The 142,380-nt window shown below is 39.5% G+C and overlaps 1 protein-coding gene across 1 annotated transcript; it reads left to right on the plus strand.

Annotated features, from left to right (window-relative positions):
• Window positions 1-55,378: 55,378 nt before the first annotated feature.
• Window positions 55,379-109,489, plus strand: NWD2 (NACHT and WD repeat domain containing 2). Its single transcript, XM_068404104.1, has 7 exons — window positions 55,379-55,529; window positions 77,010-77,098; window positions 81,963-82,079; window positions 100,829-101,032; window positions 102,905-103,049; window positions 103,353-103,942; window positions 105,554-109,489. The coding sequence occupies exons 1-7, from the start codon at window positions 55,379-55,381 to the stop codon at window positions 109,487-109,489; spliced, it is 5,232 nt and encodes a 1,743-aa protein (XP_068260205.1).
• Window positions 109,490-142,380: the final 32,891 nt, after the last annotated feature.

Genomic DNA, 142,380 nt, shown 5'->3' on the forward strand with positions numbered 1-142,380 from the left:
CTACAGCTCCTCAGGTACTTTGACTTCAGTGCTGTTGGGGAATAGAGCAAGAAAGGTAGAGCTGCAGCCACTTTTCCACCGTTATTCCTTGAAGCTTATGGTTATATGCAGGGAGGCAGGTTTGGACAGAGAAAGCAGCATTAACTAGGTAAAACACTGATTATCAGTGTCTTTTGGTGGGGGCTAGGAAATTAGCGTATGCTGCCTAAACCACATGAGATGATTTGATTGCCCTTGGCCATGGTGTGGGGAGCTAAGAGCATACCCATGAGCTGTTACTAGACACCTCTCTAGCTAAGGTAATTTGATCTTGAGGTGAGTTCATTGACAAAGATAAACCAAGATGCCACAGGAGCCGACACTCAAAATATTCAGATTTATTAACCAAATTAATCTTATTTTGTTTATTCTTCTCTACAATGCTTTAGGCCATTGGCTATGCTCACACTGGAGGACAGTACTCAGCAGTGGCATGCCACGGCAACATTACCGATGTTACAGATTGCATGTTTATGCAAAGGCATTGTGTAACATTGCTCTTGGCAACAGAGACAGCAAGATCTGTATCACATGCCTACTGTCACATCCTGTAACCATTGGAATACGAGAAAAAGCAAAAACCAAGAAGCTGTCAGACAACTACTGCCACAGTTCACATCACACAAACAAATGCTGCCTGATGTCACAGTGGGTCTCTTGTATTAGAATTATCCCTACAATGTAAACTCAAATGGCTTTGATCTGTTAGAGCAATGCATTGGGCTCAAATCCAAAAGGATGAAGCGTCTTCCCTTCAGCTTCATTATGTGTAAGTGAGCTAGAACCAGGACTTCATAAACCTTGTTATTGGCCTTTTAGCCATTGCAGCAAGAGCACCTGGCATCAACGTTATGAATACAGCTTCTCTATTACCTTGTGCATCACTTTGGAAAGGTTTGCAGAGCACTATCTCTACAGTTCTTCCTACCAGGGAACTTCGGTTAGCTCCAATTTCACAGCTATCCCCATGCTAGCAATTCACTTCTGTTGTATGAGTTTGGTAAAGAGTGTATGCAAGACTTGCTCCCCGGCTGATGCAAACCCCCAACAGGTTCACATCCTATTCAGGAGAGAAACTATGAGCTGCAGAAGTGTAAACATGGCAGAATGTGCAGTGACTTCACGGGGAACAGTCTCTAGCCTGCTCATATATTTTGGTACCTAGATTGCACTGATCTCCTGAACTAACCTATTTCTATACATGTCTATGAAGTTTGCAACCTCAAGGAATGCATCTATGTCTTTCTTCCTGTGTTCCCCCATATTCTGTACTCAGTACTAGGTCTCTTACTCTTTTCCATAGCATTTTTCACTTTCAACAATATTAGCATAATCCAACCATTAGCCATTAAAAATGCCCTTACTTTCACAATCGAGTCATCTCACTACAGAAATTGGAAAAAGCGATACAATTACTGATATACTTATTATAGCATATGTCAGCCTGACCTTTATTGTCAGATGCTTCACATTATTAATTGCCATTTATTCATGGTCATAGCTGTGAAAGTTCCAAGAATTAATTTTTGTATTTTACTGTTCCACTCCTGCAAGATACTCTTCCTTTTTCCTTTTCAACCTGTGGTAGCTCAGTGGGAAAATTTTAGGTTCAGAAGAAACTATTTTTCTTTCTTTCACTTGCAGTACTTCCCCTCCCATTCCTCAACTTATTTTTACAATCTATAAGGTGTATAGTTTGTGGTTTTTCAGACACAAAAGGCCTTTGGTTTCAGAATGCAAAACAGCCTTTGTAGAATCCTTATATTTTGTCTCAGCTCATGTCTCATACCAATGTCAGCATGTAGTCTCAAGCACATGAGGACAAGGGTCGGAAGAACCCAGTCATGTACTAATGCACAGTAAGGTCCAAGCGCTACTGGTTTAGAGGTTCACAGTTTAGCGTTGCAAGTTCCAGCGCTGATGTTAACAGAAGACTTATTCAAAAAGTTTTACATAAATAGGTTCATGTATTTTGGATGCTTATTTCCTCATATTTAAAATATGATATTGTTTAGAGGCAGACTATTATAGCAAAAACTGTTAATGTCACTGTCCAAAATCAAAGAGAAAAGCACGCAAGGCAAAACTGGTGATCCAGATAACTCCCAAGGATATCTGGGCTCTCAGCAACATTTTTGTTTGCAGTTTACAGAGCAATTGTGAAAAAAAGTCTCAATTCAGAGAGCAGCCAGATGATCTGTCAGAAAAGTCAAGGTAAAAGGTTTTAAACAACAGAACAAGCCATCGTGTTCTTATATTTGTTATAAAACAATGAACACATTTTAATAAATGAGACTAAAACTCAAGAAATGAGAGAAAAAGCATGTACTTGTAAACACAATAAATCTCAAAGTGAGTTTGGCTTAAGAGAATTGTGTAAGAGGAATACTGTATATTACTGAACATAGTCCCATCAAACCATTCACCCTATAATAAATATAGGAGTGATCATAACATGAATCAAAAATTCAACTAAAGAAAAAAGAACAGAAATTACAGGAGCCGAAGTCACAGAATTCCCGAGGGCTCTAAGTTATGATAAAATTCATCTTGACATACAGTATCTGTTCTGTGAGATGAGGTTATTCAAAGTGCAAACTGGAAGAGTAGAATAGAGTTTACAGTATTGAAATACAGTACACATTCATTATACTTATGGCTTCATAATAGTTCAAACATTCTATACTTTCTTTATATCTCTTACAGAGTCTGAGAAGCAACAGAACCTTGTATTTTCAAAGAAAGCTACAAGTCTATATTTCCCTGTTTTGAAAATTATAGTCAATTTTCCAAGTGTTTAGAGCTGATAATAGGCAAAATCCCTACTTTGAGCTCCACTTCCAACGCAACACCACAGTACTACAGCATATAGCAGATGAACCTCACTGCTGGTGAAAAATGGTTAAGCACATTCTAAAACGAAGTCTGCTGGGGCTCTTACCAAACTAAGAAATACTTGTACATTCTTCCAAACATAAAACATTTTTTAGACTGTTCTATCTTCTGTAAACATGTTTATTTAGTTGTGTTCAGGTTAAGTTAGTGGATACAAGACATTTTAATTTTCCCCCCCCTTGTCCCACAGAAACATAGCGGTAGACTCAACACATACCTGTAGCTGCACAATCAGTTTGGTCATGCTCAGGTATGGCTCTTCCAAAACCTAAGATGCTGTTTGCCTTAGCTCTATCTTGTGTTAAGTGTGCATGTTCTGCTTTGTACATTTTTTTTTTCCTGTTATGCTGCTTTATAGAAGTCGATTTATTTATTTTTAAGATACAATTAGATGACAATTACCTAATGGGAAGGTACAGGGAAGATGGATCCAGACTCCTGTGCAAAGCGCACAGGAACAGGCAAGATAAGTGAAATTCTGTTTAGGTATAGAACCTTCACTATGGCAGTGGTCAAGTATTGGGACAGGTTGCCCATAGAGGCTGTGGAAACTCTATTCCTGGTAATATTCAGAATTCATCTGGCCAAACCCCAGATTGTCCAGGTGAGTTTTGAGTATCTCCAGCCTCCTGTTTGAATGAGGTTCAAAGCAACCTCCACAGCTTCTTTCCAAACTAAATTATTCTATGATTCTGTAACTGACAGGTAAGTCAAAGGACCATTTTGGCCCATAAAGAAATCAAATGGCTGCAATTTAAGTAAAGAACAGGCTAAGCTTGTCAAATTCTTCTAAGCTGGACACTCCTGAAAATGTACAGCACCTTTTCCATAATCCTTCAAAGAGCAGCACATGTGAGACATTATCACACTCTGAAATTAGACCATAGGGCTTGATTTCTTTACAAGTTCGCTTTCATTTAATCTTTCATTACATTCTTATTGATGTCAATATGTTTAAATACTCTACAGCTTTCAGATAACGGAAGTTAAAAGTGCCTTGCAGATGGTGTTGGTTATTTTAACTCATGTTTGCTCTCCACTAGATAGATGCTGGTAATTCCTCAGCAGTTTGCAATGATGATACCCTTTAAAGATATAAGATCCTAAGTACATAACACCTACATATTCATTTCCTGATACCAAATAGTGAGGTTATTAAGCAAATGAAGAGGTTGTTTATACAACAAAGCATTTTGGCAGCCAGGAAAAAAAAAAAAAAAAAATCAGTTATACTATATTTTCTCCGTACATAAGTATGATCTCCAGAAGAGGTGGGATTGGAAACAGGTCCTCGAGAAAGCAGCTGGGAGCAGTGGGTAAGCACGTGAACTCCAGAAATGTAAAGGCTGGTACTCCATGAGCCCCAACCTGCAGCTGTACATCGGACAACAGTTGAGGGAAATGCAGATGCTGAAAATATCATCTCATTGGCTCCATCTCAGACTTCTTATGGCGCTTTTCCTGCAATCTTACAATAATTCAGTTCACTTGAGTTGAACAAAAAAAACTGCCCAGCCCAAAACTTCCTGTAGTATAACAAAGATTCAGTCACAATTGGCAAGACGGAACTTAAGGCATTGCCAGTAAATTCAAAGATATCTAATGACTTTAATGAGATGTTTCTGTTGTAGTTTAAAATACTAATCACTTCTCACACTGAAGAGAATAGCCCATGTATGCCCAGAAAAGCAGCATGAGCCAATCATAACAAAAAGAAATAGCAAATTTAAATTTAGAATTTCAATGTGATTCACTGACCTGCCTTTTTCAAAGGAGCCTTTGAGCAGCTGTCAAATAAATTGTGTTAAAAGAAGAAAATATTTTAAGAATGCTCACTTATATAATGAATCAAGCCATCTGTGCTACACCAGTCCTTAACTGATATTCCATCCACATAGAAGGTACTAAAACTCTCACCAGTTTGGTCCTCTGAGCAGATGCCTCCTAAGGTACACCTCTAAGGTGTTCTCCAGAGAGAGACAGTGAAAAACAAACAGCCATGCTTTGGATACCTAGGATTTCTGCTTCTGGTTTTGTTTTTCTTTTCCTCTATTAGAATAATACAAAAGTTAAAGGAGAAGAATTATGTGGATGTTTGGAATCACAACATTCTCTAAAGCCTGGAAAGATCCTCCTGACAGGAATTAGAGAACTGCATCTTCAAAGAACCTCAATTCTTAAGAATTTATTCTCTTAGAGCACAAATTTCAGTCCTTTTCTACATACATAGATTTTATAACTTGATTACAATGCACAAACATTGCCTCTATTTAGCGGCAGTGATAGAAAGGCACAATCTTTAGCTGTTTCCAGATCTGCATGAATGTCTTAATTATCACTGGAGCATTCAAACTCAGCACCCTGTGGCTTTTCTGTGCTTTCACAGCAACATATTTATTGCATTTTCCTCAAGGCTGTGATTGTATATTTTACTAGAACAGGGACACAATTATAAGGCCACGAGGAGTTCCAAAGCATGAAGAGATTTAATCTGCATTTTCTAATCTCTAAAAAAAAAAAAAAAAAGATGAACATTTTATCATTACCTTCTGCTCATGCTGAGAATGAAAATTCAATTGGCAGAGCACAACACAAAAGTATGATTGCTGTTAGCAACAGGTAACTCCATGAAGTTCCCCGAGTTTGTTTCAGTTAATCTAAAACTCAGAAATATTTATCAGGTTTTTCTGTTAAACAAAAGGTTTCACCACTTTCCAATACTGAAAGGTAAATCCCTTAAAAATTAACACATTAAAAAAAAGGTTACAGAAACATTTTCTCAAAGGTCTGTGAGGAATTGTTTTGGACTTTTAATGAATTTAAGAGACTAGGAGAAACAAAACACTGTTACTGAATTACTCCACACATACTTTTACTTCCAAGTAACTTCTAACCTTTGTCTGAACTGCAACAATACCTGTGCATAGCCAACATTTTGAGCCAGTTTCTTTTATATTGCCATTAAGAATGGAGCTTGAGAGCATGCCAGTCCCCACCACTTGCTTTTGCTGCGCAATATTGCTAAGGCAGTCAGTTGGCTTTAAGTTAAAGCCAGATCAAAGGTCAATGTGCAGACAATACAAGCTTGATGTAACAGGTTAACAGTGAACTCAAGCTAAGAGAACAAGATAAGTGCAGCATTTGAATCTCTTCACCCCACATCTCAGTCTTCAGCTTCTTTTTCTGAGCATGATGGTCCTGCTCTCCTGCAGAGCTGCCTCAGCAGAGCCACAGCCTGGAAGACTGACTTCTCTTCCAGATCTGCATCTCATCTCTTTCCTCTGGGATGGCTGACAACTGCATCCAGTCACTAAAACTTCCTAAAGCAAAGTAACACCCAGTATCTAAACAAACTTCCTAAAGCAGTGTTTCTTACAACAAAAAAATTGCATTACAGAGATGATGGATTAAAATTTTTTGAGGCAATAAACAGTTACATACATAGCTACTTCTCCTCAGTTTGATGTTCAAAGAGCAACTTCTTTAGACTCACTTCAGATCCTCTTTTTAGTCTTTTCTCCTAGACCACTACAGGTTCCTTTTTCTTCTAAGGAGTACTTTGGTTGTTCTGAGGTTATTTTGCTGTTGGTTTGTTTTTTTTTTTTCTTCCCTTTTTCTTGCAGGGGGCGGGGCGGGGGGACAATTTCAGTCTGTCAGAAAGACAGTGTCACTTTGGGCCAGAACACACACAAGCTGAATATGTGCCAAAATTCTGCTCCCCACTATGTAGTTGGTAGATTTACACACACTCCATGCCCCATGGACAATGAGGTGAATTATGAATTGTCCTTTTTGTCACTTCTGAGAAAAATCTAAGATAAGCTAACTGCTCATCCTCTGACTTCAGAGATGGTGGCCTACCTCTCTGTTCTCCAAAATCTGACCTTGGATGAGCTAGATCCCATGCTACAGAGTTACTATAACTCAGTAAACTTGAATGATGCTAGTAAATCCACATCATTAGGATAGAAACAACAAGTTGGAACCTGTCCTTCCTATAGTCTCCCTGAAGCAACTGAAAAAGGAAAGAGCATACCACTTGAAGAGTAAGTAGGATAAGGGAAGTGTGACAGCCATCCCCTCCTGTCAGCCCCAGTAAGCTTCAGAAAGTAGCATAAGGCAGAAGACCTTCCTGTCTTCTTGTTGCCTCCTGGTTGCCATTTGCTTGTAGCCCTTCCACAGAGCTACCTGTACTCTGGGTTTTGGCATTTATACTTTGAAGCTCCAAGCACACAATATTTTGATACTACACAGTCACTGTTAAGGCCACCAGAAGGCAAAAGGTCCTTTGGGAAATGCACTTTACTCCACACAACTGAAGTCTTGCAATGTGTATTTGGTTCCAATACACAGAAGCAGATAACTTTCATAGGTGATCAAAATCATTACAGTAATGGTGGTAATCAGCAAAAATTACACAAACATACATTCCTTCCCTTTCTTTTTAATGTCACTAATTGCAAATCAGCAGAAAGCCAAAAAACTATTTTGTGTTACTTACTAACTTCTGGAATGTTAACAGAAAACATTTAGATGGATTAAATGTTCAAACATAAAAAGAATTTACTGTGACTGACTCAGGCATGCACTTCAGGAAGCTTCAGCAATACATTAACTCATTTCTCATTTTGAAGTGAATATTTTTTGCTTATGAAATAATAATTATGCAAGGATAATCTTGACTATACAGAACCTAATATTAGGGCGGTTATTCTGAGCATCTCCAAATTTGAGTACATTCGAATCTTTAGACCATAAAAAGGAACCACTAATTTCAGTCTATATTCAGGTTCAGATTTTGAAACTGTTCCATCATTTCCTACTACTTCCACAGGATAAAATTCTAAAGCAACCTGCATCTAATGACAGCCTTTGTCTGGTTTCAGCAATTAATTTTTTTAAAATCAATCATCAAATCATCTAAGCAAGCAAGCCTAAAAACATATCCTAAGGGGAAAAAAGTATGCCTTTTTCAAGAGGAAAGTGTTACAAACAAACATGGATCTGTTTTTTACAGGTATTAAAGACTTGGGCCAGAATCAGGTGCTCTAAATCAATGTAGCAACTTCATTAGGTCTTATTTTCTATAAAGTGAGCACATGAAGCAATGAATTCATTCTACCCAGTGCTACTTCCATTGCCATTATGCTAAAGACTGCACTTCAATAGATACCTAACAAATAAAACAGACTTAAGTCTTTGACTTCAAACCCATACAAAACTATTTGGATGCAGCTGTCTTTGTAGAGCTCTACAGTGAAGTTTTCAGGGTACAGTGGTCTTACACTAAACACATTGTTGTTTACCCACCTAAAATATTTGCTTGCATTTTGAGAAGCAGTAGTCTGCTGGCTAATATTAAGCTGTCTAGAGAAGACATGTAGATTTGGATTGTAAAGGCAAAAGAAATCTGTACAGCCACCCCCAGTATATTACACTCCTCCAGCTTTGTGTTGGACACAGCCTGTCCTAGTAGTCTTAGACTCACATGGGTTCAACCACAACTACCAGACTCCAGACAGGAACATTCAGGATGTAAAAGTATGTCAAAGTATCGAAGTCCAAAACTCAGAATAAAGGCAAGCCTTGAATGAACACACCCAAAAGTTTTTGCAAATAAAACAAAGCTTAACTAACTTTGCTCTTCAGTTACCAATAAAACCAAATAAATCAAAATATCCATGCTCACGTGACACATGAAAGACTTTACAGTCTACTTCATTACTAAGAAAAACAAAAATTGTTTTTAGAGATGACATTTTCCTACACAAGACTCAAGTTGAAGGCTCTTTTCCTTGAAAGAGATAAATATTCATTTTGTGATTTCTATTAAACCTGAAATCATGGCAAGTTTGAAAAATACTGAATTGTTTATAATTGTAAGAGCATGTTACTGTTTGTGACTTTCTAAAGCAATGAAGACAAATACTGTGAGGAGCAGATGTTTATTTCATCTTAACACTAGATTATCCAAAGATCATTTTCAGTCTTAACACTGCATTAAGAAGGAGTTTTGCATGATTACAGAACACGTTAATGTAATCTAGCTCAAGTAAAGCCAGCAGAGCTTTAGTTATAGGAATCCATTTACATGTTAAAAATTAACTCTTATTACAAGAATTTATTTGCAGCCATCAGAAATGTCTATTTTCTTCTCATATTGCTACCAACATCATTTCCAGAACACTACTAACAATAACAATTATCTTGAAGGTAAACAAACTTATGTAATCAAACAATCCTAGTGAAATTCTAAAAAAGTATTTTAAATGCATATATATACGGGGGTGGCAGACAGAAGTGACCTTCATAAGCCCCATTTGCACATAAAACTGACCCATTTACTGTACTTAGTGCAAGTACAAGCAAAGAGTTACTAATTTACTACTGCATCTCGTAATATCAAATAATTTATCACTTGTGCAAAATAAAGCCAAGTGAGGATTTGCACATCAATAGAAAGAACCTCCCTGGCCCGTATGCTCACATCACCTTTCTCAAAAAGGACAGAACAGCACTCTGGTGTGAAAAAGCACAAGGCAGCCTTTATTCACAACAGAAAAAAAAAAATATACACATTTGCCACATTTTCTCGTATTTAAAAAAGTGACACCAAAGCAGCTCTTAAAGTTGGTGATCTGCTGGGCTAAGCTGGACTCATACTTAGGCATTCTTTTGTTGGATCAGACTTGCATTGAAAGATCCAGGGAAATTGCTAGAGAAAACTGTAGCTTCATGGTTGATAAGGAAAAGAAATATATTTTAAATATTATTCAGAAGAAAGAAGTGTTTAGGGCATATCTGCAGAACAAGAAACGAAAATTTGCATAGCACTCCTCTGAATAATACCTTCTGCATCTCAACAGGGTTATTTATCCCAAATGTTATGCTGCCATGATGCATCTGTAACTGATAATCAAAGCACCCTCCTTCAAAGCTCTACACAGGGGCAGTGCATCATGTTATGTAGATATAGCCTGAATTTTAGCATCTGGAAAAAATATAACACATTACAGGTATTTGTAACAAGACAGAACAGCAGCTTTATCTACTGCATTTCTTCTGTTAAACCAACACAAGTGTCTTACACTGAGCTTAGGCTGGAACCCGCTTCTTTTTAGGAAAGTTGCAAGGACTAAGCATGGCTGTAGTCTCTGTTCTTAGCAATAGCCACAGCAATTAGCAGGTTTTATTATTACGCATGATATAGCAAATATGAAGTTGTAGGATAACAACTAATTTTTCTTAGCCATAAAATAGTAGAAATACTGTAAGGTCCTCAGAGATAAAACATTCAGAAGTAGAACAGTGGCCAAACTCCAGGAGCTTTAAGATACCATATATAGCATTCCATAAGTGGCAAGAGAACAAGTATTATACTAAAATATAATATTTGGTATTCTAAAAGTAGAATCAAATCTACAATGATTATGATACTGTCAAACAGTGATTTTAAGATGTCATTGTGACCAACAGTCATGCTAAATTACATTACCTTATAGGCTCCTTTGGTCAAGCTTGCATGACAACTTACCTAACATCACTGTCACCTTCTGTAAACTAGCTCAAAGCCATTAAACTGAGATTGATAATACAGGATCCAAAAATTAAGAAATTTAGCAATGATTACATGGTGTGAGGCTCCTGTGACAGGGAAAAGCTCACTTTATTAAATTTGCTATTATTTGAAGTAATAAAAGACATACCTACCTGTGATTCAAACCATAATATTTGCTAAATAGAAAATAAATTTTCTATCTGAGCAAGAGGCTGTTCCATAACTGTAGATTCACACTTGGTACAAGCATCTGGAACAAGAATCTTTCAGTACTAGTGTACATCTTTACAAGCCTGGCTAAGAAAACTATACCAAACAACATATTTTGTGAGCAGTTTACTGGATGCAACTCCCATAAATCACTTGGATCAGTTGACAACTTCTGAAGGTTCAGTGTGGACATTAGACGCAGCTTCTTGATTAACATTACTGCAGCACTGGAACTGGTTACCCAGTAGTGTCACGGAATATCCATTCCTGAAGGTTCTCAAGATTTGACTAGATAAAACCACAACTGAGCTGACCCAACATGGACAACAGTCCTGCACTGAGCACGAGCTTGGACTAGACAGCCTACCTGTGTCAATTCTAACAAATCTTCCATGATTCCACAAATTCACAAGAAACAAGAATTTGATACAGAAACCTTACGATTAATATTTGTGAAACATTTCAACAAGATATACTCTAGCTTTCAGTTTCTGTCTTGGTAAAAATCACAAGTACAAGATTCCCCTCTGCCCACCCCCATTAGTTTCTAAGCTTCCTGACAGCACACAAACCATTAAGATTATCTTTGACTATTGCAACCATTTTCTCTTAGCAGTATCGAGCCCCAAGACATTGTTCTACTTATTTGTGGTGCGAGTCTTAGTAGTTTCAAGTACACTGGGCATAATGTACATCTCTTAGGAGAAGATTAGCCAAGTGCGTGCTATTTTGACTGGAAGAAGCATGTCTAGCACTTTTGTATGGGCAGCTAACTTTCAAATGTCACTTTGAGTGGCAAAGAGCTTGAAAGTAGCTTTCCAACAAACAGTCTTCAAAAACTCGTTAGCCTCTTTGAAACAGAAGTCATCAATTCCTTTCAAACCCTCAGCTTTGATCACTCTAAGCTCCACAATTAGTGCAGCATGCTGTAGAAAACACTTTAAACCCAGAAACAGATTCTGAAATCATACACTCAGTTCTTGAATGTGAAGAAATCCTGAATCTCATTGATTGCAGTGAAGTACCAGCACATCTCAAATCATTTAATATTTTTGAATCTCTAAATTAAGCTTTACTTGGCCTACATTTAAGACTTGATTCTACTGAAAATAGGATTCATTCAATCCAGAAATCTTTGGATCAATACATCATTCATGAAGGGAGTCTTAAATGCAACAGAAGTCAACAATTCTGGGTTAATTACATCGAAGAAATCCACTTCCCCCTTTCTTTGTCAAGTCAGCTTCTACTGCTACAGAGTAGCTCCAACGTGGGGAGTACCTTACATGCCAGTGTGCACATCCAGAATGTCAGAGTTCTAGAAGGAATAAATGAGGAAATGATGTAATTGTAACTGCCAGAAATTTAAAAGCCTCTCTCCACAAGCATTCCGAAGGCTAGATTACCCCTGCTGCTAGTGGCAAAGTTGAAATTTTCAGGAATTCAAACCTTATTAATAGTATGAAGAAGGTGACATGAAGGTAAAAGACTTGGGGAATGAGAACGATACTGCAGTACCCCTTGTGTACCTGTCTCCTCTTATAAGAAAGCCTGCTGATGCGAAGTCAAAAGTATACAAGTCTGCAACATGCTCAGAGAGGCCAGAATAACATTTTTAGTTTAACTTTTCCCTTTACGTCTTCTAGTTTCCATCAGTTTAGATATCTTAGGTGACATGAAGAATACTAAAAAAGCCTTCCAGTCCCAGCTTGTAGTCCTGGAAAGATGAATTAGCATGTCAGCATTCAAAGAATGTAAATACACACCAGACTGGAATGAATTCCAACATTCAAGTTTAGTTATACAAATACCTCAACTGCTGCCCTGTCTCCATTGTTTAAGGGTCTCTTTCTTTGATAAGAATTGCAAGACTATCAGAGAAAGAAGTCCTGGAGCATTTAGAAATTTATAGATTCAATACAAACAACTCCACACCAAAAGAATCAGTTAACATAGTGAAAGGCAAATAACTACAGACTAGGTCTCAAGGAAATAACAGCTACTTACTCAGAAAGTATAGATAAGTTCTTGCCATCACTGCAAATTGAAAGGAATTTAAAGCTGAGCCTATCAGCCCAGATACCCTCACAGTTAAGACCTATATACGCTTACATTTGAACTGGACTTGCATTGCTTTTGATCAACTTACTAGAAGGTAAGGGGGCTCAATATAGTTGGTTAGCATTCAAGGACTGCTTCTTCCGAGCTCAAGATCAGAGCATCCCAGCAGGTAGGAAGTCAAGGAAGGGTACCAGGAGACCTGCATGGTTAAACAGGGAACTGCTGGGCAAACTCAAGTGGAAGAAAAGGGTGTACAGATCATGGAAGGAGGGGCTGGCCACTTGGGAGGAATATAAGTCTGTTGTCAGAGGATGTAGGGAGGCAACTAGGAAAGCTAAGGCCTCCTTGGAATTAAACCTTGCAAGAGAGGTCAAGGACAACAGAAAGGGCTTCTTCAAATACATTGCAGGTAAAACCAACACTAGAGGCAAAGTAGGCCCACTGATGAATGAGGTGGGGGCCCTGGAGACAGAGGATAAAAAGAAGGCAGAGTTACTGAATGCCTTCTTTGCCTCTGTCTATACTGCTGGAGGCTGTCCTGAGGAGCCCCGGACCCCTGAGGCCCCAGAAGAAGTCAGGATAGAGGAGGAATCTGTCTTGGTAGATGAGGGCTGGGTCAGGGACCAATTAAGCAATCTGGACATCCATAAGTCCATGGGCCCTGATGGGATGCACCCGCAGGTGCTGAGGGAGCTGGCAGAAGTCATTGCTAGGCCACTCTCCATCATCTTTGCTAAGTCGTGGGCAACGGGAGAGGTGCCCGAGGACTGGAGGAAAGCAAATGTCACTCCAGTCTTCAAAAAGGGCAAGAAGGAGGACCCGGGTAACTATAGACTGATGAGCCTCACCTCTATCCCCAGAAAGGTGATGGAACAACTTGTCCTTGGTGCTGTCTCTAGGCACATCAAGGATAGGGGGATCATTAGGAGCACTCAGCATGGCTTCACCAACGGGAAGTCTTGCTCAACCAACTTGATAGCCTTTTATGAGGACATAACCCGGTGGATAGATGATGGTAAAGCAGTGGATGTGGTCTATCTCGATTTCAGTAAAGCATTTGACACAGTCTCCTACAGCATCCTCACAGCTAAACTGAAGAAGTGTGGTCTGGATGATAGGGTAGTGAGGTGGATTGTGAACTGGCTGAAGGAAAGAAGCCAGAGAGTGGTGGTCAATGGGTCAGAGTCCAGTTGGAGCCCTGTGTCTAGCGGAGTCCCTCAAGGGTCAGTACTGGGACCAGTTCTATTCAATATATTCATTAATGACTTGGATGAGGGAATAGAGTGCACTGTCAGCAAGTTCGTTGATGACACAAAACTGGGAGGAGTGGCTGACACACCGGAAGGCTGCGCAGCCATTCAGAGGGACCTAGACAGGCTGGAGAGTTGGGCGGGGAGAAATTTAATGAAATATAACAAGGGCAAGTGTAGAGTCCTGCATCTGGGCAAGAACAACCCCATGTACCAGTACAAGTTGGGGACAGACCTGTTGGAGAGCAGCGTAGGGGAAAGGGACCTGGGGGTCCTAGTGGACAGCAGGATGACCATGAGCCAGCAGTGTGCCCTTGTGTCCAAGAAGGCCAATGGCATCCTGGGCTGTATTAGAAGGGGTGTGGTTAGCAGGTCAAGAGAGGTTCTCCTCCCCCTCTACTCTGCCCTGGTGAGGCCGCATCTGGAATATTGTGTCCAGTTCTGGGCCCTTCAGTTCAAGAAGGACAGGGAACTGCTAGAGAGAGTCCAGCGCAGAGCCACAAAGATGATTAAGGGAGTGGTGTGGAGGCCTGGCTGCAGAGGCAAGGCCACGTAGAGCTCAGAGAATTGTCAAGTCACTGTGACTAGCAAACAACAGCTCTTGACCAATCCAGGACAAGGACAGAATGTCCTTGGAAGAAAAGAAGAAGAAAAGAAGAGGAACCTGTGGTCAGCAAGGCCTGAGAAATGCGGAACTAAAAACCACAAGTCCGGACACTTGGGGAGGGATTGACATTTACTTGCTAAACCTATCAGAACCTTATGTTACAGAATATGCATGAGTGTATTAGCAATGATATATAAGTGCTTGGCAGCTCTGGAATAAACGAAGATTGTTGCATCTCACATTGAGTGTGTGCATTCCTTCCCTCGCTCCTGACAGAGTGGAACATCTCCCTTATGAGGAGAGGCTGAGGGAGCTGGGTCTCTTTAGCTTAGAGAAGAGGAGACTGAGGGGTGACCTCATTAATGTTTATAAATATGTAAAGGGCAAGTGTCATGAGGATGGAGCCAGGCTCTTCTCAGTGACATCCCTTGACAGGACAAGGGGCAATGGGTGCAAGCTGGAACACAGGAGGTTCCACTTAAATATGAGGAAAAACTTCTTTAGGGTGAGGGTAACTGAACACTGGAACAGGCTGCCCAGAGAGGTTGTGGAGTCTCCTTCTCTGGAGACATTCAAAACCCGCCTGGACGCGTTCCTGTGTGATATGGTCTAGGTAATCCTACTCCGGCAGGGGGATTGGACTAGATGATTTTTCGAGGCCCCTTCCATTCCCTAACCTTCTGTGATTCTGTGAACTTGAAGGATTTCCCTCAACTTCAGGTGTTTTTTTGTTAAGCAATCTAAATAGGGTTGATAAATACAGCACCACTACTCACTGCTTGATTTTAAATTATTGAGACAGGCAGGAAAGTAGCAAATGTCATCAGGAACCCCAGAGTGCATTCATGCGACAAAATGTCACCTTTTCCCTTGCAGTAAACACTGCCTCTTCCCCTCATTAATAGAGCATTTGCTTTGCTGAGATGTCTCCTTGCTTTTCAATGCAGCCACTACTAGCATCTTGTTCTGTATTTGCTTTCAAAAAAATTACTTTGAGTAAACCTGCTCTTTGAGGGCAGTTGCAAATTAAGAAAGGTAATTAACAAAAAGGTTACTCATCCAACCTATACATGTTGTGGTTTTTGTGGGTTTTTGAGGTGTTTCTTCCCCAACTGACTGCAAGGATAAAATTCTGCAGAGAGCAGGAACTATCAAACAGGCTGTTAATTTAAGTGAACTTGAAATTGTGGATTAAGTTATTTCTCAGTTAGATCTCAGTTCTTTAATACAAATTGCTCACCATATTTCTTCTGAGACAATTTTCTAATTCAATATTAATAAGAATCTGAGCACCCATAAAAGGTCTTTCAGGACTACATACTATCTCAAGGTGAAAACACTAAAACTTCATCCCACCACCATAATGTAGCTTCTGCGACAAAACTGTGACCTATTTTACAGTTCCTTTTCTGTCTGGAAAATAATTTGCAAAAGGACACGCATGTCACTTTCTCAGTATCAAGACAGTAATAAACTGTCAGTTAAATTTCTAAATTGACAGATTTTGTTAAGTTTGCCTAGTTGCATTAACTCCTTTGAAAAAATTACCAGTGCAGAAAAACGTAGCCCTCTGAGCCTGATTCTGACTTCCTTGATAAACAGTATTAAGAATGAAAACTATCTTTAAAGGCAATAATTGCACTATTAGAAAAAGGCCCAAGGAGAATTCAGAACTAAGCACAAAATAAAGAGAATTCAAGTTGTAAACATTCTATTAGATATACAAATATATATACACCTGCATATACATGAAATTGAACAGCTAGAAAATGTGTGATAATAAAATGCCAGATGTATCAATAAGTAGTATGTTACAGTTACAATATACAATGAAATTGTGTAAAAATGCAACCTTGTGTGATACACAGACAAAAACAACTGAAAGATCAACCAGATTTTTTTTTTTTATAATCTAAGGTTATCAGCTTTTGAGATTCAGCATGCAGTCCAGAGTTGCAATCCAGTCACATTTTAAAGGCTCAGATACCAATTAGATTCTCAGATACAGGTGCCTCCCATTAGTCAAAACTGGTCTTCCATCTGTGCCTCATGATAAATCTGCAATATTTGTTTTGCTATCAACTTCACTCTAATTTTCTGTGCCTTTGTCACCTCACAGCAATTTTTCTATTGCAATGCAGTCAATGGCAGATTATAATTCAAATATTTTAAAATTCTTCATTGATGCCTTCTTTGATATTTCAGAGAAGTGACATCAGCTTAACTAACATTTCAAAATAATGTCTTTTTACCTTCAGGATAGAACAGTTGTTAAGGGCTTTAAGAGGACCCACAGCCTGCATGGCACCTAACAGTCTATCAAAGAGGTTTTATTCCTAAACACTTGGATCTTCTTCCAATTTTTTTTCAATATTTTTATCCTCTTTAAGCATAGTAAATCAAGAAAAAACACTATCAAAGCATAAAGTTCCCTGCAAAATTCATTCAATACAGATGAGAAAAGCTTACGAACATACGTACCAAGAAAGAAATTCAGAAGCGACAGAAGATAGCTACGAGTCCAAAGAGTGAACCTTAGGCCTCCCCTCCCCCAGTTCAGCATGAGCAAATGGATTTTCTTTCTTTGCTCCCAATCTTATAGCAATAATCCCAACCCTTTTTCAGATCCCATAATTTTACTGACCCTACAGAAAGGGAGGCAGGTAGAAGGAAGAGACAGCAGGGACTACAGTTACCACATCCTACACACACACCACCTGAGTACTTGCACACTGACCAGTAGATACAGCTGGCCAGTAGCTGCTACCTCACATGTGGCCTCTCACATCTATCTTGCTTTTTCACTAGAATGCAGCACAAAATAATGTCCAGGGATTTTTACACTTTTAAAAAAGGGCAACTCCAAAGATCAAAAAAAAATTTATGGGACATAAACTTTAAGATTTCTTTGCCATGGCACACTCCTTCCACCTCTGTTCCCAGCTCCAGCCATTCCAGGGAGGGAACTACTCACAAAAGGTGAAAACACTTCAGGTACAAAAGCTTTTGTGGAATTCTGTTTTGTTGGGGTGGTTTTTTGGTTGTTTGTTTTTTGTTTTGTGGGGTTTTTTTTAAGAAAAAAAAAATAGAAAAGTGAGAAGCCCAAAATTTCTACAGATACAGGACACAGCAAGTCAGGAGAAAGGGCAGATTGAATCACGCACACACCCACCCTCTTTTTACTCATGCATTTATGAAGACTTAAAGCAGTAAATCTGAAAGACAACTGAAAACAGGCAAGTTCCCTCCTGCTTCAACTGTCTCTTACAGTAATACCCCTTCACTACACTAAAAGTTGAACCTATAAGGCAATTCACACTCCTGACTCAAGCAGAGCAGCATTGCATTTTCTACAGTAAAAAAAAAACTAATATGAAGAGGCAAGCCTACTGCTTTTGGGTAATTCAGATTTTATTGCTTCCAAAAATCTGTTCATCCATTTGCCTCTTACTTGACTTCCACACAGCTAAGGTTTGTACCTTCATCCACCTCCATGTCAAGCCACAAGTGTTGTTCTCCTTGCCTGATACTAATGGGGAGTTTCCATCACATCACCACTTGTCATTAATCACAGGTGCATGAAAACATGCATTCAAATGGGAACTTTGCTATTTACATTTTCTGCAAACTCAGCTTGCTTGTAGGCACCAATTACACTACATAGAAAAACACTCCCATTTTGAGATTTCGGGAATACCACAAATAGGACAGACAATGACCAATATTTGATCATTTCCCTGACTATACTTTTTTCATACTATTGAACCTTCTTCTGCTGTCATTTGCTCCAGGGCTTATTCAGTAGGTCAACAGGAGTGTGCTGTAAATTTCAGCCATTTTAAAAAATGCCTCCAAATCTGCTGTCATTGAATTAACTGGAATTTTTACTACTTAATTTACTCAAAGCAAATGCAATTAGGCCATCTGGAAGCACCTTTGAGAACACTATTATTTTTCCATACAGACACACACTTATATGGCCTTTTAGCTCTTGTGAAGTCCACAACTTCCCAAGAATGTATCCAGTAGCAAGGAAGCTTCTTCAAAAACTGCCATTTATGCAAATAGCAATATCAGCTGCAGTTACACTAATGAAGCAAAGTTACAAGACCTAACCATATCTAAAATTAGGTCATGAGCTCATCACAGCCAAGTCAGAAATAAGTTCTTGGAAAAACATTGCACAATGTCATGGGTACGGTACAGGCAAAGAGAACTAATGTCTCATTCTAAAGCAGCTACTCATTGCTACTTAATTTTATTAGTCGTCACCATGATTCATAACATGGCCATCTTAGGTACTGTACAGACAGAATTAAATAAATTCACCACAGCAGAAAACTTACCACAAAGGGATATTCTAGCTATCAAGAGGAAGTTGGCAGTAGTTGTGGGGGCACTATGTCATTCAGTTTTGACTACAGAAACTCCAGAATTGCATGCGAGTAAATCTAAACCAAGTTTTATCATGACAATCTAAAACACTTTACATGAACCCATGTATCACTACCGCCTGTGCAGACAGACTGCAAACTTACCAAATCAAGGCAACAGTGGCAAATAACCACTTTTAGTTCTAACGAAATGACTACTAGGTGCAAACAAATGAAGGACCAGGCTCATGATCTCTAGTCACGCATTCCTTATTCAGTAGTACTACAGAATTATAGTTCTTCCTTTCTTTTGTAGGTAAAAATCTTCAGCCAGCTCTCCTCACAATTCAGTTTTGAAGATGTTCACATCAGCAGATAACATGATCTGTGAAAAATAGCTTCTTAGGTTGAAGTTGTCAACAAATCCTGTAAGAAAATAATTCCTTGATCCAGTTTAAGAGATAAAATGAGCATAAATATGCATAGTGTGAATATAGTTCTTCACAGGTCTGTGAGAAGGAGGATTCATTTTACAGAAAACCAGGGAAAACAATCCCAACACTCTTTGCCTACTGATTCAGTAGCCACTGATGTTAGTCCAGAAATGGCTTCATTCCCTAGAATAAGAGCATCACTGTTTTAAATTGTTAATCCCTATATCCTTTCAACAACCACAGAAAATAACAGGAAGAGATTAAGTCACTTAGAAGCCATTTTAAATACACAATTCAAGTGCTGCCTCATACAACCTAGAGATTAAACTTGCATGTTATTCAAATGCTACTATAATTTTTAAAAAAGTACCAGTAGAAGAAATACTGCATTTTTCCACATCTCTTGTTTAATGTCTACAAGGTTATTTTTTATTGCAAGATGAAAGACTAAAATGGAAGTTTTACTGTAACTTCAATTGTACATTGGCAGGGACAAGAGACCAGCCTGCCAAGTGATTCTTCATCTGCTTATAAGCATATTGCAAATTTAGTTGTGATATTTATTAGTGCTCAGATGATTTTTTAATTATCATTTGCTCTTAAGCTACATCTCTTTTCACCCAATCTATTGGGTTTTACTGTTATTTTTAAAAAAATAACTTTCTGACTATGCTGGACTATTGTGATACAGGAACTGCCAGCTGGACAAATAGAAGTCAAAAATATGCATTTCACTGTAAATAAGACCATAAATACTTCTCACCAGTTTAATTATAATAAACTGGAAGCAATAAGTGATTGCTTTTCATGAAGAGGAACTGAAATGCTAATTAGCACTTTTTTAACAAGTGTTTCAGTTTATATAAGTGTTTACTGCCAACAAAAAAGGATTAATATAGCTCTCCTTTTGTGCAGTTGCATTTAAATTTGCCACTATATTGTCTTTGCACAGAGCTTGTTTCTTCTTGGAAAGCCAGCGTGGTGGCGCATCAATAATTCTTCTAGCTTCTTAAATCTTGAACAAAAATAAGTCAGTGAAGTGATGACTCATGCCACGGAGCTTAAATACTTTTATTGCTACCAGTCTCCAGAGTTATGATATCCAGTTTGATATGCTTTTGTCTGATTTATTGATTTTTCATATCATCAGTTAAATAAGCACATGACCTTTTTGGTATCAAGCACATTCATTTTCACAGAATCTGCATTTATTTCCACACCTATGAAGTCCTTTGTATGACTGCGCCTTGTTCATGGACAGACTTACCCACAAACAATTCCACATGAATGACCTCAATTGATATCCTGTTCAAAATAGGATATCCCTGTCCAAATGTGCTCCTTCCCAAAATATGTAAAGCACCAGTTTCTCATTTCTGTTTATTTCCTTCTTCCTCAGTTCTGTAGGTCACAATATATTAACCTCACATTTGATAGGCACATAAGCCACGTGCAAGATACACATCACTTTTCAGACAGAAGCAGACAAAACAATACAGGTATACTCTGAATTAATAATCTGCAATCAGTGCGGTAGACAGCTTTGAACCAGCTATTAGCAAAGCAGAGCTCAGCATGGCTTCCAAAGCCTGCTCAGGGAGTACAAGTTAGCTTGCCAAAGCTGTGTTGAGACAGAACTGGGCTGTTATCAGTCTCCCACCTCCGGTGTTCTGAACAATGCATCGCCGTTGCAGTTCCAGCCAGCCAGGACTGAGAGTCCATGTACTTACAAAGTAATCCATGCAAGGTCAGAGAGGACTACTACTTCAGCTCCAGTTTATAAGGCCCTAAGACCTCTCAAATCCTACCTACAGAGATCTCCCTTGATTTATTTGGAGACCCTGGTAGGACTGTGCATACAAGACCCGTTCTGTCAAGTCTGCTCTTGTTTCCAATTCATTTCTCACATAGAGGTATCAGTTCACAACTGACAAACCATACATGCTTTGGTACTCACCTGTCTTCAGTCTTAATCCTAAAAGGAAATCAAATACAGTAACCCTTCAGCTCAAAAGCTGTCTCATTTAAGCTCATAGATTTCCCACACAGACAGGAGTATCCTCTACTAATCTTCTATTGGCTTTAGGACATTAAAGAAAATAACCTGCCTGCACATCTGTCAGATAGCAGCATCAGCTGCTGAGATTGTGACTCCCTGCCACAGTCACAAAGAGCTTTAGGTGTGTGGCTTTAAGACTCAGGATCCGCTCCCCCTATAGTTAGTGGACTATCACATATAGCACAAATCTGGTTATTTAATTCATAATACATTCTTGGCTAAAACCAGCATATCTCCCAGGAGGAAGAAAAACCTAAACCAGCATGCGTAAAATTTTACTCTCAACATCTGTTGCAACTGCTTAGAAGATAGAAAAGGCGAGCTTTAGAGCCCCGACCAACTTCAATTTGACAAAGGAGAGCCATCGCAGAAAACTTAAGTCTCTTCAGGTTTCAGGAAAGTCAGCAGAAAGGTAAAAATCTAATTCTATGCTCACCCTTCTCCCCCAGATACCAGGCTGGCGAACAGCTTAAGGCTTAGGCTTTGGTAGTTCCACTTCTCAGAGGACTTCCATGGACTACCTCTTTACAAGAACATAGAAAGAATGTTTAATTATGTTGGAAGGCAATTCAGCTAGGACCATCAGGAAAGAGCACACCCCAATAAACCTGTATAAATAATTCACAATTCCATTTTCCCTTAACAATGACAGAAAACACATCTCCTGTAATACAAACTCTGGGTTTGCAGCACAGGACATGTCACACTAAGTCACAGCAAGGGCAGAAGTGTTTATGTTTGAATGCATCAGCAAAATCTCAAGAAATAGAGCACAGAGTTTGCATGGAAGCACAAAAGAACACACAAGGGAAGGACCACCTGAAATGTACGTTACTTTCTTGTAAACTTCTTTCAACAGTTTACCATAAAAATCTAAGTAGAAATTGAATATAAACTACAGATTATTGCTGTTTGAGTCCACTGCAACATGTTAATTTCACTCAATTTAAAAATATCACAGTGCTCACATTTACAATAAATGTCCATTTATCACCTCAGAAGTGCTGTCTTACCAGCTAAAATTCTAAGAACACATGCAAAACTATTCAAAAATCAGTAAATTTCCACCACTGAACTTGGCACAACACCAGGTGCACAAAGTCAAGATTTTAATTGCTAAAAGTGTAAGCTCACCTGCCTTACTCCAGCTAGCACAAAATCATCTTTTTAAAGACAAGGAGTAGCTTTACCCTTAGCTAATTCACTGTTCATCAAGCAAGGTGGTATATTGGAGACAGCACAATTATACCCATCAGCACTATGGTTACTCCAGATTTATTTGCACATTTATATCAAGACTAATACAGCCCTTCAATTTTCATGGCTAGCTGCTTGTGATGAGGGCCTATTTTCTCCCCAGCTACACCACATTTCATAGGCTACCATCTGGCCCTGTAAAATCAGCCTTACAGAGACAGAAATAAAACAAACTTTCATAGGTTAGGCCCATAGCAAGAATAAACATTAAAACTGCTTATTCTACTCCTTAAGCTATTTTTAAAACTACTTATCCCAACATGCACATTACTTATCATTTATATGATACCCAACAGGCATTATGCTAAAATGAGGTTTTACTCTGTATTAGGTGATTGCATCTTGTGCAAAATGCTTGCTAGCTACCAAAAAGTGCCATTCTGTTCCAAATACCTGACTCAGTAACTGACATCAGGAGCATGTTTGATATGAATATGTAGATACGCAAAAATCTGTGTTCAAAACAAGACAGACTATGATGAAAGGTCAAGTTTGACAGGCTGGAAAAAAGCCTTAAGGCTCCTCTTCAAATAAAGTTTGAGTTTTCTTCAAAGGTCAATGTCACTGTGAACTATTTCAATTCTCTTCATTAGTAGGCCTCAGGAATGCTTTGAAATATTATTGTTCTAAGCATTTGAGAAAAACCTTAAAATTGACAATAATTTATCACTGCACAACCAGCACAATACAGCCTCCATAGCATGCCCATTCTTGTGATTAAAGAGGCTTCTCTATAACATACACCTTTGCATCAAAGTTTAGAAACAGTTTCAGTCTTTCCAAGTGTTCCAAAAAACACTATCAATATCCTCACAGTCTAACAAATATTCCCCCAAATACAACATAAATCTTTTTCACATAGAATTCCAAGTAACCTGACTTTTTTTTTTCAGATAAGCCAATGAATTTTGTACTCCTAGCACATACCAGTCAACGGTCATTAGAGCACTCACATGAGTGAAATCAAGATGATACTTATTTGTGACTTTTTTCCCAGGAGGCTTCCTCAAGCATCCTGCAAATATGACACATCCTGTCTGTTCAAGTCTAATATGACTACTGCATCAACTGGCATCACAGATAACATTCATAATTATCAACTAAAGGTACTAAATAAGGCATTTCCTGAGAATAATTAGATACATAGGTATGGAAGACTTTTTTTTACTTTCACTCAGATTTGCATTGATTTAGGAAGAACTACACAAACTGACTGTATGAAGCTCATTTCTCTTTCATGTTGTAGGTAACTGCAGGGTTCAATTTAAATCTTGGGATCCTGCCTGATTCAAGTTGAGTCTTCAAACTCTTTTTTTATTTCAGTTAATCCACACTGCACTAAAAGCACTCCAAACTCATTGATTCCCTTGAAATGCTTTGCAGTAAAAGGTGAAAAGATATAGCAGGCATGCATGAAGTGACTAAATCCTTCCCCAGAAACATATTAAACAAAAGTTGGGTCTAACATTTTCCCCTTGCACAAATTCTGTTTAGGAAGAGATCTAGACCAGGCAGTGTTCCTATCCAGCTACATATCTTGGAAGTGCAGTAAGTCACAGGAGTAGCTACAGCAAGATAAAAGTTAGAGAGCTTTCATTTCACCTACCTTAATAAATAAATCTAAATAAGATGTTACATACATTTGTCTACCCCAACCAAAAAAAAATCCCAACAAAAATACTTTTATGGCAGGTGTCTCCAGACAGGCCTAATATTTTCTACTTTGTTCTGAAGTTTAAAAATCATACAAGTAAGAACTTATTGAAAAAAATCTTGGGGAGGCGGGGGGACATCATGATGTACTACTATCTTTTTGTATTAATTACCTTCCAAAACTGTACAGTTCCCCTGAACATTCACAGGTAAAGTTCTTTACCTTTAATATCAATACACATCACAATTAGACACCTTAACATAAGAAACTAAAGGTCATGATCACCATATTCCCTGATGTACTGAGTATGGTTCACCCCTTATTTTAAAAAAGAAAATTCATACTATTTATCCCATAAGAAGCTTTCATAAGTGGCTTTTGAGTGCTTTGCAGCTTCACGGAAAGAGATGCACAAAGTCTGAGGTATTTGTTTTATTAGTAATTTAGCAAAATGAAATTTAATGCAAGGCAGCTCTAGCATAATCTGACACTTATAGACATGGTGACACTTAAACAATGACATCTCTACCCCTCTCACTGGAAAATTAATTGTTCCATCTTCTACTTAAATACATCCAGAGCATTTGGGAACAGCATCTCTTTGCATCAGCACCTAGCTAATTTCAATGCACTTCATAACATTAAACACCCTGTTAACAGCAAGAGTATATGTCAGGCACCTGAAAGCCATTACAGCACCAAAGCAAAGTGCTCCTCAACTCCAACACCTGTAGGCCACATAAAGCTATTTTGCAGATACAGAAGAGGCATAGGAAAGAGATAAGCATTTAGAGACTACATAAGCAACTAAGGGTTGGTTTGCTGAAACTGGAAGTTTTGCTTGCAACTCCTGAAATTCATCATTGCTACCATACATGCTGGTGTTTCCGTTATACTTGCACAGACAACTTTCAGGCTTTGCTAAGCCCCCAATTCTCCTTCCATCAAGGAGCCGTTTAAAACAATTTCTCTGCACAGATTTTTGAGCAACTGCTTCATCCAAGCCCACATTTACCTCACAGAGAAGTATCTTCTACAGTCAGGTGGGGATAATTAGCTAGTCAGCACAACTCAGTGGTCATTGACTGGCTTAAAAACCAAGCAAGTCTTCCTCTCCCCCACCTTCTCCTCCTGCCCAAGGATCTGTTTTCTCTCCTGACACATGCAGAGAGGCTGTGAGCATACTGCAAAGCCAAATTCACTTACACACAAACCCTTCTTGGAGGAAGGAGTAGTGACATCCAAGGTCATCTCACCGTGCTAGCAGCAAGCCAATGTGCCCAGCATGTGCATATAGAGGAGTAGGAGATTGTTCAGTGCCCCACAATTTACAGATATTCCCAATCATTAAAGGAGAGCATTATGCACATTAGCAAAGAGCAACTCCACAGGAGAGCCTGTTCAAATACGACTACAGTATTAGGGCTCCAGTTGTAAGGGGAAAAAAACATTCCAAAACATAGGTATTTCTCAGACTGAATTACATGCTTTTGCAGACAACTCTTTCTGAATTAGGTCAATACCTCAAGCACTGCCACTTGACAAAGGTATCAAATATGTAGTTGTGTGACCCTTTTTTACTAACAATGACTGCTTTACAAAACCTACAACACAGAAAAGTACTTCCTCAGCCTTTGCATACTCCCTTTTTAGGGCAGCCTTGTAGTTTTCCTGTAGCAGACAAGCACTATGAAGTAAGCTCATCTCAAGCGGGAAATCATGAAATCTTTACCCAGAAACCCCTTTATAAGCCTCCACTCTAGTCTCCTTCTGCTTTTATTTCCGTAGAAGATGCCTCATCACAAGCCAGTAAGTCATACCTACTTTATCACAGATAAACTAGAGCTTCTTTTCTTAATTACATTTCTCCCCAACTTGTCTTAATGGAGTCATGTGTTATATAAAGGGTCAGGAACACACATGGGGTACCTCTCCTATGTCCAAGACTAAAAATCAGAATATGCTGAAGTATACTGCAACAACACAAATATGCCCACACCTTCATAATTCTCTTAAATTTTTAATTACATTTTCTAACCCTTCCTCCTAGAGCTTTTCTCAACAAGAAACCCACAGCCCCTTCTTAAGAACTTTTGTCTGCCTCTTTTTCTTCCCCAGCTTCTGGAAAAGTGAGCTCCTACTTACCTTTTTCTCCTTCAATGTCCAGGTAACAAATAGACAGAAACATATGTCCCACTGAATTTCCCTTCACAAACAAAAATGGAGCCAAGAAACCAACCCTCTAGTTACCTTTGTTACTGCAAGAGACTCAAAGAGCCCAAGGCAAGTCCGAGGATGCTTTCTTCTCCTTATTTCTAGGTGCAGGTGCCACCTGGCCTGCCCACCTTGTCAGGGCCGGATGGGGAACACCTGCTCCATCGGGCAGGGGCTGACTCTATTTTTCTTTATATGCAATGAGGCCATAGCAGCTTCAGTTGGTTTTCATAGCTTCAAAAGAGCTAGAATGTCAGTAACTTTACTAATTCTAATGAAACCCTGCCAGATTTCCACAGATATTTCACTTAGAGAAAGCTAATGGCATTGCTTTTTAAAAAAATGCTTGTATAGAGTAACTATCTGTTACGAAGTAGCAGCTTGGGGGTATTTTAGCTGTTCTTAAATGATCTATGAAAACTGTAGTTATGTGCAATCTGGAACACATTTTCTTTATATCTCACATTCTTTTTTCAGAAAAAAAAATGTCCTTATTATCTCTTCTGGACCTAATAAAAGCAGGACAGTTATTCTCTGACATTTCCATGTGCCAGGAATTGCTGAATAGTCGTCTTTTATTGATTTAGACCTTTCGCAGATCCTGAAAAGTCAAAGATTGGCTTATAGTTTATGAATCTTGAGATACCAGAAAGGAATTGACTGAGTAAGTCTTAACTACCAAAGCACAATGTGTTAGCACCAGGGCAAGTTAATCCCAGCAAGACTAATCTTCTAAAACAGATGACCTGAGCCAGATGTAACTCCAGTTGGACCTGTACATTATAGTTTCAGCTGAATTATTACTTTGTAGTCTCTCTCTTGACCCAAAGCAAAGCACTTAAAGGGTCACTTTTCATTTTGTGCCCCTCTCAAAAAAAAAAAAAAGCTGAAACAGCAAGAGAATAACAGGCTTACATCTAAAAAAAAAAGGCATAATACTGTTGTGTATGTTTTTTTAGTTCTCCTTGATTTACAAATATACAATCCTTATGCAGCCTGGTCTAACTGGCAGCCCTGGCTTGCTTCCTCTTACCCAAAGGAAGGGAAGCAGCTTGTTCAGTGAACTCAGCCCAAACAGTGCCTCCTCCTGTTTTTGTACCAGCCATGGTTTGCCACAGGGACCGGTGCAGCTGCTGCTGCGGGTGGGAAGCCTTCGCCTCTTGCCACTAGTCGCAAGATTTGCCCCATCCACAACCCAGCAGTGCAAACCAGGTCTTTGTGTCAGGCGACAGCCATTCCCTCACTCCCAGCAGTGAGAACAAAACACAGCCCATGAGAGATCCTAAAACTCCGATCTGTCCCATGACAAAATTGGACCGCACTACAGATAGGAAACGAACACATGCCTTATCTAAGTGCTGGATCTCTTTTCATTAGATAACATGCATTGGGGATTGTTGGGAAATGTTGCTGCTTCACTTTCTTGCGAGAAGCCTAGTTACCATATGTGCATGGAAGTTATCTTATTGCCAGCAGCTGAGAAAGTGTGGGTGCCAGTGTGTGAATACCAAATAATAAAGGAATCCTCAGGAGACGTCTGATTCAATTTCCTCTGTAGTACAAGACAAACATGAAAATTCATTGTCTTGATTAGCTTTAGTGCAGGGAAACATCTTTCACAGCTGATTGTAAATCTTCTGAATGATCTCATTTAGCATTTAACCTTCCTCTCTTTTTCATCCCTGCACAGATTATTCCAGACCAGACATTCATTTATTTAAATAGCCTAAGACATGCATATGTTGTCTCCAGTCAGAACAAGAAGCCTCTGAAGTGCACAAATAAGACTAAGAAGATTATAAACATCCTTCAGAGTTTCTTAGTACAAACATATACTGCAGATCTTATTCCTAGAAATAAGAAAACTACAAGGAGCATCCCCATTACAGATAAAATACATCTACTTTCCTCAAAACTGCTAGTGTTAAAACCAGGGAATGGGGGAATAGTTTAAAAAGTAGATACTGCACCCTGTGTTTTAAAACACCTTTCTAAGGACCTCCACAATGACATGGAAGCTAGTAATGTGCGAAAGCATGGTGCCAGTGTAGGTCACAGGAACAGGGGATGAGTGTTGTGATCTAATGAGACACTGGAAGCACGCTCACACAGCTGCATGATTCTTACAGACACTGCAGCTGGTGTATCTGTGCCAACTCCTCTGCCCTTCCATTGTTTCATCTGTGATGTTTCTGTTACAGTTACCAAAGGAATTCTTCAAATGTCAAGAACTGTTATGACCAAGAGAGAAATCACTCTCTAACATGTTTTTCCAGAATCTTACTAATGCAAATGATGATGGAAATTACTGATCTGCCTTCAAAAGGCATATGGGAGATTAAATCACAAACAGAGCATCATATCTCAGTCTGGTTCCCATCAGTATCCTTCCTCATAGGTCAGAAAATCCAAAATCAAAGCTGTCACATGCTTCACTAGGCAAAATATAAGGAATCAAAATCTCACAAGATATAGTCCTACCTCAGATACTCTTTGGCCTTAATCATGTTTTAGCAACTTCACTTAGCTATAAATTTTACAGAATCTTCATAAAATAACTAAACATTGTCTTCTCAAAGGTGCAAAATGTAAAAAATTTGGGATGTGCTTTTTCCCACCATCTCTTCCTAATATAAATAGGAGGCAACAAAGATCAGCGGGAATATTTTGTTTGTGTGTTTTTCATTCACACACCTGTCCACAAGATCTTAGAATAATTATGAAAATTAATGCCTGCCTTCAAATAGAATTTAAAGATACAAAGATCCAGGACATCTCACTTTTAATTCTTCAAATTCAGATCTGATCTAAACTAGCAACCTAGGTTTTCTCCACAGTCTGCAGGGAGATACGGGCATGTTTAACCAGCTATTCAACTCATATATCCTAAAGCCTCTCAGGATGCAATGCAGAGCCCATGGAGATATTTTCTCTTGTCGTGAATGATGACAGCCCAAATGATTTGTTTTAGTTAGATGTTTGACTCTTAGAAAACTAACCTACAAAAATCCTACCTAGGCTCTCTATGTTAGATTTTCCATACTACCTACACAGAAAGAAGAAATCATTAACAAACAAACAATTGTTATCACCAATATATTGTCAGTGTGTCACCAAAGAAGGGCATATTTGGACAGTTTTGATAGCTCTCTGGCATGCAAACACCATCCTGACACATCCATCACAACCGCACAGAGTGGCCGTTGCACTTCCTCCTCCAGAGAGGAGGAGATCATTATATGATGTGTTTTCTGATAACTTTAATTGCATTAAAAATAATGACTATGTAACAACACAAAGGCACATAAATCAGTTTAATAGTGTTTTGTATGCGTCTTCTTACAAATGCATCGAGTACTTATCACTGTCCAGCACTTCCAATGAGAAGCAGAGAAACATTTCTTCCCAAAACCAAGGGAGAATAGAACAAACCTTCCAATCCTGTTTTCAGCAGGGACTAGGAATGGCAGCAAAGGTGAAGTAGTGCTCAGTCTTCTTCAAAACTAACTTAATTTTGTATGCATTTTGTCTTTTTCCAGTTATTTTATTATCAAATCAATAATCCAGAATACCTACAGTGTTGAAACAGGATACTTCTCTAGACAGCCACCATTGTACGTGCTTGTCAAAGCCAGATACACATCTGGTCAACCTACATCAGAGGACAAGTCTGGAGGGACTTGAGTGAAGGCTGCCACCTCTTGGCGAATTAAATAGCACAAAAATTGGCTTATCTGCTGGAAAATGACATGCCATATGTATTGAGTTCACATTCATTCATTTGAAAGTATGCAGTTATTAATAGATCCTTTATGTCATAACAGTGTATGCTTCAATGTATGTCGGAGTCATAAAAAAATACCTAAAATTATATAGACTCTTCCACAAAGGCAAAGATTACAGAATTTCCAAAAGAAATGAGCTTCATGAGTTTCCATTCAGAAATATACCTAGACTGTCACAGTAACACCAGTTGAGGTGATGTCTTATATTCTAAAAATACGATACACAGTGAATAACATTAAAACATCCCCCATACATTTTCATACAGTGTGTCAAATAGATCAGATAGGAGTATTTCAGACTTCACCAATATCTAATGTGAAGTCATTGGTAAATTCCCCTTCATTTTGCTCTACTACTAAGCTTTAATAGATGAAAAGTTAAAATTACTTTTACATAGATGCTTAGCACACACTGATACATGTTAACACTTTTTTCCCCCCAACTGACATGTAAGATTGCTTTGTAAAAAGTTGCCAATTTGTATTTTTTTTCTTCTGGTTCAATGCCACAATTTGAGTGCTCCAGCTTTTTCTCTTCCTTGGCAATAGTTCTGGAGCTTTCATAAAAGTTTTGTAATATTGATAAAATCCCCAAAGCAGCAAAGAGTTGCTTCTGTTGCTGTTTCTATCAAAGACCTTTATATTGAATTAAATCTAGTGATGACTTTGCAAGGTCTCAATAAATATCAGCATGCATTTGAAATAACATTTGTCTTCTGTTTTACATATATTACCTTGATCCAGTTTGTCCTCATGTCTTACATAGGACAGCAACCTTACTGTGATGTAATCCAAGTATTTTTTCTTCAGGTAAAATCCTATGAGATAAATACAAAGTCAGTGCATTCAAATGCCATTTAACTTCATTTCTGTTGCATTTCTGCTTGATCAAGAACAGACACATTTATTACTCTGACCAATATTAAGAAGATCAAATGAAAATGAGAAGACCAAATTAAAATGAAACTTCTCTTTTGGTGTGAAGCAAGTGCACAATGCATTTATTAGCATGTAAACACAATTACCACAATGATGCTACTTTTACTGACACTCCGTATTTTATCTTAAGAAGCCTGAGACATAAGTATCTTCTCCTGACTGGACAAAGCCCATCCCAAGAAACATGGAAGAGGTCAGTTTGCCCATCTGCACTACTTCCCCTGGTTTTGGGATACTGGGGCAGAGGGGAGGAACAAGGCCTGGTCCAGTTTTGGGAGGAGAAAGAGATGAGGTACTTTAAGACTATGAAGCAGCATCCATTGAAATTAAGGAGAGCCTCTCAAAAGGAGGTCAGCTGAGTCCCATGGGTTCTCTTCAAAAGAGCCATGGCTAAGCGGACACTCAGTTCCTGGTTTGTCTTTAATTCCCTTTCAGGTAATCCTAAAGGCCCCATTACCGCAGAGGTAAGCACAGCTGGGCATTTGAGTCAAGACAGAGATGGTGGGTGGATAAATGCTCAGAGAAGTGCTTGTACTACACAGCACTGTATTCATTGTTCTGCTGGGATCGGCACTGCTGAAAGTTTCTGAAACAAAATTTTAAAAATTACCCATTGTATCTGTTAAAGCTAGCTGTAGTAACGAAAAACTTATGCCAGGCATCTGCAGTGTTGACAGGTCTGTTTATAGGCCTACAGAATGTGTTAAAGAAAGTTTTATCAAAATAATTGCTTTGAAAAAGGCACACTTCGACATTGCTCTTTGGGTCTGAGTTTGTAGCTCACTATGTCACATTAGGAAGTATATCCCACTTCTCTTCAGTTTAGAATAAACGCCACCAGATATTTATGGAATAAAGAAAAATGTTTTTGTATATCAAAGAAGTATTTAAGCCTTTAATGGCATGGATTACCAGCTCTATCTCAGAAGAGGTGTACAGATAGATACAAATATTGTTGCTAAACTGACATTGAAGAATTACTCCCACTATAGGCTTGTCCTGCAGAATAGGAAATGAATTAATCTGCTCATAGTGCAAATAATTTTGCTTTCTACTACAGGCCTCATTTAAGCAGCACAGTAAGTTCTGGAGTTAATTTTTCACAGAAGGTCTGCACAGTTGATTTAGCTTAACAATATCTAACTTGCCAATGATTTTTTTCCTATCATCTTCTTCAGAGCTTTCTGACTTCTAAATAAAATCCATTCAAAATTGTGTTTAGAGTACAGAATCACAAAAGAAACTTGAGTGTCAACATGAAGAGTTTTGTTTTATAACAGCAAAGACATTCCTAGGAGAATGGAACATTCTTGTAGCCTCTTAAATTCTGCTTTCTGGACTTTTGAGTATGAATTACTTCTACAGACTGAATATCTCCCTAGCAGGCATTTTCATATTATTTATAGATGACTTGTTCTGGCCTACTGCGTGCAGAGTTTACTCCAGTGTAAGTTCAAGAAACACACTCTCATTAGTCTAGGCATTATATGATCTTCCCCATAACTGGCCTCTGAGCATTATCTATAACACAACTTCATATTCATATGCACCTACCAGAACACAGAGTGTTACCACGTACTAGACTTGGAGTGATGAAAAATTAAATACGAAAAATATGATGCATAGTATAAAAACTACATTGAGATCACAGAATCACAGAATCAATCAGGTTGGAAGAGACCTCAGGGATCATCGAGTCCAACCATTGCCCTGACACCACCATGTCAACTAGACCATGGCACTAAGTGCCATGTCCAGTCTTTTCTTAAACACAGCCAGAGATGGTGACTCCACCACCTCCCTGGGCAGCCCGTTCCAATGTCTAATGACCCTTTCTGAGAGGAAATGCTTCCTAATGTCCAACCTGAACCTCCCCTGGCGAAGCTTGAGGCTGTGTCCTCTTGTCCTATCGCTAGTTCCCTGGGAGAAGAGGCCAACTCCCACTCCACTAAAACCTCCCTTCAGGTAGTTGTAGACTGCAATAAGGTCACCTCTGAGCCTCCTCTTCTCCAGGCTAAACAACCCCATCTCCCTCAGCCGTTCCTTGTAGGTCATACCCTCCAGACCCTTCACCAGCTTGGTCGCCCTCCTCTGGACTCGCTCCAACACCTCAACATCTTTCTTGAAGTGCGGGGCCCAGAACTGGACACAGTATTCAAGGTGTGGCCTCACCAGTGCCAAGTACAGAGGGACGATCACTTCCCTAGACCGGCTGGCTACACTATTCCTAATAGAGGCCAGAATGCCATTGGCCTTCTTGGCCACCTGGGCACGCTGCTGGCTCATGTTTAGCCGGCTGTCGATCAGCACCCCCAGGTCTCTTTCCGCCGGGCCACTTTCTAACCACTCTTCCCCCAGCCTGTAGCGCTGCATGGGGTTGTTGTGGCCGAAGTATTAGACCCGGCACTTGTTCTTGTTGAACCTCATGCCGTTGGTCTCGGCCCATCTATCTAACCTGTCCACATCCCTCTGTAGGGCCTTCCTACCCTCCAGCAGATCAACACTCCCACCCAGCTTGGTGTCATCTGCAAATTTGCTGAGGGTGCACTCAATCCCTACGTTTAGATTATCTATAAAGATATTGAACAGCACCGGCCCCAGAACTGAGTCCTGGGGAACACCGTTAGTGACAGGCCGCCAGTTGGACTTTGCCCCATTCACCACCACTCTGGGCTCAGCCATCCAGCCAGTTTTTAACCCATTGAAGAGTCCACCCATCCAAGCCCCGGGCAGCCACTTTGTCTAGGAGGATGCTGTGGGAGACAGTGTCAAATGCCTTACTGAAGTCTAGATAGACTACATCCACAGCCCAGCCCTCATCTACTAAGCAGGTCACTTTGTCATAGAAGGAGATCAGGTTGGTCAAGCAGGACCTGCCTTTCATGAATCCATGTTGGCTGGCCCAGATGCCCCAATTGTCCTGCATGTGCCATGTAATGGCACTCAGGATGATCTGTTCCATCACCTTGCCTGGCACCGAGGTCAGGCTGACAGGCCTATAGTTCCCTGGATCATCCTTCCGACCCTTCTTGTAGATGGACGTTACATTTGATCAAGCGAGATATTGTTTTTCACCTAGCAGCTGGCCTCCATCATATTTGTGACTTGCTCTCTGGGTACTGAATAAACCTTTTCCATCCTGTTCTACAACCTCTTAACAGGGCTGACATACTTCTCCTAAAAAACTTGAATATTTTTTTCCCACACAGGATACAACTACTCTGTAAGTATCTTTTCTAAACAGATTGATATATTAGGGACAATTTTAAAGAGTGGCAATCAGAGCATGTATGGGGTTTTAGTCAAATCACCTTCTTCAAAAACTTGCTCCGATGCACGGACCTGTTCCATCTGGAACCAGCCGATTTGAGTATGGGAGGAACGGATTGCTTCTGAGGGGTCAGCACCTTCCTGGGTGGAAATGAGGGTGTTTGGGGATTTGGCAGGAGGAACTACTTTTATCTTTGGAGAAAATGAGTTTTCAGTGTAGAGATATGAGAAGTAAATGTATCACTCATATCTGTTCAGGTGTTTAAAATCTTATCCTTCTAGCAATGTCGTAAAGTAGCTATGCTATTATGTCAGGCTATGCTCCCACAGCAGAGTCACATCTACAGACAGTAATTCTGAAACATCGCTATCTCTATTTTAAAATAATCTAGCACAGAATCAGAGCAGGAGCTATGGATGTTGTTACCAACAATTTGTGGTGTCTAGGTGGGTGAGGCAAAGATAATCCATATGGCAGTGATAACACAATATGGAACTTAAGCTTAATTCCTTAGAAAACCTACAGCAATCTACTATAAAAGTATTTTTAAAAATCTGATTTTAGGTTCCTCAAGGAAACATGTTTGAGTTATTGCCCACATCATTTATAATTAATTCAATAATCATCCTTGTTCATAAGCTGTATTCTGAATACTTGAACATTCTCAATATTTTTTGTTGGACATTTCAAGGTTATTTTTCTCATAAAATTTGCATTTAATTCTGACTAGACAAATGCATCTAAATCAGTCCAAAGTTATAGTACAGTGGCTTTCTATATATATGTAATATATATAACTTGAATAGGTAGTAATAGTGCCTCCTCAAGTATCAAGATAATTACATGACATACTACCACTTCTCTGGCCATTTTAGTCACTGCTTAGTAATTTTTAATATCAGCTTTTCTTGTGCTTTGACTAGCTATGAGCTGCCTCAACTAACAATAGCAGAGAGAATAGTAATTTAGCACTGAAGATTCATGCAGTAGTTTGACCCAAATATATCCAATTGTTGTAGGATTGCTTGGTGAAATCTTATGGCTCCCATTACTCAGGAATTAAACGCACTGGAAATGTTCTGATGAATGCTTATCAGAAAATGTCAATGTGTGGAACACAAACTGTTTTATTAAAAATATCTCAGGCTTGACAAGCTTTTGCCGAATGCTGACTGAGTGCTCTAGGACATAGAACCTAGTGGAATCAAGAGCCCTCAACGGTCCAGGTGTGCCTGTCCCAGGACCTTCCCAAAGTCAGGAGCACAGCTCTTTCAAGGTCCACACTTTCAGGGTGGATCTTTTGATGAATAACCCAGGACTCTAGCTCTGCAGTGGAGCTGGGAATCTAAAATCCCTACCTCTAGCCAAAAACACAAACCCTGGCATTTTAGATGGCAGCTCAGTGAATTCGGCATTTTTTTATTGGGCCACATGAATTAGACAAGGGTTTCAGGTTCACAGAATAGCTCCAAGGTATAGCAAGTATATTTAACTTTGAAAATATATGAATGCTTAAAAAAAATTATTTGGAAGATTTCAAAACCGAAATGGTTCCAGTCCAGTTCTTAACTGCAAAAAATTCCCATCATCATATACTTACAGAGGGTAAGGACCCAGCCTTCACCAGTGACTTTGCTTATTAACAACTAATCCACACCTGCATACCTGTTTATGAGCACCTGATCTTCAGAAAAGCCTACGGTTATGCCTACTTTTCTGAATCTACAGAGGAAAGCTTGAAAGATACATGCTTCCATTGAACAGAGAAAAACACTGGCCTTTTCTTCTGAGATATCTTGCGGATATTCTTGCTAGCAGATAGATTAAGAGTACCTTTACACTTTACAGCATGGATGTGGAATGGAAACATTGATGGTTCCCTTATGATTTCATTGACCTTTCTGTCAGTAAGTGAACTCTTTAGATAGAGATACTCTTCAGTGAATAAAAGCTGATTAAACTCCTTTGCAAGCCAACTGAAAAAAAGAAAGTAGAAGGCACCTGCAGCAGCTTTCCTACCTCAGAAAAGCACAAGAGAATAGAATCAGTTAAGGATATTAATGCACTGAAAATATTACTTTAGTCATCTTCATGTGTGGAAGTCAAACTGAAATTACTATCACGATCCAGCCAAACACTGACCTGTTTAAAATGAGGGTTTAAAATATTAGTCTGAGATTTGAAATCTGGCAGTACCTACCTCTAACACAGACTTTCTCATCAGCTTAAGCAACCTGGTTGGTACCTCATTTTCTCATGTGGCAAAATGAGAGCAGACTTCCAGAAGTCACAGGAGCTCAGTAAAATACCCATTAAGAAGTGCAGAGTGCCCAGGACACATAATAAATCCACTTCTGAGTATTTTGTAAATATGGGGGGGGTTTAATGAAAACTATCCTCACAAAGTGCAATAGCTAAGCAGTCTTACAGCCAGTTCTTGTAGTTTTCATCATTGCTGTTTAGAAATCATTTATCAAACTCAAAGATATTAACATAGTGGAAAGAAAAATCAGGATTAGAGGAGAAACATGACAGATGTAGCAATCAAAACAGGTCACACACATAAAACATTGATTTTTTCCCCAGTCTCACTCAGAATCACTGCAGACTTACAATATGTTATTATTTGATGAATAAAAATGAAGCCTCTATTCTGTAATTTAGCTCTATTAGGAATAGCACTAGAACTGCTGTCAACAGCTTAAATATACAAACTGTCCACATAAAAATTGTTGCTCAAAAGAAATAATTATATCCCACTTCCTCTAAAAGATCACAGTAAACATAGGAGTTTTGCTTCAGAAACCCCAATGCAACAGAAGTCTCCAGCTCACCCTCCATCAGGACTAGATGTGCCCTCTCTTTAGTACCTGGATGGTCTCAGATTAAGCCCTTACCCTCCAGTCTCTCCATCCTCCAGGCTGTTTTTTTGGCAGGAGCCCTCCTGTAACGCCCTTTCCCTAAGACACCTCTCTGGTACCTGACTGCAGACGCCTTTTGCTGCAAGGTTGTTAAACAGGGAAGGGAAAATCATCTCAGCATTACCAGATGGGAAATAGCAGTGGGATCAGGACACGGCCTCTGCAGTTTTCTACACTGACTGTCACTGTGGGAAGGTAGCTGCTACATCCTGAGTCTCTGCAAGCCAAATGCCTCCAGGAAATACTCTTATAGATGTTTCACATTTAAATAAGCAACAGAATATATCACTGACTTTCATTCATACATAAGAGTTGTCTGTAACTTAGCTAAATGCTTCTGAGTCTGGATCACGGAGCTCTTCCTGTTCCTGTGCATCCAACCGTCTTCCTCCTGCCACAGCCACAGCCTCTTTCCTCCTCCATAACCTTCTCTTGCTTGACTTTGCTTGTTACCTTACTTCTACTTTTTCTCTCTTTTGGCAACTTTCCTTCTCACTGACATCCAAGGAATCATTAGTAGTTTCTGCTCTCAAATAAAGTCCCTTAACTCCAGTTTCTCTCTTCTGTGTTTGTTCCTAGTATTACTACCATTTGGACTCTGTGTGATTCCTCCAAGAAACAAATCGAAAACACATTTGTGGTTCCCCTTCATTTAAAAACTCCTTGAAAAGGGCATTAACCTCTACTATCCTCCTTTATGTTGTTTCAGTACCTTTCTGGAATACTTCAAGCAGGTACACAACCTTAGTTGTGGAGAGCCACTTAACGTTACACAAAGTCATAAACTTTACATTTGATGAAAGCGTAGTGAGTGTGTGTTAAAAGTTGAATGCCAGTGTAGAAATAAGTTGTGCAACAACAATATCCTCTTCACCAGGCTATTAAGTACAAGTTTATGTTTGGCAGATCTCCTTTCCTTTTATAGACTTTTTTAAAAAAAACTTTCAGGAGTTACTGTATGAAAAAGTGTTAAAAATTAATTCCAGTTCTTATTCTCATCAGGATCCTAATTAAATGGTTCAAGAGTGAGAATCTCAACATGAAAAGGTGTTACTTCATTGCCACCTGCAAGTGACAGACACAAGGAAAAATGTTAGAGGAAAAAGATTTTTTTAGGGGGCTCCCTTGAATTACAGTAAGGTACAAGTGTGCAACAAACTTCTGAAATCTTTGCAGTGTTTAACAGAGCCCTCCCCATGACCAAGGTGTTATGCAGTCACCTATCTGGCTAGCATAACTGCACTGAGTCTATATCTAATTGAGATACATTCTACATATACCTTCAAAGGCAGTAAGGCAAAAGAAGGCTGTAAGCAATACCATCCTCTTCTTAGAAAAGTTATACAGAAGTGAGACAATTTGTTAACGCAAGCAGCACCCTAGAACTAACACCAAGACCTTATCAAGAGCGCAGGATAATAGCAGACACAAATTCTTTAAGAAATCGTGCTACAGTCAAGGATCTCAAATTTACTTTGCTGAATGATTCTCCTTATACATAATACCACGGCTTTTTCCCAGAGTGCCACAGCTGACAAAAAGCTCAGCTGTCACACTGTGGTGAAAGGCATCAACACACCTCTCTTTCATTGCACAAGGTATGGCTACTACTGTAATCACCTCACAGGTCTGGATAGCTTTGTCCAGGATGCAATGCTGTCAAGGGTTGGATGTAGCTACTGATTCCACCCTCTCATTTTACATCACCAGTTAAATGAATGCATTTAACAATTGCCTTATTGTTACTGCTTGTGCAAAAAGAACTAATTAGGCTCTAGAAAACTTTTCCTGTAGAAGACAGGACAGCCTGTGATATTGCACTTGTTAAATTATGCCTAGAAATTAAAGGAAACTACATTATGCAAAGTGTCAGATGAGACAGTAGTCCACAGTTTGTTCAAAAAATGCTGGAAATTATTCTCTTATTCTCCTGATAAGAATCAGAAATAAAATTCTCCACTTATCTCCATGACACAGAGCTACAGAACGGACAGTTCAGCAAGCAAACTAAAGCTTGCTCTTTGAAAAATATTTGTTTATTTTGGATACTTATGGGTTTTAATCACACAGTTTGGGAAGACTGGAGCTAGTTTTCTCCTCTACATTTGCCACTCTGATTTGCTCAGCCCTAAAAATTACTGACCTTCATTGCAAGTATACAGGGTCTCCTGTGACCATCAAGATATCCATGAAGAAGAGTCACTCTGTGAAGACAACTGCCCAGTGTGACATCATTCATGGTGCTATAGGGTGTTCAGGTTTTTTTTCTGGAATGTTGTTCAGTTATTTCTGACAAGCTGGTTATGTTGCAAGCCTGCTAATGTGTTGTAACGCAATCAAAAAATAGGGGGTTTTGCATCAATTTCTACCAATTTAGAAACACTGAGCCTTGTCGTTTCTTTTGCCCCCAAAGGAAGTGCACCATGAAGTCTACAGATTGCACTACTCAAATGGTAAATTTTCCCTTTTATTCGGGCACATAGTCAGGCAATGAAGACTTTCTTATCCACAAGAACTAATGGCTGCCTCTGTCACCTTTTCCCTTCAATTATCAGACTTCCCCCACACTTAGGCTGGCTTCCTGCTGGCAGCACTGCGGACGGTGTCTATTAATCATTATCTGTCATTGTGCTTTAAAAGAACGAAAGTGAAAAGATTGCTCAAGAACAAAAATAGACCTTTCTTTTTTTTTCCTGACAAATAAATGATAGCTATGTGCTACCTGGATTTTCAGTGTCTTCAAATATGCTTTCCCTTTTTTCCAAGGAATAATTAATATTCTAGACAAGAAGAACAAATTGGCTGTTCCCATTAAGTCCATATTCCAGGGCTCCCTCTTTCCTGTCATATCAAGGTTTGGTACCTCTGTTAAAGCTTAGCAGTCCTTCTCTGCCATCACCTCCAGATGAGTATCAGGAGAATAGTCTTACATTATGCATGTAGTACTGGAGACTTAGCCTATTAAATCAATGACAAGCCATCTCTTCCAGTAATAAACCTGACCTGCTTCACTATTTCCCAGGAATCTTCCCAGCAGTACACACTCTTAGGCCTCCTCTGTTGTCCTTGTCCAGACAGACCTCTTGTAGACCACAGCCAGGATCCTCCTCTGCAAGTCCTCCCACACGGCCTTCTCTCGGAGGAGTTCACAAGGAGGTTCCAGGTTCCAGGTCCAGAGCCTCTTCCCCTGAATGCTTGGACTTCCCACAACTTCTTTTCCTAGCAGGTCCTCCTCTTCCTCAGTCGTGTGCTCCTCTGGAAACCGCAGGCACAGCTGAATGCTTGGCTGTACTGAGACAGGCACCGCAAAACAAGAGCGTTTCCCAAGCCTTGTCCTTTAAAGACACATAAAGCTCATATCAACTCAGAAAATAGGAAAATATTCCAGCTTCCACTTCAGTATATACTTTCAATTTTAGTTCTTAGAGACTGAAAAGCCACTATAAGCAGAAAATCACATAAAACTGCTTCTATTCACTGCACACTGTTTTGCACTTTATAATAAACTATTGCCACATGCCCGACTCAGCCACTCCAATAAATAATTCATGGTACGTCTCACTCTGATGCTTTCCTGCAGGGTCCAAGAAAAGAGGATTTCAGAGACAAGAACATGTCCTCTGAAGAACTGGCCATTTGAGTAAGCATAACAAAAATCCTCCTCGAGTTGCAGTACATCCTGCCAGAGACAGAAGCCAGCCTCAGCTGATGCAAGTGAGGCAGATGCAAGGACTCAAAACAGCTGAATCTATATGGCTGAAACACTTTGAAGCCAATGAAAAGTTGGTTGGTTTGGAACTAAGGAACTTGCTCTCCCTTGTCTCATTAGGAATTAAATATACAGACTATGCTGTATATTTATATGCTTTCTCTTCATTTTACTCTATTATGGACACCCTGTTACAGAATGTAAGAACTTAAAGTTTTGTGAAAATCTTTCCAGGGAAAAACACTTGTCATTTATAAGGCTAAACATTTACGTTACTCACTCCAATATATTCATATACTTATAATATTATATTATTATTATTATCATCACATAGTATTATAATATGTTATTACATGTTATGAAATGTTATTAAATATTTGCCATAATATTTATATTATTATCTTAAAAGAAATGACCTGAGAAATGTCTGGCACTCATGGCTTTAAACATATCAGCAACACTGGAACGGATGTCGCTAATCAGTTTGGATCAGCCCTGTACTGGCTGGTGTATCACAAATGTGTTTATGTGCTGATGTATCACATAGTCCTCCTCACATAGTATGTTTATTACAGCTGTAAGCAGCCAATGCACATGGCTGGGCTGATTCAAAGCATCTTTACCTAAGTTTCTTGACAAGTGATTTCATTTTTTCAGAACAGTGAAACAAGGACAACTAAAATTAATGAAGTCAACGGTGCTGACTATAAAGGAGACAATACCTTGGCCACATTTTTCATCAAAAACTGATTATCTAGCAGTAGAGAGAAACCAGAGCAGCAGATTAAACTCTTTCCTGGCTTCCTTATTTCTGATCTTTCAATTGCACAGGAACCCAAATGGTGCAATTTAATCAATCAGTAATAATGCACAAGAATGCTGTTTCTTTTCTGACTACTGAAAAAATACAAATCCTGAGGTCTATCTTTCTATAGATGAGGGATATTTTCTGTTCCCTGTTTTCTGGAGATTATCAACAGAAAAAGACTCTAGTTTGTGCTACCTTTTAGCTAGGTCTACATTAGCAAGTAGTGTGGACCACTCTGTAGAGCAAAACTGTTGATGCAGAGGTTTTGACACCAATAGCACACACATATTTGGTTTTGATATTTTACTTCAAATTATCTCCATTCTGGCCCCATGGTCTGAATGTCACTGCTTGTCTTTTAGTTTAGTATCATCTGAAAAGAATCCAGTTCATGCACTCCAAGACTACTGTATGATGCCAGCCAAAATGCAGTAAGTGGGGACACCTGGGAGAGACATCTCAAAAGCGCACTTCAATCCAAACTAAACATGGATGCACTTCCCTGTAACTTAGTGGGACCTGCCCTTCCACTGCTGTCGCTTCTGGGTTTCGAAATCAATCTATCTGCACCACAGAAGAAAAGGCAATTCTGTTCTTCAGCATCCACTAATTTGTTAACTATAACATGGGTGTTTATTTGCAAGGGAAAGCAGGGCAGATCGGACAAAAAATATTAACATAAGTACCCATTAAGACATTAATTATATTATAGCATAGGTATGATAGCAAATTAATTCATACTTAAGAAAACTACAGTTAATTAAACCTAATCCTGTTTACCTGGAATACACATAAAATTGAATTTTTACAACTAAGACAAAAAATATCTCCATTGACCATCTTAGTGCCTCCTGAAAACACAGCAAGACTATGAAATGTAATAGCTGTAAGTGGCCACCTATTTCTATATTGTCGCAAAATTTTACAAAAGCCCTTAAGAGTACAGAAGTAAACAGCTTTATGCATTTCACTGTGATACCTACTTAAGTTTTATGAGTAATAAGCTTTTGAGATTAAAGTTTGTTAGACTTCATCATTGTCAGACATTTGCAGTGCTGTTTTTTCTGAACAGTCATGGTATCGTTGCACTCCAAAGGCACAGCCTGTTATTTGCTCAACAGATTATTTGGCAGCGAGCTTTTATCTTCTGAACAGCTCAGCTGCCCATCTCCTCTGGAGAGAAGCAAGCAACCTCTGTGACACCCTTAATATGAAAAATGAAACTTGAATTTATTCCTAAATACAGGCCACCACTATGTCAAGAAGCCTTTGTGGTGCTGGCTTCCTGAAACACCACCAAACTGTGACCACATTACTTGCCAAGCATCTTGCTCTGCAGAGGTGGACAGACACATCAATGCAAATAGCCTCAGCACCTGGTTTGAGCTCGTAATGTTTCACATATGAAGTTTGTGTCTTCAAAGAAAAATGTTCCACCAGAAAAGCTCGGTTTCAGTGTTATACCTGAAAACAAAAATAGAAAAAGGAACACTATTCATACAAACACACTGTCCCAGGAAGCAGTGTCGTGAAAAATTCAGTACTCACATAAAAGACACTGCTCCTCAAGGGAACTATGAAGTGGAAATTGCCAAGAAGGTGCCATGGTAACTTGTAACACCTATCTGCTCCCACTGATCCAATACCACAGGATGAATTTAGCACAGGATGTGGATAGAAATGCTATTTTCCAGGTGAAAAGCTAAATGACTTCTTATACACTTGCATTACGAGAGTACCAAAAACAATCCTCTCAACAGTAGTAGATTTAAGTCCACTGTCCTGGGCAAAAGTCAGTTTATTTGACTTGGTAAACTAGATTATTTCAATTTTTTAAATTAAATTCTTCCTTTTTGAGGATCACAACGACTGAAATCTGTAAGGACATCCAGTATTACCTGGAGGGTCTCACGCTTATGTTTTCCTCATGATCTCTAGCGCTTCCAGCGTCTCTGTGAGGTGAGGAGATACTACAGCTTGTATCTTAGCACCCTCACAGCTTACAAATCAGGAAATGATATATATAATCTTATTGCTAAAGCTATTCATTCCTCAGCCCCAGTTTTGACTCCCTGGCTCCTGAACATCCATGGGAAGAATTATTTTCTGAGGAAAGAGGCTCTCAGAAGCCGTAAGGCTGAGTGACCTAAATTAGCAATTACGGTACTAAGGATTCAGGAGCAGCCAAAGAACGATCGTGATCACCTGGAGTTATATCCTTAAATTTCTCGGTAGATCTAGTTCTAATTGACTTGCTTAGCCATTGCACAGGAAACTTTGGCAGGCCTGGGAGTTAAATTCAAGTCTCCTGACACCCTGATCACACCTCATTCAGCAGGCAATTCTCTCAGTGAGTTCAAAGAATACAGAACATATATTTGGGCCAAAGAAAACCTGAAAGGAAATCCATTTTACTTAGTTACATATTATTACACACCATAACACATTTTTCAACACCAAGTAACAAACTGAAGCCTGCATACTTCGTGCAACACTACAAAGCCACAAAATTACTGTAGGCATGAGAATTTGTGGGGTGAATATGCTCAATGGCTGCTTGAAGCAGATCAGACCACCCACAGCAATGGGTAGCAAAAATAGCCAACAGTCCTAGCCCACCTGGCCTGAAGGAAATCATCTTCCTGACTCAGATTTAGCAATTTGTTTAACTGTGTATGCACAAGCCAGACACAACCTAGGGGGAAGCAGAGGGCTTTATCCCAGCTCGAGCTGTGCTCTGTCTCCTACTGAAACCAACAGTACTCACGGCCTCGGAGGAAGGCACTTCTCCTCAGCTTGCATGCTTATTATGTGCTTTCCTGAACAAATTAATTTTGAGGGGACTGATAAAGTGCTCTCAGTTGCTTTCATTCTTTTATAACAGAAAAAAAGTAAGAACTGAACTTGAGTTTCAGTCACTTCAATTGAGACCCAAGAATTTGGAGTTCAATTCCCCAAACACGCCTGAACTGTCACAGCATCGCCAGGCCTCACTTCTGCCAATAGAAGAGGGCCACAAAAAAGCCAACAGAGCAAGTTCATGGACTTCTAGTGGGAGAACAGCTTTCTGAACAAGAAGAAATTTATTATTTTTAGGGTTTTTGTGGGTAGTTGGACACCTTAAAGCAAAGCTTTTACTTAGAGAGTCATTTTTATAAAAGATTTAAAGCCATCCAACTGGTTTCAGTTGGCACCCAGAAAAACAAGAGAAAACCATGTCTCTTGCAAAACCAGCTGCCAACTGTCTTACGCAGGAAGACTAAAAAACAAGTGACTGGACCCATCAGGCAGCTCAGCATATAGGAAATATTAAATCACACGTTCAGCACCCTTATCTGCTTGCAGCATACTCAGCAGAGGGAGTCAGGCTGGTGCCTGCAGTAAGCAGCCGGTGAGTGTCGGGGCACTTGTCTCTCTGTATGGTGCCTGCTGCTGCTCCCATCTAGCCCAAAGATGCAGATTTTCTTCAGGAGAAAAACAATGCACAAGAGGTGCTGGGACGTGATCTCACCCTGACAGAGACCTTCACTACGACTGTATAGCTGGGAGCTCTGAAACATTTTTGGATCTGCTGGTTTATACACATGTACATTGATGAAAGGGCAGACTCTGATGCCATTCTTTACAATAAGCTATGCATAACTCATAAAAGAGACTTACTGAATTATTTAAATGGCTTACCTATGATTAACTGCCAAGAATAGATCTAACTATTCTTGCTTCTGTTAAAAAAAAAAAAAAAAAGAAAAAAAAAATTTTACAGAAGCAATGACCCAAATGACAGATTTTATTTGGGGATAAAGATTATTTCAAATTAAAACTCACCCTTGGATGATGATAGTTGTCTTCATGATTCTTCAGCGAATGTTTTTACATTCAGGCTGCCTAAGGGCCTTCATAACACTTTAGAGCACAGCACTGTACAACTGTGGCACAGCAATGGTTGCAAAACACATCTATGATGGCATCTGGTACTAAGGTACTCCATGCTCCATCACCTTACAGAAATCAGTATCAGCAACAGTAGACCAGAGACGGAAATCCACTGCCATCATTTCTGTGGGAGAACAACCAGACTCATGCAGAGAAACTCCCTTTTTTCTCTCAGTGTTTGTCTCCAAGATTAAGTACTTTGTTTTGGACTTGGAGCAGGTGGTGAACTTCCTTCTCCCTCAGCATAGCTGCAGTATCAATTCAAGAGCCATATGAAAAATGATGGCATGTAACAAGACTATAATTGCATATAATAAGACTAAAAAAAGTGACAGCAGCTTTTTCAGAACCCCTGCAGGTAAAACAAAGCTTAGCAAGTTTGGGTTTTTTTCTTTCTTAGCACTAAGACAACAAATTAGTGTTGCTATTATAATCCCACTCCCCTGGGCCTTCATATGTCTAAACTAAACTGCCATGTCAATAAATCCCATTAAATCACGTTAACGATGGAGCGTAAATGGTTCATTTTCTATTAGCACAAACACATCAGAGTAGCGATTTTATTTTCCATGTAATGTGAACAAATACATAAGAACACACATGTATAACCCAATTGTTAAACTTTATTCATCAGCAGCCTTGCAGCATGAATATTTTGACTGATGTATTTAAAATTTATTCGCCACGTGCAGCAAGTGTAGTTCACTTAGAAGAAGAAAACACTCATAAAATCCTGCACAGCAGATGGCCCTCTCTTAACTCTGCTGCAGACATGTACATACTCACCAGGCTCAGCCTCTCCCTAATTGCTGTTTCAGTTACGATTCCAAGATTACTTGCCATAACAATCTATGCAAAAGCAGCAGCACAGAAACTTGGACAGACTTGCAGAGAAACATCTCAGCCTTCTGGCCCTCCTCCTCCTTTACTTTCTGGTTTGCATATGGATTGCCTTTCCTCAGAGGGAGTGAAATGTCTATCTATCTTCTTTGCTGCCATAAGCAACTTCTAGACCCAGAAGTCTTTAGGTCCATCTCAAACGTTCTCACCATATGGAACTTTACCATGTTTGTCACCACTACCACTATATATTTTTAAAGACTAAAGCTCCTTTTTAAACGTGTCTGTCAGGGAGCAGCATGGGCAGAGACCATCGCACCACTCCTGGGATGGGAGGGAACAGAGCACATGGAGGGGAAAGGGAGGACTGAAGTCAGATGGGGAACTGGGAAGAACAGGAGCTCAAAACAGCTGTGCAAAGTCATGATCCCTAGAAAGCACAGGGACAGAAGAGCTAAGAGTGAGTGGTTGGCCAAACAGATTAGGACAAGGTGGAAAAAAAATGAGAGACGCTGAGACTGCACAGAAAGAGTGTAATGAGAGACTGGGACCAGTAGCTAAAAGAGGGAAAAAACAGGCGGTGGGCAATGGAAAGAGACAGACACATCGGATAAGAATTTGGGAAAAAAGGACTGGGTAAGACAAGCTGAAGGGGATAAAGAAGTGGAGAGAGAAGTAGGATAAAGTCCCTAGGGAAGCAGACCAAGCATGTGGGAAGACTGTGATGGTGGGCTGAGGAGGGAAATTACAGCTTACTGAATAAGTTAAAAATACATGGAAGCCTGTGTTTTGTCTGTTTTGTTGTAACTATGGATAACCTGTAAGGATGATGCAGGACCATAAAACAAAGCAGATGATTGCTGATTTATTTTTAGCTGAGGTTAGGAGGTGCAGGAATGAGGCAAGGAATTACAGGAAAAGAAAAGATCTTTTCATGGCTGAGAAAGTGAATGTTGCTCCAGAGGGGGAGGGAATTACATTCTACCCTAGCTTCCACCACAGATTCCCTAGGATGCTAATTTAGTAATTTAAATTTTTCAGGGGTGGTGATTAATTCTAAGTTCTTAATTTTCTGGGCATCTGACTTGGAAGTCTGAAGGTTAAAACACAAAAATGCTGAACGCTCTCAGCTACAACTGAGGCTCATAAAAATTGTGTCTTGCACTTAGTATCTAATACCAGTTACTTTGAAAAAAACGTAGTCCTTGGTATCTCAGAGAGGGCATCTAAAATCAACAGATACTCTAGGTGTTAATTTTCCTGTGCTTCAGGGGAACAAGTATGCTTCAATAATGAAACTTTATCTGGCTTTGGAGTTATTCAGGTTTTGAAAGTGCATATATACTTACAGGCTTGGGAAATTATGTGGAAGAGCTCAGGAGAAAAAGAGTGCTCCTGCCTTCTAACAGGGTCTGAACGGTGAGCCACAAGTATGCCACCAAATGCACACTGACCAACAGCTGAATACTGTCCTTTAAGTGAACATCCCTCTTTTCTGCACTGAGTTATGTCAAGGGATGGTAAAATAGAGTACCAGGTCAGTTAATTAAAGGTTGCTATAATGTACATGTGCAACAGGGTAAAATTTAAAGCTATATGGGTAAATTTGAATGACTAACTTTGAAATCTTACTATTGTATACACCCTGTGTGAATTCAGCAATCCATACATCCTTGTGTGTCTTTTGAGTGTGTACCTGTGTGTATGCACCTATCCTCGAGGAGTGTACACCTATATATGTGTGCAAGAGAACACAAATTCTGTATGAAGAAACAGGTTTCTTTTAAGCTTCCAGTTGAAACTAAGACAAAAATAATTTCCATGCCTTCATCATGTTATTTTAGCTGCAAAGAACCTTTCAATCAAGTGTGACATGAGATAAAAATAAAGATGTGGTATGGCCACTTACAACGTCTTAAGAGAAAAGGCTATGTTTGTCTTGCTAGGTTTCAAAGAAAACAGAAAATTTCTAACTCTCAAAAAGAAGAAAAAAAATAAAAAGGAAAACATGCAGATCTCTTACATTTCCAGACCATTGTCATTCCAGGTGTTAAGGCAGATTCCTGGTAGTGCACCATTTTTAGGATAAAGTAGAATTCCTTGTGCCAACATCAGCTGCCAAATAAGACTGGGACTTGGAGGTGAGAATGAAGAACCGCGGTGCTTAGAGAAGTACAAACCTAATCAGCTTGGAGGTATTATCTTCCCTGTTTTCCTTGAAATATAAATTAATCTGTGTATTGTACAGGTGCATAATTACTTGGCAGCTCCTGAAAACTAGGATTGTTCTTATGCCTCTATATTTGGAAATCCTATTCCAGGTTGGAGTCCCCTCTTCGGCACTTGTGAAAGTGATGTGGTTTGAAGACTTAATGCATATTCCATTACTGTATGTTCAAAAGCAAAATAGCAAAATGGGAACAGAAAAATTTTTCATTATTAAATTGCGCGGAGAACATGGAGAAGTTACTAGAATTTCATTACAGGCTCACCTACAGGAAAAATGTATTCTTGGCCTAAAAAACACAGAAACTTGAACTTGTCCTTGTTTTATGAGACCAAAGTTTAGCATCCTGTTTTGCATGAAGTAATGTAGGAGTTTCAGAGAAAGTGTAAGAACATTCCGGTGGGCCAATGTGGGATAATCTGCCTCTCATAAATCTCCTTGATGTGACTCTGTGATTGACTAATGAAATGTAATATGCTTTCCAAATTCTTATTATTTAGTATGAGACTGGATTGTCTTTTTTCATAATCCATATACATTTCCCACCTTGCTATTAAAGGATCTTGATGTGGTGAAGGCTGACCTACTAATGCTTCCAGTGTATGCCTTTGGATGACACGATAAACCTGTGAACCTAATGAGAACCAATACAGCGTCATCCCTCAGACCTTGCAGTCAGCTCACAAAACTCTGCTGCTCCAGGGAGCTCCCCTGAAGAGCAGCAGAGCAAAATGACCATCACTCCGGACAGGTTCTCTGTTACAGCTTGTAACCATGTTGTCAGTGAGACTGAAGGCTACCGTCAAGTCTATCTATTGGCAAAGCCTGATACAGCAACGTATTCACAGCATGGAAGAGATTCATTCCAAAAGCCTAGAGATGTCACAGCACAAGGCAGGGAGGTGGCGGCGAGAGGAAGCAAACAAACATTTTTAGCACTCAAAACTGGGTGGAAAATGGAAGTGTGCATCAAGTAGAGTTAACTGAGCCCTGAAATGGCTGTAAAGGGTCCTTACAGGAACCCAGTACCTGAGTAAGGTTTGCTAAGACACCTCTTATTTCTTGCAATCAGTTTCTTGACATAAACTCAGTAAGTCTAGGCAGCCTGTCATTCCTAATTTGCAAGGATAATAATAACAGGGTGTTTATTTTAGTGAAGCATGAATTCTGTGAGCTCTCTAGTCTCAGCACATCTGCCCCTGCTCTCCAGCCAATCCAACCACCCCAGCAAAAGTAACACAGCACTGTCAAGAAAAAGGAGCAGAGAAGGAGCACAGAAAGATTCTCCGCTCAGTTTCGGCAGCAGCAAGCTGAAGCAGAGACAAGAACAAATAGATGGGATGTTCAAACAGCAGGACCGTGGCCCCAGATCCTGTGGTAAGGTTCTTGCTCAGTCTCAGCATCTCAGCAGCCTGGGGAGAATGACACCTGAGGGACACACCGAGACCTCGTTAAACGGGCAGAAACAGGCACAGAGTCACAGGGTCTCTTTCTTGCTTAAAACGTGATTTTATTGCCTCCTTTCGTCTGCCACTCTAGGCAACTGCCTGCTTCACCTGTTCCTAAAACTGGGCCAGCTTGCTAGGGAGCTACGGAAAACCACTCAGCTTTAAGTTAGTATTCAATCAGAAGATGTAACTCCACACAGGAGTCTTTTAGCTTCTACATGAAAGGGGTGATGCTGGTAAATTTGCTGATCCTTAAACTTTGATTTTTGACCTGATCTTAAAACTTTGCCTTCCCAACTCCTGCAAATAGCTACTGTTTTGGAAAGAAGACAATAGGAAGGCTGAACGTGAAGCCCCTGGCAGAACCAGGCTCTAAACATCTGAGGAGAACTGATGGGTATTTTAAGTACCTAGGTCATACCTCAGTGGCTGTATTTTAGTGCAGGGCAAAACACTTGAAAGAGATAAAAAAAAAACCCTCAGATTGGCATCACACACTTGGTATAAGATTTCCAAAAGTGCTAACTACAAGTATGCCTTCACTTCAACAAAATTACGGAGGATGTTTCCACTGACTGCAGTGAGACTGAAACTGGACCACTACCGAGCACTTTTGCACACTGCACAATAAGTATTAAAGTATTAAAGCACATATGAACAAGAATATAAGTTTAGCTTGCAGACAGAATAAATTTGTTTCTCATAGTTAAGTTTGTAGCACAACACTGCCTATAATGTATCACTCAGGTTACTTCCCAAGCTCTTCAGACTGTTAAGAGCTGATCTATAATGCTTATTTTTATACAAAACTGAAGTCTCAGAAAGCTATGTGTAAACTGCAAGGCCTTATTCATTCTGGGTTTAAGCCAAACAACTTGGTGCATTTTTTATTGATCTCCATGGATTTGGATCAGGACTACTGAGCTGTAGTTCATACCTCCAGTGTCTTACCATTTACTGGGGACTGCTCAAGAAGTAAAGCACTACTCTGTCTGAGTTACAGCAGGAGCAGGCCACCAGGAATAACTTGGGTTTACTGAGGTGTTTTACCAAGGGCTGTATTCTGTAGCTTCATTTAAGTATATCTGAACTTGGAGCAAATGAGGCCAGAATGATAACCAAGAACATTCAGATAAAAGGGAAAAATGTATACTGAATGCATATGAGTTAAGATTCCCTTCTACTTTAATGATTTGTGGTTTTTCAGGATCAAGCTACTAGCCATGTTTATATGAAGTCACATGCAGAATTACAGATCTGTTTTTATTCCTGTTCAGCACAAGGATACTTCTTGCATTAACTTTAATGACAGACACCAAAGATCTGCTCCAAGTACAGTAAAGTCAATGTGAAAGTTTGGGGATCATGCCTTCAGGCAATGCTCTGCAATCCTTTCCAAAGGATGAGAATCTCTGCTCAGGCGGCTTCACGTAACTAGTCTGGGACTCAAATACAGACACTGATTCTAAAATATCACTTCTAAAGTAGTACATTTTGCTAAATGAAAAATTTACAAAATCTGTTATGCAATATGAAACAGGATAATTTTGATGTATGTTTGATAATGAACACAGCAGCACCCTCTTTATGATTTGTATTTGGGTTTACTTAACATTCTTTTATATTCTTTTTCTTTTTGTTGAATTAACAAAATATTTTTTTAATTCAAGAAAAGCTACCAACTAATCTCCAAACTGAGTTGACCCAGAGTGCTTTCATACTGATAAAAGTCTCAGGTAAAGCAATAAATTAGTTTATCTGTAATCATTTCTTTATCCTCTCCATTTCTGCCTCATTGTATTTCATTCCCAGCATTATATATTCACAGGCGCTGAATCTGAGGATGTTGAGCCCCAAATACAGACAGATTGAAGCTGGACAGCTGAAGAGATTACCACTCTGAGGCATCTGTCCGCTTCAGCTTTCGCAGAGGTGGCAGCTACTGTGAGAGGAAGCTGAGTCATGCATGAAGGCAATCCAGTTTACAGATCAAAATAGTAATAGTGGGAGGCTGCAAGGACTACCTGCTTCATACGCAATGCAACTATCCCTGCTGAAAGAGCGGTAACACCCAGACAACAAACAGACAGGGTGAACAGTTGGAAATTATAAGCCTGGTGCCATTTCATTCAGCCTGGGTTCATGAGACAATATATTCAGTTAAAAGCTGATGCTGTTGTCAGCGCCGTCAAAGACAAAATTCCAAAAGAATTCAAATGATGCAAACTCAAGTCTTCAACTTAGTAAAGATGACTGTCAAAAAGAGTCTAAAAAAACCGGTGCATTATGGCTGGCATGGTAAAGGGGTAGATCAATGAGCCTCATCTTCCAAAGAAGCTATCTGAGAAATTTGTTGATGACAATACTAAGGCAGCAGAAATATGAAGAAAGAGTCTCTGCATCCTTACCAGGAGCTGCTTCCACAAGCAAACTCATATTTAAGAACTGTCTAGTACTTTATGCCAGCGAAGCAAAGGAGATAGCCCAGCTGAGAGTTAGTCCCAGCAAAGTACGTAAGACGTAATTCAGCCTACACTATAAATCATTTCCTTCATGCATTCATTAACTGTCTGCAGCCTCAAGGAGCTGCTTTTCCGCTCTGTATTAGAGAAATTAGCTGATCGTGACACAAGCCAGAAAAAGGTGCATCTAAACACATTGGCTATACAAAGGGTAAGTGAAGTGCAGACAAGACCAATAGTTTTGTAAGCAGTGACACATATGAAGCCTCATTTCCTAGGGAATTTCATCTCATGACTGTCACATTTTTTAACCAAATGATACCAAAGCTTCAGGCTTGTTTTAAATGGAGCACCAGAGAATCCACAGAGAAGAGAAATATGCATGTTTACCATGAAAGGCTTCAAGTGAGATTTGCTCTTTATTGGACACTACAGAATCCTAAAGGAAAACACATTTCGATTGAAAGGGGGATTTTACAATTTCTAGGCATTCAGTTCCCAACACAGTGGCACAACCTCTTTGTCCAGTGTTGACATTTCAATATTAATGGCTGAAATGTATGCTGCATATTTTTCCTCTTTGCAGATAAGCCCACTCTCCCCTGCCCAGCTATGCTCACAGAATTTACAGGAATGTTCTCTCTTTGAGAATTAATACATTAAAATTTGCCCCTCTGTTTCATTCAGTTGAAATTGGCCCAAAATTTATGGGGTGTGGAACTAATAAAGCAAAAGCAAGCAAACAGCAGCAAAATTACTCCCTTATACTCACATGGGGTGCAATTTTGCATATGCCTTATTTCTTTAAGAAATCAGGATTAAAAAAAAAATCTGCTCAGCAACACTTAAGGAACCCATCTGGCTGTCACCTTCGTTTCCGAAAGAGAGCTGAGCAGTTTGCTTTTGCCTACTTCAGTAGCGTTACCTCCCTGAACGCCAGCTCAGCCTCCCCTGTTGCTGACCCTGCCTGCTACAGCGGGCAGCTCGTCCGGCGGGGACCGCAGCGGGGCAGGGGCGAAAGCGTGCGAGTACCGAAAGGACGGGGGGAGGAAGACCTCAGCTCTTAAATACTGTGTATAAATACACTGTAAGGTTGTTTCATATACATTATATATAGTGTATTATATATACACAAACCAGCTTTGTATCAGATACAGTACACGAAACAGCCTACGTAGATAATATCCGCATTGAAGACTTTTCTCTCCAGCCTTTTAAGCATGCAGAAACACCTGCAAAACCCTCTGTCGAAGTCTGCAGTCTCCTCCCAAGGCAGCATCCCCACGGCCAACAGCCCCATCAGGCTAATTGAGGCCCCGTGCCCACCCCGCCCCTGCCCCCCCCTCCCCCTCAGCCCCTCCCCTCCGCTTTGCTGCCAGGTCCCTGCCCGCCCGCCCGCCCCTCCCTGGGAGCTTTCTGAACTCTGCGGCTCGCCGAAGGCCCGCCGCCCGCAGGAGCTGGGGCCGCCGCGCCGCACCGCGCTGTCACCTTCCAGCCGGCACCGGCCCGCGCCCCCCCGCCCTGCTCCGGCGTACGGCGGAGCCGCGGCCCGACCCCGCCGCCCTCCTGAATATTTCATCGGCGCAGCCCACGGGATGCCCCGCCACCGACTGCTGCAAAGGGACCGCATCCCGCCGGCTGCTGGTCTCGCTGCTTCCTTCCTCTTTCATTCTTCAAACCGGGGCTTTGCATTTATTCCGATAAATAAATAACTGATTAAAAAAAAGAAAGAAAAAAGCAGCAAGAGCATCTCTCTTTTGCATCTGAGCAGGTGGGACTCCTGTGCAGGCGATTACAGAACAAAACACAAGAAGGGCTCTGAACTCTTCAGAGCCCAAAGGATGAGCCGGCAGCAGTCTTCCTATAAAAATCCGATCCCGGGGCTGTGACACACTCGGAGGACGGAAGGCGTCGTCAGCCTTTGCCGGAGACGTCCCTGCTTTGGACACCGCAAGCCCTCGCGGGCGGAGGGGGAACCCGAGAGACTCGCCGGACGCACCGCGCAGCGGCTCTCCCGGCGCCCGGCCTCCCGCTGCTCTCCGCGGCGGCCGGGCAGCGCTGGGGGTCCAGGCTGCCGCCGTGGGGCCGCGGTCCCGCCGCCACCGCGCCCGGCACCGCTCCGCCGCAAACTTTCTTCCTGCGCCCTCCCTGCCGCTGGCCGCCGCTGGGGAGCGGCGCGGGGGGCGGCCAACGCCTTGCCTCCTCCTCGCTGCCCCTGCGCTCCGGCGCCGGGCGGCGGCCCCGGCCCCAGCTGCGCCGCCGCCGAGGAGGCAGGCGGCGGCCCCGGGCAGCCGGAGGGTCCGCATGGCCGCTGCCGGCGAGCCGGTGGCGAGCGCCGCTGCCGCCACCGCCGCGGCGGTCCAGGGGCTGCCCTGAACCGGGGCCCGGCGGCCGCCTGCGAGGATCGCCCTGCGGCGCGGCGGGATGTGGCCGGCCGGGGCGGGCGGCAGGCTGCCCTGCCCGCGGGACGCGGCGCTGCGGCGGGCCGCTTTCTCCGGCAACCTCTCGGCGCTGCCGTCCCACCTGGTGCCGAGCGGCAGGAGCGTCCGCGTCTTCATCAGCGCCAACCCCGAAGGTAACCCGCGCCCCGCCGCTCCCCGCAGCTCCCCCTGCCGCCCGCAGCGCCCGCGCCAATCCCCGGCCCCGGCCGCCGCCGTGGCGCTTCCCGCAGCTCCCGGGCAGCGCCGGGCGCCCTCGCTCAGGGGGTCCGCGGCGTGGCCGAGACCGGCTCCCGGTCCTTCCCCCGCAGCCGGCCCCGAGGGCCGCCAGGGCGGCGCGCTGCGGGGAGCGGGGCCGCTCCGTCCCGCCGGGCGGCGGGGCGGGGCGGGCGGACGCGGCGGTGAGTGGTGTGGGCTGGCGATGCGAGGCGTGGGGCAGCGCTTGGGGCGGCTCGCTGTGCCGGGTGTCGGTGAGCAAGCTCGGAGGGGGGTTTGGAGGCGCCGGTATACTGCGCTCCTGAAGTTTTATGCCTATAAATGACGTGTCTGAAGGGCACCGGGGGGGGGGTCTGTCTTTTTGGCGGTGTCGGAGCAGCGGGGCACAGGGTACGCGGGGGTCTCGGACATGGTAGCGGGTTTGCCTTCTAGCGAAGGGGAAGCTTTTCCGGGGGGATGTTTTGTGGAGCTCTCCTGGGGAGGCTGGTTAATGGAGTTTCCAATTGATTTCATAGCACACTGAAAGCGGGTCTCCGCCGGCAGATGCTACAGCAAATGTGATCCTTCGGTCCCGGTCGTACTCTGCTTCCGAGGAAGCACGCACTGAAACCTGCAATTTTAGCTTAATAATGTCGGGATTGCATAGTCGGTATCTGAACTAATTAGGCATCCTGCTACTTAAAGCCTATTTTTAAAATTACCCTTTGATACGAGGAATTTGCATACATTCAGAACGTGTCATTCCCACTCGTACGATTTAAGTTGCTGAAGCATATTCCCACTCGAAGCACGGAAGTAATAAATTAAGCGTTCTCACCTATGACATTGCTTTTCTGTAAAAATGAGCCCAATTCTTTTTCACTCCACCACCCACCACCTTCCTCCCCCAACACTTCTAATTCAACAATACTGTCACCTTTTATGCAAACATCAGAGATCTGAAAATCATGTCTGAAATGACAAAATAGTTTGAATTTTGAAGCGAAAATTGTCTTGGCGCCAATACTTACATGAGTATGAGAAGTAGCGCTCACAAGCACAAAAGTGGGCATAGCACTGCCTTGAAGAATTCCCACACCTCCAGGTCTTAGGAATTGTTCTCGACGCAAGGAAACTCTCAGCTCTCGCATCCAACATCCCTGTTGATTTGAAAAGATGCCATTCTTTAAGGAGGGCATGAAAATGCTTGAAGTTTACTGTTGCAGTCTAAGCAAAGACATGTAAATAGCCATAATCAAAAAAATGTTTATTTGGCTCTGAAAGAAAATGGGTGTGGATTTTTAGAAGAGACGTTATTCATTAGGAATGGATTTCTGCCAGCATCGCCTTAACCGTGGAGCTACTGATGCCTCTGTATTTGATGGAAACGGCATTTATCATCAGGATAGCTTGGTATGTTAGCTAGATATTTACTAAAATAAAAAACAAACAAAAAAACCCCACTAAACTAATTCTAAAACTTAGGGTTTGAAGCCATATATATCCATTTGCAGGATTTTCCCATTGCATTGTTATTTCAAAATTTCAGCTTTAAAAAAAAAACACTAAGAAGAAGAAAATAATTCAAGTCAGTTTAAGATTATTTATATTAGCTTCTTTGTGTGATCATATGATCACAGTGATTAACGCTTCTGAAGTCCAAAATTTTATCTGCAACATTGCTCCTGCTTTCAGCAATGATAGTATGGGACAGACATTTCAGCGTGGTTACAGATTTTGATTACCAACATGAACCACTTACATGAACATTTAGGGACCCTAAATGAACAGAAACAACCATGACTATTTTTCAGTGGTATCACTGATACAGAAGTATTACTAAATGCATGTGATGTTAAAAAAAAAGAATATATGGATCAACAAGAAAAAGTAGCCTGCAATGGGATTTAGATACCATCTAGTAAAGTACTTAGAAATACTTTTTGCACAGTACCTAGAAGAGTTCATAATGCAACAGTTCTGGAGAAAAAGGTTAAACTCTGCCAACTTAGTAAACTACGTAGCATATTTAAGCCCCAAACCACAATGTATATTTGCATGATTAAGGCCTTGTTAATTTTCAGCATATCGATACACTTGTGCCCTGTACCTGTCTGAACTGCGGTGCCAGAGAAGCTTAGGGATTAATCATGCTAGCAGTCACAAGAAAACTTGGCATCTACAACTTAAAGTGTACAATCTTAAAAGTATTTTTCTTGAATTATATCAATTTAATAAGTGTATATTGGAGCACTCTGGTGAATCAGTGTTTGTTCTGTTCTTTACAAACATGCTTCAGCATGACTGAAATATATTATGGTTTTATTATGCAACTAGGAAAATGATTATTTGTAAAATTTCTTAAACAGAAATCTCTAAAAACAACAGTAAGTGGCGATGGTGAGCATGGGTAATAAGAATGAAATTGCTTCATTTTACAGACTCTTGTTTTCTAGAGGAAATTTTGTAGATAACTGAAACTGTATTTTCCCCTAGTAGTTAACAGTATTGTCTTATTCAAATTGTTGATATCAATTAATCAATGTTCATATCACTGAAGATTATGGAAATATTGAAGTTACTTTATTATTTGAATATAAGTAAGTCTGTTTTCTCATTTCAGTACATATAAGCATTCAGACATTTTAAATACCTATTTTGGCTAAGAGAGGTTGAAGATTTTGCTTTAAATGATTTATTGGTTTTCTCAAGATACTTTTATTGCTTCAGGGTGATAAGGAAAGTAAGTTACATTTGCCTGATTGTAATAAGTGCTTTTACTGTTACATGTGGAAATCTGTGGACTGTAACAGCAATCAGTTAATGACAGTTTCTCTGCTACTCAGTAGTGCCTGTATAGATGCTTCCATTAACATACAATTCTTATTAAATACAACAGGTATAAACTTCCCTACGGTCCCATTATATGGAGCTGTGACATCAACCCGATATAAGTTCAGAACATTCCAATGATTCTTGTCACTACTTCAGCAGAAAATTATTTGAGTTGCAAAGTTCACATATCAAGAAATTATGTGGTGGTATAAGGCAATATTACAAGGCCCGGTTGAAACTGATGCCTTAACTGGAGTTAGGAATTTGTCTTGAAATTGAAATCCTGTGATTTGGAACATAGAGTCAAAACTCTGATAATTTTAAATTCTCTTGGTTCTCCTGAAAGTGGAGAAGTTACCCTTTGCTAATTTGACTTAAGGTCTTGCTGTTGCTTTGATTAGTCAAGACATTGATAATTTTTAACTCTGAGCTCTTTACGTTTTGGTTGTGAAGGTACTTTTCATGTCTTTAATTTATCAGAGACAAATGCATTGAAGAGAGAGATGTATAAAGCCAAATGCTACACACAGGTGGTTCCATTGAAGACAGGATGATAATACCTTTATATAGCATCTGAGTGTGTCCTGACATAGGTGGTGTTAGCCAGTGTTATCTCAAAGTGTAAAGAGGGTTGCATTTAACACTTCACATGGTAAGGAGGCTCCTTTCCCATCCGTGCTATCAGCTGCATACTGCTCACTCTCTGTGCAGCACCTCTGCATACCTCTTCCAACGCAGGATTGCTTTTTGCTGGATCTTGACAGTTAACACTTTGTAGCCATTTTTTAGTCATTCAAAACATTTCTGCTGTACAAACAGAACCAATTGCGATGAGATCATGAACAAGCTTTGTTTTGACAGCCCTTTTTAATACAGAAAGGCTATGTTCCTCAAGGTTTCTGGGCCTCAAGTACCCTTTTTTTAAACTATAAAACTACTTGTAAAAAAAACTAATATTAGTTTTGGCATGATTAACAATCTTAAGTATGAAGTCCTATGTATACCTGTAGAAGTGTAAAACTAAGATCTTATTCTAATAGAAGATACTACTGATACTACTACCACTTTAATGCCTCCGTTGTACAAGCATGGTATAAAACTAACCTGTACAATTAGAACTTCACCAGCTTCCCCACAGACTGCCCGAGCGAGATTTCATTGTCTTGTACTATTGAATGAGTTTGAGTTTTCTTGAGTTATTATATAAATGTTCAACTTAGTTTAGTTTCCATTGACATGCATCACCCAGAACATTGTATTAATTTGAAAAACACTCAATTCTAATAAAGCACAACTCTTTGGTGCCCGATTTACATATTTTCTCATGATACATAAAGCTAAATTCTCACCTGCTGTTAGTTTTGCTGTCTAGGTAAGGATTATTTCTATAAGTAATGATTGCAGAAATGGGTCTTACTAATGTTTTTGTTTGCACCTATTGTTGTAAGCTGCTTTGCAGGAATTACATTTATTTTTATGCATGTTGATGTGTATCTGAAAGAAAAAAATGTTATGTGCATTTGTAGTTTAGTGCTACTGAACATGAGGGTGAATAACTCCTAACAGATGAAGAATTATGATTGCTTTAATTTCAAAGTTAGTGCCATATGTTATAAGAGAAAGGTATAACTTTTCATTCTGGGCATATTCCGGGTGTATTATATTATTTTTACCTGAAATGTTGTTTCTCTTAAGAAAAATATAATTGAGGAAATGTTAATGTGGAAAAATACTCAAAAGCCAGAATAATGTTTAGTTAATGACAGTCCATTTTGGCCAGCCCCAAAATACCATATGATGTCCTTGGCTGGTTACATTGCATGAAGATCTTTTTATAAAGACAGTTTTATATAATCTGGGTGGATTTTATTCCTTAGCTAAAGGAAAACACAGATGTTCAAGTGTATGAAATTGCAAAGGAGGTGTTGCGGAGATGTGGAGACAAATAACTCCAGGACTTTTTTTATGCTAAGTGTTAGTTCTGGTTACCTAACTTTGTACCTATTTATGGTTTTATGTAACGCACATCACTGTAGTGTTTGAGAGCTACAAACCAAGCTACACTTGGGAAAAAAAAAGAAGTTCAATAGTTTTAGAGATAAAGTTGAGTATCTCGGAGTTTGGGAGAGCAACATGGTTGGCCCAAGTACCTGGGTTTGGTATGGGCCTTGATTTGAAATATGTCTTATTTCAGGAGGCCCAGAAGTCGAGATGCCTGCAGTTCATTAGGTTGGAAAGAAGCCTGCCGTTTTCAGTATTTCTGCCTCTATGTGAAGTTTTCTCTCTTTCCTCTTGTGCCACAGAACAGCTCTTGTTGGTGTGGTTTAGCAGAAAGCAAGATCTGACTCTCCTTGAGACTGTATGATCAAGTCTCATGTAGGCTTTAACTTTTTTTTGCAAGGCTAAGGATTTGCTCTAAATATACCAAATATGCAAGTGGAAACATTGAGAACTTTTGTTTGATTTTCAACAGTATTTTTCATTCATGTACCCAAAAGGTAGGATGTGCATTTGGGGAACAAGACTAAGATCAAGGGGTGGGGTTTTTTTTTAAATAAAAAGCAAGCTATTTAGTTTGTTGTTTTTGTTCTTGATATTTAGAAATAAGCAAAATTACCTGAGACCCAGTCACCTTCCTGCTAAGCAGCATCTGGAATTATCAGCTCCGAAAGTTTGGATTAGGTATTTACCCTGTCTACTTAAAAAACAACACTTAAATTTTTTAACCACATGAACATTCTTTTTTGATTTAAAAAAAAAATAAAATTTTATTTTTCTGTAATTTTTGTATATGTGTCTATAGTGTGTGTATACACACACATGCACACATATACACAAATTATATAAAATAGTATAAACTGTATAAAATGGTATAAATGGATGTGTAAAACTCAAGCCACACTATCATAGACAATTTTCAAACTTGCTGTTAGGACCCCTTGTGAGAACTGGGTATTTATGTTCAAAGGGCATCACTCAAGGTTATAATTCTAGCATTACTGAAGAACAGCCTAGGTTTTGTTAAATGCTATTGTAAAAGTTTTACAGAGGAGTTTAGATTTTATCCACAAGTAAACTTGTAAACATTCAGGGTTGTATGCATCTGCAGCTTAGGTTTTATGATTGTTTTCCTTAGCATTGAAGAAATAATATTAAAACAGAGCAGAACCTACAATTTCTTTTCTTCCTTTCTAACTTTGCAAACATTACTTTATTTCTTCAGATGTATTTGTATGCTAGACTGATTCCATATATTGTAGTTTGTGTATATATACATACATGTATACACACATATCTTATTATTAAACTAGAAATATAGAGCAGTCAGGATGCCCGTAGGACACTGGAGTGTGCCTCATTCTTGTGCAAAGTGGTCATCTTTTCAATGACAGACAAAGAGGAGCTTGTGGCCCCTGTACATTTGACATCGTTTGTAAGTACAGTGAGGGACAATGAAACACTTGTGCAAATTCCATGGAATATTAATTTCTCAAATAATATGTTAGAGGATGGACAGCAGCAGCATTGAATCAATGCTTTATTGTGAATTGTTTCCTGAGCAAGGTGTGAGACCTAGCTCAAAATGAGAGGCAGCACCGTGCAGGTAGCGTTACAGTCCTTCCCCCATCAACACGGGGGAGCTGCTTTCCTGCCTGATCAAGGGCAGTGGGATGACCTCTCAGCTGAGCAACAGTTTGCTGTGCAGCAAACTGATGAGGATTTCTGAGGCTGCGTTTCAAGGAGACCACGAGTATTCTATGGTGGGCTTTCTGTAATCGTGTAAGAACAGTGTAGTACAAAAGGTACATAATACGGCGTCCTATCTCTAAGCTTATGCAGTGAAATAACACCTTCTAAGAAACTTACGTACACGACTGTGTAGGCACATGCATGAGTTCACTGATGTGTAAACATACAAGACAAAATCCTACATTAGACTTTAAGTTTTGTTTGGAGAACTTTTAAATGTTTAATATGGAAAGAAAACTTTAGATCAAGGAGCTACTGAACTTCTAATACAAGATATGAGGGCAGTGTCTGGCAAATTTTTTCATCTGAAACAAATTTCTTTGAATTTTCATCTGCTGAAAGAGCATTTTGTGATAAGATATCCTTTCAGGCTGCAATAATAATACATTAGTAATATTTAGCTACCAGTAATTTAAGGTTTTAATATATTGAAGGTGGTAGATATAAATATAACGTAGTCATAGATAGTCGTGTATATGGAATACAGAGAAATCTGGCAGTCTTTAATATAGGCAGTGCTGTTCAAGCAACTGCTTTATCCCCTTACTGGAATTTTAATTAAAGAAGGATAATAATAGATAGAACTAGAGAACCTAATTTAATCATGGTTGTGCCAGTGCAAGTCTAAAATAACTCCACTGGCCTGATGCTACTCTTACTAATTTAGGGTTTGTATCAGAGAGGTTTTTACTTCCAAAATCTTTAGTCAAAAGGGGAGTAGGGCTAAATCACAGGTAGCTGAAAGCAGGGAGTGTAGCAAAGTAAAGAGGAGGGAGCCCCAAGTCTGCAGAGTACCATGGTGCATGCTGCTGTGTCAGGCGAGGAGGAGATGTACCACATGCAACTCTTTCTTGTAAGCCACCCCATCACCACCATAATCACATGCCTGCCACTATCTTTGACCTGGTCTTAAACTCCCTCTGTAAGGAAGTTATAAGGGAGTTATAAGGGAGTCATCTGCTAATGCCCATTGTCCGATCCGAGACAAGATGCTGTGCTGGACAGACCTTGTGCCTGACCAACTGCAGTCAGTATAGTACAGAAACTGGATCTAGAGAAAAAAAAAGTTATCTTTACAGACTAGGTTTATCAGACTGTTCAAAATACACTGTTCAAAATACACTGTTCAAAAGACTAGCAAATGGCAGGACTTCCACACTGGGCTTAATCCAGAGTCATGCTGTTGCTAAGTATCAGTCTTTGGGACTGACCAAGTAGCTAAACAGATCAGATTTCAAATTGTTAGAGCCTGAAAAACAGTCTTGTACAACCTGCTCCTAGCGTTTGCTTGGGGTTGTACAGCTGCAGTCTTCAGTGTAGTAACATGTGCCTTTGTTATGATTAAACACTCAAAAATGTTTATTAATGGAGTCCATATCACTCTACTAGCAATTGAGTACTTTCACAGTCTCACCTATCCTTTGTAAATCTCCAGCTTTGTCCTCCAGCTCTCTGTTATCTGAATCAGCTACTGAGACATGCAGTTATTATAGGGTATGTAGGATACATAGCAATGTTATTTGTAAAATTATTATTTAGAGTCTCTGATTAGTAACATTTTACAAAACGTTAAGATGAAATGAGAATTAATGACAAAGAGCTATATCTGGACAGCCTTAGTTTCAGGGAGCTCCCCAACTGAAGTGTTTGCTATTGGTGGGCATTTCTGAAGCCTAGACCCTTTGATGTGTTCGAATTACTAAAGAGCATTTGCATTTCTTACAAGCTACAGCACTTCATAAAAGTACAAAACAGACATTCAGAAGCATACAGAAGTTCAAAGTTAAAAATCATTGGCAAGATAAATGGCTTGTGCAAACCCTCAAAATCCCCTTTTTAGCACAGTGGTTTCAATATATATTATCTGTTAGTTAGTATTGTTTATTCTTCTTGTACAAGATAGATTGATGCCTGACCATGCAATGTGGGAAGAAATGACTGGCACTTTAGAATATTTGTAACAGAATCCCTGACGCTGCCTGAGCTTACACTCAGTGTTTATTCACAAACGATCTCACTGACTGGATTTTATTAGATTAAGATTACTTTTAAATGATTGAGAACCATTGAATAACCATGCGGGTTTAATACTTTTAGATGAGAGGAGTTATGCATATTTGTAGAGTTATGTACATCAGCTATTATATATAACATAAACAAGAAGCAAATGCAGTAAGATCAGACATAGTGAGTTAGACCAAAGGAGCCCAATACTCCTCCTGTGACTCTGGTAGTTTCAGATGCATGATGAAAGAGTAAGAGATCACAAGAGGGACAACAGGATAAACATTATATATTTGTGTTTAATAATCTGTGAGGTCTTTTGCTTCCATAAATTTGTCTGGTTGCTTTACTAATTAGCCAATAGTCTTGGTACTTTTAACAACCTTTCCAAGTCTTGAGATAGGTTATTGCCCAGTGAAATACCTAACCCTAACTTCAGTGGGAATTTTGTATGAACAAGACCTTGTGTATTCAGCCAAAGAAGACATCTCAAAAACCAAAAGTGGAAATACCTGTGGAGTAGGTCTACCTAAAAGCGTATCTCCCTAAAAGAGTAACTTTATCCAAAACCACCATTGTAATGATCCATTTTTGTCTGTCTGTATGCAGAAAGAGAGGTTAACTGTGAAGACCTAGTTATCTGAATGTCCTTATTTCCATGGGCTTATTAAAATGGAGCCATACTAAGAAATACATAAGGAAATGACACTGTTCAATAATCTAAGGAGCCTAAGGTATGGACTCTAATCTAAAGGAGTCCAGTGTGTCACGCAGGACTCTAATCTAAGGGTTATTTTATTACCAGGAATTTTCCACACCTGCCTATGCCAGAATGACACATCTAGAGGATCATGCTCTACTGTCATAATCAAAATAACATAAATCATGTATGACTGCTTTATAAGTTATTTTCTTAAAATGAAGGACTTCATGGTTTTATTTTGTCATACTTACTGTTGTTTAATAAAGGCCCCACAAGTTCTAGAAAAGGAGATTAGAGGAAAAATATTTTCTTACTTGATAATAATCCTGGTGGCTAGATTCATAATCTGTACTGTTCTGGCAAGACAAAGTTATTTGTTCTGAAGAAAATGCCATTTTTCTTCTTCACGTATAATATTTCTGATAGCTCAGATACTGAGAGCAGCGAGCAGTTAAGTGTTGATCCTCTTTTTAGGAGTGGTTACTGGTACATGTTAGGAAAATGATAAAATCATATTATTGTCTGATAATGGTCTTGATTTACTTATATATTTATTGGATTACATTTAAATGTGATGAAGAATTATGCAATGCTCTTGTAGCAAGTTATTGAAGTGTTCCTGTGTGTGTGGTCCCTAATTTTGCGTATCAAGACCCTAGCAAAGTTTGTATGATGATTTACTGTGAAATGCAAGTCATTTACAAAGTGGGATTATAAAGAATTAAGCAATCTGTGGTGAGCTAAATGAGCGCCATTGAGTTCAATGACATGCCATTTAAACCAGGAACATGTGGCTGTAACAGAGGTCCAAAGGACCTTAGGCAGTTACTTCATTAGCCAGTTACTTCATTAGCCAGTTATTAATTGTTGTGCAAATCACAGACAAGGAGGCTGGAAGGGACCTCTTGAGGCCTTCGGATCTGTCCTCCTGCCTGAAGCAGGAGCAAACATACCAGTGCCATTCCTGACAGAAGATAGTCTAGCTCTTCATGAGCTGCCTCCAAACCAGTTAAGGAAATACACAGGAAAACGGACTGTACAGCATACTGCTGCACTGTGTCTTCCATAGCGCTACTGGTAGTACTTACTGCAACATATACAGATACAAAATAAACTCATTAGTCAATAGAAACTACCGAAGGTAAAAAATTCCCTGAAGATATCCTTGCTTAGAATGAGTTTCAGTAACTTTCACTAGTCTATGTCATTCACAAATTTCTCAAATCTAGTTTCTGCCTCTTCATCCTTTTACCATGTCAGGAAACTGGTCTATGCATCCAAGAGAAGTATGTATAAGATAAAGCAGTAAACTCCCATAAAGATTATTTTACCATGTATGTATGTCCTGCAAAGGGATGCATGTTTCAGGTGAAGCTTTCCTGCAAATAAGGCATTTTCGAAGTGTCTAATAGCTCATGTTGCAGCTTTTCCTTTGACGGTTTATTTATGAATGGGAGGAGAAGACTCATTTACAGGATTTCTCTTATTTACCTTCTGATTTATTCTCATACGGGATATTTATTATATTTGAGATTAATATCATTCTGACACGTTTAGTGTCAGTCATGAGTTAAAAATATTTTTCAAAGGAGAACAGATCACAGATCATCATATATTCTTCCTTTCTTTAGAAAACAGAGCAAAAAATGCAAATTATCTCCTTACACTCCACCTGTTTTAATTAAGAATTTTCTATTTTATACTTTCTATAATCAACCATGTACAATACTATGTAATTCTACTGAGCAATTACATTGCTGGTGTACTGTTCCAGTGTTAATACCACAGTCAGCTCCTCATAGTTATTATGTAAATTCAAAATTGTTTCAAATAAAAGAAATGAGATCCCCCGCTGTGGATTTGGTTGTGTTTAACCATATGTACGTGTAGAAGACTTGCAGATGGGTTTAGGTATTCTGTAGCCAAGGGACAAATACCTTCACGGGCATTGAGAAAGACTTGATAGTGTCTGGCAGTGCAAGAAATGGAAATGAAGTCAAGTCCACACTCCCAGCCATGTTCTGCACTGCTGTTGAGAGTGTAGCATCATAGAAGATCTTTATCCTCCTTTGAAGGTCATTGTAGCTCATTGGGTATCATTATTGTGGAAATAAGAGCAAAGAGTTGGGGAAGATGGCTAAAATAATTTGAAAGTACTAATTTGGAAGACAGTCTGTACTTCAGTCACTGGTTGATTAAATTGGTATGCCAGTTCTGGAAGTTCTTCAAATATTATTTTCTGTATCACACTTGTGAAATGTATTAGTGTAAAATTGAACTTAGTTGTTTCAACTACATCTGCTTCTCAAATGGAGTAAGTGATTAGAATATGTATTGTCCTTTTTCAATTACTAACTCCTCAAGACTCTTAAACTGCAAATATACTATTACCTTATTATATATCATTAACTAAATGTGGTTAGCAAGCAGAAGAAATTAATAAAATCTGGAACAAGACAACAAAATATAGTGAAATCAAGTCACCACAAAAATATTTTACTCATTAAAACAGACACTTGAAAATTTATAAAAAACGGCCTTTTCAACTGGATTATATAACCTTCACTGAAAATAATGCTTATATGGATCATTAGACTTGGAAAGGGTAAGGGAGAATGGAGGTAAGATAAATCACTCTTCCTTTACATGTCAATCACTGTTTTCCTCTCATGTTACATAATCCATCAAAATGAGCCAGTTTGGTAAACTATTTGGTCATGCTCAATGACTTTTCATGCAGACCCCACCTGGAATTCTCAGTTTTAAAAACTGTTGTACTGCAGTGCCTGTAAGTAGGTGGTTATAGCTAGGTTATAGCTGTGTTGGCTTGTGAAATAGTCCTGTGAGAAATCAGTTGAGATTCTCTTATTTAGGCAAGGCGTGGTTGAGTTTCTGGCATCCCTCCCTCATGTAGTCCTGTTGATCTGGGCTAAATGCCGGGATTGTCATTTAGTTTCTTCATCTTTGATAACTGTTTCTATAGCAGCCAAGTACTATTCTGACTGTGCAGTGATGTTATTTAATAGTCCTCTCCATTTAGCATCAAGGGAAAAAAGTCTGTTGCAAAGAAAACTACTTTGTGGGTGGAGACTTACTGCAGTGATAGCAAGCAGCACCTCTCACTTCTTCTGTGGGTGTCTCTGCACACCCACAAGTGTCAGGTTCAAGACTTCTTCATCTTCTGGTATAAAAGTCTTCACATCTTTCACTTGAAGCCCATACAGTAGGCTACATTTATCAGTCATGCTTTTCCAGCTGGCCCAACTGACTTCAGCAGTTTTGTAGTGACCCAAACCATGGCCATGTTCCACCAAACTTAAGGAAGAATACGACCTGGATTAGAACTTTGTGACTTGTGAACTTAAATAGAAAGTTTAGAGAAGGGAAGGGCAACTTTACTGGAGAGCCAACAGTGCTTGCAGAGCTCTTCCATAGCTTTTCAGTGCTGCCAGATGTAAAGTCACATAGGAGTGTTTATTGGAATTTCTTCAGAACGAGGTGTATTTAATGGGCCTGCGCTGGCCTGTACTGTCAAATACGTGTGTACTTTTACGAGTCTTGCTTTCTCATGGTTTTTTATGGCTCACCTCTGCTTTATGCCTTCACAAAGCTTACAACATACTACTGGTTTGCTTCCAGCACTTGAATCTGCAGTTCAGTTAGGAGACAAAATGTCTGTGACATCCCATCACTTTATTGATTGCCAACTGCCTCGTTACCTCTAGTGCTTTAGTAACATACCCTGATTGTTTTCTCTTTCGTCTACTGATGTCAGAAAAAAAATAGTAAAGCTACTGCAGTACACACAATAGTTAAAAACATTTTCCAGGGTTGTACAGCTTTTTTTCGGCTTTCTAGGTAATTCCATAATTTTCTGAAGTGTGAGTTTGACACCTCGGGATGAATTGGTAGGATTTTTGCACATATCTTTGTTACTGCACTGGCCATTTTTATGTCTCCTGTTATGCATTTTTGCACAGCTCACTCAGAAGTCCTCTTCTAGATTTCACAAGTTTTTCTTTCACGTTAATGTTGATTATAGTTGCAAATCCTTGGCCTTGCAGGCTTTACTGTTTTTGAGTACTTAGTTGTAATAAGCTTTGGTGTTCTGCAGAGATAATTTTCAGACTTAATTCTGGTGTCTCTAAATGTGCTGTGTCTTCAGTTTCTCCTGTCACATCATTTAATTGTATGACAATAATTGTTTGTAAATGGTCATGTTTTCAGGAGCTTTCCCTAGTTTGCTTTATTAAATGAAAGAATTAGATTTTGTTGAATTCTTCCACTTGTGCACTTTGCAGAATGCAAAATTCTCCCCCTGTAGAGATTCTGCCTTCAACCCATGGTGCCACTGAAGCTCCCACTGTGCATTGGCATTTGCACGCAGATGCATTTGCATTTGCAGTGTTTGCCACAAACCATAGGCAAGGGATGCAAGGACATCTAGGCACCCAAGCTGCAACCTAGGGACCATTTGCAGGATTGGGAAAGGATTCCAGGTCAACCTAACTTTTCTTTTTTCTTTAAAAACATCTACATGTAAGGGTGCTGTGTTCCCAAGGGGTAATGTGAGGTTAGTTATTAGGACACATTATGAGATAAAATTCTGCTTCAGAGTCCTCATTCATACCATACCCACTAGATTTAATGAGTATGTAGTGTTTTTTTATTTATTAATTTATTTATGGATTGAAACACTGTGGAAGTCAGTAAGGCATTTGAAGGTACTGGGTTTCAATACATGCCACAAATGCAGAACTTCATTTAAGATCTGCTGAGATTAACAGATCTTTCCACTGACTTCACCAGCCTTTGGATCAGAATCCAAATTTGTTTCATGTAAGCATATTGTATGCATAATAAAACTCAGAACATTTGTTTTAAATTCAGAACACAATCGTGTGAATAATCAAAAGTCTTTTGATATTTAGATATAGGAAGTGCTTTTCCTTCTGTCATGTCAGTTCCATACTGATATTTGCACAGAAATCTGTATTTTAATGCATGTCTTGACCCCTTTGATTTTAGTAGTTGCCTCATTTTTTTGTGTAGATAAATTGACGGCTGGGTGTTATTGTTAAGCCAATAGGTGGCACTGGTTAATCATATTGAGAGTCAAGATGCAGGGTATTTTAGAAGTAAGATGTCACTGTGAAATGTGGCCCAGCTATTAAGCATTATAATTAAAAAAATAATAAATACATATTCTATATGTGTTGTTTTAAGTTTGTCATCCTACAGAACTGACAGTAAGGAACATTTTAGAGAAATAAGTTTTAAAACTACACCTCATTTTAAATCAGATATTGTTTGATTTGGGGCTAAAAGAGAAGAGCTAATTGCTGCAAGCAGAAGTTTTAGGCTTATAATTATGCCTTACATTTTGAATCCTGCCTCAGATAGTTAGGTCTTTTGTTTTGAAAATGTGTTTGTTTAAATGTTCTGGTGTAGACCACAAATTTGTAGTCACATCCTGTCATTTCTTCACAATTGAGAGACACATTTCAGGATTACTTACTATTTTAATGTTACTTCCCATTATTTCTTCTGATTTTCATGCCAAGTGGCCATTCCTTTGGGCTCAAACGCTCATCCCACTGTTGTTGTATTTATTTTTTTTAAAGTTGAGGAGAGGGAGATGCCACCGATGTTATTATGCAATATCCTGGTGGCTAGAGTGCTAACATCTGAGCTGAAGGACTGTTGCAGTATTTTGCTAGTCAGAATTTATTTGGAGGGTTACAGTCGGTTGTGAGTTTTAGTTGAATTAATGAATGGCCTTCAGTCTGTCCAGTTTCTCATTTGCCTTCTTAAAGAGCCAGTAGAGACCTGAAGGTTGGCAATGTTGTTTGGGGAGGGCACACTGGAAGAAATGACCCAGACCAATCTGTTCCCGTTCCCTAAAAGAGTCTTGGGGAGCTTTGGATGCTTATACTAATGCTCTCTACTCACAGAAACCCCAAGGGAAGGACATGACAACAGAACCTATGGAGTTAATTTTCTAGGAAGGGAAGGGTACTAGGTAGCTCAAGTCATTTTTCCCTCTCTTACCTGCTACATGATTCAAACTCATTGCAAAGTGCTCTGAGATTCTCAGATGAAAGGCACTATAGAAATGCAAATGACTTATTATTATGGTATTATTTTCAGAGACAAGGTTTCCATAATATTTAGGGACATTTATTACCTACTGGTATTCAAAGCTTTTAGTATCAGGGGTAATACACAATGCTGTTGTAAAAAAAGGCAGTTTAAAAGGAATAATTCAGTTGAATAGTCCTATGTGACAAGAACATACTAGCATTAAGAGGTTTGGCAGCCACTTCCTTACTTGGTGTTGCTGCTAAGTAATTTTAAACCTTATTTGCATCATATCCTTAGATAATTCAAGTACAGAAGTTCTCACTGCAGTTAGTAGACAATGGTTATAAAATACCCCCATTTTTTAATATTGCAGTGCATTAAAAAAAATCCTATGGCAAGAATCTGTCCTACCCGTCCAGCAAATCTAAGCATTTAGAACACTTAGAGGAAGCAAACAGCAGGGTATCTTAGTGGATATGCATTCAGGACTAGATTAGAAGATGTTCTCTGCTCGTCCAGGGCCCCAGACCTCCATAGTTGCACAGAAGACTCCAACATTATGTGGTAATAAATATATCTGTGTGCATTTGTGCAGGAGACTAAGCTAGCAGAGAAGTAGGCTGCGGAAGAGGTGAGGTCAAGACCCCCAACAAGCTTCTGTCCTGAGCCACTGCAAAGCACGGGAACACCAGGCACGGGGGGGTGATACAGAAATTGTTTCTTCTGTGCATACAAGGAGCTGTTCTTTCCTGGGTAATGGGCTGGAGATGAAACCTGCAGGCAGCTCTGTGACCCCATATGACGTTCATTTCTGTGGTACCTTGAACAGCTGCAAGAGCAGCTTTTTTCTTCTTTTTCTGCCTTGGTCCTTCCAGGTTCAGCTGCCTGCCTCAGCCTGTTATGTCAGTCAGTTGTGCTGCCGGCTCCGCGAGCTGGGTGATGCCACGTTCCTCTGTCAGTCAAACTGTGGCAGCGCAAACACCCTTCCTGCTTAGGACTTTCCCCTGCTTGAGGGTCTTAGCTCCCATCATGCTTGTGTAAGGTTACTCACAGGTTACGTTTCTGCGAACAGACTCTCAACTTGAATGCGCTGCTGCTTTGAGAGTGGTTGAGCGGGGCTCAGTGTCCCCACATTGGCACTCGCTGTGCAACACACCATAACAGGATGGGGCTGCGTAACCTCTTTATTCAGCTGTGTCGAGCCTTGGTTGAAGAGTCATCGTGTGACTGCAGCCCACACGCGTGAAACATCACTGTGGCTGAACTCAGACCAGTACAAACACCAGCAAGAAGCGAAACTATTTGGTCTTAGGGCAGAATAAGTGGTGCTTGAAAATGGGCAATTTCCATCAGGCTTCCATGTTAACTCTTTCTGTTCACTTGCATATACGTTTTGAAATTTTCTTCAACTAGGCTATTTTCCATGATTTATTTTATCCCAGAGATTAATGTTTGGCAACTGTTTGTAAATACACATAATCTGTTTACTAACACAAGAGTGTAAAATGTCCTTTCCCTGTTAAAAATAAAATAAGCGGCTTTAATAGCAGAACAGCTTGTGTATGAAGGTCAGACTTTGGCATGAAAATAGTTCATGCTGAGAAGCAGCACCTTGGAGTACTCTAATGAAAACTGGCAGTGATTTGACTGAGCTACAAGCTTTCAGAAGTCACACCTCACGCAAACAGTCATGTTTAAACAGCGATTGCCTGTTATTTGGCAGAAGGGCTGTAAATGCATACGTGGCTAATTCAGTTCTATCCTCAGCAATACACTGGGGGTGCACGGGGAGAGGGAGGGCTCCGATGGCATTCTCAGTCAGTTCAAAGTGTAGGGCTAGGCAGGATGGTGTGGTTATGGACTGGCTTAGGAGGCAACTGTCTGCAAGAGTTAGCACTTGCAAGAAAGATATGCCTTCAGCAAGTCACTGCCTCAGTCAAGACCGGGTTGGTTTTTGGTTTGATTTAAATATTGGAGATGAATTTAGGGTTGGGGCTTTTTTAAGTCGTCTTAACATTTTTGCAGATGTAGTTTCATTCCCACAGTTTGTTGTGGACTATCATTTGGATTTTAGAGTATCAGAATTAACATTAGGAGGTGTATAAAGCTTATCTCACAGCTACTGTCTCATTTTGGCTGCTAGAAGAATATAGTTTAGTTAATCTGTTCATCTTCAGCAGCAGCCTGGAAGGTGGAATTTGCCTGTGTGACATTTTTGTTCTTAGGATCTGCCAGCTTCACAGATTTGCTGTCACTGTAAATCAGGTTAGATTTTATTTAATTAACACAGCTTCTCTGCCATCCATACTAATTACTGTAGTTCATCTTAACTATATGCACTTCTCTTTTCTTAAAGTTTCACAACTTATTAAAAATACAGGAATTCTTAAAATTCATTAATATAAGCACCAGACTCAAATTCCAATTAGATAAGCACATTCCATTAGATTTGGAGGTAGGAATAAAAATACAGCATGGGTACACTGAGTGTCTTATCCAGAACACAGTTTTAGTTGAAGCAATGTTTTATCTCTTTCTATTTCATCTATAAGGTATTAGAAATGTAGCACTACTCTGGTTTTGTGTTGTTTCATTTTCTGAACAAGACTCTGCACGTTACGCTGCAGGGAACAGTACCATATTCTAAAACTAGAGCCAGTGGGGTTCTGCAGGGTAAGTCCTATGGGCATAAATGCAAAGCAGCAGAACACGGTTTTATCTGTTGTATACCTCAGACAATATATTTCCCATTTATCATTTAATCATGTTTACTCTCAACTTCTGCCCTTTTCCAATAATTTTTTTTCCTGCAGCTTAGGCTATTTTAGTTCCCTGCTAGGACTGTTCTGTCCACTGTCACACTGATCATGTAAGTAACTGCAAACAAGAGCTGTGAATTGTTGCTTCCTTAATAACAAAGCTGTAGTCATGATTAATTTCAGTTTAGAGAGGCAAGAATCATTTTGGTTTAGCTCAGTAACTGAATAGTAAGTTGGTTTTCGACAGTTTATTCTACTCAATTGTGAAGATATGATGCTCTGTGTTTTCATAGACTTGCATGCCAAAATTAACCTGTATTAAGGCAAAATATATAGAATATATAGTCTTCTATCACTGACTGATCTAAGGCCCTCAGTTACTGTGAAGGAAAAAAAAAAAATTGAAGTATTTCAAATGAAGCAAAGTACGTAGGTAGCTTTTATTGCAAGGTACAGCAACACCACGCAGTACAGTGACTCCAAGCTGGCACTGAGAAAAGTTGCTTTGGAGCCAAAATAATACTGCTGCGTCAGCACAGTGCAACCCTCCGGCTAATTAGCCTTGTTAGCTGTGTACTACGTTCTGCAAGAAAAGGTTGACTTAGGCACTAAAGTATGAGAGAAAATTAATGACTGTGGATCCTAAGGAGGGAGCAACTCATCCGTCTCTCTATTCCTTATGTGTGTACTAACTCAGGCAGCTCTGGGCTGAGACTGTTGTTTTTTGCACTCCATTCCTAAATATTTGTAGGATGCATCTGTACATCCAGATCTGGAGTACCTATCTGAGGTGAATCTCTTGATCATCACTATCTAATATACTTTGACTCACATCATAGAACAGTCTTGGTGTGCATGAACTGGGTTCCTTTTGGATGAAAAACAGGAAGGTAAAACTCCAGGGTCTCACCTAATGCACTTCAAATGTTTGTGGGGGTTGAGCCCAATCCAAAGTAAAATCCCCTGAAATAGATATGGCATGGACATTGGGTCCTTGGCACCAGCTATTTTGCTCTACAGTTTTGCTCCCACTGGCCCACACAATAGCAAAAGTCTTCCCAGGCACTGTACGAGGGGCCTGGATGACTAAGCCAAACCTGCCAGTTCTTCTGAGACACATCACTGCTAGTTGTAAGGGGGATTCAGGGAGTCATCTGGGCTAATCTCCCTCTTGAAGTTTTGCCAACAGTAACTTGGTCAACCATGAACTTGTCTAATCGAGTCTTGAAGAGCTCCAAGGACAGAGGAGCTTCTAGCATCCAGCCTGAACTTCCCATGTTGTCGTTGCCTTTGTTGTACTGTCTGACACTGCCACAAAGGGCTTTGCTCCATCATCTTTGTAAGTGCCTTAGAAGTAGCTATAGGCTGTGGTTAGGTTCCCCTTACACTCTTTGCCAGACTAAACAAGCCCAGATGCCTCAATCTCCCCTTGTAGGCCATGTGCTTTTGACCCCTGACCATCTCAGTAGCATCTCCAGTTTCCTCCCCATCTTCCTGATTTGGGGTGCCCAGAGCTGGGCACAGAACTCCTGCTGCAGCCTCTTCACAGCCTGGGAGAGGAAGGTAATAACTTCCTGAGAGGGAAGTGAGGAGAGAGGGAGTGAGGCCGTACTCCTCCGAATGTAAAGGGGAGCAGGGTCTGTCTTATTTGCAGTGTTCAGATAGAAAGCTTGCAACTGAGCAAGGACTTGACTAATGCTTCTGGACCGTTCCTTGTCTTCATAACAGATTAGCATAGTTAGTATATTTTAAAACATGAAATCATAAATAAATAATACTGTTGCACTTAGAGAGGATGTTTTATGAAAACTACTATGCCTTTGACTTTTTTCCCATCAAAAGTTTGTGAATGAAGAACTGTGGTAATTCAGATAAACTGGACGAAGTTCATGGCTGTACTTTTGAGCCTTTGTGGTATAGCCTTTTAACTTGATGCAGATTTCATAAGAAATAATTTCTCTGGAGGTGTTCTGTATTGTTTTCTGTTAATAAAGTTAAATGGTAATTGTAGCACACATTTATGTAATATTTCAAATGTATATTTAAATATTAAGAAGGATATTAAGATTTTGGTGTAATTAATTAAATTATGGATTTCACATTCTCCTAGAATTGTCAAAGTAAGAAAGAATATAAATCTGTGACCATGATTCTATGAATGGACCTCTGACTTAGATGTATCAGCTGGGACTCTGATAAACAAATCATTGTTTAATTTGCACACATATCTCTGGTTTACAACAATATGGGGATTGTTAAATCAGTTTTAACCTATTGTTTTGTTTCAGTGCAGTTATACAAATATTGCTTTAACTGCAGTAGATGTTTTGCATCATTCATAAATTAACACTCTCTATTTTTATTACCTAGTGCTCAGATCTAGTAGTTTACAACAGTTGTGGTTTAGTTTTGAAAATAACTTAGCAACAGTGTCCTCCCTCTGTGTCTTAACTCAGTCAACACTGGTCACAATCTAAACCTAGCAAAATCCATCACATGTCTTAGTCTTACTGGGAGAGACAATAAAATTTATTATCTATGCAAGATTTCATTACTAACCAAATTTACTTCAAACCTGACTGTATGTTTCTTGAGTGATATGTTTTATATAAATGTGTTCAGATTAACTTGGACAGACAGAATTTAGTAATAATTTTGGCATCATTGCCATATTGTACTTCATTATGAAAACAGATGTCATTTTGCATGGTGCGAATAACATGATGTCCAAACTGTGCATTTAGCATGATAGCAGGAATCACCTGGACCAAAAGATACCATAAATAATGCTATTAACAGCTTTCTTCCTTTTAAGATATTGTCAGATTAAAGATGGTGAAGAAAGTGATCGTGTTTGACACAATGTCATTAATCCATGTTACTGATTTATTTCTAAGTATAAAGATCTATTTCATCTTTGGTATATCTCTTTGTTCCATGGCGTTTCTAATTCATAGAATTCAGCTTTCTGAAAAATAAATAGAAGTCAAACTGATAACAAAATTCTGACTGCTGAATTACAACATTAATTCAGCTGTGCTGTATTGAAATATGCTGCAATATTAAGATGTGTATGAAGCCTAATGTTGCACATACAAACATATTTATGTGTTTGTACAACATACAGTTTGGAGATTAAATCCTAGCACTTGATTTTCATTGTGAAAGGGGAGGCTATGTGTGTGAGGATGTTTTCAGGGCTCTTTTTTATGTGATAAACATGTATCTCTGACTAAAAGAACAGAATTCATATAAATATTGTTTAAAAACATTTTTCCCCAACACAGATACAATAGCAGAAAGGAACGCCCTAAGAGAACACGTGTATCCTAAGCTGAGAGAATTCTGCAGGGAAAACTATGGGCTGGAATTTCAGGTAGGTTTTGTCGTGTTGAATCTTGTGTTACTTTTTCTTGAAATTAACTCCCTTTAGAACAGGTGACATTTTTAAATATCATTGGTAAAACAGAAAATTGAAAAAAATATATTTCATATGTTAACTGTACTGAATTGATGAACTTAAATTATTTTACAGGTGGATTTGAGGTAAATTCTGAATAAATGAAAAAAACTACAGTTTTACAATGCAACACTGCATTGGTGGTAAAAGCAATATGGCAACAAAATGATGACTTTCACATTAGAAACTTAATGAAACCACCTCTATTTTAGATATGCAAAGTATTTAAGAAGAAATAATGTTAACATCTGAATTACCGTGTTGTACTTCTAGAAACCATACTTAAGTTAATGCAACCTATTTTTAATTTCATGTAATCATCATTGAAGTAGCATGATCTATATATTCACATCATTGTTATATCTATTCTCACTACGGGTTTGTCTTCCACTGTAACGTGGAAAATAATTTAACAAGGTGAATATTGAAACTGATTACCAAAATGAATTGAATGTGGAACATTTCTGTTGTGATTATATACTATGGAATTTGCATCCTTTAATGTAAATTGTAAAATTCCCATTGCTTCAGTCAGTTCATGTTTTCCTTTGTATTATGGAAGACATAGATCCATCCACATCTTTGGTAAGAGCCAATTGGTAATAAATACTGTTGCATTTGACTTAAAACACATGAGTTTGGCTTAACAGTTAAAGTCACTGGTACTTTTAAGTCAGGTATATCCTAATTCACAGTCCAGTAAAGTCATCCAGTAAAGCCCTATATGTCAGCAGGCCTGGAACTCACTCTCTGCTAAGAGAAACAAATATAGCCTGCGACGTTGTAAAAATGTTCAATTTTTCAAAAATTCTGATTCTACATCCTCAAGCCTTCCTTACATACTAGTATTAACCTCCCATCTTGGTGACCCCAAAAACTCAGCTCTCCAGAGCGTAGCTTACTTGGAAACAGCTAATGCCTTTTATGCAACATCCTGTTCCTCCCAGTGTATTATTCTTGATGCACATGCAGCTGGTTTTTAATCAAAATAACAAGTTCTTAAATTAGGATATTTGGGTTTAATTCCCTGAGTCACAGTGGAGTTGCTGAGTCTGCATGGTGGTAAATTCCAGAGTGATTCTTGATTATGGCTATAAAAGAATTTCAGCTGAAGGTCCCAGCTCATCAGCTGATTGGGAAGTCCCAGCTGCAGTGGTACATGCAAGGAATAGCAAAAGATATTTAAATAATAAAGCAGTTTTCTCCTGTTACTACCATGTGATATTAATGGAAAATATAAACTCTTTTATTTCTCAGTCATCTTTGAGGAGACATCTTAGTGACAGGAGGGAAATGTCTCTTCCAAGTAGATCATAATCCACTGAATTCTTTGTGAGAGGAAACATGTCTTTCTTCAAATAGATTGTAATGTAGTCTCTAGGGGAGGAATAATTAAGTTTACTCTAGTTGATATTCATGGAAGCAAATTATTTTATTATATATTTTCAATACTAGGAACATCCTTATGCGATATGAGGTCTGAGAGACAGCTCCACTGACACATTTCTGAAAACAGGTAGAAAGCTATCACTTTTCTGTGGAAGCAAAGTAGGAAAACCTGTACAAAAAATTACCAAGGGAAAGTATTAAAGCATTTTGGAGGAGGCTCTGAGGTAGACTTTATCAAAACTTTGATTTTTGCCTTTTCCATTCCTTATACATTGAGTTTCTTAGGTTAGCATGCAAAATCAAGACTACAGTTTTTATCGCAGTGGTGTCAAGAAGTATTATGTACTTTTCAGATACAGGAATAAATTTATATTTCCCTGTGCAGAGCAGAACACATAACTTTTCATCCTGATATGTAATCTTCTACTGACCAAACAAGAACTACCTTGCATGTGACTACCATAAATGCACTATAATATAGGGTGTCCTGAAGATGCCCTCTTCCTGATAAATCATGACCCAAATGAAAATGCATTTGAGTACATTCATTGCTCCAGCTTCCGCTGAGTCATTTGGCTGCACTGATGTGTGTTTCAGTTGTTGCAAAGCATGAGATCTGTCAGGCATCCTCAAGTTGCTGCGAGCTGTTAGGGAACATAGCCACCATGTGTGTGGAAGCAGAACTGAATATATTCAATCACCCTATGAATTTGTTTGCTAGATGGACTTCCTTTTCATTGAATCAGAAAATATTTCTGAAAAACAGGTATTGGTGAAGACAGAAAGCAAGTAAGCTGAAGACTTCTAGAGTGCATGATGTTTTGTACCTGAAATACAGTATTTTTTTATGGGAGGACAGAGAGGTTCAAAGAAAGCAGTTGTAATAAAAAATTTTTGAGGAAAACTAACCATAGTTAATTAGCAGCATACTCTTTTCTTGGGAACAATGAGCTGTTGCAAATAATTTTCACCATGTGATATATGGTACAAGGAAAGTGGAATTTTGCATGAATGAGATTCTTAAGTGTTTTTTTAAGCACTTGGAAGTGATAAAGATAAAATTATTTCATTTCCTGAGAAAAATCTGTTAAACTGTAAGATTGGTAGGCTAAAAGCTAAAATAAGCAAAAGGAAACACTGAATTATGAATGAAAAGTCTCCCTTAGGTGACCAGTGTGGAACTGAACTAGACAGGTGTCAGTCCACTGTGTGTAAGTAGCTCTCGCACAGAGTACTGGCTGTCATCTCACCTTGGCAGCCTTACTGAAGGTTAGAGTGGGTGTTTGTCACACAGTTTTTCCAAGTATAAGTGAAAATGTACTTCAACATCAGATACAGTTGTCTTCTTGTTCCATTTCTTTAATTTTATAAATTGTATTTATTCTAGTTATCATAAAGAATAACCAGTAAGTCCCTCGTTTTGAAATGCTTGGTGTCTTCAGAGGTCTGATTGCTAAAATATTTCCTCTTGCAGGACAAAATTATAACACATTAAGATACTATGCGCCAAAATTGTGTTACCCCATAAAATAATCTATAACATTATAACACACAGAAGGCAGCCACTGAGGCCGTACGATATCTGCTGTTCCAGAGAATTTCCTCTTCGCATTTACAGACTTAACGCGATTTCTGAACAGCTAATTAAAATAGAAATTGCTTTTATGTTTCAGATGAACTTGAGCAGCACAATAAATTAATTCAACCAGTAATTCAAATATTTTTTACTGTATGCTAAGATGCTCTAATTCTATGACTAGAATACTTAAACTCTGTCATACATCATTCAAGCAATCAGACATCTGAATAGAATGTGAAGTTCAATAATGAAGTTGTATAGATAAATAATAGAAGGAAGAGGGAAAGAAGGGAACACTTTTTTCCTAATGAGACTAAAAGAGAAAAGGACAGAGAAGAGATCAGTGCAAATGAGGGAAATAGGAAGGCTGTTTGAGGTGCAGTTTTGTAAAGCAGAAGCTGCTTGTTCCAGTAAAATTTTGGAACAGAATTTCTGTAAAAAAATAAAGATATTAAGTGTATTTTCTTGGCAGTGTAAGTTACAATGCATTCTATACATTGGGCTATTTCACTTATCATCAGTCAGACAGTACACTGCCTCTTGTGTTTGGCAAAAGTGTGCCTACTCCAGCAAACGCTGACACATGTCCCAAACTTTTCTGGCAGAAATAACCAATGAGACTGTTGACAGTGAAATTAAACATGGGCATAAATACTTCTAGGATTAGGTCTTAAACTTTGGCACTTACAGTTACGAGAAATTTTCCAAGGAGATTAACCAGCTATAAACTGGTGAATTTTACTTTTACATCAACCCATTATTAGTTCTTATATTAGGTCTTCAGGCTGATTCTGTGATCTGTTTAGACAACAGCTAGGTTTGTGATTCTGTTTTTTACGGAAACAGAAGAGTACTTCCACTGTATAAATAATATTACAATAAACAATATTGTAATATATTCATGTCTTAATACAATTTTGATTTTTTTAAACTATCCATTTGGACTTTTTTTTGTTCAAGTTACATACATGATGTTAACAATCAATAGTAGTTTAAATGATAGAGTAGTAACATGTACCATAAGTTTTATTCCAAAAGAAATGCATACATATGATCCCTATTCTTTCAAATTCAATTTCCCACAGTAAGAATTCAGCCTATTAGTTAAAACGTGTAGTGAAATCACACTTCATCACTTAATCTCTTCAAATAAGTTTAACAAACACCCATATTGCAGTTTATTCCAGGAGTTTGTTTGCAACTACTTACCATCACAAAACTGAGTCTGTAGCTACAGATGAAAGGCTGGACAGCAAGCTGTCTGCCATCGCATATCTATACAATCTCTGCTTCCAAAGTAACAAAGACCAGCTAACAAAGGAAGTACGATATTACAGAACTGCAAATATTCTTTCTTTTCAATCATATGCACAGGATGAGTTTATATCCTGTGGATACAAGTGACACAGGGTGTCAAATCATGGTCTGACTGTGATCCGCAGCAGAACTCCCATTAATTTCCATAGAGCCAGGATTTTATCAATGCCTTTGTCATTATTCTTACCTATCCATTATATGCAATCTAATAGCACATAAAGACTACATCAAATCAAGATCTTGTCATGCTAATCTCTGAAAAAAAAAAAAGAATATGAAATGAGAGATTGTCCCAGGAAGGACTATCTGGGAGGGAAAATAAGAGGCTTCAATTGTCATTTGCCTAAGGAAACCCTGCCAGTCTGTGTAAGGCCTGGATATAGACCTCATTGCCTTTTACTGCACTGCAGAGCGACACTTAGCAGTACACAAAATGTTGACAAAGCTAATTTTTAATTTGATGATAAAGTAACAATGTTGCATACTATTTTCCAGGTCATAGACTTATACTGCGGAGTTGAAGCAGACGAATGGGACAGTCCTGAGCTGCAAAAGACTCGTATGAAGCTGTTGGAAGATTGCTTGAAAAGTTCTGCAGGTCCATGTTTTGTTGTGGGTATAAAAATAATGTTTTATTTTACAACAAAAATACAATGTTAGCTATCCTAACATGCATGATTCAGTAACAAATGTATTTTCTTCTTTCTAAAATATTTGCTATTCCTTGCTGTACGTTTGCTATACTGCATCCAAATGTTTCCCTATACAGCACTGTAGATTAACAGTGATTACTCAGTATTAGGGGAGAAGAAAGAAGAATCTTTCATGATCAGTCCCCATAGCAAGATGGGTTTAGAAACCACAAGGTCTGACTGTACTGCTGTCACAACAGAAGTATAGGGCTACTTGTTTAAGGAGGCCACCATTAATTAATTCTTGGCACTTCTCACACATGCGTTATTGCCTGGCCTGGAAGGACTGACTTACAAAAGCACAGCAGCAGTGAAGAACTATCTGCTCTGATCTGCATTTTGCTGTTTCGTGTCTTAAACCCAGGACAAGTTACGATGCCAGGTATTAGAGTGTGAAAACACTGGAGGTTGGTGACAACCTGAGGAGGCTCTGAGTCTTTGTGTTTTTCCTGCTCTCTGCCTTCTCTGTACTGTTGCCAGAACAAGCATTGCTTTTAGGATTCTTCAAGAGTCAGTAAAGCTGGCAAAAAAAAAAAGAGAGGTCTTTGCAGGCCTTTCCTATTAGGCCTAAAGGAGAGACTGAACGACTTTTACAGGAGAGGTTTATAAAGCTTTACATATTTATTTTAATGTCAGAGAGGTCTTCTTATGTAGATGAACCTGTTGTTTTACATCAAGCTCAACAGTCTTCAGCTATCCCTCACAGCTTTTACAGCTGAAGCAGTATGAATTTATGAAGTCATGCCAAACATTGTGCAGGGTTCTAATAGCTGAGAGGCACTGGGAGTAGGCTGTATATATAACATCCTGCCAGGTGTGCTTTTCCCCCTTCCAGTGAATCATATATGATAGATTTTGCTGTCACTGATTTTATGTTAATACAATTCAGGGTAGTGCATTTTCTTTCTTCTGTGCTTAGAAAGATTTTTACCATGTTTTAAGATTAACAAAGTTAACTTGAAAAATATTTAAAGACCAGTTTAGTGCATGGTATGCTGACTGTATCAGTTTTCAGTGCATAGACAAAAAATATATGACTTTTGATAAATGCCTTTTCCCAGCTGCTTAGAAAGTAGCATATACTCTTTTATCTGTGAAGAGTAAGGCTATTCTTTAACTTTCTGTGTAGATCTAGAGAGAGAATCTCTCTAATGAGATTGGCTATTTAGTGGTATATACTGCATACTTAACAGCATCTATTAAAGCATCAAAACAAAAGACAAGATGATTTGGGAAGAATGTGGGTTCATTTTGTATATGAGAAGTGCTATGTGCAAGGGAGACTTCAGCGAAAGTACAAAAACAGCCACGATGAGTGGGATTTGCTATGATCAAGGATACTTCTCTAAAAGTTAAGTATTTATATTATTCCAAAACATTTAGTTCTCTATCAGCTGTCTTGAGGCTCCATCTCTGTGAGAAATAAACAGGGAATGTGTGACAATTATTTTTGTATGCATAGTTGTAGGACTGCAGAGAATATTAGGATAAGTCTCAAGTTAAATTAACCTCTATAAAACTCTTTGCTTGTGTCTAAGACAACCAGCATATTTTAAGACAAAGTGCTTGCAGAGAAAAAAAACAGATATCCTGCCTACATGACACAAATTCAGTTCCAGTTTCATTCTGGTGCTGTAGAAGTACCAGAGCATACAGGGTAAAAGACAGACTTGTTCAGCATCTATCCATCAGGCTGAATGTTTTCAAGAAAACATGCCTAATCCTACTTGACTAATTTTGTCAATTATTATACTAATTGTTAGTGTAAGTTTTACTAAGTTACAAGCATTTTGCTCTTACATGTCTTTGTTACGAGTTTTCAAGGATTGATCTGAAAGTAAAAAAACATTGCTTCTGTTTGCTACTGATATACTACTGATTGTCCTCCCCATAGTCACTTGTTTATTGCAACTGGAAGGGTAGTGGAAATGCATGTCACTCAGACGTCAAAGGACACCTGCCACTCTCCTTTGACAGCTTTAATTCCAACTTATTAACCTGTGTTTTGATGTTAGACTTCAATGGAAAACAATTTTAAGACCATGCCTTTGCTATTCCAAATTTTCTTCTCTAGAATATATTTGCTAAGAAAATAATTTAGAAAAGGTAGATTTCTCCTCTATACCTAAACATAGCTAAGTGAACTCTAATTCTTATACTTGTCATAATAAGACAAATAAGAGTTCTGGAAAAACTGCAAGTCCTTGATTATATTTTTTTAAGGGAAGAATTAGCAAACTGAAACCACAGTATCCTGTGGGGACAGAAGGGATACAAAACACTGCCTGCTGTGAAGGCTGGAAATCCCTTCTCTCCGTGCCAAAGATTAGACAAAGAACAGGCTGTAGCATGTCTTGTTCTGTACTTTTATCACACCCTTACAACCATCTCGCTGGCTCTGTTTCATTCACCTGCCTGCCTCACTCTGTTATTTAGTTTCAGAGCCCTGGGGAACAAAGGCCGTCCTCAGCGCTTGACCGTAAAGAGCCCGACACTTGGAGTACTGAGTCTGGGCTGAGTTTGATGCTGTCATGACACTTACACAAGCACACGTTGGCCCAGATCTCTAGAGAGTTTGGGTAGCTTCCATCTTATGTGAGTAAATTTAGTTTTCTGGGTTTATTTTTTTGCTTTTTATCTTCTCTGATGAAAAAACAGAGTTGGAACAGAAAGGCATAGTGTTTTTCCTGTAGCAACACCCAGTGTCCTTAGACCTGGATGTTCTAAAATCTCTGACAGTGAAGGAAACCTTGTGATGTACCGTTGCTGCATATTTTAGCAGCTCAGAATTTTGAAGCTGTTAAGAACTGCCTGCCTGATATTGTTACTAAGGAAAGAAATCAAGCCAAATAAGAAATTTTAAAGAGAACAAAACAGTTAGCAAAGAGGTTGCAGTGAGTCAGCGACTTCAATATTTGTTCCAGGTTTTCCAAGTATGGGCCAGAGTAATCGATCTCCCAATGACTAGACTGGCAAAACTACAGAGATCTCTTTATGCACACTTGGTTTTTGCTCGGTTGTACCTTAGTGGGATGGGGTTTATTTCATTTACAACACAAATTTAAGATGATTCTACTCCAAAAGCATAATTAGTAGTATTTTTTTATTAATTTATTTATTTATTTTAATATTTATTTATAGTAACATAATTAAAAACTGACTTTGGCACTGCAGGCTTTGGGCACCTTCCCATTTCTTGAGAAGGTTCTATAAAATGTACCACTTCCATTCAGCTGGGTATTTTTTTTTACTTTTCTATTACTGCTTTTTTAATTCAGACACAGATCTGGGATTAAATCAGACTATTCAGAATTAACTAGGACATGTGGATTGATTTTAGAAAGTGTTTCTTTGTGGCACGTTGTGCCTGCATTGTGATATCAGATGGAGAAAAAATGAAATTCAGTTCTTAAATTAGTGCAGTGCATAAATTGGAAGTCCTAAAGCTATTCTTCAGATACAAAACAACAAAGTCCAAATGAACACATATTCATAAACACAAAGGAGGAAGCAGTTCTTAAAAATATGGGTAATTCATTTGCTGTGACACTGTCTTTGGGAATGTACACTCCCCCTCTTACCTACTGCCTGAGTTCTATCAACACTTGATCCAATTAAGGGAGAGGGGAGTTGTTTGTTTTTTTGGTTAGGTTGGGGTTTTTTTTGGTTGGGTTTTTGCTATGTAAAATCAGTGCCTATTATACGTGATCATTAAAAAACTCATAGCCTTTACTGTAGGTAAATACATACCATGCTATTTTTGATCTACAGAATAATTTATCAAGTTTTATTTATGAGGGGAAAGGTACTATTTCTGTGGGAAAAATACTTCCCATACAAATTTTATGCAGAAATTGTACTGGTTGTCTCTGGAATCTACATGGGGAGATTGAAATGCAATATATTTATTAAACTGTGAACTGCTTAAACTCTGCATTGCATACGATACCAAAGACGAAATACATTCAGTGCATCACTGGAACCTTTACATTTTGTTGGGTTATGTTTCCTAGTAAATTTGTAAGAGATGTCAATACAGACAGGACGGTAGAGTGACAATAAAGGTTATATTATGGTCCTACAACTAGTACTGATCATGAACAGGATTCATCTATTACGGATCTAGTCTCGACACCTTTAACAACTAATAGAAAGATATAGGTCCCTCCAGTAATATCAGAGTCATCTTCTGAATGACTGTTTCTCCATTAACAGCGAGGAGACACTGCTGATTTAGGAACCCAAGGACAGTGCTTGATATCAGTTAAGGCCTTGACATATTTAGGATGTCATTGGTCTATAGTGATTGTTTGCAGAATAAGTTTACTGCCCTTTTATCGTGGTTCCCTAATACTCCAGTACTAACCTGCTGTTGATTATGCCTTAGTACAGATGAGAGAACTGGCAGGCTTCTCTGCACTTCTCTTCAAACACACCCAGCAAGTTATAACATGTGGGTGCTTTCTTCCATCTGTGCAGCACCACGCAGTCTCTGCCTGAACTGCTCCTCTTGCATGACTACGTCCTGAAAAATTGTAAAATGAAAGGGTGAAGTGGAAATGAAATGTTAGTTTGTCGCCTGTAACGGTTTGCTCAATTAAATATGTTTGGGTTTGTACAAACCTAAGAGATTCTCCCCACCCATCATTCAAATCATCTGCTCCAAAGAACAGTAAAAACATTTTCTACCTACTCTGAACAGACACTGTGATTTACGTTATCCTTCTCAAATTATTGATAGCTTGTTGTTAATTTCAGCATTAATGAACTATTAAAAAAGACTTAGCATTATAAAATTGGGATTCCAGTAGGATTTTAAAAGAATATTAGCAATTTACAATATGTGATGTGTCCTTAAATCACCCTGAAATTGAAGACAAAATATGGTAAATTGAGGAGTGAAATGGTTTTTACATCTCTGGGTCTTTTTGTTCCTACAGTACAATGCATGCTTTAATCATTCCATGAAGTACATTGCTACTTGGTTCTCTTTGCTTAGTACAAATGGTTGATAATTAATTCTGAGTGCATTCCAGCTCAGAGAAAATTCCAAATTGTATTACTCCAGCTCTGCTGAATCTCCTCAACTTCCATTTCAGTTCTGGTGTTACTTTAGGTGTATTCCTAATGTGAAAACCAAATATATACGGGTTCTGGAACACCTGAGTTACATTTTGCTATTGCTGTCCTGGGAAAATTGCCACACGTTTTAACTTAGGGAGGCTAAAGTCAGCCAAATGTGTCTATAGTAAAACAGCCAGTTTAGGAGGAATGCTAAGCACCCAGTGCTCTTTGGGAATTCAGCAGAAGTTACACGTGCTTGGTACACTTCAGAATTGTAATTTTTCTCAAGGAGGCAGCTCTATGTATAGTTTTTAAGTGAATGAGGAGAAATAGCTGGAACCAGACATGGCACAACAGCCCACCTCTCCTAATAAAGTATATTCCAAGAAACAAATATCAAACTATGAATTTTCATCTCATTCCACATCTGATTCAAAACCTGTCCAAATAAGAATTCCCTCTAACAGAAGGGGGTTTGGGGTCATACGGCATATCAGGAATGGCTCCATAGGACTTGTTGGCATTAATCTGAAGTATATGTTTGTGGACACTAATCCTGTTTTAGATGGACTTGGCCAACAGGGAAGATTTTTCTGTGAATGTCAAAATAGAGCTTTGTATATTTTTTTTTAAACCTTCCAAAATAGAAAAAGTGATTAAATTTTAAAGACATAGTAAGCAACTTCCCCCTCAGCAAGCCTTGGTCTTCTTTCACAGCCTCCAGACTAACAGGCAGAGGGTGTATATCCCGTTTCATGTTGTCTCTGAACAACACACATACACACAGTGGAATCAAGCACAGAGTGATATTATATGATTAAGCTATTGTAAGTGAGCTCCTTGATCTGCTTTAGGGCTTGGAATGTATTTTTCTGTGAATCATCTCTGATTCTCTAAATCTAATATCAAGGGTCTAAAAATTCTTACCCATTTCTTAAATATATCCCAATGAAAGTAGCTACAAGATCCATCAGGCAGCTTTTCCATGGAACATAGAAACTGCATGGTTTTTGATGTAGTCTTAAAATAGCTTGCATTTTCAGCCTACAGTCAGAAGACTCTACATATTTTCTGCTAAGTCACTGTATTTCTTTTTCTTGATATAAATAGAATTTTTGGTGCTGCCTTCCAGAAAGGTTAAGTATTATATTTAATATCAATGACCATATTAGTGAGAACAAGAAGAGCATGAACTTAAATTTCCATCATTCTGTGTATAACATGTAGAGGAAGAAATAAGCTGCATGAGAGTTATGAGATTTATTTTCTCTTGACCCTCAAGAGCTTTACCAAACCATCTTCTGAGGTAGTATTGTAATCAGCTAGATATAATGGTCTATTCTACAAATGAAACTGTAGATCAGAAAGCCAACATTGGCTGTTCTGCAGAAGTGAGAGGGGGGAGGGGCATCCTAAACCTTGCAATTCTATTTCTGTGTAAAGAAAAAGCATACTTTACAGTATTTAGCAGGCAGTTGCTAAGTTCTAAGAGAACTCTTAATGCTGTTGCCTGCACCTAGGGTATATACCTTCCCTTTTCTCAAATACAGACATTCACTTCAGGGATCCTTTGGTTCTCCAATAACAGACCCAGAAACAAACACCTACCCACAAACTGGTTCACTTTTCAGTCTGCTTATTGTTAAATGCAGCTTGCAGCAGCTGGGTCTGTTTTTTTAAAATAATCAGTGTGTATAATTTCACATGGTCCTTTTTTCTTCAATGAAAGATACTAATTTACAGAAGTAAAATAAGAGACAGTATCAGTGTTCTTCATAGTGATAGTGGTATGCATCCATGAGGTATTGCCTCTTTTCTCTTAAAATATTTGCTTTCAGTGCAAGGTGATTTTTTTGGAGTTGCTGTTCTGTTAGCATGCTGTGTAGCAGCTAATTGTTATATGCTTCTTTCTTCCATAACTGGAAAACCTAACAGAGTAACTTTTTATTCCATTCCACCACGAAAAATGAAGCGGAGAATACCTGCTTAGAATGCTATGGGGCCTGCAATTATTATGAGTCAACTACATGTTCTTTTCTTGTTAACTATTTTGCATAGTATAGAAATTGTTTTAATGCTTAAAACTGTTTTAAAATAATTTAGAATAGTCATGCTACTCATGGCTGGAAAAAGAGAGCATTGCCTGGCCACGTACTTGCAGAGCATATACTCTGCCTTGTGCTCATGCCATTGCATGGCATAGGCAAGATAGTGTTTCTATTGAGAGAAGGGTCATGACCTGTTGTTCTTTGCTATATTTCATTCATTTCCCATGGGGGTTTGCTGCAGAATTTTTAAACATTTAGCTAATGACTTGACCTATTACCTGCAGGCAATATTTAGAATTTAGTGTTTGTACACTTACCATTAATTTTAGGTCTGATTAGCTTTTAGTTAAAAATTAGTATTAGAAAAGGCATGAAGATATCCCAAGAGAAAGCGTCTATAGGTAAGGTTTTATTTTAACCTATTTCATTCTTGAAGAAGTATGGTAAGTGAAAGCTAAGAGGATTTATAAAGGTGATTTTTTCCATCTATATTATAAATGGAAAACTAATATTAGGTAGTATGCCACTGTCCTTTCTAGCCTCCTACAAATTTATAATATTTTAATAAACCAGTAAAAACGGTTCTTCCGCTCCAAGCATGTGAAAAGTAGGGAACATGTGCAAATAATTTAAGAGCATAGAGAAGGGACTGATAGTTCCACATTAGTCTTAAGTTTACTGGGCCATCATATCGCTAGCATTGTTGGGGAAGGAAAATTATACTCTTTTATATGTGTATCTTCTTGTGCAGGGAATTATCTAATCATTTCTTTTCATCTTTGAAGGACTAGATTGATAAAGTATCTGTTCAGAGAGTACCAGCCACCAACTGTCCCAAATAAGAGAAACCTATGCCAGCTGGCTTGTAGAAAAGAATGTTTCATTACAATTGGCACATAAGGACACAGAAATCAAATAAAAGTCATCAAAATCCAGAAATTAGTCAAAATAAATAATATAGGCCATTCCACACAGATTTGATGTTGCATTATGCTACTTGTTTTGCATACTGTGATAAACACTATATTCTGGATGCTGTAGAGAGGTGGCATTATAATCTGCTAGAGCTAATGTTCTCTATACTAGAAATTTGCCTTTGGGCCTTCATTTATTTTATATACCTGCAAAACATGTTTATTAATGGTGTTTTAGGTGCTTCACTACACACTTACACAGTCATAGGTCATATCAGGCTCGTGGGGACTGTATTATTCTATGCAAGGTGTGAAGTCATTTTCTTGACATTTAATTACAAAATTAGGTTTTCATTTGTAGACTCAATGAATACCAATCTGTTTAGCTCTAATAAGGGGAAAAAAACAGCAAAAAGAAATTTGCAATGAAATCTCACATCATGTTACAACTAGCTTCAGTTTTCCTAAAGTTGGGAGGGCTGTTAAAAACTCCATTATACCATCAGTGATCTCTGCCTCTGAGAATGTTCATTAATTAACACTTTCTAATACCTTCATAGTGGCTATATATGTTACTGAGAAATACAGCTTAATTATGTTACAGAAAAGCATAAATATATAGTTCTATTTCCAATAAAGAGTGTATGTATGTGCTTACAGTAGGATTTGGATAGATTTTGCAGTCCTAAAAACCCCACCTCCGTTGCTGCAGCTTTGACGGTGACTACAGACTAGATGCCTCTCTGTTAATCCCTTAGGTGCCTAATTCATCTCTTCTTGCTATGCTCAACATTACCTTAATCTAAGATCTTTGGCTCATCATTTATCACTTAAATACCATCCCAAAATGGGAATATAGAAACTAAGAAGCCCTTCTGATAAATACTAGCAAGATCATATTTCCCAGAAACCAAAGATACGGCCCTTTTTTAGAGGGTGCATGGGTGCAGCATGAGGCAGCATCCTTTCTTACACATGAAGCATACCAAAGAGGGCAGTAAGGGTGCAGAAGAGTCCTAGTTTTTAACTCCTGGGGTTCATGTCCAGAAGCCAGTGCCCTGTCCTCCCAGCTGACTACACTGATAGGCTCAGAGTATCTTCGTGCTTTCTGGCTCCATGATGCCTGTATCCCTGGATGCTCAGTAAGGCACACTAAACAGCAACAGTATAAGCAGCTTTTCTCCATTAGCCAGCTTTCACCTATGAGATGCAAGACAGGATTTCAAATCCTGTCACAGTTCCTCCCTGCTTGGTTGAGTGTTGTGGTCATTTTAGAAAGCAGGGGAGGTTACACCACCATGCCCTTCTCTAAAAGACAAGTTTGATCTCCTTGCTGTTTCCAGGAAAGGTACATTTCCCACTCCCTGTGAGAAGGGTAGTTATTCCACAGACAAAGTTATTGACTCCAGTCTGGGCTGGGTGCTAAAGTCTTTTATTAAACCTAGCCCTTGTAATTTGTTTTGCTACCCAGCTCCACTGTTATAAAGTGTTATGGGACCTGTCAGAGAGTTGACAGGAATCTGGACTGCAGTAGGAGTTACCTTTACGTGAGAGGAAAAATGTACATACCTGTCAGGAAATCTCCCACCCAATTTCAAAAAAAAGAGCAAAGTGAGAATGATACATTTGTTTTAAGGAGAATCAGCGTGAGTGAGCAGCTCAAATCTATAGCCAGAGGTAGGCAAAATCTTCTCCAGACCTTCTTCTACCCTACCTTTATTCACAGACCTCTTTCCTAATTTTATTCTTTTTGACTGATTTTCTCACCTGCACCCATGCTCAGGAAGATCAAAGACCCAGCAATGACAAACGGTGAAGGAAAAGGCAACAAAATGAACTAAACTTGTCCTTCATGATCATGTAGAAGACAGGAGAAAGAGTGTGGAGGAAGGCAGCCTTTGGTACTTTCACAGCTAGGAGAAAGGAGAGTTCTTATGAAGCAAAGTCTATCAGGGAAGTAGGTCATGAATGTCTTCTGAGGAAGCACATTCATTCTGCATGATGGACTGTTAGCTCCTCCCCACTATGTCCTGAGAAATTACTCATCATTGTTTCACATCTCCCTACCACTAGGGAAAAGCTTTGAGATTTAAAAATATTGCACTGTGGGTGAAGTTCAGAGTTGGGGGAACTGATTCATTTACAACTGGATTTGCCTGCTCTCTTTAATTTTCTGAAAGACAGGTTAAGCATCAAGTAACTCCACCGTTGTTTTCTTCTGCCACCTTATGTCAGGAACATTACTCATAACAAAAGACTTCCGCACTTGCACCTCATCCTTCCAGTCCCAATTCCAGTCAGTTTTCTTACAAGGTGGTTCAACAGCCCGTTTTTTTTTTTTTTCATGGAACTGAAACCAATACCCATGTCAAGTTCTGAAATACCTATAGCCCCCCACTGTACTTCTGGAGCACCTCCAGGTAAAAAAGGAAGGGAGAAATTAGGGCATGGCTCTGTGAACCAGCACACAGCAACATTTCTGAAGCCAAGGAACATAAATGCATATCCAGGCAGGTGGAAAAAAAATAAAGCTATTTATCAGCACAGAAATGTCTTTATTATGCCTTCAGTTTTCTACTCACTTCAATATTTTCAATTAAAAATTGTATTTCTTATTTTATGTTTTGTACCATCAGCTGAAGTTCTAAAACTAAATCTATTTACCCATAAGCTTCAACCAAAGGACTGAGGTATTATTATCACCTAGGCATGGAGAAATTCAAATGAGAATGTTTGATGCTGCTCTATGGTATCATTTTTCCCTTGAAAACTAAACAGGACAAACAACATAAAGCAACGGTCCCATCCCTGCTGATACATAAATACACAAGATCCTTTGCATATCAACACTCAAAATAGAAATGCTTATTTTGCAAGCTATCATTAGCCTCATTTTATAGCTAGGCGATCTGAGGCAGTGGCAAAAGCATCAGGAAGTTACCAGTTTCCATACTGCGATGAAGCAAAACTGGAAAGAAGATTTAAGAGTTCTGCACCAGCTCTGATGTTCTGTCTGCTAAGTTGCACTGCCTTACAGCTGTTGGCAGTAGAAGAAAAATGCTGTTCTGCAGGCACTTTGACCCGTACATCCTAGAAATCGCAGGTTACAACTTTTTTTGCCTTTTTTTCATATTTTTGATTTCTAACGGAAGTATTTTTGGGAGACTTAATTCCAATGCAACATAACTTTTGTTCTTTGATCACTACCATGAATAGGCAAGACAAGCAGTCAAATGTATTTAAATGAAGAATATTCTCTCTGTGCATGTATCAGGAGGCCCTCATACTGTACCGCATGGCAGCTAGAAGGAAAAAAAAGGAGTAGAAGCAGCTATTTTCAAGACATCTTTTGGGCACCAGCCGCTCTGGAACTCCAGCTTCCTAAAACTTGGTTTAGATGAAGTGCCTTACTACAGCTTCTTTTGGTTTCAGTTGTTCAGTTCAGTTTAATGGCTTAGAGATTACACTAACAAGCAGTTAACATATATGCTCCATTGAGATTTTCAGTTAATTCATATATTTGTTTTTCTTCTTACTGAAAACATTAGTGCATTGAAAATAAATTTAAGTAAATATACTTTCCTAGTTTCAGTTCAGATGATTCACTGTTGTGTAGCCATTAGCATTTTTGCTTTGAGTTTGAGAAAAATTGGCTATGGTTGCCTTAAGGAATAAAAAAAAATAAGATTATTTTCTGTTTGTTTCTGGTAGTAAATTCTCATTTTCAATTCAAATCATATTTATTTCTCAGAAAAAAGGTTCCAGCTAATCCTGTTATTTTCTTGTTCGGTTTTTTTTCCACAAATAGCTCTAGCTGTGCCTCAACATCTTATATCGCATAAGTAATTTCTATAGGATACGGTTTCAGTAGAGTTACAATCTACTGGCAACAAACCAAAAAAAAGCCTACAGTTGTACTAAATATCTTTGAATAGGATGTTAAATAAAAGGCCCTTAAAATTGGTATCCTGATCATTTGTTCCAAATTTTGAAGATGTGATTTACCTGTATATTTGGTTATGTCAGTTAAGCCCACATTTCTGCAGACCAGAAGAGTAAATACACCTACATGTTACAAATTCTGCATGCCTTCCCTGACTTGAACGTGCCACCTAGGCAGGTTTGCACATGCAAATGCACTGTGTTAGCACATCCAAATTCAATATGAAAGACAGGACATAGAATGTAGCCAGTATACATATAAAAAGTAAGCTTTGAAGACAATGGAGCATTTCTTGTAGTTATGCTGAAGTGATTCTGTCTTCAATTCAAACATACATATATATCAATTGAAAGAAACTGATGGATATTAGCATCTGATTATAATAAGTATGCTTTTTAGACAAAACATTTATAAGACATTTGAGGTCTTTAAAAACTGAAGTTAAATAGAAATGTCAATCTTTCAGTTGTATTTTTCTTTATGTGTCTTTTTTGTCTAAAGCAGTCTGATCTATTACTGAATAACATACTTTTTATCAGCTAATAGATATATTAACATCACAGTAAGCAATAGTGCAAAAACTACATTTCTCTGAGTAAAATGGTTATTTGACTGAAATGTATGGCTTTAAAATGGAAAAAAGTTTTTATTTCATATGAACGCTTTAACTACAAGAGGAAGGAAGCCTGGAAGCGCAGGCTTAGGAAGCAAGGAGTTAGAGCTCTAACGCCAGGATTCACAGAAGGCAGCAAAGAGCAAGTGACCACAGGAGAGACAGGGATCCAGAGGAACGACTTTGTAGCCCTTGATTAGGGCACTCATGCAAACTGTGGAAAGATAAGGTTCATGTTCCTGCTACACTTAATATTCAGTTACTTATACAAAGCTATGCGATTTCCTGTTGGTACAGATTAATGAAACCAATCAGTAATGAATATAACTTACTGTTATTTGACAGCTTGTTTTTATTAAAATTACCACTAAATATCTTAGTTGGAATTAGATATATCTAAAATTTCTACTTATTCTGTATTAATAAAAGGTATAGTATTAGGGTTCCTGAACATATTAGTGATGATGCTGTTCTATTTACATGAGATGCACTGTAAATCCATCATATCAAGATCAAATCCAGACCTGGTTAGTGTCCTCATTTTGGTCATTGTTGTGACTGTGCCTATAATTTTAATATCTTTCCACACCAAGAAGATCAGAGGGGAAAATATTTCCCATCTGTATCTAAACAGTAATTTTTTAATCTTCATTTAATAGTAACTTCAGCCTCAGGCTCAAGAAAGCTAAGAAGACTACTGCTGAGGTTGCTCTGTGTTAATTGTATAAAGTTTTGTTAGATACAAATGGTTGCTGAGGGTTTTTTATATGTCTGCCAGCCTGGTAGCTTTAAACAGTTCAATCACCTTCAATCTAATGAATCTTTAATTTGTTGTTTAACTATTAAAGGAAAATGATTCATCAGGTGGGAGATTTTGATTCATGAGTCTCCATATAAAAGTGTCTCTTGGTACTTGAACATAGTGTGAACATTACTGTTCCCTTTAAAAATAATTTCCTATAATAATAATAATCAAAATGCTGAAATGTTATCACAAATTGAAGTTTTAGGTTATTACTGTAGAGTATTTTATTTTTCATAAAGGTCTGAAATAACAGTATTCTTATTTGCAGACTTAGAATGAAACAACATGAAGATTGTGAGAAATTGTATTTTCTTTCAATTCTGTTGCTTCATTTTTCTTCATTTTTCTATGAAGAGATTAGCATTTACTTGAATGTATAGGGAATATGGAGAGGGGGGCAGATATTTCCAGAGGCTGCTGCAAGGCTCTGGCATGGATGCAGTTCAGACACTGAAGCCCCTGGAGGAAAAGTGCAATTCAGAGCTTCTCATTTAGGCCTCTCAACGTTTGAGTGGTTTTGTGGTATCCTAATAGAATACATTTATACAGCCAGATATAAATTAACCATAATGACACCAAAAGAGTGGAGGGGAGGTGGCTATTTGCTGGTACCACCTAGAAGGAGATACTTCCAAGCCTCACCTCTGTGTCTAAACATGGGAAGATGTAGTTTTCACAGCCTGTGCATGCAAATGGAGTTATCGGAAAGCACAGAAATGACTCCATGAAGAATTTTCTACTACATAAAATTTTTTACCAGAATATTTTTCATATGGCTACACAGAGTCAGGTACTAATACCAGAACCTCAGCTAACTTCTGTTGAGGCACTAAGAGGAACACAGCTGCAGTGCAGTACCTGGGATTGCCCTGCTCTAAATGATAGACCTGCTCAGCACAGTATTTACAATTTGCTGGTTCTATTTGTGTAATCAGTTCCCTTCTTCATTCCAGTGCTGTTCTTTTTTATTCCCTATCCTGTTCCTATTTCTCTTTATTTACTTGTCAATTCTACTATATTAGAACATCAAAGACACTAACTCATTTAATTGCCTTTTTAAATGCACATATTTACAAAGTAGGTGCCACAGATGTCCTCAGAATCTCTGTTCAGCTGCTCTTTAACTTTGCTTTAATTGCAGAAATGCCTAAGTTTTTGCTAAAACATGGAGTCCTTGCTCACACCAGCCACGTGAAGCAGTATTACTGGGTTAAAAACAGCCAAGTTTCAAAAGTGTGCTCTGAGCCTGGTCAACTCATGCAGCGGGCACAGTTACAGAAGACTGAGCAGCACCGTGCTGCCTGCTATTCCCTGAGTAGTTCTCAGGGAAAAAAATATGTGGCAGTGGGGTGCTGGCATGGCCTCTGCAGCTTCCTTTTTGCTATGGTCCACTTTTTAAGTTCTAAAACTAAATGTTCTAGCACAATGAGATCCTTGCATGATGTTCAATTGATGTGTTCCTTTCTTGGTTCAGCTGTTAGCTTCAGGCTCTCCTAAACACTAGATGTCAACAATAACAAGCTAGACTCAGTTTTCACCTTGCAGTGCAATGTATATTCACTCAGAATTCTCTTTCCTCCACAATTCCTCATTCCTTTTCTTCCTAGCACTATGCATGTGTCATCTTTTAAGATTAACCTTAAAACTTTTCCAGAAACCACAACCAAACAAGAAGAGGAGGAATACCTCAAAGCAAAATGATACAAGGCTTGTTTTGTTGTTTATTAAACTTTATGGATGCTCACTGCCATCATCCCAAATGGAGGACATACTTTTGTCTGTGTGGTTCCTCTTCCATGTATGTCTATTCTTCTCTCAACTAACTTCTCTCAACTTCTAGCAAAATATTAGCAATGCCATCTATAGCACCAAGGTACACCATGATAAATGTGTGTCCTCTACTGTTTAACGTTTGATTATAGAAAATGTGAAGGCTTTCAAATAATATTTGCATAGGCCTCTGTTTTATTTAAAAGCTCGTGGTACAGTCATCCATAGTGATTCTAGTATTCTGATCACGTCAGAGTTCCTTTTTATTGTGTTTTGCTCTAGTAGGCAGGAGGATGATCGCTAATACAGGATTATTTACCTAATGTCTGTTGCAATGACAGATACGATACAAGAAAAAAAAATCCATCTTTTCATTTTAATGTACTGCCTTTTGTTGTTTACCTATAGTACAGTGGAATGAGAACAGCACCAACTGTACCAGAGAAGCAAAAAAGTACACAGAATAATTCCAAAACAAATTTAGTTGATTAAATGCAGTACATTAAAACCAGACATTTTAATGTTGACATTTTAGTGTTGTTAATGAAGGGCCCGGCTATTGATCTTTGCTTGGGCAACTGTCTATTGAATCCACTGGACTTAAATTCAGAAAAAAGTAGCCTAATAAATTTCAAGTAATAATTGCTATAGAAGGTAATTGCAAAATTTGCATAGCAAAGCTCCTCTGAGAGAAATTTATGAGATTCTACATCAATCTGAATGCGCAAAGGTCTGCAATTCAGCATGATATGAGTTATTAACCTCAGTTGAATAAAGAAGAAAAATAAAATTATGTTTTGTTTAACCTCTGCAGCTTCAGAATTCCAAAATTATAGGGCTCTGTGAATAGACCAGAACAGTAAAAACAGCCAGGCAAACCCATCTTTCCCCTAAATGCCTCTCTGTTCCCCTAATGCATCTCTATTTTCCCCTAGTGCCTCTCTAAGTGTCGGGTCCTGCGTTTGGATCACAACAACCCCATGCAACGCTACAGGCTTGAGGAAGAGTGGTTGGGAAGTTGTCTGGCAGAAAAGGACCTGGGGATGTTGATCAATGGCCGGCTGAATATGAGCCAGCAATGTGCCCAGGTGGCCAAGAAGGCCAATGGCATCCTGGCCTCTATCAGGAATAGTGTAGCCAGCCGGTCTAGAGAAGTGATCGTCCCTCTGTACTCGGCACTGATGAGGCCGCATCTTGAATAATGTGTCCGGTTCTGGGCCCCGCACTTCAAGAAAGATGTTGAGGTGTTGGAGCGAGTCCAGAGAAGGGCAACAAAGCTGGTGGAGGGTCTAGAGAGCAAGTCTTATGAGGAGTGGCTGAGGGAACTGGCATTGTTTAGTCTGAAGAAAAGGAAGCTGAGGGGAGACCTTATCACTCCCTACAACTACCTGAAAGGAGGTTGTAGTGAGGTGGGTGTTAGTCTCTCCTCCCAGGTAACAAGCGATAGGACAAGAGGAAATGGCCTCAAGTTGCGCCAGGGGAGGTTTAGATTGGATATCAGGAAAAATTTCTTCACTGAAAGGGTTATCAAGCATTGGAACAGGCTGCCCAGGGAAGTGGTTGAGTCACCATCCCTGGAGGTATTTAAAAGATGTGTAGATGTGGTGCTTAGGGACACGGTTTAGTGGTGGACTTGGCAGTGTTAAGTTAACGGTTGGACTCGATGATCTTAAAGGTCCTTTCCAACCTTTCTATGATTCTATGATTCTGTTGGAACAGCTTGTTAAAGGACTTGGGTGCTGGAACTTGTCAGAGACTGAAACCTGGACTATATGAACTATCACAGTTCCTACATTCCTTCATTTCTCCTAAGCAGTGGACAGACATTGACTTGTTCCTACCCACCAGCTCTTTGTCACTACTCCATTGTTGGGGATGCCAACCGCTTGCCATCAGAGCCAGGACTGTAGTTCATGTGAGCTCTTCCTAATCTGCTCCTGGAAAAACAGCCAGGTTAGTTTACACAATGTGATCTGTGGTTTGAGCTAACTGAGGTGGTTTTGCCTGAAAGAGGTTAGGAATCGTTCACGTGCACTGCTCTGTCGTCTCTGCTCTGAGGCTACAGCATTTAGCGTGATGAGCTGCTTGAGTACCTTCTGTCAACACAACTAGATTCCAAAAAGGGGTCTGCAGCTTCATGCTTTTATAATCAGTGAAGCAGGCTTCATCATCATGTTATTGATTTTCAGGGTTTAGTTACAGCTGGAAAAGTTTAAAACGGCTTCTTATTATGGTGAGTGCTTTAAAAATAATGTATATTTAGATTTTTATTATTTACAAACAAGGTCATTTACATTTTTAGGGTACTACTGTATTTGCATTAGCATTATTTTACTAAGAGATCTTTGTCACTCAAATCAAGATGCTGATACTGTTGGTTCCTCTCCACATTAAGTGCTCCTTCTCATTAACTCAAAATCTTTACTGAATACTTTTAAATGAGGAAAGAAATAAAAAAATCCTACTTTTAAAGGAAGTGAGAGTTCTCACTGACTTCTGTGGAACAAGATTTGAATGCAGAATTAAGCTGATAATCACAAATTTGAAAAATTTTGTCAAAAGAATGCAGGAATGTCCTGCAACTCTATCTTCTATAAAGTTTGTCCCAATCCTTTTTTTATAAAATATTTATGAACAGCAAACTATGGAAATAAATTCAAAAAAATGTATTCGGAGCATCTCAACCAATATTTTAATACTCAGTTTTGAAAGTGAAAAATCTCCTGTGCCACTGTCTAAGAACTGACTTCCACAAACCTTTGCCTGCATACTAATTATGTGCATTTAAGTACTAAAATTTCTCTTTCTATTTGGTATTTGATCAGAACTGTTTTCCCTTGCCCCACTGTTCATTCAGTGGACAGCTGCCGGGGCAAAGACATTGAACATTTTTGCCACAAGAGAATATGAGGCAGCAAAGTAGCTTGTGGTTCTGCAACATATTGATCCTTGGTATTGCTGGTATAAGCCACGTTTTTAATAACATCAATGTGAGCTGTGTGTAACATCGTGTGAATTTTCATCAAACAGAACATAAAATCTTCTGTTCCATTACTGTGGAAACTGAGAATAAAGCCAAGATGTAAAGAATCCAGAGATGCGTCCTTATCCTGAGTCCAGAGAAAATTATTTCCACATTCGTTTTTGCATGTGAGGTTAATGCCAATGTGTGACTAATGGGAATCAGTAATACATGAGTCAATACTGTGCTAAGAAAGTATGTTGGGTATCTTTTAATTTCTTCTTTTGAATGCCCTTGTATTTTTATTACCAGTTAATATTAAGAAAGACAATGCATCTACTTGAAATTTTACCAAGTCATCATAGTAGGATGCAGCTCAGTACAGTACCCTCAACAGTAATTCACCTTACACTGTATCTGTTTCCCTTCTTAGTAATTTCAAAGTCATTAAGCTATTACCGCACTGATTTTTATGAAATTCAGATGCTGAGGAGGGTTTTTGCATAACTAAAAAGAAAAATTTAATCCCTACTTTCCTGCAAATACACAGGGCCTGTTGGGAGAGAAGTATGGGAATATCCGAATACCGGGGGAAGTTGAGTCAGCAGAATTTGAAATGATCCTGGATGCTGCTGTAGAGGCCAAGCTAGAGACAAGGATTTTAGAAGAGTGGTACTGCAGGGATGAGAATGCAGTGCCACCAGCGTATTACCTCAGACCAAAATCTGAAATGCTGAGGAACTACCAGAATACGGTAAGTCATAGTCACCTCCTTACAAAATTCTTCTCTATCCATTACAGCGGCGGGCAGTCCTGAGGGCCCTGGGCCCTGCTGCTGTCTCTGAATTAGCTTCTACAGCCCTGTCCACACCTGAGCAACTGGTGCTGTGATTCTCCATACATGGTGAAGGGAGCAGCGGCAGAACACCAAGGAACACAACGGGTCATGACTCCTGTGTTGACGTGCTCTCTGGTAACAGCTAGAGCAAGTGGATTGTAGTCATTCATGACCCGTTGGGACTAGTGGGACAATTGTATGGATTTCTCTTCCCTTCTCTGATGTTGGAATAGGGAGAGCTCAGGTTCTCCTGCCCTGGTATTGTGCTTTTGCTAGATTTCAATGAACAGGATTTGCAGAGGAAATACACATTTTCCCTTGTATCCCCATACAAGAAAGCTCTGTAACAGTCAGACAAGTGCTTAGTGCTGTCCCAAGTCAGATCTCGTACTTTTAACTTATTAACTGTATTCTAACAGAAGATTTTTGAACACTGTTAATTATCATTTTTAAAACAGGCATTTGTCTTCGATGACAATAAAAACTGTATATTACCCAGGGCTCAGTTCTACCCTCCTACATATCCTATATACCCAAGGACAGATTTCAGTGTGCAAAAAAATGAAGTCCTTAACAGAGTATTCACTTCATTTTGAGTGCACATTGTATTATACAAGAAAATGAAATTAAACCATTATACTACATTCACTTATCAAGTAGCAGAATGTTTTCTCTGTTGCATGAAAAAAAAAATGAAAACATGAAATACATAGACATGGGAAGAGTTTTAATGAGTTGAAGACAGTATAATGTGGCTAATTCTGAAGAACTGATCACAAAGGAGAAAGCAAGTTTCGTAACTTTGCATTGTTTTGCTAATGCCCACAGTATCCCTTTGAATAAAGCTTGGCTTTTTTGTTATTAAAACTTTGTACCTTTCCTCAAGCTACTGATACACAGAGGTAAGTAAAAAGATGTTCATAACTTGAAGCTAACATGGAGTTACAGAATCACAGAATCACAGAATCGTTTTGGTTGGAAAGGACCTTTAAGACCTTACATCTCATAAACTTACAGAAAGTAATAAAACATACACGGCTCCGAACGTGTCAAGAAAGAGTTGCTAGGGAGCTTATCCTGGAGGCTTTTCTTTTTCCTATTACACCCTCCAGGAAAGCTGGAGACCCCTTAAACACTTCACCTGCAGTAAGTAATGCAGCAGTGACTGCCAGCTGTCTTAGAGAAACCTCCACGGTGGCATCTGCGAGATACCATCTGAAAGGATTAGTGAATTTATATTAGAGTCCCTCTCTGATGACAGTAAGATTACTGTTACTATAGCAATGAATGAACGAAAGTAATGTCAGATATAATCGCATATTTTTCAAATATGGTAGCTAATATGAGGTGCTTAATTACAGGGACCAGGAACTTCATTTTCAGTTTTGAGATCCAAGTTTAAATTATCATCATCATTATTATTATTACTTCTCATTAAAGGAGCAATAATTTTAGCAGTATTACTGCTGCTTTATTATCATTATTTCAAGCTTGGTTCTCAGAACCCTCTTTCTATAAAGGTGTTATTGGTCTTATTCTTGAAAAATATTGCATTAGCTGCCTACAGTAGGAATTCAGAAAATACTCAAAGTAGCTAACTTATGTAATTCTAAAATAGAATACATTACAATTATCTGCAATATAAAAAGTTGAACTCTTACTTATTTATTTTTAGTGTATGTGTTTCTCTGTTACCATGTTATTTATGACCTTGGATATTAGACTTATTTCTGAAGTTGTAGATGTGTGCATTAACAGCTACTGTTTAACTATGGATATTTTTAAAAGATGGAATCTTCTTCAAACTCTATGAATGAGAACAAATGGCAAGATATATCAGAAGAGATTAAGAAGATTTTTAAGACTGCTGTGAAATTGCTGTATGAGAAAGGAAAAATGAAACACAGCCAAGCAAAGAGATATCTTTCCTCTGGTAAAGTTCAGACCAACTATTTCTATATATTCATTTATTATTTTTTCTATCAACCTTTCCATAGACATGAAAATATATTTCTGTTGGCATTTCTCATATAATTGAAGAGAAAAAAAAGGTCATTGTGCTTGCTTGAGACCAAAACCCATGCAAAAGCACCCAGCGATTTTTCTGTGCTTTTTCTGTTTTTTACAGAAAACAGATGCAATCACTTAAGAGTTTACATGTTGCGGGTGGGGGATGTTCTTGAACTGTTTATAAAGAAAAGATAACAGAGACTGTGTGTTCTCTTTTCATCCTCAGCTATTGAAGATGAATTTGATTTTGCCTTGGGTAAACAAACACCAGCTTTCCTAAAGAAGTGTGTTTGCTACATTCGGAAAATTGCCAACATTGAGCGTTTCGTTAAAATTCCAGAGATGGGAAAATACATGGATGTGGTACATACAGGTGGGAAGTTTCTACGAGATCCTGAAGCCCATGAGAAACTGATCAAGCTCAGGGATGAATTCATTCCTACCATCGTCGCATCGTCCAATCTGAGAGTGTACACGTCCGTCACTCACTGTGACATGAAACTGGGCTACTCCCAAGAAGTGGAGAACCATTACATCGAGGGACTTGGCAAACAGTTTTATGAAGACATGATTGATATAATCCAAGCAACAGTGCAGCAGAATTTTGACACTGAGACAGACTTGCTGTACGATGAAGTTCTTCAACACTCATCGCTATGTAAAACATACTCCGCTTTTTATGAATATAGATGTGAGGCATTAAACATAGTTCACAAGTACATTCTACCTAGCAAAATAGGCCACATTAACCCTCTTATCATATATGGAGGACCATGCACAGGGAAGACTCTTTTATTAGCCGAAGTGGCAAAGAAGGTAAATAAATACTTTACATAATACGGTGATGTTAGGAGCATTAGTGTGTAAGGACCAACTTAGTTTTCATTCTTCCTTTTGTCAACAGATCTGATATCAGTCCTCAATATATAAAATAAAAATAATAAAAAGTATATTTGCATATTATTGTACATATATTCAGAAAAAGAGTTACCTTTCAATAATAATGTGTCTGTATCATGTGCTTAGCCAAAACAAAAATACTTTATCAGAGCTCTTAAAAACCTAATAGGAATCAATATATTTTTGAATTAACAACATGTATTTTAGAAGGATCTCTTTCCCTCTTGTTCCACTGAGGTTCTGTGAATCTGGAGCCATCTAAACGTTATACGCTGGTTTTAGTCTTATTCACAAATACAACATGTCTTTCCAAGTCATGCCGTCTTATGTTCTCATCAGAAATTATTCTGGGATTAGTCTGATGATACACTTGCTACGAATCTATCTGTAATAACCTGCAAAAATACCTGTACTCATTTATCTGACATATGCAGTTTAAGTCATTGAGCTGAGTACTACGGGGAGATGAGTGAAACACTTTGTGCAAGGCAGGACCAGATGCAGAAAAAGACCAAGCTGGCATCTCTTAAGACTAATTTTCCAGCTGGGAGTCACAACTTTGAGTTCCCTGCAGGGTGCTCAGAGAATTTAGCACAGTGGGCTGGGAAACAGGCATATCAGCCAGAAGGAAATGGAGAAGGGAACAATAATGTTTAAAATCCCATGTCTTTCCCAAATGTGACTTCCTGTAGTTCACATTAGTTGCATATATGAAATTGGGATTTGCAACTCAAGATCTCATTTCAGATCTGAGTACGTAAGTTAACCTAGAGACTCTGGTTACGCTTTTCTTTTAAAATCTTCTGTAATAAAGTGAGGTGAAAAGACTTAGCAAGTAAGAGAACTGAGTGTGTTAGCCTGCAGAGACTGAGAGGATTTAAAGCCACATTCTTCACTTGCTTAGAGTATGCTAAGCAGAAAAACAGCAAGAGAGAATTTTTACCCCTTGCAGCAGTGTGTAAGAGCAAAAGTCATAGGCACACCAAGACAGAGTGTACTTCTGTGGTCCAGGAATTAAGGCAACCTGCTAGTAAAGGGCAATCTGTACTCTGATCCCTGTCCTCCAAAACCATGAGGACATACATTTATACTCCGTGGGGTATCAATGTTAAACAAGTTTAGGTGGCAAGCTAGTCTGCCTGGCCAAGGATGACATTGTTTAATGTCTGAAGAAGTTTATTAATAAGAGAATCTGCCTACTGACTTTCAGAAGTGAGACACAGATTTTCCAAAGAGTACCCTGGGATTTATGGACTACATTCTACTCATGTCCCCTTAGACATAAGCCTTTTGGCGGATCTAGGTTTTAGTGTTTTGGGATATTACCTATGCTAAACAAAGATGACATATGATATGAATTTCATTCAGTGTACATAAATCAAACCAGCCTTGAGCTCTGCCAGTGAAAGCTTTTCCATTCAACCAGTAACATTTAAAAATGTTTATTTATATATAGGCAATCACTATTTATAAACTCTGTTACTGTGCTTTATTTAGATATTAACTAAATTATGCTCTGTATTCTAGTCCTATTCCTGGTTGCAAGAAGAGATGGGACCAGATTCTGACCCTGTGGTAGTTATAAGATTTTTGGGATCCACTGAAACAAGTACAGATCTGAAGAATATACTTCAAAGCATTTGTGAACAATTAGCAGTTAACTATCGTTGCCTCGTACAAAGTTACCCAAAAAAGATTCATGACCTTCGGGACTTGTTCATCAATCTCTTGAATGAGTCTTCATTCCACAGGCCACTGGTGATAATATTCGATGCCCTAGAACAGCTAACAGATAGTGATGATGGTAGGAAGCTCTGGTGGCTTCCCATTCACCTTCCCCGTTCAGTACGGATAGTTTTGTCAACACTGCCAAACAAGCACGGGATCCTGCAAAAACTGAGGTGCCTTATTCATGAAGAAGACAACTACATTGAATTGACTGCAAGGGACAGAAAGATGTGTAGCCAAGTACTGAAACATCAGCTGCTGCGAGTTAAAAGAAAAGTAACATCAGGGCAACAAATCTATGTCAATGAAGCATTCTCCAAGTGCACACTGCCTATGTTTGTGAACTTAACCTTCAGAGAGGTCAGGAACTGGAGATCTCACAAAGATGTGGATGAGTCCTCCCTCTGTGTCACTGTCCATGAAAGCATAGAGCAGTTGTTTTGGTCACTGGAAAACAAGTGTGGATCAAGACTATTGTCTAGAGCACTTGGCTACATCACTATGTCCAAATCTGGCCTGAGTGAAATGGAACTGGAAGATATTTTAGCCCTTGACAACAGTGTTATGTATGAACTGAGTGAGAGTGTCAGAGAAAGTAACCCACTGAGAATTCCATACATATACATTGCAAGGCTTAAGGAGGGCTTACAGGGGTACTTGATAGAGCGACAGGTGAAAAATGTAACACTGCTTCTTTGGGCAAATAGGCACTTGCAACTAATTGCTCAGAAATTGTACCTGCACAATGAAGAAGATTTACATGAAATGCACACAGTCATGGCAGAGTATTTCCTTGGTGTTTGGTCAGGTGGACGAAGAAAACCTTTTTACAGTAATGACCAATATCTGAGTGGTTGTCCTGACCGTGACAGTAGAGGCCTGAATGAGGATGAAAAGCACTGCGTGGATCAGACTGCTTTTGACAGGCAGGCACCTGATCAGCCGTGGGTCTTTCAGTGTAATCCATTAGAGCCTGATATCTTTTTTATCAATCACAGAAAAATGACAGAGCTTATTCATCACTTGACAAGATGTGGAAGAACAGATGATCTTCTGTACGGAGTCATTATGAACTTCAGCTGGCTGTACACCATGATTAGAATAGGGCAGTTTGATAAAGCACTTTCTGACATAGAACTGGCTTACACCTACTCACAAGAAAAGGAGCTGAAATTTCTGGCCAGTACCCTCCGAAGCATAAAGTTCAAAGTAGTAAAATACCCAGGTTCGCTCTCCGCTGAATTGCAGCAGAGGCTTCTCCCAGTCATAAGTTCATTGCCCAAACTAAGACATCTGCTCTTAGAATGTGACAAGGACGGACCCAAATACTGCTCTATCGTCCCTTTGCATTCCTCCATGGATGTGACTTACAGTCCTGAGCGCCTGCCGCTGTCCTCCAGCTGCATGCACGTCACTGAGATTTTGCCTACTTTTAATCCCAGCACAATTATTGCTGCTTTAGAAAACGGCTCCATCAGCACTTGGGATGTAGAGACCCGCCAGTTGCTAAGGCAGATTACAACAGCTCCATCTGTTATCTTAGGGATGAAGCTTACCAGTGATGAAAAGTATCTTGTAGTGGCTACGACAAAAAACACTCTTTTGGTATACGATAACATAAATTCCTGTCTTCTGTCTGAGGTGGAAATTAAGGGGTCAAAACATTGTGGAATTGCAGGGGGCTCCAGTTTTATAAATGGATTTACGTTATCAGTCAACCATGCGCTTGCTTGGCTGGAGGCCAGCAAAGACGTTACTGTAATAGATCTGCTTTATGGTTGGCCTCTCTATCACTTCCACTGCTGGTACGAAGTGACCTGTGTGCAGTGTTCTCCAGACGGAGTTTATGCGTTCTGTGGACAGTATTTGAACACCGCGACCATTTTTCACTTGGGCAGCGGAGAGAAGCTGGCCACCGTGACCTCTGAATTTTCTGGTGGATTTGTGAAATTCCTTCTCATTCTGGACACAGCCCAAGAAATGGTGATGGTGGACAACGAGGGTAGCCTCTCTGTTTGGAATACGGAGGAAATCATGAATCCCCAGCTTACAGATGACTTTGACTGCAGGAGAGATGACAGTGAAGTTGTCAGCATAGAGCTTTCTGAAGACCAAAGTGCAATTTTAATTTGTAAGGCTCTCAGCATTGAACTTCTTGACACTCATGTGTGGAAGGTGGCTGAAAAGTTTAGGGCTAAACACAATGAGCACTTTATATCTGCTGTGTTGTCCAAAAATGGCAACTGTATAATTGCTTCAATGGAAAATACCTCAGCCATTTTTGTTTGGAGAAGAGATACAGGACAGTGTATGGCAAGCTTACAGGAAATCTCAGGAACTATAGTCAGGCTAATTAAATCAAATCATCATAACATGCTGCTATCCTTATCCACCAGTGGTGTCCTTTCTATTTGGGATATAGACATCATAACTGCTATGTCCAATATTGACAAATCTGGCAAGCCTATCCAAAGACTGGTGTTGCCAGCCAGAGGTGAATTAATATACACGTTGGATGGATCAGATTCTGTGCATAAGTGGAACTTCAGCACTGGATTTATTGAAGCTGTGTTCAAGCACGAAGGTATTGTTGAAAACTGTGTGCTGACCTCTTCTGGAGAGATAATGGTTACATCAGATGATAAATGCAGCCAGTATGTATGGCACACTGTTAGTGGCGAAAATATCTTTCGCATTAATGGACAAAAAATCTCAGAGCTAATGATTACTCATAACGATCAATTTGTAGTCTCTCTCTGTGAGCAAAATGCATCCAGAGTTTGGCGACTGGCTACAGGACATAGGGTTTGCAATATTTTAGTTGCCTTACAGAATGCATTTATAACAACTGCAAATACATTCGTAGTTGGAATGGTGAAGAATAAAGTGTTGGCAGTGAGTCTCTGGACAGGCAGCATAACCAAAAAGTTTTGCTGTGATGATGGTACAAGCATTGTGGATATTAAGCTGATACCAGACTGCCCAGATATTATAGTATTTATAACATCTACTGAAACTGTGAACATCTGGAGCCTAACAGAGGAAGTCATCTGCAGACGTGTACAATTGCCTACCAATTTCTTAAAAAATTTGGAAGACTTTGAAATATCCCCAAATGGGAAGCTAGGAATTATAACCCGTGGTGATGAGAACATAAATGTGCTTGATTTATACAGTGGAAAACTCCGTGTGGTTCACGCTCTAGGTGTCATCTGGCGGCAGAGGCTGTCTCGGGATGGCCGCTATCTTGTGTACATCTGTTTTCGCAGCGAAGAAGATGATGACAATGGTGCGGTCTCTAGTTTAATAGTAATGAGGCTAGCGGATGGCAAAAACATCGGTGCCTGTTCTCTTTATAAAACTCCCACTTTTCTTGCACTCTCGCAGAGACATTTAAATATCATTATTGGATTTGATGATGGAAGTATAGGTACTTACACCGTAGTAGATCGAGTCGATGCTGCACTGAAAATCAAAATTGCTACTTCAAACAGCCGTCAGATTTTCAACAACACAACACAAGTGATTAGGCCAAAATGTCACAATTACAGCTTCAAAGTGACTGCAGACTGCATTTGGAGGGAATCAACAGAAGTATTTGCAAGGGATAGCCCCATTACAGTTATAGAGCCTGAGGTGAGTGAAGCAACACCAACCAAAAAACACAACTATTGCTATGAGAAAGTGTGCTCAGCCATAGATTGCAGAGGACACAGTTTTGCTGCTGACAACTGAGTAACCGTCTGGACTAGCTTATCTGAATAATAGCATACATGCATAGATTTGTCTTCTGAATTCACATAAAAATCAGTGCATCTCTTGGAAGACAAACAGGAACAGCAGAGGGCAGACCAGCTGTTTTCTCCTGGACAGATATTCTTACATTTATGTAAACAAAAGAAAGCAAACATAAAGCAAATGGGCTGCAGGGTTTTTTAAATTTCGGAACACAAGGTTCAGTCCAGGATTTCACCAGGGCCTTGATTAAAAATTTCTAGCAATATTATCAAAATTGTTATGCTATTACAGAAGTTAGGTGATTGTATTTGGGACTGACAAACTGTTTTAACTAGACCTAAAGCTCCACGTGATTGGTGAGAAGAGGCAGACCACTATTTTATATACCAAGTCGCCTAGGTGGGTCTATAGCTAACAGCCAACTTTATACCCACTTGCAAAAATGTGTTTTTCTGCTTGATGGTGCAATGACAAGATGTCACCTGCCAGCCTGGAACACTTGATACATTCCATCATCATTTAAAAAATACCTACTTTGTTTTTTTTAACTGGGATTAATCTTTGGGTTGAAAGGAGTAGGTGCCAGTCAGCTGCAAACATGTCAACATGTGAGCTGATAAGTATTTGTTCACCTCAATGAATGGACTAAAAGATATTTTTTTTTAATTGCATGCAGGGATTTCAGGTTTCTGTATTGTGATAAAAATGATAAAAACCTAGATCATAAAAGAAATATAGAGTTTGGGGTTTTATTTTTGGTTTGGGGAATTTTTTTGTCTTCACAGCGTGTATTAGTACAGGTCATAATGAAAAGTTTTTCAAAGAGAAAGGGTGTTACAGATGAACAGTTAAACACATTAATTTCTTTATGTTAAAAGGTTACTATCCATTTTGTTGTAAGAAAGTCTAAAGTATCTCCTATGTCCCCAAAGTAATCTTAATAGAAAGTTCTCAGACATGCTATGTATTACTCTTGATAACATTTGCCTTACTATCATTTCTGTTCTTTCCCATGATAAATACAAATCAGATGACCAAACACTCTGGGACTGCTTATATATGTGCTGAAATACTCCACGAAATGTAAAGGCTGTCCAAAGGTTCTTTACTGGTCCAATTTGTAATGGGTTTTTCTTACTTCCACATACTTACAAGCTTCACTTTCTGCTTTAGAACTGTTCTGAGCCTTTTGTACAGTTTTACCAGTTTCAAGGCAGAAATTGTGAAATAATGACAAATGCTTTAGAAAAAATTACATTTTGCCCAAGTAAAAAAAAATACTGGACAACATCTGAAAGGATAAGATTTTTCCCTCCTTACATATCTTAAAGTTGGCACACCTGTGGAAATTTTTTCAAATATTTAAACAAAACAATTTAATTTCTAAAATCAGAACTCCATGCCACAAATTTCCAAGAAATGAATGCTAAGCTAGAACTTAATGTAGTGTGTGAATGTTCAATGTACAAGCCAATATAGTATATTAAGTGACTTGAATGATTTTTCCTAACTTGTTTGCAACTAATAGATCATACTGAATGTTTTTATGTAAACTTTGTATGTTGGGGTAACCTACCCAATCAGAGATTTATATTTTCATAAATGTCAAATTTAGTTAAATTTTGTTACAGAGTTGTTAAATTAGAAATCTATTGCAGTCTTCAAACAATATAAAGTCTTGTGTATGCATTGTTTGTACTAATAAACTAAGGAAACAGACTTGTGTGTGTCCCTTAATTTTAGGGAAATTTCACTCTGTCAGAGGGACACAAGGCATTTGCAGCTCCCATTAGCCTGTATTTAAATAATTTTTAAGGGCTATATTTGTAAGGACAAATTCCAGTATTTTTCCTACTTCAGTTAACTAAATCAAGCATTCAAAAACCAATGAAATTCACCCAAAAAATCCATACTTAGATGCTGCTTATGACTAGATCGCATACTGCCAGTGTGCAAGTCAACAGACACAAAGGTTTGTGTAACCTACCCACTAGAAAGCTCAGAAAAGAGGGGAGCACCTGAAAGCCCCCTTGCCTTCAGACCACTGGAGCTACAGGAAGGGGCTGTGGGATCCACACCTCCCGGGATCCTGTCCTGAAGGTAAGAAACTTCCATCTTCTTTCAAACACTGGGCACGGCTCACTCATTTCAGCCTTGAACCCCTTGTGCTTAACCTGCATAATATTGGAAAGCTAGTTCTTTCATTATCTTGAAAGAGTAAAAATACACCTCCTGTCTGCCAGGAGAGTGGCTACCTTTGGGTAGTAAAGGAGTATAACATGGAAACAAAGCAAAACACAGAAATGGAGAAATGTTCTTCCTTTTTGGGAAGCACTACCAGAACCCAGCTGGTCCCAGCTCAACTGAGTGGCTTGTCGATAGAGTACCCAGACTTGCTCCTCTTGTTTTCTGGCTCAATGAACTCTGTGGTATTCCGCACAGTGGCACGGCTTCTTGGGGTGGGAGATAGTCCTCAGCAAAACAGAGGATGAGCCTAAAGGTGAGAGCAGTCTCCCCTTCATCTGGGGTCAAAGAGGGAATTGATTTTAGGCCTTGTCTAGTTGGTCAAAGCAATAGGCTGACTTAGGAAAGCAGTGATGCTGTATATAAAAAGGCACAGGTGTTCTTGTCCTGCTTTGAACCTTAGTCTTTATGTTCTAACCAAGGACAGCAAGAGTGGGGCAGCACTACTATTTTTCTTAATGGTAAAACAATGAGAAAGATGAACATGAACATGACTTCTAATCCACTGATGCTCTTCAGCCTGTTCCTTCTCATAGGTTATCTATGTCTTAAGAGATAAACTATCTCATTTAGCTTTCTGAATATATTTCTCAGGGGTCAGACTCCTCACACTGAGCCTAAGCAGCAGACACAGCTTTCTGAATGGCATTAGGCTGCTCAGTGTCCAAATACTTGCAACTGCAAGAGTGAGCACTCCGTAGCCCCTCACAAATCTGTCCCCGGGTACGTCTATACAGTGGTACAGGGACAAAATAGTTTCTCTAATAATGAGCCATCCAAATGCCAAGTGCTGTTCTATCCCTACGTAGTAATAGAGCAGTTTGCCTTCTTTTAAGGAGCGCTATTTGCGTACCTAGAACAAAGCTTTCAGTTATTCTTTAGATAAAGTGCATCAATAAACAAGCTCACATGGGGTCCATATTTTCTGACACAGAAGATTCTAGGAATAGGCTGTAGCTGCAAGAAAGCTTTAGAGGGGAATTAGCCGGAAATTCTTTGGCAGACAAAGGTAAGCCTGAGGTCAGCTAGAAAAAATATTTTTATCAGTCATTTCCTTTGCACCACAGCTGGGGAATGCACGGCCCATGACTTCGTTTCATACGGCCTGTGGCCATTCAACTTTTTTCAGATTATTGTCAGATAACATCAAAATGTGAGTTAACATGTAGCCTGGAAAAGGCATTCAGAAGGCATTCAGGTTTCAGTAGTTCCCCAGCCCTGATTTCTCCATGCCACATACTCAAGCCCTGTACATAAATCTGTGGACACAGAAGTTTTAGCCATCTAGCAAAGGAAATCTAAAGCAAAAATCCATTGCTAGAATGGCGTTCATATGCAGGGGGGCTATTTCAGCCCCAGATCAGCTGAAAATCTTGAGATTTTGCCCTTTGTCAAAAACTTCTTATGTGTGTCTGTATTGTACATCATAAAATGGGTCCTTTGGATCATTACCATTAGGCTGTTAGCAACAATCTCCATTGTTTTATTTTGTTGATTAAGGATTAAAAAATACGTGGTTTAACATAAATAGTAAGACTGCAAAAGGACAGAATTTTGAAATCTATTTTTATTTCTTCTAATTTTAAAACCAAAGACATCTGATTTTTCACACATCACTTTTTATATAACCATAAAATTGATTATGTAATCATCCAAATGTGGACTAGGGCCTTTGGATAATTTTGGTTATCAAGGATTTGTTATTAAGAATAATTATCAAGCATTTATGCTACAAATATGACTGACTTCAAAGTTCTTGTACCCTGTTAAGGATGTTACTCGATATCTCTTCCTGGAACACCATGTCGCTACAGGGAGAGTAATGAGCTACATTTTTTCCCTGTGGTTTACCTTTCCAGCCTAGTCACTGAACACCATTCCTTGCATTTTGGAGGTAACCTCCGGACTTGCATGGCATGAAGTGATGCTCTTAGTGCAGGTCTAAATCATAGTCTCAGTTCTCCATTTCAACAGGGAGGTCAAAGGCTGAAGGAATAGTCATCAGTCTTGCCCCCAGGGCAAGATGAGGTATTTTATCATGTGCTTCTCCAGAAGGGGCAGTTTGCACCACCATCCTTCTATGAAAAAGGGATTTTCACTATTGAAGAACAGCTACGCAGTGCTAAATTCACTTGAAAACAGACCAATAGCCAGAAGAGTGTGAGGGAACATTCTCCAAAGATGTCCAGTCCAACAGAACGTGCTCTTAAAAAAACAAGTGGTTCCCAAATTGACTGTTAAAATCTGCCCCTAGCAAGCTCTTCTCCCTGCCTCCACTGCCCCATCGTCCCAGGCCCACACTGCTCCTGCTTGCCAGGGTGGGTGATGCTCCCACCCCAGCTCGGCAAAGTCCCTGACATGTTCCCAGCCATGGTACACTCTCCGCCTGCAGCGCCTGCCCTTTTGGCAGCACACCAGTCCCCTCTCCAGCCTCAGCAGGGACTATACAAAAGCAGATTTAAGGCATGTTCACATGTTCCCGCTGTCACAGCTTTCACCACCAATACTACCACACCAGCACGGGGCTTACTTTTATGCAGCATATAACAGAGATAATTAAAAGCATCTCCCAGCTTTCATGCCCCAGCTCTGATTCCACATGCATTTTGGTGCATGCGAGAAAGCTTCGAGGCTAAAATAGATCTATTCAGTCTATTTAAAGTGAAATAAACACACTTGCAAGGTGAGAGATGAAGCAAAAATCTGGATATGCTGTAGCACTGATGAAAACAGATCATCCCAAAAGCAACAGGATAGTTTGCTGCCGTTTGTCTCCATTATTCCATCTACTGCCTATTAATAGATTGCCTGGTACTTCCTGCTGTAAGATCATGTTGACAAGAGTATCTGAAGTTAGAAAGTTAACGTTTTGGGCTGTAATTTTCAAGGCAGACTTCTGTCTCAGCAGGAACGTTCTCCAGAAAACCTCAGCCAAAACAGTCGACTAAGGTACAAAAATGAGATTAGAGGAAAAAGAGGATTTCTGCAGGCTGAATGTCTCAACTACTTTTCCTTTGAAAAAAATGTTGTCACACCCATGTTTTTGAACAAGGACTATGGATTGGTGAGACAAGTGATCATTTCATGCAGGACACTTCTGTGAAAACCTGACCAAAGTATGAGCCTGAGCAGATCCCAGCAGTTTGCTCATGTTCATAGAAAAAGTTAGGTTTCAGGAACAGTACTATAGGAGCAGAGCATGCTTGGGACTGCAGGGGCTGGGGCAGAACTTCTGTAGTACTGTGGAAACACTGGGTGTGAGTTCAATGAACCGCAAGAATGAATAGTCTCTGGAATGCCAAAAGTATGGTAGCCCTGAAAAGGTCTGATGAGGAGGCGAGTATCAGGAGAAAGGGGGGGGCAGCCTCCCCGAGGTTGCTTCCGGTGGCCTCCTGGCCTACAGCACAGCTTTTCGACCGGGATATTTCTCAGCCTATTAGCCCAGCTCATTAGCCCAACCGCCATGAGGGTGATGGCAAAACACCACTAGACGCAGAGCTGGCCCACGGGGGCTGGCTCCGGCTCGGCAGGGCTGTAAGCTGGGCACGCAGCACACGCTGTGCCCGGATCTGCGCCTGGCATCACGCTCCACGCTGCAGAGGTAGCCCCTAGCTGTTTGCATCTCCCCCGCCTTCCTCACCTCCTCTAACAGCTTGGGGATATGTTAGCCTGACTGTTCCTTACTTACTAACCAGAGAGCCTTCGGGAGAGTTTAGTGAAGGTTTTGTAATAAGACATTTCCTGGCTCTTGAAGTCCCTTTTCAGCTAACTCTAAAAGCTTGCAGGAATGAAAAAAAAAAAAAAAAAGAAAAATCTGCCAACGAGCTGTTGCAGAGCTTTGCAGTTTGCGCTAGCTCACAGACTGTAAGTGATATTTAGCCTTTACGTTATGACGTAGCTCTCTGCTTAAAATAAGCTTATCCAAAGCAGCTTTTATTAATTTGTTTGCTGGCGTCCGACGTTCCAGCCTCGGGTGCATGGCTCACAGGGGAGGCTGGGGCTAGGCGGCGCAGTGGGTCCCTGCTCCCCGGCACTGGGACCCGCCTGCTCTCAGCCCACTGCTGCAATGAGTTTGACAGTCTCATCTTTAGCTCACTGCAGCACATATGAGTGGAAGCACAACAGGGCAAGCCCAGCCCGCTGCTGAAGTGGGATTTTAGGAGGATACTTGGCGTGAGAAAGGCAAGCAGGACTCCAGCATGTCCCTTACACAGGGAAGGCAAGGATCCAACCCCCGCCAGGCAGGGAGGCAACCCTAATCCACCATTATTTAGGGTGAGAACAGCACACCTACTCATACAGCAGCTGAACCTCATATAACTGCTTCCCTGAGGCTTAACACCACAAAGAGACAAACAAGGATTTAGCAGAACATTTCCAAAGTACTATCAGGTAGGCTCTGTTAGCGCTGCTTTGGACACCCTCTCCCCAGGCTGTGACACATGCAGTTAGATAACGCAATGTTAGTGCCAGTTCCTTCCAGGAGTTGTTTTTTTTTTTAGAGTTTCCAGGTACAACAATATACATTAATGATTACAGCTGGGAAACACCTGACCCAGCTGCTTGCATATATTGTCTAAGTTAAATCTCTCCTCCTGCACAGGGAACACTCTCCTAATTGGATTGTGGCAGCAAAACATCTTTCATATTACTTTTGGAAATACCATACCCAAACCAAAATGATTCCAGGAAAGTCAGCAACTTTCACAGGTAAACGTGGTGCGATGCCTGCAGATATACCTTAGAGCAGAGTTCCTCCATAGAGCATCACCCAAAACAGCGGGGATTAAATGTCATTGATAGGCAAAACTACCTGATGTAACAGGGGAACTTTCTGCCAAATCCTTTCAGCGCCATTTGTGACACAGGGAGATTTAATTTTAAGAATATGTAAATTACATCATTCATACACTGACGGGCTCAGACTTTGTTGTGGTCATTGTAAGCGACTGGCCCGGAGGAAAAGGAATTATTTGGCACGTGTTCTTCCTCTTCTCCTTTTTCTAACCCTGACCAGAAAACAGCGAGCTCTGTCAGGTTTTTATCCAGCTTGCAGGTAAAGGGTTACAGATTCTAGGAAGTATTAAATGCAAACTTTAAAGGATTTTATTTTCATCTACAGTCACATGATGCCTTAATACCCAATGACACTAACTACAGTGTCTCATTAAGAGGTCATGCAAACTCCCAAGCTAAACAAGGCATTCTTACATATTTAACATTCAAATGCAGAAGCCAAGCTAAGCCATGGAAGATTGTAATCAGAAAAAAGCTACACTTCCTGATCCACACAAAAGCTACAGGTAGGAAAAGTTCTTGTTCCTTTAAACTTGTAACGTTGTACTTTCAAGAGAAAATATTTACAGGGCATATTTTGCACTCTTGTTCTTTTTTAGCTTTCAATATAGTCTAATAGTTTTATCCTGAAGATATCTGATCTCACTTGTTCCACCTGTGGTAGAGTGTTTTTATACTCAGAAACACAGTTGGCTCAGCAGAAATCCAAACAAAACAATCTTTTTAAACCAGGTCTATTTAAAAGTAATATTTTTAAAGATTTCTTAGTTATTGAAACATTTGTGCTAGAGTATGTGGGGCGAGGGGGGAGTTAATATGTCTTTGATGTCTGAAGCGAAGGGATTTAGAACTCTTTCGTCTTTACTTATGAATTGTACATTGTTTCAGTCACTCCGGTCAAAGTGTATTTTAACGGCTGTGGCTTCCTCACTGAACTTACATGATTTCTGATTTCCCCTCATAGAATTTTGTGCATTAAAAAAAAAAAAATCTTACAAAAGCAAATGAAAGGCAGATGGGGAGGGTATTTCAGTGCTCCATAAAAGGAGAAAATTTTACAAAATAGGGAGTAGGAGGAAAGTCAGTTAAAACCCAGTAAATCGAGAATTTAAATGACGTTAAAGCATATCCATTTTCACATGGAGAGATAAAGTTTCACTGACAATTGCTGGCAATATTGCAGTTCACTTTTTTTACTTGTGCTGAAGGATTTTTCCAGGGTACAGTATTAGCATTTTTATCACTAAGATCTTTTTCTCATCACAATTTTTATTTAAACTGTAATTGTTTTCAGACAGTGTTCTAAATACTCAGCATTTTAATCCCTTTATAGGAATTTAGTTAGAGACTACATTCTGTAAAGCTACAGAATCTATATTTACTAAAAGATCTCTAGTGCATCACAAGATTTCCACCCCCTGGGGATTCCCACTGCACAAAAGCAGCAAGCAGTGTTTATAGTTTTACTCCTGCAATGGTTGGATGGTGATTGCAAGCAATGAATTTTTTCTTCAGTTTATTCTATAAAACCTATCTCTTTTTCTTCTTCCTGCATAACGCTAAGGGATACTAAAAAGAAGTGGAGAATAAATAATACCTACAGCACCTTGCTTCAGATAAGTTCTCAACTTTCTTTGCAAAAAAAAAAAAGTGCTTTATCATTACCAGTACTTAAAATAAATTTGAGAAAATTTGATCCCAAACAAGTTTACCAGTAGCACTTCAAAAAATTAATATTGTCATTCACTTTCATGGTGACCGTCCCGAAATATCATAGGTCTGATGTTGAGGAGGACCAAGACCCTAGTATGGCCTAGTATGTTCAGCCTGAGACATCAAAACATTTTTTATTGAACTAGTTGTACTCCTAACCTCCCAGCAGAGTCGCTCACAACTGCACTGATGGGAATGGAACAAAAGCCACTATACTTCAAAAGAACTCTTCCAAATTTACTATAACTGACCTGTGAACTTAAATTGTTTACAAAATTCTGTTTAGACACTCTTGTAGATAAGGTGCTTATTTGCTCATCTGAATTTAAACCTTAGGGTAGTGAGGTGAATGCACCAGCTCCCAAATAAACAGCCATCCTACTACACAGGCTTTCACTGAGGAGGAACGTCGCATCTGACATGCTAGGAACAGCCTGCCACGGCCACTCTCTCTTAAGAAATGTTTGTACAAATTGGGTGTGTCATGGTAAACCAGCACTTAGTAGCTCAGTAGTTAAATTGTCATTCTAGATGTAGGGATTGAGTGCACCCTCAGCAAATTTGCAGATGACACCAAGCTGGCTGGGAGTGTTTATCTGCTGGAGGGTAGGAAGGCCCTACAGAGGGATCTGAACAGGTCAGATAGATGGGCCGAGACCAACGGCATGCGGTTCAACAAGAACAAGTGCCGGGTCTTACACTTTGGCCACAACAACCCCATGCAGCGCTACAGGCTGGGGGAAGAGTGGTTAGAAAGCGGACTGGTGGAAAGACACCTGGGGGTGCTGATCGACAGCCGGCTAAACATGAGCCAGCAGTGTGCCCAGGTGGCCAAGAAGGCCAATGGCATCCTGGCCTCTATTAGGAATAGTGTAGCCAGCCGGTCTAGGGAAGTGATCATCCCTCTGTACTCGGCACTGGTGAGGCCGCACCTTGAGTACTGTGTCCAGTTCTGGGCCGCGCACTTCAAGAAAGATGTTGAGGTGTTGGAGCGAGTCCAGAGGAGGGCGACCAAGCTGGTGAAGGGTCTGGAGGGTCTGACCTACAAGGAACGGCTGAGGGAGCTGGGGTTGTTTAGCCTGGAGAAGAGGAGGCTCAGGGATGACCTTATTGCAGTCTACAACTACCTGAAGGGAGGTTGTAGTGAAGTGGGAGCTGGCCTCTTCTCCCGGGCAACTAGCGATAGGACAAGAGGACACAGCCTCAAGCTTCGCCAGGGGAGGTTCAGGTTGGACATTAGGAAGAATTTCTTTTCAGAAAGGGTTATTAGACATTGGAACGGGCTGCCCAGGGAGGTGGTGGAGTCACCATCTCTGGATGTGTTTAAGACTGGACATGGCACTTAGTGCCATGGTCTAGTTGACAGGGTGGTGTATGGGCAACGGTTGGACTCGATGATCCCTGAGGTCTCTTCCAACCTGGTTGATTCTGTGATTCTGTAAATCTGTTGAATGTTAATTACGCAAAGTATCTTTGTAGGGTGGAAGGCAGGACAAACACTAAAGTTACACTGTGACCAGAAAGACAGACTGGCCATTGAATGAGAGGGAGCAGTAACTCCTTTCCTAAAGAAAGGAATACGAATTTGCTGTCTAGCACTCTAGAAGTTCAGATGTTCTTTATACCCACAATTTTACATTCATTACAGGAATTTGCACTGCTTTAATTATTACTTTTTTTTCTGATTAAATAATCCAACCTATTCTCTTGCTTTGTCACATCAATATGGAGTCAAATGTAGTGTTGTTTCATGGGGAGGACACACGAATCAAATACGTCCTGCTCGTAAACATTTAAAGAGAGATGTTCTTGGAAGCTGAGATTATTGGAAACCCAAGAAAGATTTTTTCACTCGGATCTTCGGGGAAATCAAGCAAACAAAAATCAAAACACTACCAGAAGTTGGGAATAGTTTTGTCTTCACCCCAGAATCAGAGCTGAGCCAAGCATTGGTCAAAAGCCAATCCAAATCTTCCAAAAGGCTTGCAAATCTCAGGAAACTTGTACCAGATTTAAGACTAATATTGAAAATCATCAACCTGATGATTTTTGAGCAATTCTAGATTGGTGGGAAGACAGAACAAAACCTGCAGGTGAAGGGAACTGTGGCTTCCTTGGAAAGCCTCATTGGAAGTGTCTACCATGCAAGGTAAACATTTGTGAGTGCTGAGGCCCTTCTCTAACCACACGGTTGTTTGTACCTGATCTCAAGGAAACAAACTTACTTAAAGTAAGTATTTGCTCTCAGGCTTTACTGAATGAAAGCCAAGGAAAGCCTTTCTTCAGGAAGGGAAGCTTTCAGGAAGGGATGGTCTTTTACTATGTTTGCACAGTATCTAGTTAAACACGGCCTCAGCATTGTCTACATCTTCCACTGATACCATTTCACAAAAGACTTGGGGTGGAGGGGACTCAACACACACAACCCCCTGAATCATGATGAAATGTAGTAAGGTAATAAGTATTTGTTTGGAACTTAAAATTCTTCCTTCAGACCCTGTTTATCTGAGATTATATATAGTCACCTGTCAGCAGAGCATGCCTGTGATTTCCACACAACAAAGTTGTCATGGGGAGGGCACGGCTAACACAGAGCAGAAGGCCAAATCCCCACTGCTCCTTAACCAGGAGCACCTCATTGAGCACCTGATCGTGCTAGAGAATTAACACCAAAACTTGAGGTCCAAGCAATGAGATATGAAAATCCTTGATTTTTGCTGAGCTACAGAAGAATGCTGGCAAGCAGGATGCATTGCTAAGGAGAATAGGTATAAAACACGATGCAGTTTTGCTTATTGGAAGTTTGATATCAAAATGGACAAAATAAATGAGTTTTGGTAGAAAGGTCAAATGGGATTATTGGAAAGGGGAAAAAAAAGGCAGCAGTTTTCCTGTGAGCTCTCCTCTGAGTCACTTTCACTTAAACATATGGAGGAACTTTAAAATTTTATTAAGAGCCGAGTACATTGTTTGGAAACTAAACATTTAATCACTTACAGCAGGAAGCATGGAAAAAAGGCCCAAGTTTTTTTCTTTGTGTGTCTTTTTCTGTCTGCAGTTTTTATACAAGTTTGTTTAACTTCCATTTTTTCACTTTAACCACAGATGTTTGCTGCAAAGCCACAGATACTTTCTGGTTAGAAAAATATTTCTGGTTGAATATTCTATTATTAATTCACATAAGTTACTTTTCCATTTGGAATAGCGAGGAGTAAGCCATCTCCTTGGGGCTTACTTTTTTTGGTGTTACCAACTGGGCCTGGCTCAACTTTGCATCATTTCCCAACTATTTAATATAGTTATGTATTTCTATTAAAGAGCAGTTAATTGTCTGATTTTATGTAAACAAGGTCTAACGCCTTGCTATAGCAGGCAGGCTGCTTTTCTGTAAGAGCTGAGTAACAAGGACAAGAGTATCCCAGGTCAAGAAGAACACACACCCAATGACTGAATACCCTTTCAACCTGAAGTCCACTCTGGGAACTTTTCATTCTGTCTCCAGTGGGAATATCAAACCCTCACGCTACCAGCGAAAGACAGGAGAAAAAGAAATAGCCCGATGCAAGCTGTGGCAGTGCTACCCAGCACACTGCTGCCAGCAGAAATGACAGCACAGCAGCAGCACAGGTTTGCCTGTGCTGGACAGAAGCTCTCCACACCGCATCAAAACAGATTATTTCCCTTCTGCCTAGCCCCACTGTGCTCGGGACAGGTGCCTCTGGACGATAAGGCACTTTGCCCAGGCACTAATGTCCTCTTATGACACACTCCGATGCAGAGTCTCTGAAGGCAGCTTTAAGGCAGGATAGACAGGGAGTGTCCCAAATGAGCCGTACGGAGCCATGTTCCCACAGTCCTGAGGACTTCTCAGGCTGTGGGTCTGTTCCTCCTCTGACCACCTGTCCTCCTCATTGTGTTTATTGCAATGACTGTACTTACTGACTGAGCTGTATTTATTACACTCACTTCCCCCTTCATTCTACAGCCACTTTGCGACACTGTTTTATCAATGGTAGATTTGGGAGCGTCCAGCTTTATCTACCTTACTAAGCACCTGAGCTTTGTGCAACAGTCTAGGATGCAGAAAGCACCGCCTATGCTCTGACACAGCTGCCCAACGATTTCCCCCTCTCCCTTCTGGGCTGCGTGCTCCTTCCTACAGCCGCACCGGTGCAGCGGGGGCCCTGCCCACATCCCGCCATGCCAGGGCACCTCCCATCTCCGGGACTGCAGCCTGGAGCCGGCCTCTGGGCTCGCTTGCCTGCTGCTCCTCTTGCCCAGCTAGCAAATCCATGCTGCTCCACGTTACGGGCAGTCTCCTTCCCTCCAAAAGAGTGTTATCAACTCTTACTCCTCTTATGGTGTGCAAACTTGATCATGATCACATTTGCATGATTTTAACACTACTAATTTCCGTGGAGCTATTTTCTCGTCTACTTCTGGTCTACCCATAGCAAAAGAAGCGTAAACCTCAGGCAAATTCAGGCTTTCGAAGTAAGCTGGCAGTCTTGTTCACTTACAGCTCAGTGGAAAACAAACTGTTACTGTCAGCTGTCAGGAACCTGAATAAAGCTTTGTTAAGGGCCTCTCTGTCTCTATTTTTGGTTTGGGTGTGGCATGGAAAAAACAATATTTACCATCTCGGTAGCTGTGCCCTTTGTGTATTTGTTTTCATATTCTCTTTCCCCATGTGAATTTAGCAGATGTTGCACAGCTTGATATCAGCCCTGCATTTCTGTTGTCAGAGTACGTGTATGTATGTCTCCACTGAACATTAGTAATGAATAGTCAACGTCTGTGCAGCAAAGATACAGATTCAACTGCCAGGCACCATTTCAGAGGCAAATGTGGATAAAAACAAAAATACCGTAAGATTTCATTTGCAATGTAAATGAAACAAAAGCTACGGTCATCAGCCCTAAACTAAAGGCCTGCAGGGGCCTGAGGAGCTACAGCCATGTGCAATGTCTGATTTCTGTCCTTAACATCTCTTTTTAAATTAAAACCACTTGGGAATATTTTCCATTACTTTGGATGAATGCAAACAGATTGCTAAAAGGCTAGTCCATATTTACCAGTATACATTAAAAACTAATGCTCGGTGCAATTATCCAAGTGAAATTATCCAATTAATGACCTTCTATAAAAACATTTCCATTCACTTTATATTTACATAGAGTACAAACATACAATTTGCTAATGCACAAATAACCAAAGAACCCCAGGGACTGTTTAAGAAAACAGAGCAAAGCCAATGACAAAGAGCCAGATGCTAGGGGAAGGCCAGCTTGCTGCTTTCACAGCCAATACCAGCACCAAGTATTCATCAAACTACAGCCTTAGCTTTGTTTCATTTCTCTGTCATCCTTCCACGGTAAAGCTTTACAGTGGCACCACTGAAATTAATGAGGCTGGACTTTCCTCCTGGAGAGAGTGAGAGCACACCTATTTAGCTCAGAGCACATACTGTTACCCACATTTTGCCTGTGGGGGAAGGCCAGGTTTGAGAAGCAAGGAGCTAAATTAGCGAGCAGGAGGCAGAACTTGAATCCAAGTCTCCCAAATGCTCTAAGAGCCAAATCTGCCTCTCAAGACTCACACCCTTTAAAAAAGCAACCCAGTGTCAATGACTTTCTTGTCACGGGGCAGTATGTCAGACTGGTCAGTAAATAAAGTTCTAACACACACAGGCAGCAGGTATTTGCTTTACGATAGAACTACCTGAGACACACCATTTATAGCCACAGCATAAACTCTTTGGAACAAGGAGTTCTGCTGGAAATGTCAGCCTGTTGTTAGCATACAGCATCACAAGCTACTCCACTGCTGAAACACAGTCCCAGAAGTCAGACTTCATTGTGCAATTTTCATTGATAATTTTGGTGAATACAGCCCATTCTTTTGCACAGGATTAAAAGAAAAATAAAGGAGGGGGGCGGGGGGAAGATTACTAAACTGGCTCAATGCCAGACGACACTAAGTCTTTTAAGGCAATGAATACTGTTCTATAGCTTTCAAGTATTGTTCTACTGAGAGACTGATAAAGGTTGCAAATACAATCAAGATAAGCAATTCAATAATACAACAGAAATGCAGCTGTATTTCACTGCTATCTCACCATTACCGTATCTCAGCCACATTTGGACCTTTTTAATGCAGTGGTCAATACTTTGGATCTGCCTTGTGCTGAGAAATAATTATTGTAATTATAACATAAAAACTCTTGTTCACTAAATCGTTGTGTCTAATCATTCCCTTAGCCACCCATCATCACTCAATGTCTGTGAAGGAAATTGGTTTAAAATAACCGAAAAGTTCCCAGCACTCCAAACAGCTCTAGATTAAATTATCTCTGTGCTTTACACATTAATCTAAGTGCTGTATTTAAAAGAAAAGAAAAACTCTTTGAGTTAAAAAGAACTCATATAGGAGAAAAAGTCACATCACATAAAAGGGTTTTTGTTAAGGTATTGTATCAGAGCCTTTTCTTGAAGATTTTTGAGCGTGACATATAGTGTTTTCTGTATTTTTCTGTTTTAAAATGTTTGTTATCCATTTTCACAGTACTTTGTAACTATGGCCCAAATAATCCTCTGCTTTTCTACTCTCTGCTGACCATTCTTTATGTGAAATGTTCAGGAACAATGAGGTAAAAAATGCATCCTAGTATGTTTTCCACACTTGTTATGTAGAAGCAGTACCGTGGAGAGGGAGCATCTTGAGCAATGAAACTGGGGGAAAAGACTCACACCTCACGCCCCGTCCCAAAAAAAAATAAGGGTGAAGGAAAAAGAAAGGCATCAGGTGTATTAATATCTTTCAGGCTATGTCTGATCTGAGAGCTGATACGGATATAACCTTATAAAGAAACTGATTTATATGGCTTATAGAGTTTTAGAAGGATTCCTATTTTTAGAGTATGTATTTGATCCTTCTCAAAGATCCCCATAGCTGACTGGGTTTAAGCAGTTCTACTTACAGGCTACAAGATATCTCAGAAATAACTGCTTGAGCCAAGCACAGCATAGTCTTACCATTCACTGAAATACTAGATTCTAAACATTGGGTGCCCCTACATGCTAGGCATTCATCCAAACTGCAGACCACCAATACCTGACATAACTAAAAATATTACCATTTTGCTCACAAAATGAACGAACTCTGCTCCCACAACATGTCAAATTCTTCTGCTGAGGAAAGGATCTTCTTCAGGTGTCCTAGCACAAGCTATATTACTTATCTGGATTTCATGTTGTGATCCAATTAAAAAGCAACAAGGATAAGATACAATGATGAAAGTGATAAAATTGATTTTACCACTGTTTCCATACAGGACAACTAGGTAAGGGAAGTCAGAGTTTGAGGTTGATTTGTTTGTTTGGTTTTTAAGATGAGCAAAGTCAAATTTTTCTTCCAAACCCACTGACTCATCTGTACCAAGTATACTGTTCTTCAGGCTTTAAATTTATTTCTCCCACTCCATTCTTCTGTATATGCCTTAGCCCAAACACTCTGCCCCACACACAGCCTTCTGATTCTCAGACCTGCCAGCAGCCATGAATTTGGGAAGTGATACCAGATGGTTTAGTAAAAGTAAGCCTCAAAACAGGCCCTAAAAGACCTACTCTGTGTAACCTCTAGACAGAATCAACTTTTCTTTGGAGGCTTAGTTGTTAATTCATGGTGTTCTCTTTCAGTCTTGCCAGGAAAATATACGTTTTGGCTGAACAATGAATTTACAGCATGTGCTTTTTGGGTCATACCTACTCCTCTGTGTACGATTCCCTTTGGGCTAGCAGTAACAAACTAAGGGTGTAACTAACTCTTGCAAACTCAAGCTATTTACAAACAGGTTTCACTATCTTTTCCTTCTGTTTACATTCCAATTTGAAGATCCAGTTGAAATAACTTGAAATTTTCCCAAATAATTTTCCAGTCTGCCAGACACATAAAATACAATTTTTTTCCTGTATCTGCCTAAATTTCTTTTGAAACAATGAAACCAACATCGACTCTTTTCCTGATGGGTTCTGTTTGCCCTTCAAGGAGCTACAGTTTCATGTTTTCCCCCCAAACCTGTTGAGTTGTCTTAACCTGTTAAGCTGCCACACATACCAAATTGCCTTTGTCACACGATTTTGAAGTCTGTAAAACATTGATTCTTCTAATCTTATGAAACTATTGTCCATTCTCTATATCCTTCCAGCCTGATGTAAAAAAAGACAAATCTGCAACAAATTGTTTCATCAGGCCAGTATTTGAGATGAGCCCCAGAAGCATAGCTTATTGCAAATCTGTGGTATGTACTGCTGCATTAAATGAGTATTTGTTAGAATAAAGTAAACCTGACTGAAGTTCTCTGAAGTACATTTAAGACAGATAATCCAGCAGTGGTATGCTCTCTGTGCTACAGGGCTTGTATGGTTCAGTATCATGCCATGAAAGAGCCTAGATTTGTATGTTCTACTCTTGACAAGAAATAAAGTTAATAATAGACTGAGATTTCTTTGTTCAGTAAAACAGATTTTTTTTCTGGCCTATTCAATTCTACTTTATCTCACATTCCTACAGCCTGCAACATTCTTCTGTCTGCAGAGCTCACTGTGCAGTGCATTGCTAACGCAGTTGAACAGCTCACCTAGATACTGGCATAAATTCTCTAACCCAAGGACTGAGTCCATCAAGAGCCACCTGTTTTCTAGGTTTGACCTTCTGTTTCCCAATCTGTGCAAGTCTCTGTTGTTACCCTGCAGGATTTTTACTTTTTTCAGGTTGTTTTGGTTTTCCTCATCTCCATGGCATCCCCAGTAAGAAGCATAATATCCAAAGATATAACTAAAAAGCCTTTTGTGCTCTAGAAGATATACAGGGTTTCTTGAATAAGGCTCTGGAAAATTTGCAAAAGAAACCACCTGAGTATTTATATGGTACCGCCCAGGGAAAGCCATGCTCCCTCTCCCAAGCAAATGGAAAGGTTAACTCCATCAAGCCCTGCAGATTCTGGAGTCCTTCATCCTCAAAACTTCCTCATCACACAGTTCTCGCAGCTCATTTGACAGAAGGAAAAGTACGCTTAAGTTGGCAAAGACCCCATTGATTTATTCCAAGAAAATCCCACTCAATTTGGAAATAATCAATAGCACAGAAATCCCCTCCCACCTACCACATGGAGCCCAGGCTCCAAAAAGCTGCAGAGTCTCTCTCTAGGGTGGTATTTGAAACAAGTCTGTTTGCAGCACTAGCTTCATCCTCGTCCCATGCAACCTTCCCACCCAGAGAGATATTTTGCTACTTCGCTCCCATGGGAAAAACAACACACTTGTATGGAAAATGAAGGCTAGAGCATCATAAAGCCTGGAAAAGCCTGATTTGAGAAAATCTTCTCCTCACTGAGAAAACACACTTTTCTCCCACTAAAACACTCTATTTCTAGTCCACAGCAAAAAGCAACACAAACAAGACTTAGCACTCATGTCAATGAGCCCTTTTGAAAGGCCTGGTAACAAAGGTATGCCTGAAACAGAGCCTGGTCTTCACCTTTCTTGTTTCTCCTTTCTCCAGGCATTTCTTTTGCTTTCCAGGAGGCCTGAAGATCTCTTTACCGAAGCAAAGATTGCAATTGATTGCCACAAAGCTTTCCATGAATGGCCTTTTTGAAGCATCCAGGTGACATCCCTGGAAGACTCCGAGGTGTTTGTTATTCACAGTGTGCAATTACCCAGCTCCCCTTAGACTTCAGGGCTTTTGCTCCTTCCCTTCCTGCAGGATTTCTCCATATAAAGAGGCTCTAGGTGCTTTGCCTCTGAGTTACCTTCAGTTTTTTGCAGTATTTCCTTGTTTGTGTTACAGCAGCATCTATAGGCACCAGAAGCGATAAAGGCCTCATTGCTCTGGCTGTCACGGAGACACTTAATAAGACATATCCTATTTAAACATTTATAGATTACCTAGACAGTTCCAGACAGGATCCAAACTTCTGGCACCTGCTTACTTTAGGGAGAATAAGGAAGCATAACCCAATCCCATCTTGCTTATTAGTAAAGAATCCCTGAGAAATAAATACTCTGGGTTGTAATCCCTTTGGATTCAGGAGACACTTACTTAACCACAGGTACCTGACATCCAAGTGATGGGTGACATCAGGAGGTTATTACACAACGTGTGGTGGCCACTGCCTCATGTGGCTTTGACAGCAGTTCGTTCTGGTGTCTGCCCTGTGCATGCGGTGGGCTCAGAGCTCACTCAGAGCAGCAGAGACTCTTCAAGGTCAAGGAAACACCAGGTTTATGAACCTTAAGTTGCTTTGGACAATGTGGCTGGCAAGCTGCCTTGCTCAGACAGAAAGGTACCTGCCATGAGCATGCTGCTGTCAAGCCCAGTAATAGGGCTTTAGACAGCTACACAGATTTTGCGGGGCAAAATCTTACACATAATAGGCACTAATATCCCACACAGCTATGCAGAGCCTTTGTGAATTGTTCTGCCATGATGTGGCACTTGACCGCTGCCAGAGCTGGGCTGGAGCTGTGTCCCACTGACCACTCCTGCAGCCCACCCACTACTGAGGCAACAGAGAGCACAGGCAGGCAAGGCCAGCAGGAAAGCCACAAACAGACTGCTGGGTGTTAGTCAGGCCTCTTAATCACAAAGCTGTCCTCCCCAGTCATTGCACCACCCAAACCACACAGCTAATTGCCCTAATATTAATGCTTGCCACCTGTTTCCTTCTCCTTAGTCTTTGCCTATGGAGACATCCTTTCCCTAAGCCCAAGCTCCCACACTTCTTTTAGGTCTGTAAAACTTTCTACTACCTGAAAAAGTAATAAATTAAAAAAAAAATATCGTGGATCTTTCAAAATAGCTTGAGCTAGCCAAGCTTTTTTTCTTTTATACAACATTACACATAATGTATTCCCTTCCAGAGGCAACAACAGTGAAGAGTTTCCACTCCCCTCCCCATGCAGGCTGCAACAGGGCTGGTGTTTTAAGACAATATCACAACAGCACAGGCGTTGCAAATTAAACAGCAGGCTTGTTTTGCAAATGCCCTTGTTGGTTTCTGAATATTAAATACCACCTGAATAAGGAGACTCCTTTGTTAGAAGAAGAAAGGAGGAAATCAGCAGAGAGCTGCCTCTGTGTCCTCTCACCTCTGGGCAAAACTTCTGCCCCCTCATTGCTGGGGGCCACCAGATGCTGTGCTCAGAGCCAGTGCCCAATGGGACACCTTCGAGACACCCTCAGCTCCAGCTGTTTTAGGCCAATGCAGTGGTTTCAGTGGGTGTCACAGGCTTTCAATTTATGAGCTCAGATAAGCTCTAGCCACAGCAGACTGGGATTTTCAGCAGGACTTTTGTTCATTGTGAATCTTCAAATTCACTTTTTTCGTTTTGAATACATACAGCACAGCATAAGGAATAGGTGAGAAAAGGGCAATCTCTTGGCAGCACTTCAGCATCACAGAAATTTAGTTGTGACAGGAAACTGCACTGCAAGTCACTCATACATCACTTTTGCTGGAAGACAGTTTTGCTATAGAGAAAATAAAAATATAAGCTTGATACGTTTAAAGGATTTCAAGAGGCAATATACCAAATAGCACAGTGTGAAAAAGCCTCTTCTGTAAAGGACAAAAATACCTTATTCCTTCAGACCCCTTCTTCACCTCATCACAGTGAGCCACGTAGACTGAAACTTGATCAGATAGCAGAAGGGTTAAGAAAGCACAAACTACATTTTTATGCATATTTGCTGGCCCATCCTAGCTGAAATGAATTCTGGTGTCTTTTTGACATGAACAAGGCAGGATTTGATAGAATCTAGCAGCTATCTGGGTCTCCATCAGCAACTCAACCACCTTTTTGTCGCTTCACCATCTCATCTTACCAGCACTGTGAGCCAAACTCGGAAAGAAGCTCGGTTCTTTGGAAATCAAACTGGCAGTCTGACAAGGAGCACAAAAACTAAGCACTGATATTTTTTCCAGGGGTACAAGAACCTCAAAGCTCTCTCAAATAGGGAAAGGTCACCACAAAGATCATCCTACAAAGTTAAGGGGGAAATGGTCTTTTCACAGAGAATTTTCAAAAGAAACCACAAAAATGTGTGTTTTCTCAACCGGAACAAAGCTGTATTTTTTGTGGCTTCTGTAAACCAGACTTACCATTCTCTGCTCATCCTTATTACCGCAAACCATTTGAAAAAATATATACAATAAATGTGAATGTCTCTAGATGTCAAAATGTTGGGAAGTGTGTGTGGTGAATCACCACAACAAAAGATGTAAAACACTGCAGTGCAAGGGACAGCACAGACCCTTACAGGCTCCAGTGTCCCCAGTCCATACAGATGTCCCTGCCACTCAGACCTGAGAAACAACTTAAACAGCTGAGGGGAAAAAAGTCCTTATTATTGGGGATAATACTTATTTTTAGTTCCCATAGATCACTTAAGCCCTTAATTAAGGGAGATTTGTAAAAGAGCAGCACTGTGTCAATATTGGCTTTGGGATGCGTAATAGAGGTCCAGGATGTTAATTTTAACTGATTTTAACATTAAACAGCTAGGTTTTGTCAAAGCTAGGGAACCATCCATTGTGAGAATCAAACCACATGACTGAAGGACTGATATCAGTCATATCTGATTACACTGCAGAAAAAGGAAGTCTTTGCTATGATTCAACCATCCTCAGCAACTCCAAAATTTAAGTAAAGCTAATTCAAGATGGGATGGACAGCATTTGTTAGCGTAAAATCAAAAGGAATACTGATTAACAGTAACCTTTGCATTGTCTGTTTAAAATCGCAGGAATACATACAAATCACACCAGTTAGTTAAGTTAAACCTACAACAGAAAAATAAATACCTGAATTTGCAACCTTCTTTACAGATGAAGTGATCAGACTGCAAACAGTGAGGGTGTCTCTCACCATTTAAAACTATCACTTTGGTTTCAACCCTGCATTTGCAGATTGCAAGTAAAACCCAAGGCAAAACCCAAGGAAACCAGTCTCACACGAGAGCACTGCAGGGGTCTCTCAGCACAGGAGATGTGAGCATCCAGCCTCTGTTAAATGCTGCAGTGGCACTGCTTCAGCTGCAAAACCATTGCTCAGAGCTCATGGAAAGACCGTGTGTACTACACACACAGCTCTAAAAAAAGTGTGGTGTTGCCCTGGCATAGTTAAACTGAAGTAATTTTTTACATAAGAATGATGTGCTGATTTAAAATTGGTTTATCTTGATTAGTTTACTCTTGCTTCACGACAGCGCCATTTCTGTGGGCAAACAAGGCTTCAGCCTTAAGTAGATGCTTGGACTGTCAGTCTCATAGGATTAGCAATTTTAAATTAAGGAATGGGTTGCAAGAAAAAGTAATTTCGTGCTTCAAAAAGAACTTTTATTTATTTCAAAGACTTGGAACTTAGAACCATCACTACATAATCTTATCCAAATGTTGATGTCGTCAATACATTTTAAAGCAGCTTTTAATTAAGTTAAATAAAGAAAACAGATGCTGGTAAATAAATGCCCAGTAAGAATTTCTATTTCTAGATAAAACTGCTTTAAATGCATAACCAGTTCTGCTGTGGGATGTGATGCACACAGCTGAGTTTATAGGTGTTTAGTGAGAGTTTTGTGCCATTTAATATGCCACTGTGAGCAGTCAGCACAAAGATAATGATATAAATATAGAAGAGTGCACCTGTAACCTCCACTACTTCTAATTAAAAAAGTATATAAATTGCATAAATCATAGCCAGTAGCATTTGCTCTGGGCTGCAACAGCATTTACTTTCCTTCTAAAAGTTTCATCTGCCCAAACCAAGAGAGTCCTTTTTCAGTTTCCTTAGCTCAGATGAGCATACACACACAAGACAACCATTCAGGGAACATTTCCTGTACTTAAACTCTGTCAATCAATGGTGCTGTAACCCAAGTACCATCCAGGCCATAACATGATTTTAAGACAGTTAAATTGTATCAGTGTGGAAATGTGTAGCAGAGAAGAAATAAAAATTATGTCAGTCTAATTGAATTACAGTAGTTTTGTCTGAAAACCACCTTTGCTACCCACTTTGAAAGGGCGTTAGAGACCATATTAGGGAAATGTTTGCATTTTCAAAATCATCATCTTCATTACTGCCTGCTTTGCTGAGAAGACTTTCAAAATCTCAATCTTCGCTACTGCCTTCTTTGCTCAGAGGACTCACTGCTGATACATCCTTCTGAGCTTTTACTTGGCTGGAGGATGAAAATATTGCTAGCATTAAAGCTAGAACTTTCAAATGAACCAGGAGAAGCAGGATTTTATGTGCCTTTTAGACCCTTACATGCACATTAAGGTTTATCAAAAACACCTGTTTCTCACCCAGAGGAGCTACCCTGCTGCAGTCTGGTCTTGGTCTGTTTTATGCAGCATGCTGCCTGCACAGAAAGCAGAAGGAGAAAAGGGTAGAGCTGTTGACTACTTTGGCAATGGGGCTTTCTGGCCTTTGGGGACAGCTTTACACCTCCCTCACACAAGTTGAGCAACTTCAGGAAAAGCAGTAAGCCTCCTACTAACACTTCACCTCACTGACGCCAGCTCCAGCCTTGGCTCTCCAGCACTGGGTGCTCTGGGAGAGATGCAGACACCAGGAAGCTGTCAGCCAAACTCCCCTGGACTGCAGCCCCCGTCCCCTAGATGTTGCAGGGGTGTTCATGCTGTGAGTGCAAGTATTTCATAACCAATTGCAAAGCAAGTACAAGTGTCATTTTGAGCATATATTGTTTACATTGATTACTGATGTAAGATGAGCTACATAAATGTACGCCGTCTATAAAATAAGGGTCCATCCACTTGTTCCACTCAATATCATACTTCCTAAGCAAGAGGAAATCTGGCTCCACCCGCTCAACGAAAACTCAATAACAATTATTTCAAATGTTGCAATGGAAGAGTCATGGTCAACTAATTCTACTCAAAAAGAAAAGAAATACCATTCCTCCAAGTTCCCCAATTTTCATAGCCTTCAGCAAAATACATTTCTTACCTCTAGTAGCACAAACTTTACTATTAAGCCATTTATATGTTAGTTTTTGGCTGAATCTTTAATCTTCTGACTGACAGGATTATAGACATAATGTGTTTCCTCAAGGGATTTTTCTACTTACAGAATCAGTCTGCAATCTTCTCACTGTCTAAATTATAGCCCATGATTTAATGCCATCCATTTCCACATCCTCAAAAGCATGAATTGAGGGAAATCCTGTTTCTACAGGAGGCTCCCCATGGCTCTTTGCTGACAGAAGAGCTTATGAGCTCATGACAGTGCGTTACACTCTGCAGAAACCATCATAATTTTTGTAGCTAAATTAGGTGTTGCTTTGTCACCACTGCCTGAAAATAGTCAAGAGACTGGGAGATGACTGGATGTCTGGGAATACCACTTACAGAGCCAGGACCTAAGCAAGATAGCTGCAACCCAGATAAAACCTGGCAAGACTGGCTAATCACATGTATACATTTACATCAGGTAGTGCATGGCACAACAGAGAGTTTCAATAAAAAAGGTAGTGGAAAGAGAAGTAAGACATCCACAGCACACACATGTCCTCTTCCCCTCCATCAGTAAATACATGATTTGTTGTAAGAATATAGACAACACAAGCTCCCCGTAAACGCAACGAAGGAAAAGATCCACGGCAGGTCTGCAGAGAGGGGCTGCAGGGAGCAGAGCATCAGGGAAACAGCATGGGGTCAGGCTTACAGCACATCTTGGGCCCTGCCCAGCTCTAAGTCCTCTTACTGGTACGTGACACCTCGGCATTCCAGCCAGGCTCTGAGCCTCAGTGTCTTCCAGTACAGCACACAAAGGCTGAAAACAAGCGTTTCCCCAAATGCATCCTCATGAAGCTCCTGACAATGCAGAGAGAGGTCAGACAGCTAAAAGCAGGGCATGACTTGCAGATCAGGCCCTGGCTTTAATTTGTCAGATGCTTCAGCAATCAAGCAATAAAACAACACAGAGCTAAGTCTAACACTCAGGTCCAAATGATTCACAGTCCAGCTTTTACCAAGCTTAAGGACCACACAAGTTTCTTCCCCTTGGAGGAAGGCCCACTGCCATGGAGAAGACATGGCAGAACATGCAGCAATGAAGGCTAAACTGCAATAAATTTCAGTTCACATTAATATGTACTATGAACCCTGATAAAAAGGAGTACAAGAGATGCACCCTCTTCCACCTTCCCTATGCTGAAAATGGCCTTATCCAGTAATGAGATGAGGCCAACACCTGGGGAGGATGATTTACATTTTCAGCCATTCCTATGTGCAACACAGCCTTTACAGGAAGTTGTGCTGATGAAATCGGACCGATGAAGACTTTTTACATAATAAAATGCTGCCAGGTATAGCTTTAATAATAATTTAAGAAATTATTAAAGTCCTTTGATTAAATCTGTTATATATAGATGAGAAAGCTAAAATATTTATTATACAGTTAAACGAAAAAATATTCTCTGTAACAAACACAAAGACCTAGCCCACCCGTCGCCTGGTGTCTGGCACTCTTTGCAAACATTTCCCGGAATTACCAATGTCAGTGTCTGGCCAGTACAGTTATAAGTGGGCTTAAATATTTAAACTTAGAAAAGAAGAAGCATTTTTTGACTGAAATTTATTATGGATGTTCTTGTTTTCGCATGAGTGTTTAAAAACCAAGGATCATGGATCTTGTCAGGATATGAGCATGACAGGGAAAGGAAGAGAAGTCTGAGGATTTTGCCTGATTAAAATGTGCCGTGGCTTGCACTCTTAACACTCACTCTGAATCTTAAGTTCCAGATAAATATTCATACACGGACTCACCACAGGCCTGGTAATGTTGTCCTGAGTTTAGAGGCCCTACTGTCCTTGAATCCCCAGACAGGGAGAGTTTTTGGGGCAGGACCTAAGCAACAAACAAAAAGCCCAAACAAAAAACCTAGAACTGACACTGTTAGTACAACATGACAGGGTTCAGACAATCATAGGAGAGTGGATGCCGTTCTGCACCTAAAGTTTCCAGGATGCTCTCACTCCTGGAGGCAACACAGGGAATATGAAGCAACGTTCAGCCTTTTTTTTCAGTATTTTCAAGCTTATTTTTCAGTATTTGAATAAAGTACCACTGTTTTCCAATTTACTTAGAGCTTAACTCCACATCTCAGAGACAGCCACACTAAGCAAAAAGACCCATGCGTATAGAAGAGCTCAAATAATGCTCTGAATAACTTTCTTCTAAAAAAAGCTGCATTTCTCAGTATACATTTTTCAAAGTCCTCTAGCTATATAGACAGTGAAATCCTACACTGCGTTGTATATTAAAGAGAAAGTGTAACTGTCTTGTTACATAATATAAATACCAGGGAACATTCAATCAGATCAAAAAAGGGACTAGTTCAGAATGGAGCAAACAAAATTCTTCCTCCAGCATAACTAGTCCGGGCAACTGCTATCTATAAATTTGTTACCAAAGGAAAGAGTCTAATGAGGTTTCCATAGAAAACAATAAACACTATCCAGCATCACAACACTGAACATGACAAAATCAAACATAAGTTTTAAAAAGTTAAAAGTTTTAGGAGAATGTAAGTCTTCAAACTCAGAGACTTAAGCCATATTTGATGTGATGTAAAAGTTGCATAATTCCAGCTCCCCGAGAGGTGTTTGCGCAACTTCTTCTGAGGTATCTGATGCTGACTACAGCACTGAACTGGGGGCTGATCCAGCCTGGCAGTTTCTGTGTCTCTTTACACATAACAAGGTAGGATTAAAAATACAAGAAAAATCAAAGAATGTAGAGATATCCCTCATGATCCATTGCAGGGACAGTTTTAACAAGAATAAGCTTTTTTCTTTTCTTTTCTTTTTTTTCTTTTCTTTTTTTTTTTTTTTTTTTTTTAAACAGAGTGGCAGCATAAATCTACTTGGGGTTTTTTTATATTATAATTAAATTCCCGATTATGGAAAACAGACAACAAATACTCTTTATGTTTTCCCCTAGAGTTTTCTGTAGCAGCCATTATTAATGCCTTTGTTGAGAGAACTGAGGTGGAACCAAGAAACCAGGAGCTAACCTGCTGCTCCTTTGTGGCTCTGATCTGGGTGTCCAAAGAACAAGGATTTATTGCAGTCGTTGGCTTGCCACCTGCCTGAGGCATTCAGCTGTATCTAGCACAATGATGCTGGAAAACATTCATGACTAAATACACAATAACATTTGTATGTTTACAGCATCTGCAAAAGGTGTGGGTAGGGCAATCTCTCTATGGTGTTTCCAGAGCAAGTCAAATCCATTAATTAAATTCATGCTCTTGTCCTGCTTTAAAAGCAAAACCACAGCTGATTTATGGGCACTGACAGCTGCAGGAACCAGGAGCTGATTTTGCTCACTCCCTCCCCTTAATTCATTAAGCATCTGGGTAGGTTGATTTCTCAGATTCTGATGGCTGGATGTCCTCATTTTCTACACAGAAAGAAAAGGAAACTGCTCCATGCAGAGCAGTGTCTGTCAGATTGCCATGGTTTCTCAGTGCTGGCTGAATAGTGTCTGCAGGAATTGGGTACCTGAACATCTCTGTGCCCAAGCAACTTGCAGGATGAAGCTGTAAAAGGTCCCACTCATAAGACGTTTCTTATCTAGTCATTATTTTGCTTGTGCTGACAACAAAAAATCTAAAATGAGAAAGCGGTACCTGAGGAAAAATGTAATCTACTGCAATTCTCTTTTTAACAACAGAGCCAGGGAACTGACAGAAATACCACCTTCTAGAGAGAAGATAAAAGTCTCTGTATTGCCACAGCACATAGCGACATATGCAAATAGCAATATGCAGCAATACACCAGTATGTTCTTTTCTTCTTCTAGGTTCTGTAAACAGGAGACAGATTGCTACCATTTGGGGCTGAAATCTAGAGGTAAGCAGTAAGAACACATTTAACACCCAAGCTAAGAACAGGAAACTGTTACAGAAGTGGAAAATTTTGGATGCTGAACTTTCACCCTAGGCTTCTACAAGATTTTTTACTAATAAAGAACTATACAAACATAGACGGAGTATATTGACACTGCATCACCTGCCCAGCAGAGCCATATGCTGCTGTTGTAGACACTGCCAATAAAGATCAAAGCTTCCCATCCATTAATGAGCTAAACCTGGGTGTTACGTTTCATACCATGCTCTAGACCTATATTGACCTCTACAGAGCAGAAGGTTGGGCCAGATGAACTCTGGAGCTCCCTTTCAATTGATTATTTTATGATTCTATACAACACTTCATAAAACACAAGGCTAATTTATTTTGTTGTGGTTCATAGTCCAGGCAGTAGAAAGCCTGCTAGGAACAAGGATACTACCACATCTAAACCAGCTCATGAACACTAGTTGCCAGGAAGAAAGAAAGAGTAGCCAGCATGTTCTACAGAAGTAGTGGAACAAGCAGAACATTAAAATATCTCTTTTTGCCACTAACCAAAAGAGGCCTCACTAAAAGACAACTATAGCTAAGAACCTGTATCTAGACACAAATCGGCACATGATAATGGACTGCAAAATCAACTGAACAGACAGCACTATCCTAAGCTGCCTTAGCTAACAGAAAGGTGGGAATTCTCCAGAAATATCTTGTACATATTTGAATATACCACTTCTTACAGTCCAACACACCAGCGGTTTATGATATTTTCAATTTATGGCAAAATGAGTGTGACTCAACTCACACAGGTGGCAGCTGGAAGTTCAGCCCATGCAACCAGGAACTGGCAAGACCACAGAGTTCTTCCAGATGATTACTGCCTGTTTTCAGCTGTGGATCAAGATCTCCCCTTTTGTCAACTTGGTTTTACCACTCAGGAAACAACCCGTGCCTTTTCAGTTACTGATCAGGCTCTCCACAAATCACGGAGATTGGTCAGATCTCAAAGAACAGTTAAACAGTGTTCAATCAAGTGTTAACTAGTGCATGGTATCTCAGTTACCTGCTTATGTTCTTCATGTTGTTAGTGACAAGTTTGATATTTACAAGGAGCATAATGACAGAATTCAAGAACTAGCATACTGATAAATACATAAAAAGTCTTGAAAACCTTTCTGAATTCAGGAAAGATTGACAGAATAACTAACCTCAACATGATTGTATTTCCTAGATGCTTTTCATAAAGCAAACTGACTATTCATTTCTCGTCTTCCTCAATTCCCCCAATAAACCAAGACATCTATAGTTACCTATACTTTTACTTCTCCTCATCCCTATAGAGCCTAGGGGAGAAGTGTGCAATTTTACACTTGAAAGATTATTTCTTCACTCCAAGCTTTCATAGAAACAATTTAGGATTTTCAAATTCAGCTTTGATTTGACAAAACTTCTCCCTTTCATGACCGTGCAACAGAATCTTAAAGGCTTTGACTCCACTCCTAACAAGGTCAATCACAGTTTTACCACCAACATGCAGTGGGCCTAGATTTTATACAGTACCCCTCCTACAAAATGCTCTCAGTTTGCCTTGCGCAAAGAGCACATTAATACAACCATATGTAAACAATTAAACACATGGGTAGAAACACAAAGAATGCGTCGAAATCAAAGGTTTGTTCCACTGAAATTTGAATTGAGATGAAGAGTTGAACTGATCAAAAAGACCCCAGAAAAGCTATTAGACAACAGAGTTAGCAGCAGAGAAAGTATTTGAACACCACCACAAAAGGACACATGGGGCAGGGCCAAACTGTGATGGGAATACAAACCTCGGAGCATAAACTGAAACCAGTTAATAGCTGAACATTTTCTGAAACTACTGGGGACAGCATGGAGTTCTAATATTTTTGACCAAAGGAAAACAAGTAATGTCTACAACCAGCTGATCTTCAGATTAGCTTGGAAGACCAAGTTATGAATTCTAGAAAGAAAAAGTTAAACCCTGTATTGTTTGAGTAAAATCTATGTTAGTTCTCTTTCATCCTTACAGTGAGGGAGGGTCTTTTCTTATGAAAAGTTCTGGTTGACTTCGCACAACAGAGAAACTGTGTATGGTGCTTGGAAACTTCAGGGTGGGAGCTCCTATTGGAGCAGGACAATAGGTGGATTGGAGTGACAACTGTCCAGCCTGTGCAGAGAAAGCAGCACCTACACACACTTCGAGCAGAGAACAAATACAACTTTAAAACCTAGAAAGGGATTCAACAGCAGCACTAGAAGGTAAATATGGAAATAACTTCTCAGTGTCCAAAAGGTCGGTTTTGTCCAGGACAAAACACACCCACGTTCTGAAGCGTACCCATGGTCTATGCCAAAGTAGGCTTAGGGTATTGAATTTAGATTTTGACTATATGACTTTGAGATAGCATGTTTTTCAGCAAATAAACGAAATGGAAAATGCAAACAGGAGCTTCTGAGAGCCTAATGATTTTGTTTAAATTTCAGTTTATTTTGGAATGTGAAAACTGCTTGCTGCTTGGATCCATGACAACCATGTAGATACTATACACGCGCTTTAACGATCTACACCAACATGGTAAGCCATATTCCAAAGATCAGGTCTTAGGTCACTTGTAGTTGTGTTGTGCAGTAAGTTGGAGCTACTGGGTGAGTAAGGCTTCATGTTTCTGTCTCAAAGAGAGTAATATAAAAAGTATTAAACAACACAAGCGAGCAGGATGTGGCAACATTCCTTGATTTACAAACACTGTTTTACACACCAGAAAAGTATTAAGTTTCCCAGAATATCTCAAAAGGGATGTTGCTAAGCTAAGATGATGGTAAAAAGCATATTTAATCAAGATGTCTGAGTGTAACTTGCAGGACTAACAGCCATGTTTCAAACTATTGCCAAGCAGAAGAGGAAAAAGCTCCAAATACAATGAAAAGGGGATATTTTTAACTGAAGTTTAAGTACAAATATAGAATGGTTTATGCCTGATCCTGTCTGACACAGAGAAAATGAACTATTAGTTCAATTGAAAGCCAGCTTCCGCACATATTCTTCCATTAAATATCCAGCATTTGAGATTGAGTTTTTGGCACTCATTTTAACATTATAGGCAAACAGTTTCACTAATTCATTGCTTTTCCTTTTCCTTAAAGAAAAAACACACCCTACTTTTGGGTCAAAAAGACAGTCACACGCATCAGACAGAAGTTCACAGTGAAATCAGTTATCACTTGACATGATATAATGGGTAAGCTTTCAACTCACCAACAGCTATGACTCCCATGAACTCTCCTTTTTTGGCATTTTCATTTTAAATTTCCATGGAATTATAGAAACATATATCCTAGAAGATTTAAAATAAACAAACAAAACCCAATTATAAATTAAAATAAAATCCTATAGCTAACCTACTACTTCACAACTTGTTAAACATACAAAAGCCATTCACAGGACAGAAGAATGCACTGTAAGGTTTAGTTAAGCAGGCTACACCTTTTGCATTTGTTAAATAAAATCTGCATCCTTTCACCATGTGGCAAGAGGCCATTGATTTTATTTTTCATTTTACTTTTATTGTACACATAAATGTTTAGGCCATGGCTTACACAAAACAAATAAGGACATTAAGACAGAATTATACTGTAAGTAAGATTAATTAGAGATTGGAACAAAAATTAAATGGAAGAATCTACTTGGTAATTAATAATGACAGCTATATCAAATAAGAATAGAATTAAGGCAAAAAAAAAAAAAAGACACCAGACAACCCCAGTAAAACGTTGCATAAAAATAGGAAGACACAATGATTCATTCTTCATAAGCTTTATTATTTACTCCACCTTAAGTACTGACAGCACCTTTAACAGATGCACAGAAACATTCTCAACCCTTTGCAACAGTATAATAAGACTGAATAGTGCTATAAGCTGCACAAACATTAAGCTCTGAGAAGGATATTAAATGGCAGCATACAAGAAAAGTTAAGTGACTTGCTGTAGGGCAACAGAGCAACACAATGAATCAAGGGTTCTCAGGCTCTCCTTAGCAATGAGTCACATCAGATATCAGGGTCACCTCAATTTGCATTTAGTTTTCAGTCGTATTTCAGGCTTTTATAGAAAATCTTCTAAATATGGTCAGACACTATGCAGTGTTGTCTTCTTGATTTTGTAGGCCAACAGCAAACACGAAACTACCTGTATAGACAAGGGTACTTTCAAACCCGAACGCTAGAAGAGAAATTTTATGGGAACTTTTCAGAGGTTACCCAGGAATTCTGAAAAGTATAATTGCAAGGAATATGTATGCAAAGACAGTGGAGCAAAAACAGCAGCAATGACCATGAAATAGCCTTGTACTGTCCCTCCCCAGCCCCATTACCTCCAGATGCTGAATTCAGGAATGAGCTGCCTTGGCTAAGATCCTAGGAGAGTTCTGCTGAAACAGATCTCAATGCCAGTAAAAAACTCCCTCTACAAGAAAAGCCTTGCAGATTTCAAGAATGGTGCAAGCACAACTCTATGGGGATTTATGGCTTGTAATGTAAGCTGCACTGAGATTGTTCAAGTTATTGTCACTCAAGCAGAGAGATGCCAAGAAGGAAAGAAAGCACATGGCCCAAATTCTAAAATTCACAGCAAAATACGTTGCCCGTTTCACGGAAATGAGCTCTACTTGGTGATTAATATTCATTATAGGTTTGCGTGCACACACAGATCCACATGGGCATATGCCCACATTTCACTCCCTCCAAGAAGTACAGAAAATATTAATATTTTTAAAGGAGAAAAAGCATCTGCATTGTTTCATTCTAATTCTATCATTATCTCATTAGTTTATCTGTCTTTCTGTAAATTCTTAATAGAAAGCATTTTGCTGAATTTTCCATGTAGCCTGGAGCACACATATCTGAAAGAACAGTAGCTTTACCGATACCTAGAATGTTACTGCCATGCCAGAGGCATTTCTTAAGTTTCAAAGTTTGTGAAAATCTGAAGGAGAAAGTTCTGACAAGCATACAGTAAAGGTAAAGTTTTAGCTGATACTATAAATATCCTGTCTCCCAGCAAACAAAAAAAGAAATTCTGCATATTTGAATTGCAATAATATGAATATGCAATAATACTGCATATTTGAAAATTTTCTATTTGTATTGCTGCTGTTTAAAGTATAAACACT

The sequence above is a fragment of the Nyctibius grandis genome, chromosome 6 (genome assembly GCF_013368605.1).
Source record: "Nyctibius grandis isolate bNycGra1 chromosome 6, bNycGra1.pri, whole genome shotgun sequence".
NCBI classification, from domain to species: Eukaryota; Metazoa; Chordata; class Aves; order Nyctibiiformes; family Nyctibiidae; genus Nyctibius; species Nyctibius grandis.

Excerpts from the sequence above, each read along its gene's own strand:
- NWD2 (XM_068404104.1), top strand. The coding sequence starts at position 55,379 with ATGTGGCCGGCCGGGGCGGGCGGCAGGCTGCCCTGCCCGCGGGACGCG. Across the intron at positions 55,530-77,009 it reads CATCAGCGCCAACCCCGAAG|ATACAATAGCAGAAAGGAAC; the intron begins GTAACCCGCGCC and ends TCCCCAACACAG. Across the intron at positions 82,080-100,828 it reads CTGCAGGTCCATGTTTTGTT|GGCCTGTTGGGAGAGAAGTA; the intron begins GTGGGTATAAAA and ends GCAAATACACAG.